Source organism: Phyllobates terribilis, unplaced genomic scaffold (genome assembly GCF_046119375.1).
Source record: "Phyllobates terribilis strain yellow unplaced genomic scaffold, ASM4611937v1 Scaffold_4__5_contigs__length_816908805, whole genome shotgun sequence".
NCBI classification, from domain to species: domain Eukaryota; kingdom Metazoa; phylum Chordata; class Amphibia; order Anura; family Dendrobatidae; genus Phyllobates; species Phyllobates terribilis.
The window spans coordinates 641,488,610-641,632,788 of NW_027362764.1; the positions used below are offsets into that span (position 1 = coordinate 641,488,610).

The 144,179-nt window shown below is 47.7% G+C and overlaps 1 protein-coding gene and 1 long non-coding RNA gene across 2 annotated transcripts; one reads left to right on the top strand and one right to left on the bottom strand.

Moving 5' to 3' along the window:
• Positions 1–5,749: 5,749 nt before the first annotated feature.
• Positions 5,750–84,662, top strand: MCMDC2 (minichromosome maintenance domain containing 2). The gene is made up of 13 exons (XM_073676739.1): positions 5,750–5,828; positions 29,997–30,127; positions 30,221–30,280; positions 53,120–53,315; positions 54,171–54,293; positions 54,362–54,469; positions 55,178–55,306; positions 55,779–56,016; positions 56,495–56,700; positions 56,979–57,139; positions 72,181–72,360; positions 81,331–81,470; positions 84,545–84,662. The coding sequence occupies exons 1-13, from the start codon at positions 5,750–5,752 to the stop codon at positions 84,660–84,662; spliced, it is 1,869 nt and encodes a 622-aa protein (XP_073532840.1).
• Positions 84,663–109,467: 24,805 nt separating this feature from the next.
• Positions 109,468–116,079, bottom strand: LOC141265821 (uncharacterized). Its single transcript, XR_012320162.1, has 4 exons — positions 115,927–116,079; positions 113,968–114,162; positions 111,812–111,912; positions 109,468–109,650 (listed from the first exon to the last, which is right to left on the bottom strand). It is a non-coding gene; the product is annotated as an uncharacterized lncRNA (long non-coding RNA).
• Positions 116,080–144,179: the final 28,100 nt, after the last annotated feature.

Here is a 144,179-nt window from a genome sequence, read left to right on the forward strand (position 1 = left end):
GTCCCAGCATATTGTGGAAAAATTACTTCTTATACGCCCTGCGGCATTTATAAATATGTGTCAAGCGCACAGATGGACAGGCCCAGACCTTCCTTGATGCCTCATTAAAGCCATAATATCCAGCCCCTCCTCTGCGCTGAACAGGGCAGTATGTGAAATGCCCATGCACCACCCTCTAGGTGAATGGCGACAGAGGTTTTTCGTTAGATGTGAATGATGGTTATTAGTGATGAGCGCAAGTGCTCGTTACTGGAGTTTGCCGAGGGTGCCCGGGTATGCACAGAGTATCGCGGGTGCTCGTGTGACATGTTAGAGTCCACACCCCGTATGTTTCGCAGTTGTTAGACAGCCATAAAAGCATGCAGGGATTGCCCGTACATGACAGGCAATCCCTGCATGGTTTGTGATACAGCCACAAAACATGTGGGTGTGGGGACTAGAACATGTCACTCGAGCACCTGCGATACTCTGTGCATACCCAGGCACCCTCGGCAAACTCTAGTAATGATGCTCATATGATTTACACAGTGTTGGGGACGTATACAGTCGTCTTTCTAAGTTATGCCGGACTGCCGTGGTGATATATGGGCATATTTAAAAAGCTGCTTAGCGGGATCACAAAAGGGGTAGCAGTAATTAGTATTCAGAAACATGATGGCAGATTTTCTCAAAGGGGAATTTTCCGTAAGTAAGTTTGACACTTCTAGTCACCAACTATGCAATCCATAAACAGCACTACATTGCCACAATATCCATTTGTGTGTTTAGTTTAACCAATGCATGAAAATTGCACCCAGATAGGAGTCTCATCGTGGAATTGGAAAGGGTATAACCTAGGTTTGGCATCCTTTACGATCAGGTGTAAAATTGAATTGGACTTTCATGACTACTGTATGTTGGAACAATTCAGTTGTGAGCCAATTAAGTTGTATTTGGCAATGAACAATGGTTGGCATATAAACTCCAAAATCTCAGTCTTTATCTTCGCAATAAGGAGTTTTATATCTGAAATGCAGCTTCATCTGTAAGAATATATATTCTTTAGACTACATAATTGTATGAAAAACTGGAAAGGGAGCTAAGGTAGATGATGACTACATGTAAGAATTGTGTGCCTCATTTTTACTATGCAAAATCTATTTTGTAACAGAGCTATAAATCATTATGTTTCTATTCGTGTATGTAATTATTATAATGTGAGCAGGGTTTAGTAAATAACAATGGTAAACTAGAAATGGCTGTGGTGGTTTGTGTAAAACTTAAAGTAAATTAATTTTACTTTCCCGTGACAGAGGACTTTTAAGACACTTATGCAAATTAGACTAGATTAATTTTGGATTAACTCAACGAGAACAATGGGTTCAGATGATCTTCTAATATGTATGGTGGACCCATGACAGATAATAGTCGGGGGAGAGAAGAATCCAGCAACTATAATTTCAGTCTACTGCTACTTTGTCCTCCCGGAGATAAGCCGCCGGAGATATCTGGTGCCGACTCTCTAATGGAGAATACTGGAACCTTGGCCAAAATGGCTGTCAGCTCAACGATGGGCCAAACCAATCTTCAGCTGACAACGATCTAATGTATATGGTGGGCTTTAGGCTATGTGCCCACAATGCAGAAATGCTCCGGATTTTTCCTAAACATTTCTGCATCTCCCTGGCAGAAAAAAACGCATGCGGATTGTACATGCGTTTTTTCTGCCAGGGACAAGCGGATGTGAAGCTTTTTTCACATGCATTTCCGCATGCGGGTTGTCAAGCGCTTTCCAAGCCATTTTAGCATCAGTTGGAAAGTGCTTGACAACTTGGTCACACTATATAAATCCATGCAAACGGCATATATATAGTGTGACCGTAAAAGAATGGTAAAAAATAAATATTATACATACCTTCTGATGGCCCCCGGTGTCCTTAGCGATCCATCCTGGCTTGCCGGCAGCTTGCGGTGGTCTAAAAGGACCTGCCATGACGTCATTTAGTCATGTGACGGGTCACGCGACCACCGACGTCAGCGGTCTTGTGACTAAATGACGTCATGGCAGGTCCTTTTTAGACCATAGCGAGCTGCCGGCAAGCCAGGATGGATCGCTAAGGACACCAGGGGCCATCAGAAGGTGAGTATAATGTATATTTTTTATTTTATTCTTTTTTTTTACAGGTACTATGGTACCCGGGTCCGGAGGAGAGTCTCCTCTTCTCCAAACCCGAGTACCATCCACACATTGAACCGCATGATATCAGCATGTGCAGATGCAGTGATGCGCATGTCACGCGGTCCAATGCAAGTCAATGGCGGCGAAAACGCCGCTATTCCGCAAAATAATTGGTAGTGTTGCGGATTTTTACGCAATGATAATCCGCAGGGGAGTTTTCCGCAGCATGTGCACAGCACATGCGGATTATCACTGGGGAACATGGCAGACCTTCTACCAAGCGTTTTTTAAGCGTTTTTGCAGCGGAATTGCCGCTGCGGAAATGCTTAAACGAATAGTGGGCACACAGCCTTAGACTTTTTTACAAGGACATTTCTCTCTTTATCTACTTGGAGAGAAAAAGAAGCTGTAATCCTTTCAATGTCTGCTGTGGAGCTGCTCTTTGGAGGCCACCTTGCATATTTATTAAGATTCTGAGGCTTTCAAAAATATACTCCCAACAGCTCACCAACAGTAAGAACAAATATTTTTCCATCAATTAAAAACTACATTGTTGTCAACAACATAAAGGACCCTTGCTGCACATACAGGACTATTGCCTGTTACACCTAAGTTTCCCCTATCCAATAGCTAAACAGGGTAATTCCCAGTTTAGTATACAGGTTGTGGCCACATTCCACTATTTTCATTGACCAGCTGGACATACAATATCCACTATCCACAGCGAATTCAGACCATATATTCTCCAAATCTTTATTTCATATGGTTTCGAAAACCCGTGAGGGTTGAAACGTTGGGCAGGAACCTCCTTTTGCATTTGGATTTCGCTGTATGTACATCAATAAAAGGACATAAAAAGAACATTTGACCTCTGTGCTATTGTTATTTTGAGTGCCAGAACCTTATCTTGATCTATGTTGTTTTTGGTTCCGGGCAGCTTTACTTAGTAGTGAGCCCAGTTTTTTTGATTGAACTGATTGCGCATGTCCGATTTTTGGATTGCCAATCACTTAAGCTTGACAAAGGCTGTTTGGAACTAAAACGTTTCTCAAACTCACCTGTGGCAAGTAACAGGTGTGGACAATATGAAAATCACACCTGAAACCATATAAAAAGGGGAGAAGTTGACTCAATCTTTGCATTGTGTCTGTGTGTGTAACACTAAGCATGGAGAACAGAAAGCGGAGACGAAAACTGTCTGTTGATATTCTTCAACGATTTTGGTTCTCAAGTCCTCAATCTCAAGATTACAAGGCCGTCTCCAGGTATCTTGATGTTCCTTTATCCATGATGCACAACATAATCAAGATGTTTACAACCCATGGCACTGTAGTTAATCATCTGGATGTGGACGGCAGAGAAAATTTGATGAAAGGTTGCAGTGCAGGATAGTCCGGATGGTGGATAAGCAGCTCCAATCAAGTTCCAAAGAAAATCAAGTTGTCCTGCAGGCTTAGGGAGCATCAGTGACAGTGTGAACTATCCGTTGACATTGAAATGAAATGAAACGCTATGGCAGGAGACATAAAATTTAGACTAAAGTTTGCCAAAATGTACGTGAAAATGCGTCTTGTGGACAGATGAGATCCAGTTAGAGCTTTTTGGTTACGCTTATCATTCGACTGTGTACAAAAAACGGAATGAGGCCTTCAAAGAAAAGAACACAGTACCGACAGTCAAATATGGTGGAGGTTCAAAGATGTTTTGGGATTGTTTTGCTGCCTCTGGCAATGTGAAGATTACCAAAGGATTTTGGGTCACAGCAATGTAGTGCCCAGTGTCAGAAAGCTGGGTTTGCATCCTAGGTCATCAGTCTTCCAGCAGGACAATAACCCCAAACATACTTCAAGATGCACCCAGAAATGGATGGAAACAAATCGCCATCCCATTGAACATCTGTAGAGAGATCTTTAAAATTGCTGTTGGGAGAAGGCACCCTTCAAATATGAGAGACCTGAAGAAGTTTGCAAAAGAAGAGTGGTCCAAAATTCCAGTTGAGAGGTGTAAGAAGCTTGTTGATGGTTATAAGAAGTGATTGCTTGATTGCAGTTATTTATTCCAAAGGGTGTGTAACCTAATATTAAGTTGAGGGTGTCAACAATTTTGTCTGGCCCATTTTTGGTGTTTTATGTGAAATTATGTCCAATTTGCCCTTTTTCTCTGGATTTTTTTTGTTTCAATACACACAAAGGAAACAAACTAATTTTCTGGGAGAAATATGTCATTTTCTGGAACAATTTCAAGGGTGCCATGACTATATGTTAAATAGTTTTTTTGTTTTTTTTCTTTTTTCCAGCACTCTGTCTATATGTCAACAGGCCTTTAGAATATAACCAGTAGATGTTCTTTCCATGAAAAAAATTATTGAACACGTGCGTGAAAATCGGACGTCTGAATGAGATCTATAGCCAGTTCCAGTCATCTGTGACACACACCGTACTCACATCGCAATGTTCAGCATACATGAAGCAGTTACTGTAGCTCAGGTCAGGAGTCAGTGTATTGCAATCAAAGCATGGTCGGTGTCTCACTGGTGTGTGAAACTGGTCTAAGAAGACTGGATAGTATTTGTGACAGGACTGGGCTCGGTATTTGTGACAGAACCAAGCTGTTGGAATGTGACCATATTGGACTTTGTGTTTCACAGGACTGAGCAATATGGGGATGAGGGGTCTAAATGTTCATTGGTGACAGGGCTGGTTTGTGTAAATCTGATGCAATTAGAGTGTGCATGTGTGACCGGACTGGGCACTGTGATTATAGGACTGGGCACTGGTGAGTGTGTGACCGGACTGGGCACTGTGATTATAGGACTGGGCACTGGTGAGTGTGTGACTGGACTGGGCACTGGTGAGTGTGTCACCGGACTGGGCACTGTGATTATAGAACTGGGCACTGTTGAGTGTGTCACCGGACTGGGCACTGTGATTATAGAACTGGGCACTGGTGAGTGTGTGACTGGGCTGGGCACTGTGAGTGTTTGCCAGCATGTGGTTCAGTGTGTATGATTGGACTGGGTTCTGTGCCTGTAAAGTGTATTTCTAACAGAGCTGTAATGTGTATTTGTGACTGGACTGAACTGTATGTGATTAATAGTACAAATCCTTGTGACTGACAGGACTGGATTCTCTGCATGTAATAGGAATGTAATGTATATTTCTGACAGTACTGTATTTTTGTATGTGACAGGACCGTGCTGTATATTTGTGACAGGACCGTGCTGTATATTTGTGACAGGACTGGGTTGCGTGTGACAGGACTGGGTTGCGTGTGACAGGACTGGGTTGCGTGTGACAGGACTGGGTTGTATATTTGTGACAGGACCGCGTTGTATGCGTGTGACAGGACCGGGTTGTATGCGTGTGACAGGACCGGGTTGTATGCGTGTGACAGGACTGGGTTGTATATTTGTGACAGGACTGGGTTGTATATTTGTGACAGGACTGGGTTGTATATTTGTGACAGGACCGGGTTGTATATTTGTGACAGGACTGGGTTGTATATTTGTGACAGGACTGGCTTGTATATTTGTGACAGGACTGGGTTGCGTGTGACAGGACAGACATGAGCTGGGCTCCAGTCTTTAACCACATGAGGGAAGCTGCCCTCATATACATGGACAGGAGCCGAGGTCTGGAGAAGTTTATAGAGGATTGCAAGAAATATAACGGTAAAAACACTAAAAATCCCTGATCTTTCAGTACACATTTATAGCATGGTTTGATAATTATGCGGTATTTTTCAAACAAATAAAACCAACACGGAAGATTAATAAAATGGTTCAGACAGTGCCATACAGGGCGTGCGCCATTTTGCCTCAGTGTAAATTACAATTTACATGTGCACCAAATTTATTAAGTCATTTTCCGTCCTTAGGCCTCATTCACACCTCCATGTGTCACATACTTGTTCTATCCGTGTTTTTCCCAGATATAAAACAGACTCATTACAGTTTATAGGGCTGTTGACATATCCATGTTTTTTCACGGACCGTCTGTCCATGCAAAATTCACAGACATGTCGGTTTTTTCTCCGGCATCAAGGATGGCAAGGGCCAATACAAGTCTATGGGTCCGTGAAACACGTACAGCACGCGGATGGCGTCAGTGTACAGTCTGTGTGCTGTATGTATTTAACATTGCAGTGGATAGGAGAAGCTTTGTCATTTATTTCTCAATCTGTGAAAAACACTGATGGTAAAAATGGACACACAGATGGTACACTGACACACGGATCCAAAACACTCAGGGCATCGGCACCATTTCTTCACATATGTGTTTAAACACACGTGTGAATGAGGCCTTAGGTACAAAATATTGTTGTAGAGTACGTCAGCCATGAGGAGGCACACAAAGATAAAAAAAGCCTGCCTTGCTTAGGTTGTTGTACTGAATATATCATAGCCCATGAGATCTTTGGATTATTTGACACCATTTTCACCACATAATCGTGTGCCTTTTAAGACCAGCTAAACCTCCCCCAATATGAAGAGCAACTGTCCCCAAAATAGTCCTGTAGAATATAATAAAAAGGGCAGCTCACGAATTTTCATTACATATTTTTGCCCCCTGTCCAGTCCTATCAGAAAACATAAAACCGCTTTTTCTTCCAGCTGGTAGATGATTGGCTGCAGCGGTCCCATGACACAACAATGTCATGTGACCCGCAGGGAATTGCGGCATTGACAAAACTGGAAGAGCGTTGCTGCGAGAGGTGAGTATCCATTATTAATTTTTTTTTTTATAAATGGGGCACAAAAGTGAACAAAAGAGTTTCCCAGTTTCAGAAACCCCCCTGCAGTTTATTTAACAAAAAAAATGGATTTAATTCACCCTTCCTTGGTCCTGTACAGAGTCGCTGCTTCTGCTGCTCCCAGAGTCTGTAACTGTCGGCAGCGCTGACGTCATATCAACATTGCTGCAGCCGGTGAGTGAGCTCACTGGTTGGCTGCCAATGTGACGTCAGTGCTGTAGACACTGGGACCAGAGGAGGAGACTCTTGGCTGGACCTGGGGAGGGTGACTAACACACAGTTTGTTGTTTTAAAAAACTGCAGCTGGGAGATGGAATTTTAATCCAAAAAAAAACTTTAAGAAGGGGTTGTCCATTAGTGGAAAACCCCTTTAAAATCATTACGAAATTACAGACTTTTTTTTATTTTAGTGACACATTCACTTACAATATTAAATTAAAAGGTTTTAAACTTTTTTTCTTTTTTTCAAATTTCCTGTTTATGGTGTTTGTGAAGTTCATGAAATATTTTTATTGCTAAAAAATAGCAGGCTTTAGCAGACTTACAGAAACAAGTAAGGAGCATATGCACCATTTCTGTTTAATTTGAAACTTTTGTCAGATTTTAGGTTTTTGTGAACATGTGCCAAATTTACTACAGGTAATGGAGTTGGAACATGTCCAGTGAATTTTGTACAGTCAGCACAAACTAATTGATTAAAAAAATATGCAATAGGTTATCTAAATTGATTATTGACCTTTTATATATACCAAATCACCATAGATATCCACAAAGCACAAATGGGATGAGTCAAAAAAGCTACATTTATAATATAAAACATTAAAAAATAATCCTGCCACAAGGGCAAATGTAGATTGGGATGGTTACCTTAACTAATTATCTGACAAAGGACCACTTGCCAAAATCCTGTTCAGTCTAACTTCAGAGTCCTCCTCCTTAGGCCACATTCATACTATTTGATGTTGCAGCACTTCTGCACCGATTAGGTACATTATTATTAATTGTTTTTTCATTGCATTTTTAGTGCGTTTTTTTTTTACATGTGTTTTTATCACGTTTTTGACACAGCAGTTTTTTTTTTTTTGTTACAATGCTGTTCCCTAACTAGCACCAGGCTCCTCCAGAACATACAAAGATCCCCATATGTCAGCTGGGACTTTATCCCTCTAGTCTGAGCACTGTGTATACAATGGAAACAGTGTTGCTCCCATTACTTCCATTAGTCCCAGCGATAACTGGATCCAGCTCAGCCCTGACAGTGACAGATATCACTCATCTGGACGGTTTTATCCTGTAAATGAGGCTTCTATAGAGAAAAAATACATATTTCTCAAACTATAAGTGTGTCTAGGGTGCAGGAGGGTTTATTATCACTAATGTTGGTCTCATTTGGAAGGATTCAAATTCAAGGTTTTCATGAGGTTCTTGGAAGTTGCTCTCTTTACTAAAAAAATATAATAAATGAGTGCTATCCATCCCCATGTTATTCAATGAGGAAGTGCACATGTGCATTTTTTTTCCCCCTCAGCGTCTGAGGAAAAAATTGCTGCATGCTTGAGTTTGATCCGAGAATCTAATCGCACTCGGTCATGCAAATCAATGAGTCTGTGGAAAACATTGGATTGCACCACAGAATGACAGACTGGAGAAGATTGAGAGTATAATGTCACTCACAAAGTATGATGACCCACCATACAATATGATGTCTCCGACATCCCCAATATGCAGTATGAGTGCCCCACAGACAATGATGTCCCATACAGGCAGTGTGAGGGTGCCACACATAATTTAATGTCACCCACATCTCTCCACAAAATACGAGGGCCCCCACACAAAATATGATGGCCTTTGCAGCCCCCAACTCAGTATCAGGGTCCCCACAACTTGCAACACAGTTTGATACCCTTGCAGACCACACATTATAATGACCCCACAAGGCATCTGTGACGACACAGCTTCTAATCTTAATCAGCTAGACATTTAGATTTGTTAATCCAAGAGAAATACACTATTATCTTTGTGTTGACTTGTAAATCTATGTGTATTTCTGTGGCTGGTCAAGAAAGACAGTGACTCAGCGTGGAACACTGAATGTTTGCTAAATATGTTGATTATCCATTGAGTGACCCTGTGGCTTGTTGACTCACAAAACAGGAGGACAAACTATGTAAATTGATTAGCTCAAACAATGAGACCTGAGCCCTGTGAGCAATGCCCTCTCTAACCCCTTACCTGTGAATGTGTACTTGACAGGACAACTATAACTATTTTAAGAGACATGTGCTTCTGTAGCAGTCAGACTTGAAACAGAGAATCAAAGACTTTTACAAGGAAAATCAAAGATCAGACTCTCTGAGACCATCAGCTTGGAAGCATGGCTTTAACCAAAGAGACACAAAATTGGATTCTACATGATTCCAGCCTATGGGTATACGGCCCTGACTGGAAAGATACGGATGTGCTCCATTGACCCTCAGAGAGCCCATGGATACATTTGGGGAGACCAGGTTGGGACGATGAAGTCACCTGGCCCAATGAATGTTACTTGGGGTTGCCAAGTGTGACCCACCGGCCGCCTGGAACCCATGGAGATGTTCGGAGAAGTCAGATTGGGAACAGCTGGTCATCTGGTCCCATGGAAAGTCTTGGAGAGGCCAGGATGGGACCCTCGGTTCTCCTGGCCTTGTACCTCGATGGACTGCTAGCTTCCTAAGCTTGCTGCTACCTTCTCTCTGTGGGGGCCCGCCAGAAGCGAGGGGCCACTGGTTGAGGTAGTTGGCCCTGGAAGTCCCAAAGTTGCAGTTCTATCCCTGGCGGGCCAGTGAAAGGGTGAGGACTGTAAAGTTGCACCATCTTGGGTATTTGCTGGGACTGTTTTGTGTGTTTATTGTCCACTTTGTGGTTCAATAAAGTATTGCAATGCAGTTTTACCCTTACCCTGTGTTGTCGGAGTGGTATTATGCCCACGGAAGACCCTGGGTCTTCACAGCATCATTTGCCCCACTAATACGGACTATAAAAAAATACAACTACTCAATGTCCCCTGTTCCCCCTATGTCTGCTCCAATCAGTGCACTGCGCAGACTGAGGCTCCGTCCACACAGGAAACGCGATCTAATGACGTAATTGCACCTGCTGTGCTGAGTTGCTCTCAGACACACAGGAAGAGTGGTGCCGCAGGGAGGAGTGGTGCTGCAGGGAGGAGAGTGGTGCCGCAGGGGGCGGAGTGGTGCCACTGGGAGCAGAGTGGTGCTGCAGGGAGCAGACTGGTGCCTGAGAAAGGAGAGTGGTGTGGCAGGGGGCAGAGTGGTGCGGCAGGGAGCAGACGGCTGCACCATTCTACTCATTGGTATGTGCATCCTAAGGATAGATACTGTTGATACTGGGACAACAAGCAGAGTGACTCGGCACCAAGGCCCTCGAGCTCAGTCACCATAGCGACTGCGTGGTCTGCCACTATAGACTGTACACCCCTGGTAAAACGTCCATAAATATAATGGTCTCCATTTTTGATAGAACTCAGAGATAGACCAGTAGGGTGCAGCACAGCCTGAGGCAACTTCAGTAGCTGGTTTCTTCTGCTGGAGTGTGAGAGCTGCAGCAGTCATATGACCCCCCATTGGCTGTTGATGCTAGGGGACTAGTGGGGGACACTGCACTGAGTATGGAGGAGCATAGTATAATTTTTTCTGTATGCCCCCCTGGGCTCATTAAGATTTACTTTTAGTTGTGGTTGTGGAGAATGCTTATAAGGCCAAGGACACTTGCAGATGAAGACTGCTAAAGAAATTCTTAAATGTACAGTCAGGCTATGTGCCCACGATGCATCTCCCTGGCAAAAAAAAATAAATGCAGATTGTGCATGCTTTTTTCCTGCAGAATACATGCGGATTCACATGCGTATTCACATGCGTATCCACATGCGTTAACGCATGTGTTTCCGCATGCGGACTGACAAGCACTTTCCAGGCGATAGCATCACTTGGAAAGTGCTTGACAACTTGGTCACACTATATATATCCATGCAACCGGCATGGATTTATACAGTGTGACCGTAAAAATAAAAAAATAAAGCTATACTTACCTCCGATGCCGCCACGTGTGCTGTCGCGCTCGTCCTGGCTTCTTCCAGGTTGCTGGCATCTCGCGAGACAGCCTGCGGTCACATGACCGCGACGTCATCTCAGGTCCTGGAAGGTAAGCACTGCACAGGCCGCTGGACAGGTGAATATAAATGATTTATTATTTTATTCTTTTTTTTACAGGTACAATGGTACCCAGGTCTGGAGGAGAGTCTACTCTCCTCCAGAACTGGGTACCATCCGCACATAGAGACGCATATAATCCGCTTGTACAAATGTACAGACGCGCATTCTATGCGTCTCAATGCAAGTCAATGGCGGCGCTTCTGCTGCGCTTCCGCAAAATTAATGAACATGCTGCGGATTTATTTGCGCTGCAGAAACGCTGTTGAAAAATCCGCAGCATGTGCATTGACATTGGGGACCATGGGGTGCGGATTACCATGCGTTTTTGATGCGTTTCCGCTGCGGAAATTCCGCAGCATAAACGCATGAAAAACGCATCGTGTGCACGCAGCCTTAGGCTGTGTGCCCACGGTGCGTTTTTTAAGCGTTTCTGCAGCGGCAAAAACGCTGCAGAAACGCTTAAAAAATGCATGGTAGAAGGCCTGCCATGTCCCCCAATGATAATTCGCATGTGCTGTGCACATGCTGCGGAAATTTCCGCTGCAGATTATCATTGTGGAAAAAAACGCAGCACTACCAATTATTTTGCGGAAGTGCTGCGTTTTCGCCACCATTGACTTGCATCAGAACGTGCCAATTCCGCAAGACTGCATCTGTACTTGCTTAATTGGCGCGTTCTAATGTGCGGATGGTTCCCCGTGTGTAGAGGAGAGGAGAGTCTCATCCACACCCAGGTACCATTAAAAAAGCTGTAAAAAAATAAATAAAATAAAAAATAAATATCTACTTACCTTCTGGCGGCCCGCGGTGCGCTCCTCCTTGCTTCCCGGCACTTCGTGATGGAATGAAGGACCTGCGCTGACGTCAGAGTCATGTGACGGGTCACGCGACGCTGACGTCGGCAGGTCCTTCAATCCACCGCTGCCGGCAGCCGGGACGGTGAAGGAAGACACCGGGGGCCATCGGAGGGTAAGTATACATTTATTTTTTTATTTTTTGACATTCTCTCGGTCACACTATATAAATCCATGCTGGTTGCATGGATTTATATAGTGTGACCAAGTTGACAAGCACTTTCCAAGTGATGCTAAAATCGCTTGGAAAGCGCTTGTCAATCCGCATGCGGAAATGCAAGTGAAGAACGCTTCACTTCCGCATGTCCCTGGCAGGAAAACGCATGTACAATCCGCATGCGTTTTTTTCTGCCAGGGAGATGCAGAAACGCTCAGGAAAAAATCCTGAGCATTTCTGCATCGTGGGCACATAGCCTTACAATGAATCTGAATGTAAGCAATTGCTGCCACCTAATGGACAATATTGGTAATGCAAGCAGTCCAATAATGTTGTTTTGCTTTCAATAATCACAAATCACATGAATTTTCAACCATATTCATTAAAATTAATTTAAAACTGCATCACCTCTTATCCAATAGAACAAGTCACGTTGGAGGCTTACACATGGGATACAAGTTGTTCATTCGTTCTCAATGGCCGATGGCTAATACGATCTGTCAGTTTGAATTTTTATGCTGTTGGCTGAAACAAAGTATATGTAATAATTGTCCAAGAGCAGCAGATCAATTATTTGCATAAATCTACTCTGTTTTTTTGCATTTTTTTTTCACCTACTTCCCTGATCTGCCAGTGTAATCTGCCATGCTGGTTGTAGTGATATTTCATCGAATGGCCGCGTTCCAGCCAATACTTATCTTATGTGTATGTAGCTGTAGGGATCACAGATGACTGAACCGTTATTTTCTTTTTGCGAGAGGTCTCTATTGCTTAACGTTGTACTGGTTTTACACTATACTTTTGCTGTGACATGTTGGTTCAGGTCTGTGTGTGCCCTCCTTTTTCACCCATTTGACCACATTTTCTTGAACACTTGTAGTAAGGTCTAAATAAGGAAAGGGTAAAGATCAGGTTCAATCTTTTCAGATTGGATTCTCAGTTAATATAAAGTGAAAGTGTAGGTTTGAAAGGTTAAAGGGGTAGTTTCACGCTTCAGGAGCTCGTCTCTCCTCTGCCTCCCGGGTTCCTGCTAGCTGGAGGGCGGTGCTAACCTGCTCAGGTCAGCAGCATGGCTCAGCCGCTGGCCTAAACTTTGTGCTCTCCCGTGCTGGTAGCAAAGGGGGCTTTGCCTCTGCAGCATGGTAGAAGCGCAGGGACATTGAGGCTAGCCTGATCCAGTCAAGGTCCTTGTGCACTCCTTCTCCAGGTGACCAATCAACTCTGAGGTGGCTGGTAACCTAGACAACGAGCAGTGTACTTAAGAATTAAAGGGAATCTGTCACCAGGTTGTTATTATGTAATTTGACAGCAGCATGATGTAAGGACAGAGACCCTGATTCCAGTGATGTCACGTACTGGATTACATGTTGTCATTTTGATAAAATCACAGTTTTCTCTGCTGCCTATCTAGCAGTGCTTAAATGCTGAGCTCTGTATAACCCTGCCCACACCGCTGATTAGCAGCTTCCTGTGTACACTGTGTATAGGCAGAAAGCTGCCAATCAGAGGTGGGGGCAAGATTACACAAATAAGTTGACTAGGAGTCACGAGACACCTAGTCCTGTAGTGATAATCTCCTGCTGATAATGTACCACGGGTACTTTAGATGTAGCGACACAGAAACACAGAGCAGCCAATACATGGTTAATAAACAGGGGAAGTTTATAATAACAGGGTCAATCTTCATGCAGGGAGTAACAGGGGAAAATATGGGGGAAAACAAGGGAAGTAGCAGGTAAAAGTCTTTAACTGACCGTTCACAGTTTAACTAGATATAGCAGAGTCGAACCGGTTGTAAACGACAGTTTTTTACACTTAGCTGACTCTTTTCCTCCACAAGGCAGTTGCCAGCTGATGCCGGTGTTGATTTCTTCAGGCTTCCCCGCCCAAACAATGTTCCGTCTTCTGGCGGCAGCAGGCGGTCTCCGGTTTTACCCGCTGAGCCCCTAGTCCATAACACGGCACCTCATGTGATCGGCTCCACAGACCCTGCGTCTCTTCTCCCTCTAGTCAGCTTGACTCCTCCAGTCCACTTCACTCGGCTCTTACTCCCAGTACTGGAGCCAGGAGCCTGGACCCTCTCACTCTGCTCTCCTGAGCGGGACTCTGCTCTCGCTCTCCCACGCAAAAGTCCTCGTCTCCCCCTCTCTCTAGCCATGCCACCAGTTTTCCGGTCACCTGACCTCCCAGCTCTCACTCTAGACACGCCCCCAGCTTCCCAGTCACCTGACTCCTGTGCTGGAAGTCTGTCTTCCCCCTGCAACCAGAGGTACGGCCCTGGCAGTTCCGGATCCCTTGTTCTGAAAGTACTTACACCCCGGTCTTCCCACTTACAATAAAACACTGATTTTATTGAAACAGCAACACACAGCCTAGTAAGTGGCACATCACTGGAATCAGGGTCTTAGCCCGTACATTACACTGCTCTCAGAACACACAGCAAAAACCTGCTGACTTATTCCCTTTAAAACTCCAATTGCTAACAAGAACAGAGACTTTTAATTAGGTAAATTGCAAAATTGCTGTTTTTTACAGGCACTTTGCACTTGCACCCATTTACTAAGATGAGACAACCCCTTTGATTATACAATATGTCTGTGCTGTTAAAAATTATATAGTTTTAATCTCTTTATAAGGATCAGGTGATAAGTAGGTGATAAGTGTCTGGTCGCTAGTGGTCCCACTGTGAGAATTATGGTCCTGTGTCCTCTGTATGAACGGGGCGACATTCTCACTGCCACTCCACTTATCGTTTATTGGATTTACAGAGACAGCTGAGTGGATTATGTCTTGCATTTTTGTATATATTGTGTCATGTGAATTGTGTTGTAATGTATTGTGATATAGTTATACATAGTGTATAGAGATGAGCGGTGTTCGACTCGAACTGTTAGCCAATCTCAAATTCGAGCTGTTTTGGGCGGTGTTCGAGCCGTTCGACGAACCCGACCGGTTAGCAAAAAATCCGGCTGTTCGATGTTATGTGCGATAACTGTTCGTGCACCAAAATCGTAACTGGATTTTTTCACAGTAATGCTGATAATCAATGTTAATAGACAGTTTCAGTGTAGAGTGGGCGGGGGGAGGGGCAGGGGATGGATCTCTGCAGAAATAATGCCGATCTCCATTTTTTTTTTCTTTCCCGCATTTACAGTGGGGAGGTGCAGTCTGTCAGCCTATCAGCAGCGCACACACGCAGCGAAGTGCTTTTTTTTCACACAAGCCAGGGCATGTGTCATTGGCTGTGTATGTCACATGTCCTTGCCCTATAAGACCCAGCCATTTTCCCCGTCGCCACCATTTTCTCACTGCTGCAGCTGAGTGTTAGACGGCACCGCTGCTGCTGCTGTGGGCGCTATACTTTGTAACTGTGTGAATTGCAAGCGAATTTGCTCTTAAATAGACAGGTTTAGGGAGTAGGGACTAGTTGCAATTGCAGCCCTTTTGAGGGCTAGGTTACAGCAGTTCCTAGCACTTTTTGCCAAGCAGGTCTGTGCCAGTGCTGTGCAAGTGTTTTTCACAGCATTTGGCTAAATCTAGCTAAGCCAATCCTTTTGGGCCTCTAGCAGTGTGTGTTAGTCAGTGGAGTAGCCTATCTGTGTTGCAAGCTACACCACCTGTGTATCTAATACCAATTTTTAACTGCACCTAGCCAAGTAAAACCTTTTGGGCATAGTAGCAGTGTCTGGTAGTCAGTGGAGTAGCCCATCTGTACCAAGCTACACCACCATTGTATTTAATACCAATTTTTTACTGCATCTAGCCCAGTAAATACTTTTGGGCCTGTAGCAGTGTCTGTTACTCATTGTAGTAGCCCATCTGTACCAAGCTACACCACCTTTGTATTTAATAGCAATTTTTTACTGCATCTAGCCCAGTAAATCCTTTTGGGCCTGTAGCAGTGTCTGTTACTCATTGTAGTAGCCCATCTGTACCAAGCTACACCACCTTTGTATTTAATAACAATTTTTTACTGCATCTAGCCAAGTAAAACCTTTTGGGCATAGTAGCCGTGTCTGTTACTCATTGGAGTAGCCCATCTGTACCAAGCTACACCACCTTTGTATTTAATAACAATTTTTTACTGCATCTAGCCCAGTAAATACTTTTGGGCCTGTAGCAGTGTCTGTTACTCATTGTAGTAGCCCATCTGTACCAAGCTACACCACCTTTGTATTTAATAACAATTTTTTACTGCATCTAGCCCAGTAAATACTTTTGGGCCTGTAGCAGTGTCTGTTACTCATTGTAGTAGCCCATCTGTACCAAGCTACACCACCTGTGTATCTAATAAAATTGTTTTACTGCATCTAACCCAGCCAATCCTTTTGGGCTAGTACCACAGTTTGGCCACTCAACTCTGCTCGGTTTCCATCCATTGTTTTTTGTGCAAACAACTACAGAGTTGTCAATTAGTTAACCACCAAAATGAGTGGCAAAAGGCCTGCTGCTGGTGGAAAGGGGAATAGGCGTGTTGGAAAGGGAAAAAAAGGTTGTGTCCGTGGGGTAGGTGTTAAAGCAACAGTAAGATCTGCAGAAGAAAGACCATCTTCCAGCCAAACTAAGATGTCTACTTCTTTTTGTGGTCAATGTGATACGATCCCTTTCTTACGGACACGCCCATCGCTACAAATTCCAGATGAGGCACAAAAACAGCAGGTGCTTCAACGGATATCAAGTGGGCTCTCCTCCACCTCAACTTCAACATCACAAATACTCCAGTCCTCAGAGGTGTCACCCCAGTCGCACTTGCTTCCTCACAGCTCCCAAGTCTCCAGCTGCCCGTCTGAGTATGGGGTAACACAGATGGTTGAGTCTGCAGAGCTGTTTACTCATACTATAGCCTGGGAAACTGGAGGTCTGCTCCAGAGCTACTGTTAATCCAGACGAGGAAATGATCTGCACTGATGCCCAGAATGTTTGAGTCGGATCCAGGACCAGATGAAGAAGGTTCTGAGCATAATGTAGACCCTCGTTCCCAAACTGTAACTCCTGTTGGTGGAGACAATGAGGAAGACGATGATGAGATTCAAATACCTGATTGGAGCGACAACTTGACTTTTCGGTCAGGGCAGGAAGAGGTTGGCTCTGGGGACGACGGGTGTGAGAACACACAGGGTGATGATGATGAGGTTGGAGATCCCACTTACTGTCAACCCACAGTCAGCCAGTCGAGGTCAGCAGAGGAGGTGGAGGAGGATGCTATTGATGACGAGGTTAGGTTGCGCCTTCCTGGACAGAGACTGAGTACTGGAAGCACGTCAACAACTGCATCCTCAACCACAACTCTGCCTCTGACCACAAGTCGTGGTGGCTCTTCAGGTCGCATGGGCTCTAAGCCTTGCATAGCCTGGGCATTTTTTCAGATCGATAAGGATGACCCAACTCGTGTTATCTGTAATATTTGTCACCAAAAGCTAAGTAGAGGCCAAAAAATCCATAATTTGAGTACTTCATGCATGAACCGTCACATGAATATGAAGCATAAGTTGCAGTGGGAAGCTCACTGTGCTACAATGCGGCCTAGCGGGCCGGGCCAACCACCGTCTGCCCCATCTTGTGCATCCGCGGCCTCTTCATCCTCTGTGACTGGGGGGACAGCAGTCACACATGTTTTTGGACGCAGACCTGCCACCTCTTTACCCGCAACAGCCAGTGTGATTGGCAGGTCATCATTTCATTTGGAAGTGGAAACACCAGCTGGTGTTGAGCGCTCTCCAACATTGAGAGCACCACCTTTGGATCAAGGCAACCTAACTTTTCCGCCTGCATCTTCCTCACAGACCAGCAGTTTGCCGGGGACACCCTTATCAACCCCGTCTAAGCACAACAGCCAGCCCTCGGTCCCTCAGATGTGGACAAGTAAAAGACCATTTCCTCCTAGCCATGACAAAGCTAAGAGGTTGAATTTCACCATCTGCAAGCTGTTGGCTACAGAAATGCTGCCTTTCCGCCTGGTGGACACAGAGGATTTTCGAGACCTTATGTCGTCGCAGTGCCCCAGTACCAGATGCCCAGTCGGCACTACTTCTCAAAGAAAGGTGTGCCTGCGCTACACCAGCATGTTGCACACAACATCACCGCTTCTTTGAGAAACTCTGTGTGTGACGGTGCATTTCACCACAGACACTTGGACAAGTAGGCATGGACAGGGGCGTTACATGTCGCTGACTGGGCACTGGGTAACTATGGTGACAGCAGGACAAGGGGCTGCTGTCCAAGTCTTGCTGTCCCCACGAGTTGTGCGTCAATCCTCTTTATCTAGAAGTTCCTCCACTACTTCTGCCTCCTCAACCTCCTCTCGGTCCTCCACCTGCACCCAAAGCCTGTCTGGTAATGCCACCCGCTTTCTAATTGCGCAGAAGGAATCCTGCACACCTCCTTACTATGCTGGCAGCAGGGCTCAAAGGCATCAGGCGGTGTTTACTTTGAAATGTCTGGGAAATGTGAGTCACACAGCTGAGGAGTTGTGGTCAGCTCTGGAGACCCAGTTTCATGAATGGTTGTCTCCACTGGACCTGCAACCAGGGAAGGCCGTGTGCGACAATGCTGCAAACCTGGGTGCGGCCCTTCGCCGGGGCAATGTCACACACGTGCCTTGTATGGCTCACGTGTTGAACCTGGTTGTCCAGCAATTTTTAGCCCACTATCCCGGACTAGATGGCCTTCTGCAGAGGGCACGGTCGCTGTGTGCTCACTTCCGCCGTTCGCATCCCGCAGCTCAACGACTTACATCTCTACAGAAGTCGTTGGGCCTGCCAGTTCACCGGCTGAAATGCGATGTGCCGACACGGTGGAATTCAACTCTGCACATGTTGCAGCGACTGTGGCAGCACCGACAAGCCCTAGTGCAATACGTTCTGACGTATAGCCTGGGCCAACGAGATCCAGAGGTGGGGCAAATCACGCTGCAGGAGTGGTCTCAGATCAGGGACCTATGCACCCTTCTGCACAGTTTTGAAATGGCGACGAAGATGTTAATGCTGACGATGCCATTATCAGCATGACTATTCCGGTGATTTACATGCTGGAGCACACGTTAAACAGAATTCGGAGTCAGGTGGTGGGACAAGAGGAGGTGGAGGAAGTAGAGGAGGAGTCGTATGCGGAAGGGATAACATCTCCAAGGTCCAGACGGTCGGCAGCACCTAGGCGGCAGGCATGGGAGGGTGGGGGAGAGGGATTAACCAGGGCGCATGGTAGCAGCCAAACTGTTGAGGAAGGTGCAGGAGCCGAGGAAGAAGTGGAGGACGAACTGGCGATGGGCATGGAAGACTCATCAGATGAGGGAGACCTTGATCACATTTCTGTTGTGCGAAGTTGGGGGGGAGAGGGCAGAGGAAGGAAGCATGATTCTTACCTCGCTACCAACACAACAAGGACTTGGTCCTCCTGGGTGCGCAAGACACATGAGTGCCTTCTTGCTGCACTACCTGCAACATGACCCTCGGATTGTCAGAATTCGAAGTAATCCCGACTACTGGGTTGCCACACTCTTAGATCCCCGGTACAAAAGTAAATTTGCCAAAATAATTCCTGCCATAGAAAGGGATTCACGCATGCAGGAGTATCAGCAGAGGCTGTTGCAGAATCTTACATGTGCTTTTCCACAAAACACCAGTGGTGCACGTAGTGAATCTCACAGTTCTAACTTGCCAACCGTGGGACTGTCGAGTCTTCATCACTCAAACCGTAACAGTAACACAGTATCTGCTGGTAACAGCAATTTTGTGGAATCGTTTCACCACTTTTTTAGACTATCCTTTGCAAGGCCACAGGAGACAAGAAGTCTGACACATAGTCAACGCCTAGAGAGGATGGTACAGGAGTATCTCCAAGTGAACATCGAAGCCGTGACGGTGTCACTGGACCCTTGCTCATCTTGGGCTTCCAATCTGGAAAAATGGCTGGAGCTCACCACTCACGCCTTGGAGATCTTGTCATGCCCTGCAGCCAGCGTTCTCTCTGAACGTGTGTTCAGCGCTGCTGCTGGTGTGCTGACAGATAAGCGCACGCGGCTATCCACTGAGAATGTAGACCGACTCACGTTCATAAAGATGAACAAATCATGGATCCGCAAGGACTTTTCTACCCCTGTGTCATCCTGGGGAGAGTAAAAGCTTGAGGATTTGGTAAAATCACCTCACCAACCGTTTTAAGCAACTCTGGGGAAATTGATACCACTTAAGTGGTGTCTGTGCCACAATTTTTGGAAAAAATGGAGACTCTTTTGGGAGTCCCCTTGCTGTGTTTTACGTGACGTTGGCATCGTCAATTCCAGGTGGGTTGGGTCGCCCCCCCCCCCCCCCCTTTTAACTGTAAGAAACTACATACACTATGGCTTGGGGTAACACAGATGGTTGAGTCTGAAGAGTTGTTTACTCAGAGGTTTGCTCCAAAGCTTCAGTGTCTGCTAGTCAGCGTAGTAGCCCAGCTCTGAAGCAAGCTACACCGCCTGTGTATCTAATAAGAATTTTTAACTGCATCTAGCCTAGGCAGACTGTGGGGTCCCCCAACCAAACCCAGACGCTCAGCCCCCCTACTGCCCCCCTTTCCTTGACAATACAATAATGTAACTCTTACAACTGGATGGGTGAGGATCGGTAACAGCTTTATTAACTCTTTATACTCATTCCATTAGAAAGGCATTTTATTTCTAAAATAATTCAGCTTGTTGCAGCATGCCCTGTGTCTCCACACCGGCACGTTGGCCAACAAGTGTAACTCTCCTACATGTCCTTTCTATTTCCAGGCCACGGAGGATCCTGTGTACTCGTATGCAGGACTCTGACCCCCATCCATCACTCATAATGCTTGTTCCACTCCGTCCTGGAGTCCTGACAGGAATATGTCCAGTCCAATACCCATTAAGTGAACACCGTCGGGCCGTATGAGGCCTGCTTTATCTGCTTCCAGTTGTCGGTGTCATATCACTACACCGCCTCTGTCTCTTCTAAATTTTGCCATCCGAATATTTATTACCCGCCTTGTCTGTTCGATGGCCGTGATGTCTCGCACACCTTGCCATACCGCTATTGGCACAATCTCTGACCATACTATAGTTAGTTTTGTGAAAAATTCTCTGAAGTGCTCAGTGTCTAGTTTCAATATTGCCATTAGTTATGCGCTCTTGTGATGACCTAGGTCGTTTCCCCCGGCCTGTATAACTAAGATGACCGGACCTCTTGCCTCTCTCCCTACCTTGATTACCTCCATTAGCACCTGTGGCCATTGCAGGCCTCTAATACCTCTCCAGTTGAAATATGTGTTATAAAACTCTAATTTCCTCCCGCCTGGGCGGACTTTCGCCCTTTTTTCTGCCCAATATATATACGAGTGGCCTATCACCCACACTGTTGGCTTAGCGTCACCTGTAAAAGAAACAAACCACGTTAGGATAACAAGTCCGGTCTTATGTATCTCGCCAAGCACGTGGATCGCCATCTCCCTATCCTCTGAACTTCCGTTTCTGACAGTCCTGCTCTTGCTGCTTCCATGGCCGCGCCTATGCGGAATGAGTGTGTCCCGTAATCTTTGGGGTGGTTCCCTGCCGATGTTAGGCATTTATTAAATATAGCTTGGAACTGGTATCTTGATAATGGCGTTCCATCAATGTGTGATAGGAAGAAATTACTTTGTGATCTGATGGTTATATATGTTTTTACTATTGTTACCCGACTCAGTGTACCGTTTGTGGGTTGTAGAAGTACCCAAGTGCCCCTGCCCGCTGGAACCGTTTTCGATTTGCGTATGCATAGACGTATTGCATTATTGGCTATGACTACGTCCTGGTGTAATAAGCCTCCACTGGTGGTAATTTTGGATTGAGGGACTAATTCGCTTATGCATAGCGCCCCGAAGAAGGCGATCGCAAATGCAGTAGACAGTAGTGTTGCTTCAAATTGTGAGTGTCATGTTAATGGTGTTAGGGATATGATGTGAGAAATCAGTTTTAGTGACACGGGACGGGACGTCTACACTCCTGACTTGGCTGACCCATTTTCCACCCTTTTATGGATTGTCTGATGATGAATCTTTGTCACATCTCCCCAATTCAGTAGTTGGAAGTGAAATGCTACTCCGGTCAGACACCGCTGCGCTGACGCCCCTGATATGCCCCTCATCATTAGCTGGTGGAGAAATTCTATGGTGACTTGTAATCTGGCTTGTTCACATTGGTCAACCCGTCTGCCTGCTACTAGTCGTGTCCACTCTTCCCATGCCTTACCGTATGCTTGCCACGTCGACGGGGCAACTGACGCTCTGATTAATGGCATCAACTATTCGCCACTAGATCCCATAGGGAGGGTGGGCAACTGTTGCCCGATGGGTGGGCGTTGGGGAGGAGCTCTGTGAAAATCTGCCAATTGAATTGTGATAAAGCATTAGCAGCAGCATTAGGCCCCTCAGCAACGTGGCTAGCGCGAACCCATACATTGTGTTTTAGGCACAGGAATGCTAGCCGGCGTAGTAGGCCTAGCACTGGGAGAGACGATGATGCCATCTTATTAATGCCGTGCGCTAGGCTGGTGTTTTTTGTTATGAAGCGTATATTTTTGTTAGCCAGGCGCGCGTCCCATATTTCTATTGCTACCACTATTGGAAACAGTTCCAGGACTGTCTGGGTTTTTTTGTCAGCACTTGTTCTGCCCAATACGGAGGCCATAAGCTTGTGCACCATTGGTTATTTAGTATCGCTGCATATCTGCCTGATTTTGCCGCCCCGGTGAATAATCTTAGTTCAATCTTGGACTGTTCTGCTAACATAAATAACGTGTGACCGTTGAAAGATTATAAGAAGGTTTTCCACACCTCTAAGTCCGCCCGTAGCTGCCTGCTGATTCTGATTCTATGACTCGGTTTTGATGCCCCTTTTGTTGCGGGCGATAAATGACGAGAAAAAACCCTTCCGACTGGCATCACCCGGCTCGCAAACACGAGGAGACCTAGTAATACTTGCATCTGCTGTAGTGTTACTTTCCATACTGCGCAAAAACCCTCGATCAGGTGTAATGTTTTGGTATTTTTTCCCATGGGAGGCGGAACAACCTTGCTGTGGTGTCGATTTCGATGCCTAAGAACGATAGCTTTGTTGTGGGGCCTATGGTTTTTGTTGGGCGTAATGGGACTCCAAACCAACGGGAGAGGTTTGTGAATTCGTTGAGTAAGGGGCAGCGAAAGGGGATGACCAATCGCGACGGTCCGCGGAGGGGGCCACCACAGTCAGTGACTCCTTCCTTATTTAGTATAGAATCTACCAATACTTTGGGCGTAGTAGCCCAGCTGTGATGCAAGCTACACCGCCTGTGTATCTAATAAGAATTTTTAACTGCATCTAGCCCAGGCAATCATTTGCTAGTATTGCTAGTAGCAGTGTCGCATGGGCTCTAAACCTTGCATAGCCTGGGCATTTTTTGAGATCGCTAAGGATGACCCAACTTATGTTATCTGTAACATTTGTCACCAAAAGCTAAGTAGAGGCCAATAAAACAATAGTTTGAGTACTTTATGCTTTAACCGTCACATGGACATGAAGCATAAGTTGCAGTGTGAAGCTCACTGTGCTACAATGCGGCCTAGCGGGCCGGGCCAACCACCATCTGCCCCACCTGTGTCATCCTGGGGAAACTAAAAGCTTGAGGATTTTGGAAAATCACCTCACCAACCATTTTAAGCAACTCTGGGATAATTGATGCCACTTAAGTGGTGTCTGTGCCACAATTTTTGGAAAAAATTGAGACTCTTTTTTGAGTCCCCTTGCTGTGTTTTACATGACGTTGGCATCGTCAATTCCAGGTGGGTCGGGTCTCTCCCCCCCTTTTAGCCGTAAGAAACTACATACACTATGGCTTGGGGTAACACAGATGGTTGAGTCTGAAGAGCTGTTTACTCATGCTATAGCCTGGGAATCAGAGGTCTGCTCCAAAGCTTCAGTGTCTGCTAGTCAGCGGAGTAGCCACCGCCTGTAGATCTAATTACAAATTTTTAACTGCATCTAGCCCAGGCAATACTTTGGGCCTAGCAGCAGTGTCTGCTAGTCAGCGGAGTATCCCAGCTGTTAAGCAGGTTACACCACCTGTGGTTTGGACACTTAATTTTTTCAAAGGAAATGCTTCGAGCCCCCGGGACACTCAGTGAAGAGCATCAGGGAGGCGCCCCAAGGCAGAGGTGCTGGGACTGGCGGTAGCACGCCTTGCGGTGGACCGCCAAGCTCGATCCTTATAAAAGCTTTTTAACTGCAGCAGCTTTAGTGGACTCTACTGGAGCTGGAATTACCACGGCTGCTGGCATCAGACTTGCCCTCCAATAGATCCTTGTAAAAGTTTTTAAAGTGTACATTCAAATTACAGAGCCAATTTAAATTACAGAGCTTAGACCTGCCTCCACCGCGGGGGGGCTCGACCCACCAGCGGACAGGCACCAGTATTGGGAGAGGGGGGCTGGCCGTCAGGGTCCACCGCGGCTCTGGCACAAACCCGGCGACATGGAGGTCGCACGGGCAGGAACGGACTGGCCGTGTCGGCTTCGCACTCCAGCGTAGTCCCTCTGCCTGCTCGCGCCCGTAACCTCAAAGGGATGCGCAAGCAGCTTTTCTTCCCAGGGCTGTTCCCCGCCCAGCAGGAACGTGGGGGAGCTCAGGTCAGCCTTCCACTGTACTCCCTTACCTCCCTCGCCCTCTTTCCTTCTTCCGTTCTCCATGTAACCCCTCGGCTCTGTGGTGTCCGCTCTCCCTCCAGCTCTCTCCTTCTCACAGGTGGACTACCATGTGTAATCACACTGTGGCGAATCTTTTGGGCCCAGGCATAAGAAGTTGTCGAGGTAATGGATAATATGTGCCCCCTTAGAAACGTCCATTACAACCCATTCGAGGAAGCAAATAAACGCCTCAAATAGTGAGCAGGATCTGGACCACCCCATGGGCAAACAGCGATCTATATAGTATGCTCCTTCCCAGAAGCAGCCCAATAGGTGGACACTATTCGGAGGCACAGGTAGTAAGTAACCGGAACACCGCATCAATGTCTGTTTTGGCCATTAGGGTGACCCTTCCCAACTTCTTGATCCGCCTGATTGCCTTGTCAAAGGATGTACAGTATATACTACTGTGCTTGGTTCCGCGTCGATGTTGTCGTTTACTGACCTGCCCCTTGGATATGACAAATGGTGGATTAGTCCGAATGTATTAGGTTCCGTTTTTGGCACAACTCACAACGGGGATACCACTACATCTTGTAAGGAAAGTGTTCTGAATGGAACCGCCATTCTACCTAAAGATATTTCTTTTTTTCATTTTCTTGTCACGACGTCTGGGTGTTGGTAGGCTGATTTTAGATTTTTACTCCAGCCTTTCTTGATTTTAGAAGGGCATGATATGCCTATATCTGTGTCTCCCCCTCCTTTTACTCCTCCACCTCTTTTCTTTTCGCATGACTATATGTACTTGTCACTTTTCCATGTGTTAGTTGGGTCTTCTGAGCAGTTTGTCAGCTTTTCGACACCTTTTGAAGGTGTTTTCTATGTGTTTCTATGTGTTTTTGTTTGCCTGCCATTGGTTTTAACGGTGTTCGACGAACCGAACCCGAACACTACGGGGGTGGCTCAACTCTAATAGTGTATAACATAGGTAATGTAGAGACGTATAGTTTAAGGCTTAGTACATAAGGTACGTAGTATAAGATAGTTTATTAGTTTAGCGACATTAAGGTAAGGATAGAGTTAATGTTTGAGACTAGCCCATAGTGGGAGGGGATAAGTGTTAGGAAAAGTGACTGCTTTCTGCAGATAGTTAGATAGGGTCGAGTGCAAGTAGAAGTGGGAAGTGTTATGTGAGCAGTGCTGCTGTATTGGGTGAACTATAGGAAAAGGAGACTAAGGGACAAGCGAATAGCAAGATCCTGAAGTGAGCAATGAGACAGAGTGGCCTTCCAGAAAAGGGGTCTTTGGATAGCACCACGTGTGATGAGAAACCCTGAGCTTGCAAAACGCGAAAGGTAATGGACCTAAACAGGACTGAGTTTGCGGGACTAGTGGGGGTCCCAAGTGGTCGATCCAGGGCACCAGTAGTGGAAGAAATGGGAGCGGAGCCACTGAGCGAGTAGAGACCTGCTGATCAGGACTGTGAAGACAAGCTAGGCTGAGACAAAGTAGGGCGAAACAGTGTGCTTCACCAGCCCGGGAGTAGACTACAGTGGACAATACTGTGTGCATGAAAATGCTTTATACTGCAAAGAAACTTCCATAAGACTTTGTACCCAGTATCCCTTGTACATAACCCTTACCAAGTTACCATTCAGTAAAGACTGTTTTAGAACGAGATTCTCCTTTATTGGACTGCAGAACCTATGGTCCTGGCCGGCCAACAACACCAGCTACAGGCGGCCTGCACAGGCGTAAGGCCATCACAGCAGTAACACCAACGCACACCCAGGACCCACACTTTTGTAGAACGCGCCGGGGCGTAAAAGGAGGAGACAAGTGCCTCGCTCGCTCCTGCCTGCCCGCGCCACGCTACACTAGAGATACAAATTTCTTCTTTCCATATGAAACCTTATTGGCATACTTTTTTTTTTTTTTTTTACCCGGTAGCATTATCTGTATGGGATCTCTATAATGAGAACCCATACCCCACAATACCTATATACCTATAGAATTACTGCAAGTAAGTTCATCTTTTTAATGACTTGTAAGCAAAGTCGATTTTGGCTTATGATCAAATATACCACAGATGAAGCTCATGTTCACGCTGTGTGGCCATTTGGGAGAGCTAGCCCATTTCAGCTTGGTCTTGCCTCCATTTCAATTGACAGCAAAGTGATATTGTCTCTATAAGTGCTGCTATGTTAGCAAAACAAGGACATGTTCTGCCATTCGAAGTGATTAGGTGTGTAGTGGTCTCAGGCAGAACCTGAAAGTAACCTTTTCCGTCTTTTCTATGGGGCCCCCATCCTCTAGCACACCGCTGGTGAGGCAAACTTGTTTCCTCTTCTGGATTAAGGCTATGTACGCACTTTCACGATTTGAATGCAGATATTTCTGTAGCGTTTCTGCATCTCTTGACAAGGAAAAACGCTGCGGAATAGCGCTCTTTTTGCAGTGGTTTTGAAGCGCTTTTTATGCATTTTTTAGTGTTTTTTTTGCGTTTTTCGACATCAATGAATGCTTTTTGGAGCTAAATAAAGATATTTGAAAAAATAAACGTGGGACATTGCTTCAACCCTTGGATTACTGTCAGACCTGGGGTGAGTATATTGGTTAATTTAAATGATTAAAGAATGTGTCTGTGTATTTCAAATAAGGTGTTTACTCTCTACGTGTGTGTTTATTTAACCCTAGAACGCATGACCATAAAAATCTACTTTTTCACATACCTGGGAAAAGGCCCGTGTGCAAATAACATGGAATAACTCAAACAAAAATGACAAACAACTATATACCTGAGGAATACCTAGAGTTTCAAAATTCTAACTAAAGTAATCTTGCAGAAAATAGAAAACCATTAACAGGGCGGGCCTGCAAGGCCCCAGGTATGCGTTCTAGGGTTAACTCTTTACTTTACTTTAATTAGCTTTTAGTAATGAAAAGGTCTGACACTGTCTCCTCACCAAACAAAAGCGCTAGGTGTCATCTAATACCATACCTCCAATCTCATTAGCATTTCCATTCAAGTCATTTCTGGGGTAGCTGAGAGCTGCTATTTTTAGCCTAGGAAGGTGCCATTAGGCAAACATGTTCCCTGGCTATTAATAACTGCTCACAGCTGTTTCATTAGCTGCTATGTCCTCACGAACAGCAGCAAGCAGCTATGTTCTAATGCTGCACTTTTGTTGTCAATACATGTGGATCCACCGCATATAATGACATTTCAATAGGTCAAAATCTGCAGTGGAGACTAGCGTGTCCACTACAGAAATTGACATGTACGGTACGTGGCCACGATCAGGAACCGCTGCACGTTTGAAGCTGCGTGTATTTATAGCATCAATCCTGCAGCATTCAGATGTTACAGCATAGTGGATGGGATCTCTAGAAATCCCATGTTCACTATGCGTGCATCTGAGGCTGCTGCTCACCCATGGACACTGACATGCCACAAGTCTTTCAGGACTGCAGCATGTAAATTCTCTTGTGGAGTCCCTAATCTCCACAACAGAAATTTGACCACTAGAATGTATTGAATGCGGTAAATACACATGGTTAAGTGAACACATGGGGATTTACCTGCGTTCAATAGAACGCAGCATTTTGGATGCAGAAAAAATATGCTGCATCTAAAGCGCTGCTACGTCCGGATCATGGCCACATAGCCTAAAAATGTAAAGAAAAAAAATAAAATTACGTGGACTCCCGCGTCATTTTTATAACCAGCAGAGGGAAAGCTGACCGCTGGGCGCTGATATTAGTAGCCAGGGAAGGGGCCATTAGCCAAAAATGTTCCCTGGCTATTAATAACAGCCCACAGCTATTTGCCTAGCCTTTACTGGCTAGATTACAGGGGAACCCCAGAAAAAAATTGACTTGGGGTTCCCCTATAAAATCAAACCAGAAAAGGCTAAACAAACAGTTGTGGGCTGATATTAATAGCCACAGAAGGGGCCATGGATCCTGGCCCCGTCCACGGCTAATAATATCACCCCTCAGGAGTCCCAGAAATGGAGCATCCATAAGATGCGCCAAATCTGGCGCTTAGCCTCCGCTCTTCCCACTGCCGTGTAGCGGTGGTGAGTGGGGTAATGGGGTTGGTGTTCATGTCAGCCTTGTATTGGTGGCTGACATGAAGCCCAGGTTAGTAATGGAGAGGCGTCTATAAGACGCCCCCATTACTAACCCCATAGTTACGTTTTCAACACTTTTTCAATAAAGACACGGCCAGAATAAAGTTTTTTATTGAAATAAAATTACACACGGTTTTAATAATTTTTTTATTGTTCTCTCAATCCCTGACGCCCTCGTCTCCTGAAAAAAAAAAAAAAAACATATCCCTCACCTGTCCATCATCATGACTTAATCCAGATTGTACCTCGTCGATCCGGGTCACTTCTACAGCAGTCACATCAATCACTGATGTGACTACTGTAGAAGACCTCACTGTACACTGACAGGAGCGTAATCACTCCTGTCAGTGTACAGGGCTATGCTGAAGGCTGAGGTCAGATGTCATCAGCTGAAGATCAGCTGATCAGCCCCGGTGACCTCATACTGCATCAGTACTACGTGGGAACATTCGTGAGAATATTCGCACACAGCACCGGTGCCGTAAACTGAGGTCCCAGTGCTGTCAGCTGATCTTCAGCTGATGAACTCGCGTGACCTCAGCCAGCTGCAGTGATGTACACTGCCAGGAGCGAGCGAGCGTGCTCCTGTCAGTGTACCGCCGGGATGATCGCATCGCCGGGGGGACGCCGGACAGGTGAGGATAAAAGGTGTTTTTTTATCTTAAATAGATTTTTACTTTTTTTTTTTCACTGCGCACAGCCCCGGCTCTGCTGAGGAGACAACTTCTCCCCTCAGCTGACCCACTCTCGCTGTTATCAGTGGGAGCGGCGGTCGGATGATGGGAGAAGTAGTCTTGTTCCCCAGCCCGTGCACCATTCTTTGAGCGTTTTTGCGCTGCAGAAACGCTACAAAGAATGGACATGCTGCGTATTTTAACGCTATGACAATCCTGAGCGGAAAATTCCGCATCAGGTGCACAGCACATCAGGATTGTGATTGCATTAGCTGACAGACGGATTACCTAGCGTTTTTGGTGCATTTCCACGTGGAAAAAACACAGTGTGCACCTAACCTAATACATTAGAAAAAAAATTGACAAACATTTTTCCTTGTTACTTGCTAAACTGAATGATCTCAGACTTGTTTTTCTGCAGAGTCAACTCAGAGTTACGCTGTTTACCGATTTGTAATCTCTGTGAACCCCATGGATATCACTGAGCTGAATGCTACTCTTGGAAACTACATATTACATGAGCCGGTGAAAGCTGCGAAGATCTTCCAGTCGGTATGTTTTACAAATCCACAAACCTTCAGATGCTTTCTATTATCACTTATGCGTGGCATGAGTTGGTCTGGTTATACTCTCTTTGCATTGTAGGTGTGCAATGCTGCTATAAGAACTCTGTCCCTGATTGAGGAATACCAGGCTGAGGTTCAGGTATTAACTTTTCCTTCATTATCACATTGGTTGTATAACAATAGTGCAAAATGTTCTTATACAAAATATAACCTATTATTTTGTTTCCCTTAAGTTGTAATTATTTCCTAAGAAATCAGAGGCAATAATTATTTGGACCTGGAATTTTTCTCAATACACCCACTAATGCTTAATCTCTTTACTAAAGAATACTGTTAATTTTTTCCTCCACAGACATTACAAATGGTACCAGAAACAGTGAAAATAATTTTCTAGAATAAAAGAGAATGTTCTCCATTTAAAATCATACGGTTTAAGGCCCAACAATATATCATTTCTTAATATACAGCGTGTGAAATAAGTATTAAACACGTCACCAATTTTCTAAGTAAATATATTTATAAAGGTTCTATTGACATGAAATTCTCACCAGATGTTGGTAACCACCCATTCAATCCATACTCAATTTACGGACATCTATGGTTTGATTTCTTTAAGTTATGTGTAAAAATGAGAAATGACACAAGGAAAAAGTATTGAACACGCTTACTGAAATGTAATTAATAATTCGTACAAAAGCCTTTGTTGGTGATGACAGCTTCAAGACACCTCCTATATGGAGAAACTAATCGCATGCATTGCTCGGGTGAGATTTTGGCCCATTCTTCCCCACAAAAACTCTTCAAATCCTGGAGCTTACGTGGACTCCTTCTATGAACTCTGAGCTTTAGTTCCTTCCTTAAATGTTCTATTGGATTCAGGTTAGGTGTTTGGCTGGCCTGTTCTTGCAGCTTTATTTTTTTTTTCTGAAATAAAATTGAGAGTTTACTTGGTTGTGTGTTTGGGATCATTGCCTTGCTATAATGTCCATCCTCATTTCATCTTCATCATCCTGGTAGATGCAGCAGATTTTTATCAAGAATGTCTTTGTACATTTGTCCATTCATCCTTCCTTCAATTATATGAAGTTTGCCAGTGCCATATGCTGAAAAAAAGCCCCACACCATGATGTTCCCACCTCCAAACTTCACTGTTGTTATGGTTTTTTTGAGGTGATATGCAGTGCCTTTTGGCCTCCAAACATTTTGTCTATTATGGCATCCAAAGAGTTCAATTTTGGAGGCCATGGAGGTTGAGTGTATTCCTTAGTTTTCTTTGAAACAATTGTACCTGCTGATTCCAGGTCTTTCTGTAGCTCTGCTCGGGTGGTCCTTGGCTCTCGGACAACTCTTCTGATAATTATTTTCACTCCTCTGTCTTAGATCTTGCGGGGAGCTCCTGATCGTGGCCGGTTTATGGTGAAATTATGCTCTTTCCACTTCCAGATTATGGCCCCAACAGTGCTCACCTTCAATAGTTTAGAAATTCTTCTGTAACCAATGCCATCAGAATGTTTTCCAACAAAAAGATTTGTGAAGGTCTTGAGACAGCTCACTGGTTTTAACCATCATGAGATGTTTCTTGTGTTGCACCTTGGTAATGAGACACCTTTATATTGGCCATCAGTTGAACCAGCGGATATTGTTCACTAAATTCCAGGATTTATTTCTAATTACTGATAGATTTCAGCTAGTGTCATGACTTTCCATGGCTTTTTGCACCTTTCTTCGTGTTCAATACTTTTCCGTGTCATTTCTCATAATTATATGTGTCACCCTACCTGGATGCCACAAGTGTAATAAAGCTGTGTCTGAGAGCAAGGGGGAGGTTCTCTGGTTAGGGGAACATTAGCATGCAATGCCTCCTGTCTCAGGGCAGTAGGGGGAGCAGGCTGCCCCTATAAAAGCTGGTACTGGGGACAGGGTTAGAGAGAACTGGAAAGCCTGTCTCAGCTTTGAGACGTGTCCCAGAGTGGAGCAGGGACAGAAAGTTGATTGCACCTAAGAGGAAGTGTGGCAGTAGGAGAGAGCCACAAGCCAGAGACAAGAGGCGAAGAGAGCCTGTCTTGGCAGATAAAGACTTATTTTACCAGACTTTGGTGTCTGAGGCTGGAAGGATTCTACATCCCCCAGCAGAGAACCAGTCCGCAAGGGACTGTACATTCCTTGGCCTAAGAAGCCTGGAGGCCCTGCCACAACCGAAGGGACCAGTAAAGCCGTACAAGGCTGGGAGCAGAAAGGAACCCACGTCGCAGGCCATACAGGCGAGAAAGCACGGAAGCTCGGAAACGTGGGCTATTATCCTATGAGGAGGAGATAGCCAGAAGGAGCGCAGAAAGCACGGTAGGCCTACACCCTCACCCTGACCAGGGCCAATTTCCCCGTTGCTCTCAGACATCCAGGTCCCCTCCTAGCTGGGACTGTTTATGGGTCAGTTTACCTGTTGTAGTAAAGACCCTGGACTGCAACTTGTTGTCTGTGTGCTCCTTGCTCCTCCAGCACTATCAGCACTGGGATTCTCACTACCATCACTCCCACCATCCATTATACTGCCCTGGGGCCGCACTCTTCCCGTGGGGAGTCACACTACCCTAGCTGCACACCTCATCAGCCCCAGCGGTCTGCATGCAGCGGCGGTTCCTAATGACCGCAATCCACGGGTGGCGTAGTCGGACATAATTAATAACACATAACGGACTACCACTGGCCTGACCAGCCTGAGCCACGGAACCGGGTTGCCACTACTACTCCCATCGTTCCCTATTGCCCGGATCCGAGTGCCCCACGGCCCAGGGGGCAAGTCAGCTTTGGCGTAGTCGGCAGGATTTTGTGCCCGCAACCACCGGGTACTGCGTGCCTGAAAAAGACTTTTGTAACTTACCTGTGGAGTCGTTTCCCGCCATCCGGAGCCGATTCCGGCCATCAGACGCCATCTTGGACCGTTTCCCGCCGTCTTCTGCCGCCTTCCCGCCATCCACAGCTGTTTCCCGCCATCGGACGCCATCTTCAGGACGCCGCGCGGGAAGAAGAGGGGCGTGGACGTCAAAACCGCGCGAGATCCGAAGCTCCGCCCCACGCACCGACGCTGCGCAAGGTCCTGGAAGGGAGAGAGAGCGACGCTGACGTCATCGGAGTGCGACGCCAGGTCCTCGTCCAGAGCAGCAGCGGAGCCGCGGCCTACAGAAGAGGATCGTCGGAAGGTAGGCCACACTTCACTAGGGGGGGAGGAAGATGTCGGACACAGAGGCGCCCACTACCACCAACGCAGCTGCAGCAGCGGTTATGCCCTTTTCCTTACCCTACATCCCGGGAGCGGCCTGGCTGCCCAAGTACTCAGGGGAGCCCCATGCCCTAACTGACTTCAAGGAAAGACTGTATAGTTTGTTCCAAGTTTACCCCCTGACAGAGGAACAGAAGGTCAGCATATTGACAGGGCAGTTAACAGGCGCAGCCCAAAGGGAGGTAAAATCATGGCCCATTGAGGAGAAAGGGACTGTGAAGGGTATTCTGGCCCGGCTGCGGGGTACCTTTGATACACGTACCTCCGCTGAGATTAAAATGAGGTTCTATGGATGTAAGCAGCGGGCACAGGACAGCATCAGAGACTATGCCTTAAATTTACAGGAAGCCTTGAGGGCTATTCAACAAACTGACCCTGGCAGTGTGCAGGAAACCGATAAGCTGCTAACAGAACAATTCATAGAGGGTCTGCTGTCCAGCGCCCACAGGGCCCAGCTGCGCCTCATGTTCTTCCAGAACCCCGACCTGACCTTTGCCCAATTTAAGGACAGGGCCATAAGGGTGCTCCGTGAATCTGCAACCAGTGGCGCTATAAACCCCCGGCGCCCTGCTATCACTTACCACCAGGAGGCGGCGCCCTCCTCTATGGACTCCGTGGAGGCTGATGCACAGGCCCTGAATCAAGTCCCGTCGAAAGGCCTGCACCACCAAGTCCAGGAGCTGACCAGGAGCGTCGCGGCGTTGACCAGGACCGTCCAGGCGTTGCAAGTGGACCCGTCAAGACCCATCGAGCTGGCTTCAAGTCCGGAGGATGTCCCGTGGCGTCGACAGAGGAGGATCCCGTCGTTCCGAGGGAGGCCCACAGACCGCTACGCAGAGGATGGACAGCCCATTTGCCGTCGTTGCAACCAGCCCGGACACATTTCCAGGTACTGTAATTTAAATGGGTCCAACCTGGGGCAGAGGGCCGACCCCCAGGCATAAGATCACCAGGCCCTTATAATTGGCGTGATAAGTACGTTGGGGGGCGCCCGGTTTTACCCGTGGTGCTGGACGGTATCCCCATGAGCGCCTTGCTGGATACTGGGTCACAAGTAACCACTATCCCTTATGTACTTTTTAAGCAGTATTGGACTGATGCTGATATCACACGGTATCCAGACAGTAACTTGAGCATCATCGCCAGTAATGGCTTACCCGTGCCGCAGATGGGGTTCAAGGAGATGACCATTAAAATTGGTAAAGTTGAACTGCCGGCACAGGGAGTGATTATTGTGGACATTGACCGTCATGAAAGTCACCCTAAAATAACTGTGGGTACTAACATAATTGAAAATTGTCTTTCAGAGGTAATTGTAATTCTACAACAGGTGGCGGTGAATGCTAGTTCCAGCCAAAAGAGAGTCCTCAACAAGGAGATAAAAGCCCTGATGAGACGGCAGCAGGTAGAACTGTCTGGTGGTGAGATCGGTAGCGTAAGAATCAGTGATCCATTCCCCATTTCCATGCCTCCCAAAAGTGAAATGATGATTTGGTGTCGGACTGCAATCGGGTTGAGAGGTAGAGACTACCAAGCCATGGTAGAACCCGTGTACTCAGACAGCAGGCCCACCATTTTGACAGCCCGGGGGGTGGTTGATGTCCGTCATGGGAGGGTGCCCGTCCGCATCCTCAACATTGGGGAGAGGGAAGTACACTTACCCAGGTACGCTACACTCGCCAAACTGTTTGTCGTCGAACACCAAGCTATCAGGGCCGTGGAACCCTTGCCTCCATCTCCTCAGGCGGAGGGTAATGGCTCCCAGAAACAAAAGGAGGACTGGTGCCAGAAACTCCACTTGGGTGCTGACTCCACTCCCCTGCACCAAAAACAAGGAGTCTACCGGGTGGTACAGGAGTACGAGAGAGTCTTTAGTAAGCACCCGCTAGACTTCGGCAGAGTAAAAGGGATAGAACACCACATCCCCACAGGGAGCCACCCACCAATAAAAGAGAGGCACAGACCTGTACCCCCTGCACATTATCAGAACGCAAAGGGCATGCTAAGAGAGATGAAAGAAGCTGGGGTTATTAGAGACAGCTGTAGCCCCTGGGCAGCCCCTTTGGTTCTAGTCAAAAAGAAAGACGGCACCATGAGAATGTGCGTGGACTATAGACAAATCAACCGTATCACTCACAAAGACGCATATCCGCTGCCTAGAATAGAAGAGTCTTTAGCCGCACTAAAATCTGCTAACTTCTTTTCTACTTTGGACCTTACTAGCGGGTACTGGCAGGTTCCTGTGGCAGAGGCTGACAAGGAGAAGACCGCCTTCACCACCCCGATGGGACTGAGTGAGTTCAACTGTATGCCTTTCGGGCTCTGCAACGCACCAGGGACCTTCCAGCGGCTGATGGAATGCTGTCTAGGGCACCGAAACTTCGAGACTGTCCTCCTTTACCTGGACGACGTGATCGTCTATTCGAAGACCTACGAGGACCATCTCAAGCACCTGGCCGAGGTGTTCGAAGCCCTGGCAGGCTATGGCCTGAAGGTGAAACCATCGAAGTGCCACCTGCTGAAACCAAAGGTCCAGTACCTAGGGCACGTGGTAAGCGCGGAAGGAGTGGTCCCCGACCCTGACAAGGTCACGGCAATCAAGAGCTGGCCAAGCCCCTCGAACATCAAAGAGGTGAGACAGTTTCTCGGGTTGGTAGGCTACTACCGAAGGTTCATCCCTGGGTTCACTAAGATGGCAGCTCCTATGCAGGACCTCCTGATCGGACAGTCCAAGTCCAGAAATCAAAAGCCACCCTTCAAGTGGGATAAACCGGAAGAGGAGTCCTTCCGCCAGCTAAAGTTGGCCCTCACTGGGGATGAGATCCTGGCCTACCCTGATTATGGCCAGCCTTTCATTCTCCACACAGATGCCAGTAATGTGGGACTGGGAGCCGTACTGTCCCAAAACCAACAGGGCAGAGAACGGGTGATCGCATACGTCAGCCGGAAGCTGAGGCCCACCGAGAGGAACCCGGAGAATTACAGCTCCTTCAAGCTAGAATTCTTGGCGGTGGTGTGGGCCGTGACGGAACGCTTCAAGCATTACCTGGCCTCCGCAAAGTTCACCGTGTACACGGACAACAACCCGTTGACACACCTGGACAATGCAAGACTGGGTGCCCTGGAACAGCGGTGGATGGCCCGTCTCTCCAACTATGACTTCGTGATCAAGTACCGGGCAGGCAAAACCAACGCCAACGCGGACGCCCTATCAAGAATGCCTCACTTCCCTGAAGGTGACGAAGACCCAGAAGAGCTGGAAGAGGTAGAACTCCCCGCGTTTCACCGGTATGGAGCCGCTCAACACTCTCACCGCGTGAAGGAGGAGGATCTAACAACTGTGATGATGAATCCCCTACCTCACCACAGCTGGGCCGAGACCCAAGATAGTGACCCTGCAGTCCGCCTGGTGAAAGATCTGCTGACCCAGGAAGACGCCCGCCTAGATCCAGATGCCCCAGAGGAAGCCAAGCAGCTATGGAAGGAGAAGAGCAAGCTGTTCCTCTACGAAGGCAAGTTGTGCAGAAGGATTGTCAACCACCGGACGCACGAGCTGACCTGGCAAGTCGTGGTCCCAAGGCGGGATGCAGCTATGGTCCTGGGGGCTTACCATGACAGAGCGGGGCACTTCGGTTGGAAGAAACTGGAGTTCCTACTAAGAGGAAGGTTCTTTTGGGTCGGCATGAGAGGAGCAGTAGAAAAGTGGTGCAGAGGCTGTGGCCCTTGTCACCTGAGGAGGAAGGACCGCACCAGCCAGAAGACACCCTTGAGGCCCATCGTCACCACGCAGCCTCTTGAGCTGGTAGCCCTGGACCACGTCAAATTGGCTCCAAGCCGGTCTGGATACATCTATGCCTTGACAATCGTGGACCACTATTCCCGTTTTCTAGTGGTGGTCCCGGTAAAGGACTTGACAGCCCAAACAGCGGCCAGAGCCTTCCAGCAATATTTCTGCCGTCCACACGGGTATCCGGAACAGGTCCTGACAGACCAGGGTCCAGCGTTCGAGGCTGAAATCTTCCAGGAGTTCTGCAACCTCTATGACTGTAAGAAAATACGGACAACGCCTTACCACCCCCAAACCAACGGGATGTGTGAGAAGATGAACAATATAGTCATTGATCTCCTGAAGACGTTGCCCCTGGAGGAACGCAGCCTGTGGCCAGAAAAATTGCCGGACCTGGTAGACATGTACAACAATATCCCGGTGAATGCTACAAACTGCACCCCGGCTTACCTGATGCGAGCCAGACCGGGTAAGCTGCCCGTAGACCTGGAGATGGGAGTCCTAATACCTGAGGACACCTCCCCGGATGCGGACTGGGATACGGAAAGGCAACTGCAGTACAAGAAGGTACAGGAGAGTGTGGAGAAGAGCCTGGCCCAGGTGAGAGAGAAGCAAGAAAGACTCTTCAATCAACACGCCCCTGCTGGTCCCCTAGAACCTGGTGAGCAAGTCCTAAAGCGAAAAAGAAGGCTACATAAGTTGGACGACCAGTGGGAAAGGGAACTCTACACCGTACTGCAGTCTGACCACGACAACCCAAAGGTATGCGTAATCACCAAGGACGGAGGAGAAACCACTAGTGTCGTCTCCAGGGACCACCTCAAAAGATGCCCCGAGCAACTCCGTAGTGCAGAAGAGGATCAGAGTGACTTTGAACCCGCAGAGGACAAGGAAGAAATGATCAGCACCGTCCTCGGAGAGTTCCCTCAGTCCTGGACTCGCATAAATGATGCCATAGTGGTACCTGTCCTGCATTTCCTGCAACCGGCACAGCAACAACCAACACCAGAGCCGGAAGGTGAAGAGGAGCAAGCGGTTCCAGAGGCAGAAGAGCCTGTTCCAGCAGCCCAGGAGAGTCAACCCTCTGCTGACAGTGAGCCTGCCATGCCTGCGGTAAGCCAAAGGACCCGCAGACAGCTGCCTGCCCTACCTGTACACCCAGCTGACAGCTGTACCCCTAACGCTAGTGGGGAAAGTCAGGTTGGTCCACCACCAGACAGTGGGCTACGTAGGTCAACCAGGAGCACAAAGGGACAGATACCCGCTCGCTGGAGAATATAGAGTGTACTAAAATTGTAAATAACCCTGTTGCCAAATGTTGAAATGTTTGCCAAGTTACCTGCATGTTTATTAATAGTGTGTTTCAGTTTCTTGCAGCTACCATGAGGACTCAAAGGTTATGGACTTTGTATAACCGGGACCTTGTATGGACTGCATTCTGAGCCTAACCCAGGAATGAACTAAGACTGTGAAGGACTTGGGGTAGGACAGACCCCCACCTGGTTAAGGCTCCCGTTGTATTGGTGATATGGACACCCGGTCACAGACCACACTGTGACCTTAAGAACTCAATCTGTGCGTCGTTTGTCTATTAATGTTTTATAGTTATGCATATTGTCTTTGTTTATTGTTTAGTCCCGGAGTACTAAATTTCACTAGGGGGGAATGTGTCACCCTACCTGGATGCCACAAGTGTAATAAAGTTGTGTCTGAGAGCAAGGGGGAGGTTCTCTGGTTAGGGGAACATTAGCATGCAATGCCTCCTGTCTCAGGCCAGTAGGGGGAGCAGGCTGCCCCTATAAAAGCTGGTACTGGGGACAGGGTTAGAGAGAACTGGAAAGCCTGTCTCAGCTTTGAGACGTGTCCCAGAGTGGAGCAGGGACAGAAAGTTGATTGCACCTAAGAGGAAGTGTGGCAGTAGGAGAGAGCCACAAGCCAGAGACAAGAGGCGAAGAGAGCCTGTCTTGGCAGATAAAGACTTATTTTACCAGACTTTGGTGTCTGAGGCTGGAAGGATTCTACATCCCCCAGCAGAGAACCAGTCCGCAAGGGACTGTACATTCCTTGGCCTAAGAAGCCTGGAGGCCCTGCCACAACCGAAGGGACCAGTAAAGCCGTACAAGGCTGGGAGCAGAAAGGAACCCACGTCGCAGGCCATACAGGCGAGAAAGCACGGAAGCTCGGAAACGTGGGCTGTTATCCTATGAGGAGGAGATAGCCAGAAGGAGCGCAGAAAGCACGGTAGGCCTACATCCTCACCCTGACCAGGGCCAATTTCCCCGTTGCTCTCAGACATCCAGGTCCCCTCCTAGCTGGGACTGTTTATGGGTCAGTTTACCTGTTGTAGTAAAGACCCTGGACTGCAACTTGTTGTCTGTGTGCTCCTTGCTCCTCCAGCACTATCAGCACTGGGATTCTCACTACCATCACTCCCACCATCCATTATACTGCCCTGGGGCCGCACTCTTCCCGTGGGGAGTCACACTACCCTGGCTGCACACCTCATCAGCCCCAGCGGTCTGCATGCAGCGGCGGTTCCTAATAACCGCAATCCACGGGTGGCGTAGTCGGACATAATGTAACGGGTCTGGGAGGCGGAACCTCTGAGCTACTATACAAGGGGGCAGCCCTTGTAAGGGAGCGGGTGGCAGTCTCTGGATGAACGGACAGGGAGATACGGCAAGTGATCAGGGCAGTCTCTGGGTAAAGGGTAGGTACGACCTGTGATGGCAGAGCCTCTGGGTAGGCTAGCAGGCAGATGGTAGATGTGTGCTCCCAGGTGAGCAAGCGAGAGTCTCTGGAATAACAGGTGGTCACGGCACGTGACGGCGGAACCTCCGGGCTGGCAAGCAGGTAGGTAACGGAGAAGCGCTCCCAGGTGAGCGGGCAAGAGTCTCTGGAATAGCTGGTGGTCACCGCACGTGACAACGGGACCTCCGGGCTGGCAAGCAGGCAGGAAACGGAGATGCGCTCCCAGGTGAGCGGGCAGGCTGGTCCTTTAGACAGACTGACAGGAGAAGTAAGGCAGACCGTCGGACCTCAGACTGGCAGACAGGTAACAAGTATTCAGGCAGGAATCAGGCAGGTAACTGGCAGGTAACTGGCAGGAAACTGGCAGGCAACTGGCAACGGGACCTGAGGGCTGAAGCACAGGTGAGACACAGGTGCAAACAACATTGCTCGGGCACCTCCATTTTGGAGGAGGTGCCTTATATATGATGAAGTCCTCCGGCCATTGGCCGGGGACTCTTTAGGGCGGCGCGCGCGGCCCCTTTAAGAGGAGGGGAGCGCGCGCGCGCGCGCCCTAAGCACAGGGGCCGGGAAGGAGCGCGCGCTGAGAGCAGAGCAGGAGGAGGACGCCGGGACGGAGCGCGCGCTGACAGCAGAGCGGGGGGAGGAAGCCGGGCACGGAGCAGAGCGGTGAGGGGAGCAGCGTCCCTGCCTAGCAGAGGGCAGGGACGCCGGCACTACAGTACCCCCCCCTTTAGGCCCCCCCTTTTTTAGGCCAGACAGAAATTTAGCTAGGATGAGAGGGGCATGGATGTTCTCCCGGGGCTCCCACGTTCTCTCCTCAGGACCAAACCCCTTCCAATCTACCAGAAAAAAGGTCTTTCCTCTTACCCTTTTGGTGGCAAGAATGTTCTCTACCTCAAACTCGTCCTCAGCAGAAACCGGAGCAGGAGGCGTACCTGTAGACTTGGAAAAAGAGTTAAGCACCACGGGTTTGAGGAGAGATACATGGAAGGAGTTAGGGATCCGTAAGTTGGCCGGGAGTTTCAATTTATAGGCCACCGGGTTGATCTGACTGATGACCTCCAGTGGGCCGATGAACCGAGGCCCTAACTTATAGGAAGGGATCTTGAGCCGGACATATTTGGACGAGAGCCAGACTTTATCCCCAGGGCGGAATTGAGGAGGGTCCAGACGTTTTTTGTCAGCGTGTCTTTTCATACGCTCGGATGACAGAAGGAGTGCGGACCGGGTACTCTCCCATATGGAGGAAAATTTGTTAACAAGAGATTCCGCAGCCGGATTGTCCGCCGAGGTGGAGACGGGAAACGGGATCCGAGGATGCTGACCGTAGACTACAAAAAACGGGGATTTGGAGGAAGACTCGCTCTCGTGATTGTTGTACGAGAATTCGGCCCATGGCAGGAGATCCACCCAGTCAGAATGGTGGGCATTAACGAAGTGCCGAAGGTAACTGGTCAGGTTCTGATTGATCCGCTCCACTTGACCATTAGACTGTGGGTGGTAAGCGGAGGAGAAGTCCAGGGTGACGTCCAGCAATTTACAAGTGGCTCTCCAGAAACGGGAAGTGAACTGTACCCCACGATCCGACACGATGTGACGGGGCAGGCCATGAAGACGGAAGATGTGGCGGATAAAGTCTTTAGCCAGCTCGGGTGCAGACGGAAGACCTGGCAGTGGAATGAAGTGAGCCATCTTGGAGAAGCGGTCAGCGACCACCCAAATGACCGTACAACCGGCAGAGACGGGCAGATCAGTAATGAAGTCCATCGCTATATGCTGCCAGGGGGCAGCAGGTACTGGCAGAGGTAGGAGGCGGCCGGCCGGCAGGTGTCTCGGAACTTTGTTGCGGGCGCAGGACACACAGGCAGAAACAAAGTCTATTACATCCTTGTGCAGGTTAGGCCACCAGTAGTGCCGGGTAATAAGCTGGAGGGTCTTTTTCTGACCGGCGTGGCCAGCTAGTTTAGACGAATGACCCCAGTGTAGGATCTTCTCCCGATCAGGTACTGGTACGAACGTCTTACCAGGAGGAAGACGATTTAGACTCACGGGAGCCACCTGCATTACTCTGGCGGGATCGATGATATGTTTCGGATCCTCCTCGAGATCAGACACCAGAAAGGATCGAGACAAGGCGTCCGCCTTGACGTTTTTGTCAGCCGGGCGAAAATGAAGGACAAAATCAAAACGAGCAAAAAACAAGGACCACCGGGCTTGGCGCGGGTTAAGTCTCTGGGCATGCTGGAGGTAAGCCAAGTTCTTGTGGTCAGTGTAAATTATTACCGGGTGAAGAGCCCCCTCGAGCAGGTAACGCCACTCCTCCAATGCCAGTTTGATGGCCAATAACTCTCGGTCTCCTATGGAATAGTTGCGCTCAGAGGAGGAGAAGAGTTTAGAGAAGAAGCCACAAGTTACCATCCTCCCGGAAGATGATTTTTGAGTAAGTACCGCTCCGGCTCCAGAGGAGGAGGCGTCAACTTCCAGGAAGAACTGCTTGTTGCCATCTGGGCGATGCAGCACCGGGGCGGAAGAGAAGGCCTGTTTAAGGGAAAGAAAGGCCTCCTCTGCTTCGGGTGGCCACTCTTTGGGATTAGTACCTTTACGGGTGAGCGCAGAAATTGGGGCCGTCCGGGAAGAGAAGTGTGGTATGAAGAGGCGGTAGTAGTTGGCGAAGCCCAGGAATCGCTGAATGGCCTTCAACCCCTCCGGTCGGGGCCATTTCTCGATGGCAGACAGTTTCTCAGGATCCATTTGTAGGCCGGTCTGAGAGATAATGTAGCCCAGAAACGGAAGCGAGGTCTGCTCAAAGAGGCACTTCTCAAATTTAGCGTAGAGATGGTTCTGCCTTAGCCTGAGCAGGACCTGACGAACGTCCCTCCGGTGAGTCTGGAGATCCGGAGAGAAGACCAAGATGTCGTCCAGGTACACCACTACGCAGGAGTAGAGAAGGTCCCGGAAGATGTCATTGACCAACTCTTGAAAGACGGCAGGAGCGTTACAGAGACCAAAGGGCATTACCAGGTATTCATAGTGGCCGTCCCGGGTGTTGAATGCCGTCTTCCATTCATCCCCCTGACGAATACGAACCAGGTTGTACGCCCCACGAAGGTCCAGTTTGGTGAAGATCCTAGCCCCCCTCAGACGATCAAATAATTCTGGAATGAGCGGAAGGGGGTACTTATTCTTCACCGTGATCAGGTTTAGGCCTCTATAGTCTATACAGGGACGGAGAGAGCCGTCCTTCTTTTTGACGAAAAAGAAGCCTGCTCCCGCCGGGGAGGTAGATTTCCGGATGAATCCTCTGGCCAGATTCTCCTCAATATATTCGGACATTGACCGGGTCTCAGCAGCGGATAAAGGATAGATACGCCCACGGGGAGGAGTAGTACCGGGTAGCAGATCGATGGGACAGTCGTATGGTCTATGTGGTGGTAATGTCTCTGCCTCCTTTTTATTAAAGACATCTGCATAAGACCAATAAGGAATCGGAAGTCCAGGTAGATTAGCTGGGGTAGGAGAGGGACGGACGGGATGGACGGGAACCAGGCAGGTTTTATGACAGTCTTGTCCCCAGCGAAGGACCTCTCCGGTTTGCCAGTCTAGCACGGGTGCATGTCTCTGGAGCCAGGGCAGACCTAGCAAGAGGGCGTGAGAGAGTCCAGGCAGAACATGAAAGGAGATACTTTCAGAATGCAGCATTCCCACCTGCAGGGTAATGGATTCGGTGATGAGTTGAATGGGGCGAGGTAAGAGGCCCCCATCCACGGCAGCGACAGACAAGGGTACAGCCAGAGGTTTGGTGGGGATGCGGTATTTCTCAACCAGGGACTGTGAAATAAGGTTCCCGGCTGCTCCAGAGTCAAGTTGGGCTAGTTCGAAATAACGGTTCTCCCCGTAGATGATCGAAACTGACAACAGCAGGGATGGAGAGGATTTATTCTTGTCTAGGTGGACCTCTCTGAGCGAACCTAGACACAGGCGTTTCCCGACCTCTCCGGGCAGGCACGGATCCGGTGCTCCTTACTGCCACAGTAGAAGCAGCTCCCCTCGGCACGGCGTGAGTCCTGACGGGTTTTGACCATCTTGGTCTGGTCGACCTGCATAGGCTCAGGAGAGTGTACCTGGGGAGAGATGGAGGGAATGACGGGTTTCTGGAAAATAGGAGCTAAACGTGGAATCCTTCTCTCACGGGTGACCTCTTTGGCACGCTCCTGGAACCGTAGGTCAATCCGGGTGGCAAGAGTTATTAAGTCATCGAGAGTGGTAGGAATGTCCCGACCGGCAAGTTCATCTTTAATACGGCCGGACAGACCCTCCCAGAAGACGGAAACCAGAGCGTCGTTATCCCAGGCCAGCTCCGAGGCAAGGGTACGGAACCGTATGGCATATTGGCCCACGGTGAGACTCCCCTGACGGAGGCGTAGCAACGATGATGCAGATGAGGTCTTCCGTCCGGGTTCGTCGAAGACTTTCCGGAAAGCCGTGAGAAAAGCAGGCAAGTTGGACACCAGGGGGTCTCCTCTCTCCCATAGAGGATTCAGCCAGGCCAGGGCCTCCCCGGTGAGATGGGACATGATGAAGGCAATTTTGGCCCGGTCGGAGTTAAACTGGTAGGACAAAAGTTCAAAATGCAGGGTGCACTGATTTAAGAAGCCCCGAGCCTGGACGGGGTCGCCTCCGAAGCGAGGAGGTGCAGAAAGCCGGGGTCCGGGGTAGGATACCATAGTATTAGTGGGCAGCGGAGCTGCCGGATTGCAAGATATGGCACTGGCGGAGGTTGTTGGTGGATCAGACAGAGTGTTCAGGTGAGTATTAACATTCCGCAGGTGACCCAGGATGGCCTCCTGTTGGGACCTCTGACGGGACAGTTCAAGACAGAGGTCCGAGAGCGAGGGAGCTTGGGTGCCACCGGGTTCCATGGCCCGAGCAAACTGTAACGGGTCTGGGAGGCGGAACCTCTGAGCTACTATACAAGGGGGCAGCCCTTGTAAGGGAGCGGGTGGCAGTCTCTGGATGAACGGACAGGGAGATACGGCAAGTGATCAGGGCAGTCTCTGGGTAAAGGGTAGGTACGACCTGTGATGGCAGAGCCTCTGGGTAGGCTAGCAGGCAGATGGTAGATGTGTGCTCCCAGGTGAGCAAGCGAGAGTCTCTGGAATAACAGGTGGTCACGGCACGTGACGGCGGAACCTCCGGGCTGGCAAGCAGGTAGGTAACGGAGAAGCGCTCCCAGGTGAGCGGGCAAGAGTCTCTGGAATAGCTGGTGGTCACCGCACGTGACAACGGGACCTCCGGGCTGGCAAGCAGGCAGGAAACGGAGATGCGCTCCCAGGTGAGCGGGCAGGCTGGTCCTTTAGACAGACTGACAGGAGTAGTAAGGCAGACCGTCGGACCTCAGACTGGCAGACAGGTAACAAGTATTCAGGCAGGAATCAGGCAGGTAACTGGCAGGTAACTGGCAGGAAACTGGCAGGCAACTGGCAACGGGACCTGAGGGCTGAAGCACAGGTGAGACACAGGTGCAAACAACATTGCTCGGGCACCTCCATTTTGGAGGAGGTGCCTTATATATGATGAAGTCCTCCGGCCATTGGCCGGGGACTCTTTAGGGCGGCGCGCGCGGCCCCTTTAAGAGGAGGGGAGCGCGCGCGCGCGCGCCCTAAGCACAGGGGCCGGGAAGGAGCGCGCGCTGAGAGCAGAGCAGGAGGAGGACGCCGGGACGGAGCGCGCGCTGACAGCAGAGCGGGGGGAGGAAGCCGGGCACGGAGCAGAGCGGTGAGGGGAGCAGCGTCCCTGCCTAGCAGAGGGCAGGGACGCCGGCACTACACATAATTAATAACACATAACGGACTACCAATGGCCTGACCACCCTGAGCCACGGAACCGGGTTGCCACTACTACTCCCATCGTTCCCTATTGCCCGGATCCGAGTGCCCCACGGCCCAGGGGGCGAGTCATATACATAAGTTAATTTATGAACATCTATGGCTTGATGTCTTTGCCTGTCCGGATTGGATGGGTTGTTACCGACATCTGGTGAGAATTTCATGACAGTAGCACATTTAGAAATATAAGTATTTACTTAGAAAATTGGTGACTTATTTCACCAGATGTATCTGTCTATAGCAGAGGATATGTTCTTTTTCTGATATAACACTCTGAATCCATTCCATAGATAAAGAGTTAAGTAATGCATGCAGCCATCATTAAAGGGAACTCACTGACGGACTCTCTTTTAAGTCATTCTGCATCCATCAATGGACAGCGCAACACAGAGGCTATAGAAGGAAAACCATGCCATTTTTTAACAAAACCCAATTCCAAAAATGATTTCAGTCAAAAATACTACCATTTATAGGGGTAATCCAGGACTATTTAATTTTTTTACAATGGGCCTAAGCACTAACAAGCAAGTAGTAGCTAACTACCTGTCTGACGTGCCAGCGACGATCTCTGCCAGAACAGAGTGGTCACCGATGTCACGTCGACAGAGCAACGGCTTCTCACCCGCTTTGCTCTGTTGACTGGGTGTTACTGCTGATGTTTTGCTGATTGACAGCCGGTTTCCTGGTGCCTAAGTGCAGGAAGCCAGTTGTCAATCAGCATGACATCAGCAGTCACGCAGAGTAGGCTGCAAGAAGAAGAGCTGCGCTGTTAGCGGAGCAGCTGAATCACCGCCAGGAACGGACAGTGACTGCGCTCAGCCGGCGCCGGCTAAGGCAGGCAGGTAGTTGCCTCTGTCAGCAACTACCTGCCTGTTTGCTTTTAGGCCCATAGTAAAAAATAAATAAAATAAAAAAAAATAGCCCTAAACAACCCCTTTAAGTAAAAGAAATTGCCCCCAAAGGTATCTATATTCTTTAACTATGCACTGAGCAAGAAGACTGAAAAGACGGCCAGCACTGATAACGCAACTTCCATGGGAAATGCCTTTACATTGCTAGCAAGTGCAAACAGTAACTATGGGAGAAAGGTGTCATTTTATGATCATCCATGTCAGGACTGGCTCCAGGTTTTTGTCGGCCCAGGGCGAAAGAGTCTCAGTGGGCCCCTTCAACACATACCACGATTCATGATGCACAGATACCGCAGAGAAATATATATACAGTACAGACCAAAAGTTTGGACACACCTTCTCATTTAAAGATTTTTCTGTATTTTCATGACTATGAAAATTGTACATTCACACTGAAGGCATCAAAACTATGAATTAACACATGTGGAATTATATACTTAACAAAAAAGTATGAAACAACTGAAAATATGTCTTATATTCTAAGTTATTCAAAGTAGCCACCTTTTGCTTTGATGACTGCTTTGCACACTCTTGGCATTCTCTTGATGAGCTTCAAGAGGTAGTCACCGGAAATGGTCTTCCAACAATCTTGAAGGAGTTCCCAGAGATGCTTAGCACTTGTTGGCCCTTTTGCCTTCACTCTGCGGTCCAGCTCACCCCAAACCATGGGCGTACCCACCGTGGGGCAGCTGCCCCCCTCCTAGAAGCAGGGACGCACGCCGCACATCAGGGCCGGCGTCAGCACCCGGCGCGCTATGGGACCCGTGAGCGAAGGAGAGCGGTGTCAGCGCCCGCCCCCCCCGCTTGCTCAGGGCCCCGGCACCCGGCATAATACTTAACCCTCCCCGTGCCTGTGCAGCAGCTCCTGCATCCTCCACGGCTGCTGCACTGTGACGTTTCAGGTCAGAGGGCGCGGTGACGTCTTTACACTGCGCTCTCTCCTGAGCAGTCACAGCGCAGAGCGGGATGAGGCCGGCGACGCTGGAGTCCGGAGCAGCGGCAGCAGGTGAGACATGAGGTGAGCATTTGATTATTTTTTTTTTTATTATATGGAGGCCTGTGGCAGTATAAGGCAGGGGGGTGAGGTGGGGGTGTGTGACATCCTACATGGGGCATTATAAGGGGGGGGTGACATCCTGCATGGGGCATTATAAGGGGGGCGGGGGGGGTGACATCCTGCATGGGGCATTATAAGGGAGGGGGGTGACATCCTACATTGGGCATTATATGGGGGGGAACAGCCTGCATGGGGCATTATGTGGGGGGAACAGCCGGCGTGGGGCATTATGTGGGGGGAACAGCCTGCGTGGGGCATTATGTGTGGGGGGGAACAGCCAGCATGAGGCATTATGTGTGGGGAACAGCCTGCATGGAGTGTTATATGGGGGCCAGTATCCTGCATGGAACGTTATATGGGGGCCAGTACTCCATATGGAGCGTTATATGGGGGCCAGTATTCTGTTTGGAGCATTTTATGGGGGCCAGTATTCTGTATGGAGCATTATATGGGGGCCAGTATCCTGTATGGAGCGTTATATGGGGGCCAGTATTCTGTATGGAGCGTTATATGGGGGCCAGTATTCTGTATGGAGCATTATATGGGGACCAGTATCCTGTATGGAGCGTTATATGGGAGCCAGTATTCTGTATGGAGCATTATATGGGGGCCAGTATTCTGTATGGAGCGTTATATGGGGGCCAGTATTCTGTATGGAGCATTTTATGGGGGCCAGTATTCTGTATGGAGCATTTTATGGGGGCCAGTATCCTGTATGGAGCGTTATATGGGGGCCAGTATTCTGTATGGAGCGTTATATGGGGGCCAGTATTCTGTATGGAGCGTTATATGGGAGCCAGTATTCTGTATGGAGCGTTATATGGGAGCCAGTATTCTGTATAGAGCGTTATATAGGGGCCAGTATTCCGTATGGAGCATTATATGGGGGCCAGTATTCTGTATGGAGCATTTTATAGGGGCCAGTATTCTGTATGGAGCGTTATATGGGGGCCAGTATCCTGTATGGAGCGTTATATGGGGGCCAGTATCCTGTATGGAGCGTTATATGGGGGCCAGTATTCTGTATGGAGCGTTATATGGGGGCCAGTATTCTGTATGGAGCGTTATATGGGGGCCAGTATCCTGTATGGAGCATTATATGGGGGCCAGTATCCTGTATGGAGCGTTATATGGGGGCCAGTATTCTGTATGGAGCGTTATATGGGGGCCAGTATCCTGTATGGAGCGTTATATGGGGACTAGTATCCTGTATGGAGCATTTTATGGGGGCCAGTATACTGTGTGGAGCGATTCGCCGGTTTCGGAGCGATTGTGGAATTTACAATAGATATATCTCATGTAATGTAAGAAGTGAAATCTTTGCATTGTACTATATATATATTTCTCTTCGGTATCTGTGACCATGGCTTGCCCCCCCCCTAGTTTTGATCCTGGGTACGCCCATGCCCCAAACCATCTCGATTGAATTCAGGTCTGGTGACTGTGGAGGCCAGGTCATCTGGCATAGCACCCATCACTCTCCTTCTTGGTCAAATAGCCCTTACACAGCCTGGAGGTGTGTTTGGGGTCATTGTCCTGTTGAAAAATAAATGATGGTCCAACTAAACGCAAACCGGATGGAATAGCATGCCGCTGTAAGATGCTGTGGTAGCCATGCTGGTTCAGTATGCCTTCAATTTTGAATAAATCCCCAACAGTGTCACCAGCAAAGCACCCCCACACCATCACACCTCCTCCTCCATGCTTCACGGTGGGAACCAGGCATGTAGAGTCCATCCGTTCACCTTTTCTGCGTTGCACAAAGACACGGTGGTTGGAACCAAAGATCTCAAATTTGGACTCATCAGCCCAAAGCACAGATTTCCACTGGTCTAATGTCCATTCCTTGTGTTCTTTAGCCCAAACAAGTCTCTTCTGCTTGTTGCCTGTCCTTAGCAGTGGTTTCCTAGCAGCTATTTTACCATGAAGGCCTGCTGCACAAAGTCTCCTCTTAACAGTTGTTGTAGAGATGTGTCTGCTGCTAGAACTCTGTGTGGCATTGACCTGGTCTCTAATCTGAGCTACTGTTAACCTGCGATTTCTGAGGCTGGTGACTCAGATAAACTTATCCTCAGAAGCAGAGGTGACTCTTGGTCTTCCTTTCCTGGGGCAGTCCTCATGTGAGCCAGTTTCTTTGCAGCGCTTGATGGTTTTTGCAACTGCACTTGGGGACACTTTCAAAGTTTGCCCAATTTTTCGGACTGACTGACCTTCATTTCTTAAAGTAATGATGGCCACTCGTTTTTCTTTACTTAGCTGCTTTTTTCTTGCCATAATACAAATTCTAACAGTCTATTCAGTAGGACTATCAGATGTGTATCCACCTGACTTCTGCACAACACAACTGATGGTCCCAACCCCATTTATAAGGCAAGAAATCCCACTTATTAAACCTGACAGGGCACACCTGTGAAGTGAAAACCATTTCCGGTGACTACCACTTGAAGCTCATCAAGAGAATGCCAAGAATGTGCAAAGCAGTCATCAAAGTAAAAGGTGACTACTTTGAAGAACCTAGAATATAAGACATATATTTTCAGTTGTTTCAATATATAATTCCACATGTGTTAATTCATAGTTTTGATGCCTTCAGTGTGAATGTACTATTTTCAAAGTCGTGAAAATACAGAAAAATCTTTAAATGAGAAGGTGTGTCCAAACTTTTGGTCTGTACTGTATATAGTACAATGCCAAAGATTTCACTTCTTACATTACATGAGTGATATCTATTGTAAATTCTACAATAGCTCAGAAACTGGCGAATCCTTGCAGCGCACAGTGCAGATCGGGCAGTATAGTCCTCCATACAGTATTGTGGGCCCCATAAAGGGCTCCATACAGAATACTGGCCCCCATATAATGCTCCATGCAGAATACTGGCCCCCATATAACGCTCCATACAGGATACTGGCCCCCATATAACGCTCCATACAGGATACTGGCCCCCACATAATGCCCCATGCAGGCTGTGCCCCCCACATAATGCCCCATGCAGGATGTCACTCCCCCCTTCCCCATATAATGCCCCATGCAGGATGTCACTTCCCCCCCCCCATATAATGCCCCATGCAGGATGTCACTTCCCCCTCCATATAATGCACCATGCAGGATGTCACTTCCCCCCATCCATATAATGCCCCATGCAGGATGTCACTTCCCCTCTCTTATAATGCCCCATGCAGGATGTCACTTCCCCCCCCCCCATATAATGCCCCATGCAAGATGTCTCTCCCCCCCACTCCATATAATGCCCCATGCAGGATGTCACTTCCCCCCCTCCATATAATGCCCTATGCAGGATGTCACATCCCCCCTCTTATAATGCCCCATGCAGGATGTCACTTCCCCCCCATATAATGCCACATGCAGGATGTCACTCCCCCCCTCCATATAATGCCCCATGCAGGATGTCACCTCCCCCCCTCCATATAATGCCCCATGCAGGATGTCACTTCCCCTCTCTTATAATGCCCCATGCAGGATGTCACTCCCCCCCCCATATAATGCCCCATGCAAGATGTCACTCCCCCCCACTCCATATAATGCCCCATGCAGGATGTCACTTCCCTGCTCTTATAATGCCCCATGCAGGATGTCACTCCCCCCCCCATATAATGCCCCATGCAGGATGTCACTTCCCCCCCATATAATGCCATAATGCCCCATGCAGGATGTCACTCCCCCCCATATAATGCCCCATGCAGGATGTCACTTTTTCCCCTCCATATAATGCCCCATGCAGGATGTCACTCCCCCCATATAATGCCCCATGCAGGATGTCACTCCCCCCATATAATGCCCCATGCAGGATGTCACTACCCCCCATATAATTCCACCATGCAGGATGTCACTCCCCCCCATATAATGCCCCATGCAGGATGTCACTCCGCCCCCATATAATGCCCCATGCAGGATGTCACTCCCCCCCAATATAATGCCCCATGCAGGATGTCACTTTTTCCCCGCCATATAATGCCCCATGCAGGATGTCATTTCCATCCCCATATAATGCCCCATGCAGGATGTCACTTTTTCCCCTCCATATAATGCCCCATGCAGGATGTCACTTTTTCCCCTCCATATAATGCCCCATGCAGGATGTCACTTCCCCCCCCCCCCATATAATGCCCCATGCAAGATGTCACTCCCCCCCACTCCATATAATGCCCCATGCAGGATGTCACTTCCCCCCTCCATATAATGCCCCATGCAGGATGTCACTTCCCCCCTCTTATAATGCCCCATGCAGGATGTCACTCCCCCCCCCATATAATGCCCCATGCAGGATGTCACTTCCCCCCCATATAATGCCATAATGCCCCATGCAGGATGTCACTCCCCCCCCCATATAATGCCCCATGCAGTATGTCACTTTTTCCCCTCCATATAATGCCCCATGCAGGATGTCATCCCCCCCCCCCATATAATGCCCCATGCAGGATGTAATCCCCCCCCATATAATGCCCCATGCAGGATGTCACTCCCCCCCCATATAATGCCCCATGCAGGATGTCACTCCCCCCCCCATATAATGCCCCATGCAGGATGTCACTACCCCCCATATAATGCCCCATGCAGGATGTCACTCCCCCCCCATATAATGCCCCATGCAGGATGTCACTCCGCCCCCATATAATGCCCCATGCAGGATGTCACTCCCCCCCAATATAATGCCCCATGCAGGATGTCACTCCCCCCCCCCACCCATATAATGCCCCATGCAGGATGTCACTCCTCCTACCCCATTTAATGCCCCATGCAGGATGTCACTTCCCCCTCATATAATGGCCCATCCAGGATGTCACTCCCCCCCCCACCCATATAATGCCCCATGCAGGATGTCATCATCCCCCCCGCCCATCATATAAATGTTCCATGAGTCCATACATAAAGAAAAAAAAAATCAAATGCCTCACTTCTCCTCACCTGCCTCTGCTCAGCTCCGGACTCCTCACCCACGCCGCCATCTTCCTGCTCTGCGCTGTGACTGCTCAGTAGAAGGTGCGGTGGAAAGACGTCAACGCGCCCTCTGACCTGAGACGTCACAGTGCAGCAGCCGCGGAAGACACAGGAGCTGCTGCGGAGGCACAGGGAGAGGTAAGTAATGTGCCGGCTGCCGGGGCCCTGAATAAGCGGGGGGGGGGCGGACGCTGACACCGGCACCGCACCTCTCACGGGTCCCATAGCGTGCAGGGGAGCTCGACGCCTGCTCAGGGCCCCGGCACTTGCCTGGGTGCGTTGGGAGCTGACGCTGGGCCTGGTCCATGTATAATGCCTTAAGACAATCTTCATTACTATATTCTTTAGATAAATGTCATTTTGAAGGTGACACATCTCCCGAACCTCCCTGGTTATCACTTACGCCTCTGCGAGTTCCCCTTGGACCATAGATCCCAAAGACTTTATATGATGGAAGGAACAGTCATAGCTATGTCTACAGTTAATAAATATACTCAGGGAGCTCGGTTTTTGTGCTCGGATACCCAGTGTCCCTTGTCTAAAGGTAAGAAAAACTCTTGATCATAATTTCTAAAAATTAGCTTATGTTTTCCTTTTTATGCTTCATATTCCATTAGAGTCCTGTCTCAGAGCATCTGACACTGTCACATTTATTATTCTGCTATCAGAGTTTGATGCTGTCAGGTTTTGACTGTTAGTCTACTAAGTTACCAAAATGAGTAAATATCCAGTAGTAAGTAAATGGTTATAGTACATGTAAATAACATAGGGTACTTAGTTGACACTATTTTAATCAGAAAAGTGTAAAAGGCCATCCCACCACGACAAGGTGTCCCCAATCGAGACTGTCCTATCTCTACTATTAAACCTCACTATGTATCAGCAGACCTCAATATGGATGGGGCAGAGCAGGACCCAGGCCCGACAGCTCAGACACCTGCCCATGGGAAGCTATATACATAAAATGCTCAGCTGAAAAAAATTGAGAGCCACGCTCCTGTTTGTACAGAGTACAAATAACAACAGCAAAACCAAAGAAATGATCCGGAACATATGTTGGTATAAGTGCAATGTGTAGGTACATGTTTGCACTGTGGCCATTTAGTAGACAATACTATTTCGATCAAAAAAGCGTAACAGACTTTTTTGATCAAAATAGTGTCATAGCATCAACTAAGTACCCTGTTATTTACATGTACTATTACTATTCATTATTTACTGACTACAAGGTATATGCTAATTTTGTTTTTATCCTTGGTTTTGTTTGTTAAATGGCCACAGTGTTAATGTACTCCTAGACATTGCACTTATACCAACATATGTTCCGTCTCATTTCTTCGGTTTTGGAGTAGACAAACAGTGGCACATTTATTAGCTATGTATGTTTTCTGTACTTTAGATTTCCGATACATACGTATCCACACACCTGGGGCTACAGAGTCTGCAACAGTGAGACAAGACTTTTTTTGTGACTTATGTGCATCACCTTTAAAAGAAGACGTAAAATACAGAGTTCTAGGTGGTACGTGATATAAGTGCTGTATTTGGTGACCTCAACAAAGTAAATGACCTTTATATATGTCTTGCTAGATAAACAGGTTATTGAATTCATGGATTCAAAGATCCTGCGCATTTTCCAAGGATATTGTGCGACACATCAGAATTACCGTTTCCAGTCATATGCAGTGTTTCTTAGAGGTAAATCTTTGGCTTTCATTTCATATCTGATATATATATATATACACACACATATAGCGTGATAGCAGAAAAATGCAAATTTCAGGCTTATATTCATGACATTTGCAGTGCATTCATTATCATTAAAGGGAAGCTGTCGTCTTCGCATGGCTTTTTTTTTCTGATGTGATATTGGTATAGCAGGACAGCTGTGTGACATACTCTTCTTTATTGCAAAGTCCACAGGCTAAAGGAAATCTGTCATCATAAATCTGGTTATTAAACCACTGTTGGCATTCTACAGGATTTCAACATTTCTATACGCCAGCTTACTCAAATTGTTGCTCTTATAAGGAGGGATAGGTTGAAATTATAAAAGCTTTGTGTGCCATTTTTACTAGTCATAGCAGAGGGTACTAGTCTCAGTCTTCTAGCTGATGGCAAGGCCTTTTTTCCACGTTTGCCGTCTTTCCCAGAGTGTGAAGCTAACACTAGCTTTGCCTGGCAGGACGTCAGTCAAGGCAAAGAGAGTTTGCTAACAGCGAGGAGACAGCGACCAGTCCCCAATGCAGTAGACAATAAGGATATGTTCACATTCAGTATGTCAGTCCTGCAATACAGCATGCCACATGTTAACACACCCTTGACACTTCTAGAGCGTTATATTTATTACATTTAGACATGTATTACAGCTTTATTTTAACAGATTCCTTTTATGTTCTTCTGTAGATGAATTAATAGACAGAATGAAAATTGGAGGAAGATATAGAGTAATTGGTATACCAGTATGTGGCCTGAATGGCTCTCAAGTAACAGTCTGTATAGAAGCTAATAATATTCATCAGTATATTGCAAGCAGTAAGTATTTTTCATCAGTTATATAAAAAATAGGGGAAACCTAGACAGGACAACTATGGGAAAAATCAGATATTACATGGTGCCAATTCAAAGGAATTCATTCCTCGGTTGTGTGAGTTCTCCAGAGCAGGAGCGGCTCTACACTTTCTAGGACGGCCATATGAATGGGGGATGTCTTAATGGGACATCAGTAGTGGGCAATCAGACAAACAAAGCATTTTATGAGATGTATTAAATACCGTATACACAACACATACCTTTTCACTAAGGCTCTGTGGACTACAATGTATCAAGTATCCTTGCAGGAGCTGGATATATAATTCCAATGACGATATGAAATCTCCTTCTTTGAGATCAGGAAAAGCATTTCCCAAAGCTTGGATAAAAATATACAGCTCATGAGCAAAGCCCTAATGATTTCCAAGGTCTCTAAGTGCAAAATGTCCTAATGTACGTTCCCCCCCTTTCTCAGGTCCCCATACAATATGCAAAGCATTACAAAAACTTCACTTGAAGACTCTGAGCTCACCGTGGATTTTCACCTGTATCCTTGCAAATATTTTTGCTGCACAAGTTGTTCCAGTGGGAATGCACAATACTCTAAAACTTTGTATGCTGCTCAGTCTTGTGCAGACATGTAATGAAGACAAAGAAATTGGAAATCCCCTCGATCTAATGGTTGTGACAAATGATACAATGATTGTAGAGCGGTAAGAAAAGTACAAGTAGTAATGCATTTTATTTCCTAATGATGTAATATATCAACCTTAAAGGGGTGTTCTCAAATTTAAAAGTTATCCACTGCCACTGAATAGGGGATAACTTTCCAATTGCTGGAGGTCCGACCGCTGTGGACCTACCGATCTCAAGAATAGAATGGAGCATGTACTACTGATCCACTGATTCTTTGCAGCATCGGAGATTGACGTTTGCAGCACTCACCTGATGCCTATTAGAATGAATAGAGAGGCAGTGCACTACTTTTATTGGTGCCATAGACAAAGAACAGAGCATTGATGACCATGTTGGACCATTACCCCATTTAAATTAGGATCAGTACTTCCAGCACTCAATAACCTATCCAGTGGGCCAAGGCTCTTCAGGTCACTTCTACTTGACTTATAAAAACAACTGTGTTCAAAATAGTTTTGGTTTCATATCTGTGACAAGATGTCCTTCTCTTTTCAGACTGATGAGGTACAGTATTTGTCTTATTCCACGTGGAGTTCATCATACACATTTCAATGATTTGTTTGCTACAGTAACTAAAGATGAACTGGGAACAGGTACTGCCATTATCCATGCTGGTAGTGCTTTAGTGGCCAAAGGTGGAGTGTGCTTTATTGGGGATATCAACACCTACAAAAAAGAGAAACTTGATCTATTATTATCAGGTACAGTATAATATTTGTGGAATAATGATGGTACAGAGTCACTATCCTCAAATTTTACTCCCTAGGAAATTACTGGGTGTTTGGAGATGTGCACCTACATTTCTACTTTTGGTGTTCACCTCCAACCTTCACTTGACTGCGGACCTTGAAAGTATATGTAAATTCTCCAGAATTAGCTTGTTTATTTTCTCATATACATACCTACCTTTTTTGTATTCTTTTTATTGTTGGTTATATTCAACTTTTATATGCCCATTTCATTGTATGTCTTTCCCAAGTTTTGGAGAGCAGGAACATGACTTTATTCATACCTGGGAAGAAATATGGCGATGGTGTTGACCAGCAGGTATTCATTTCTGTTCAGTGCAATTTCTGGTCCTATGCAGATTTATCTTCTAAGAAGTGTAATACCAAGGAGCCCGCCTTTATAGGTCAGATGGTAAGTAATCCTAACTGCGTTTTTAAAAAGATCACCATGTCAAAAGTAGCCAGTTTTTCCTCTTATTTTTTTGCTGTTGCCCCCCCATGAGTATTTTGTTTATTTTCTTTTTTTAAATCAATTATGTGCCTTTATATTTAGCATGCCCAATATGCAAATTTTTATGGTAATTATCAAGGGGGAGTTGCTAACTTAATAACTTTGCAAAGTATCATATAATGTCCCCTAGGTAAAGACCATAAAAGTTAGCATGTTGGGTGTATTAAATGGAAAGGCCCATATATCTGAAATTATATGGCAAATTTAAAAAAGAAGAGAAAAAGCAACGGGACTAAAATAAGAGGAAAATTTGGCCACATTTGACCAGGTAACAGACCCTCTTTAACCCCGAGGGAGGTTTGCACGTTAATGACCAGGCCAATTGTTACAATTCTGACCACTGTCACTTTGAGGTAATAACTCTGGAACGCTTCAACGGATCCCACTGATTCTGAGATTGTTTTTTTCGTGACATATTTTACTTTTTGATAGTGGTAAAATTTCTTCAGTATGACTTGCGTTTATTTGTGAAAAAATCAGAAATTTGGCAACAATTTTGGAAATTTCGCAATTTTCAAACTTTGAATTTTCATGTCCTTAAATCAGAGAGATATGGGACACAAAATAGTTAATAAATAACATTTACCACATGTCTACTTTACATCAGCACAATTTTGGAACCAAATTTTTTTTTTTGTTAGGAAGTTAGAAGGGTTAAAAGTTGACCAGCGATTTCTCATTTTTCCAACAAAATTTACAAAACCATTTTTTTAGGGACCACATCACATTTGAAGTGACTTTGAGGGGCCTTTATGACAGAAAATACCCAAAAGTGACACCATTCTAAAAACTGCATCCCTCAAGGTGCTCAAAACCACATTGAAGAAGTTTATTAACCCTTCAGGTGCTTCACAAGAATTTTTGGAATGTGGAAGAAAAAAATGAACATTTAACTTTTTTTCACAAAAATGTTACTTTAGACCCCAATTTTTTTATTTTCAAAAGGGTATGAGGAAAAAATGGACCCCAAAATTTTTTGTGCAATTCCTCCTGAGCACGCCGATACCCCATATGTGGGGGAAAATCACTGTTTGGGCACACAGCAGGGTTCAGAAGAGAAGGAGTACCATATGACTTTTTGAATGTAAAATTTGCTTGAATAATTAGCGGACGCCATGTCGTGTTTGAAGATCCCCTGATGTGCCTAAACAGTGTAAACCGCTCACAACTGACCCCGTTTTGGAAACTAGACCCCTCAAGGAATTTCTCTACATGTGTGGTGAGCACCCTGAACCCCTAGGTGCTTCACAGAAGTTTATAACGTAGAGCCGTGAAAATAAAATAAAAATCAAACTTTTTCCACAAAAATTATCTTTTAGCCCCAAATTTTTTATTTTCACAAGGGTAAGAGGAGAAAAGGGACCCCAAAAACTGTTGTGCAATTTCTCCTGAGTACGCCAATAACCCCATATTTGATGGAAAATACACTGTTTGGGCACCCAGCAGTGTTCAGAAGGGATGGAGTACTGTGTGACTTTTTGAACACAAACTTGGCTGGAATCGAGAGCGGACGCCATGTCACGTTTGGAGAGCCCCTAATGCGCCTAAGCAGTGAAAAAAACCACACCAGTGACCCAATTTTAGAAACTACACCCCTCAAGGATTTTATCAAGGGGTATATTGAACATTTTGAACCCAGAGGTACGACACAGAATTTGGTAACATTAGGTCATCATATTGAATAAGTTGTCATTAGTCTTGAGCGCAACTGCTCGCTACTTGAGTTTGCATCGGGTATTCGGGTATGTACCAAGTGTTGGGGGTGCTCAAGTGACATGCTCAAGTCCCTGCCCCACATGTTTCACGATTATTAGACACCCAAAAAAAACATGTGGGGATCGCTCGTGCATGGCAGGCAATCCCTGCAAGTTTTTTTTTGGGCTGTATAACAGCTGCAAAACATAAGGGACAGAGACTTGAGCATGTCACTCGAGCACCCGCGATACTCGGTGCATACCCGAGCACCCGATGCAAACTCAAGTAGCGAGCACTTGTGCTCAACACTAGTCGCCATACCGTCATAATTTTTTTTTCTTTACTTTTCAAAAAATCCCAGCCCCAGCACAACCCTAACCCTAGCACAACCCTAACTCTAACACAACCCTAACCCTAGAATTTATTTTTTATGCCTTTCCTCCTGCCGTATAAGGGCTTAGACGACTTTATTTTTTGGGTCGGTGCGATTGCAGTGATACCAGATTCATATCATGTTTTTATGATTGACAGCTGTCACACACTAAAAAAAACTTTTTTTTTTTTTTTGCATCACCATATTTTGAGAGCTATAATTTTTCCATATTTTGGCCGACAGAGTCATGTGACAGCTTGTTTTTTGCGGGACAAGCTGACATTTTTATTGGTACCATTTTCGGGCATGTGACATTTTTTGATCGCTTTCTATTTTGATTTTTTTTGGAGGCAGAATAAATAAAAACCAACAATTCAGGAATTGTTTTCTGGGTTTTTTCTTTATGCCGTTCTGCGTGTGATAAAATTGATAAGGCAGCTTTAGTCTTCGGGTCAGTACGTTTACAGTGATACCACATTTATATTTTTTTTTATGTTTTGGCGCGCTTACACAATAAAAACTATTTTATAGAAAAAATATTTTTTTGCATTGCTTTATTCTAAGAGCTGTAACTTTTTTATTTTTCGGCTGATGGAGCTGTATGGCAGCTTGTTTTTTGCAAGACAAGATGATGTTTTCAGTGGTACCATTTTTATTTGCATTTGTCTTTTTGATTGCGTTTTATTCCAGTTTTTGTTTGGCGGTATGATGATAAAACATAATTTTTTGCTTTGCTTTTTATTTATTTTTTTTAAAGTGTTCACTAAAGAGGTTAACTAGTGGGACAGTTTTATAGGTCAGGTCGTTACAGACGCAGCGATACCAAATATGTGTACTTTTATTGGTTTATTGTTTTTTTTCATAATGATAATTATTTATGGGTACAGTATATGTTTATTTTTTTGGATTATTATTATTTTTTTATAAATATTTTTACATTTATTTTATTTCACTTTCTGACACTTTTTTTTTTTACCTTTACACTTTGTCCCACTATGGGACTTTCACTTTTTGAAGGCAAATCGCTTGCATAGCGTGGAAATGCTGCAGCAGTATCTCTATGCTATACAGGCTGCAGCCATGCACACATAAGTTAGACCATGCACTGAGCACGATCTAGCTAACTGATGCCTGGTGACCCGGATGTCGTCATGATGACATTGGGTCACCATGGCAACTGCCGGGACCCGACACAGACGCCGGAGAAAAGGTAAGTAAGCAGCGCTTACCTCTCCTTGCTCCCGGAATGCTGCGATCGACTTCGATCGCAGCATTTCAGGGGTTAATGTGCTGGGAGCGGTGCGGGACAGCTCCATGCACATAGTACCGCGTGTCAGCTGTGACAATCAGCTGACACCCAGCGGCGATAGCCCCACACCGCTTGTGTGCGGGCGTGATCCCGTGATGCGTAATAGTACATACCTGGTCCAATAGGCCCGGACCAGTGCGATGTACTATTACTGATCGAGTCAGAAAGGGGTTAAAGAGTTTCAACAGTGATGATATGCTCTCTTAGGCCACGTTCAGTATTTGGTCAGTATTTTACATCCATATTTGTAAGCCAAAACCAGGAGTGGGTGATAAATACAGAAGTGGTGACTAGTGTTGAGCATTCCGATACTGAAATATCGGGTATCGGCCGATATTCGCGGTATCGGAATTCCGATACTTAATTCCGATACTATTGCAATATCGTATACCGGAATCGGAAGTTCCCATAATGCAATGAGACATTTTCATTTTATTCAGCCAATGAGGATCCTAAGAAGTGTGGGCACATCCTGTTAGGCATGTAGGCATCTTAACTAATGGCATGGCTGTGATTGGCTGCTGAAATGATGTCATGATGCACTATAAAAGCCACCGCCGCCATTTTGAGCTCACTCTGCTGTGAATTCAGTTAGGGATAGGACGCTGTTGTTCTGAGGGACAGTTTTAGCTACCTATTTGCTCTATACTGCTTTACCCAAGCTACTTTCTAAATCACTGTGCCTTGCAGTGCTAGTGCACAGTTCCCTGTGCTGTTCACCGCTATCTGCAAGGTCTGTGTGTGTGAGTGCAGCTCACCCTGTAGTGTGTGCTTCAGCCAAGTCTGGTTGTAGTGCACTCAGTGTGTGTCACTGCCTCATACATTGTCCTTTTTTGCCAATTCATAATTTTTCCTGATATCTCCTATTAGTGTGGTGGTTCCATCTGTATTCAGCTAAATTGGTTCCAAACACACTATATAGGAGTAGATAGAGAAATTTTTTTCCGTCTTGCAGCACTAGTGCACAGTGCTCTGCATCTGTACTGTTCACCGCTGTCTGCAAGGTCTGGTGTGTGAGTGCAGCTCACCCTGTAGTGTGTGCTTCAACCCCGTCTGGTTGTAGTGCACTCAGTGTGTGTCACTGCCTCATACATTGTCCTTTATTGCCAATTCATAATTTTTCCTGATATCTCCTATTAGTGTGGTGGTTCCATCTGTATTCAGCTAAATTGGTTCCAAACACACTATATAGGAGTAGATAGAGAAATTTTTTTCCGTCTTGCAGCACTAGTGCACAGTGCTCTGCATCTGTACTGTTCACCGCTGTCTGCAAGGTCTGGTGTGTGAGTGCAGCTCACCCTGTAGTGTGTGCTTCAACCCCGTCTGGTTGTAGTGCACTCAGTGTGTGTCACTGCCTCATACATTGTCCTTTATTGCCAATTCATAATTTTTCCTGATATCTCCTATTAGTGTGGTGGTTCCATCTGTATTCAGCTAAATTGGTTCCAAACACACTATATAGGAGTAGATAGAGAATTTTTTTTCCGTCTTGCAGCACTAGTGCACAGTGCTCTGCATCTGTACTGTTCACCGCTGTCTGCAAGGTCTGGTGTGTGAGTGCAGCTCACCCTGTAGTGTGTGCTTCAACCCCGTCTGGTTGTAGTGCACTCAGTGTGTGTCACTGCCTCATACATTGTCCTTTATTGCCAATTCATAATTTTTCCTGATATCTCCTATTAGTGTGGTGGTTCCATCCATATTCAGCTAAATTGATTCCAAACACACTATATAGGAGTAGATAGAGGAGCCTTTCTGCAGCATTGGGCCCTGCAGCCCCAGCCAGATTAGTATTAGCCTATTTTTTGCAGCCTCATCTATTGCATTGTAGGTTACCTTCCTACATTGTAATAGCTACAAAAAGTTTGTGATACTATCGTTATTACATCTTTAGGCACATCCAGTGTCTTTTTGTGACAAAAAAAACCTAAATAAAGTTCACCAAACACTCCACTTTACAGTTGTGTAGGCCACATTAGCTCATATTAAAGTCTAGTCCACACTTTATAAAATTAGTGTTTCTTATACCTGTTAGCAGCTGTTCAGGAATAAGCACACTAAGCCCTTAGTACTTTTCTGCCTATCTTTATCAGTCTACCAAGATGAAGAAGGCAGGGAGTAAGGCATGTGGTCGTGGTCGTGGGCGTGGAGTTTCTGCAGGGAGAGGACGTGAGGATTCTGTGCCTGCAGGGAGAGGACGTGGGGATTCTGTGCCTGCTGCGGGCACCAGTGACTCAGCATCCCCCAGTTTTACCAGGGAACAGTCCTTTATGCGCAGCTTTGTAGGAGCTAGCCGTACCCCACTGCTGCGCGAGGACCAAATTGAAGCCGTTGTCGGATGGATGGCAGCTAACGCATCGACTTCAATTAGTTCCAGATCCTCTCAGGTCCTGAGCACTGAAGAGCACCCATCTGTCTCTTCACCACCTGCCAAATTGCCCAGGCAGTCAGAGAGCCCTGGACAGGAGCCATCTCTACTTCTGTTCTCTGAATCTCTTGGCTTGGAAAGAGGGGGCCAGCCAAGCAGAATTCGAGAATTTGAAGAAGAGGTAGTATGCAGTGATGCGCAACCGTTTTGTCTCTCTGAATCTGAAGAGGCGGGTGGGCCAGTGCCTATGGTCAGCAGCACACCTCAGTACGCATCTGATGATGAGACTCAGGTGCCACTTTCTGGTGCGTACTGTGCTGTCGAGACTACCCAGGAGAAGCAGTTGTTTGAAGAGGGTGGTGTAGATGATGAGGTCCTTGACCCATCATGGCGTGAGGGACAGGAAGGTGGTGGGAGCAGCTCTGAGGAAGAGATTCCCCGAACGGCCCAAAAAGGAGGGAGAGGGAGGGGGCAGACTTGGTTGCCTGTAGCCTCCACTTCGGCACCCATTAGGAGCATGGCTCTTCCAAAATCCAAAGCGGGCGCTCCCAAGACTTGCAGTGCCTGGTCCTTTTTTGACACAGTTGCAGATGACATTTGCTTTGTCAAATGCAAGCTGTGTAATCAGAAGGTGAAAAGAGGGAAAAGTGTCAGCAACCTCAATACCACAAATATGTGGAAACATGTGCGGACCAAGCACGTGGTGGAGTTACACAAACACACTGAAGACCTAGGCCAACCTACAGCGCCACCTACCACCTCTTCAGCTCGTGTTGTAGCCTCTTCCTCCAGCTCACACACAGCTGGTTCGGCTTCCTCACAGGATCGCCATGGAAGAATCTCTGGCACTGTTGTACAGAGACACAGTGTAATTCCACCCACAGCACCACTTTCCCAGTCATCCTCACACTCCCAGGCCAGTCTACAGCCATCGTTAGCACAGGCATGGGAGAAAAGGCGCCCATACTCGGCAAACCACCCCCGAGCACAGGCTCTGAATGCTGGCATTGCTAAACTACTGGCCCTTGAAATGCTATCATTCAGGCTGGTGGAGACTGACACATTCCGTAACTTTATGGCATTGGCAGTCCCACAATACAACGTGCCCAGCCGCTTTTATTTCAGCAGGCAAGCCGTCCCTGCCCTGCAACATCATGTGGAGGGAAAAATTAAACATGCGCTACAAAACGCCGTCAGTAGCAAGGTCCACCTGACCACTGATGCGTGGACCAGTAAGCATGGACAGGGACGATACCTTTCCCTCACTGCCCATTGGGTAAATGTTGTGGAGCCGGGTACAGATCTTGAGAGTGGCGCTGTACGTGTTCTGCCAACTCCAAGGATTGCAGGAATCCAGTCTGTACACATTGACTCCTCCTCATACTCCAGTTCCTCTGAATCAGCGCTGCAGGAGCCGTCACGGTCTACCTCCACATCGACCCGTGAACGGTTACCTGTTATGATGACCGATATGAGCACAGCCGTGGCCAAACGTCAACAGGCCGTATTAAAATTAATTTCTTTGGGGAATCGAAGCCACACAGCGCAGGAGCTCTGGAATGCCATCAAGCAGCAGAGTGACGTGTGGTTTGTGCCAGCGAATCTCCAGCCAGGCATGGTAGTGTGTGACAATGGCTGAAATCTGGTGGCAGCTCTGGGCCTAGGCAACCTCACTCACATCCCATGTCTGGCACATGTGCTCAACTTGGTCGTGCAGAGTTTTTTGAGGGACTATCCGGATCTTGATGCACTGCTTCACAAGGTCCGCATAGAGTGCGCTCACTTGCGGCGTTCCAGCAATGCAAGATCACGCATTGCAGCTCTGCAGCGCCGATTATGTCTTCCGGAACATCGCATCATATGTGACCTACCCACCAGGTGGAATTCAACGTTACATATGTTGGAGAGGTTGTGTGAGCAGCAGGCAGCAGTAATGGAGTACCAGCTGCAGCAGGCGCAAACAAGTCGCAGTGCGCGCCGTTCACACTTCACCACCACTGAGTGGGCCTCTATGAAGGACATTTGCCACGTTTTGCGTGCCTTCGATTATTCCACGCGGATGGCGAGTGCAGATGATGCACTAGTCAGCATGACTATCCCCCTTATCTGCCTGCTTGAAAAAACACTGCAAGCACTAAGGGACGAGGTTTTGGAAGAGGTGGAGGATGAGGAGTCACAAATGCCATCTGCTTCTCTACAGTCTGCGCAACGTGGTTCCTCACAAAGGCCTAGGCAGGGGACACTTTGTGAGGAGGATGAGGAGGAGTCAATGGATGAGGAAGACATCTGTCCAGAGGAGGGAGGTACACAATGCTCTAGTAGTCAGTATCTAGAGCCAGGGTGGGGTGATGCAGAGCAGGCAGAGATCACGCCTCAAGCAGGGGACAGCGTTTCTTGGCCAGTTGGCAGTCTGCAGCACATGGTTGATTTCATGCTGCAGTGCCTCAGAAACGACCGCCGCATCGCCCACATTCTCAACACGGCTGATTATTGGGTGTCCACCCTCCTAGATCCTCGCTACCGGGACAACTTACAAAGCCTCATAACACCATTGAACCGGGAGCGTAAAATGCGGGAGTACCAAGACGCACTGGTGCATTCCATCATGTTCTCCATTCCAACCGAGAGCAGTGCTGCTAGTGCTTTACAAAGCAGCTCAGTGCGTCGAGGCAGTGGAGGAAGCTCTGCACAAAGAGGGAGCAGAAGCAGCGCCTCAGCACAAGGCAAGACCAGTATGGCCGAAATGTGGCAAAGTTTTGTGTCCCCGCCGCCACAAATGTCTACACCATCACAGACAGCTCCAGTCAGCAGGAGGCAACGTTTCCGTCAGATGGTGACAGACTACATGTCTTGCCCTCTTAGTGTACTCCCAGACGGCTCTTCTCCCTTCAAGTTTTGGGTCTGTAAGCTGGATACATGGCCAGAGCTTAGTCAGTATGCACTGGAGGTGCTAGCTTGCCCTGCTGCTAGTGTATTATCGGAACGCGTCTTTAGTGCCGCAGGTGGTGTACTAACAGACCGTCGCATGCGACTATCCTCCGATAACGTTGACCGGCTTACTTTTCTCAAAATGAACAAGGCCTGGATCTCTCATGAATTTGCCAGTCCTCTTCCAGAATAAATAATTGGTTGGCAACAGTATCCAGGTCTCCTGTTCTGTTCATGTTTCTACCACCTGAACTGTAATCCCTGAGCTCCAACACCGCCAGTTGGCGCTCGGAAGTGCCGTCTGCACAGTCAACACTTGCTGCCGTGTTATTGGGTTTCAGTAACGTCAGCTGTTCTCCTGCTGTGCGGACGGCAATTTCTCCTGATTTGTCCACATCCACTGTACTACACATTTTAAAGTTGCTCCAATTACTCCTCTGGCTCCTCTGTTTTCATTCTTATCCCTGGGCTCCAGCACCGCCAGTTGGCGCTCGGAAGTGCTGTCTGCACAGTCAACACTTGCTACCATGTTATTGGGGTTCAGTAACGTCAGCTGTTCCCCTGCTGTGCGGACGGCAATTTCTCCTGCTCTGTCCACATTCTCACTACTACAGATTTTAAAGTTGCTCCAATTACACCTCTGGCTCCTCTGTTTTCAGTATTATCCCTGAGCTCCAACACCGCCAGTTGGCGCACGGAAGTGCCGTCTGCACAGTCAACACTTGCTGCCGTGTTATTGGGGTTCAGTAACGTCAGCTGTTCTCCTGCTGTGCGGACGGCAATTTCTCCTGCTTTGTCCAAATCCACTGTACTACACATTTTAAAGTTGCTCGAATTACACCTCTGGCTCCTCTGTTTTCATTCTTATCCCTGGGCTCCAGCACCGCCAGTTGGCGCTCGGAAGTGCCGTCTGCACAGTCAACACTTGCTGCCGTGTTATTGGGGTTCAGTAACGTCAGCTGTTCTCCTGCTGTGCGGACGGCAATTTCTCCTGCTTTGTCCACATCCACTGTACTACACATTTTAAAGTTGCTCGAATTACACCTCTGGCTCCTCTGTTTTCATTCTTATCCCTGGGCTCCAGCACCGCCAGTTGGCACTCGGAAGTGCCGTCTGCACAGTCAACACTTGCTGCGGTGTTATTGGGGTTCGGTAACGTCAGCTGTTCCCCTGCTGTGTTCACGGCAATTTCTCCTGCTCTGTCCATATTCACTGTGCTACTTATTTAAAACTTGCTCCAATTACACCTCTGGCTCCTCCGTTTTTAGTATTTACCCTGGGCTCCAATACCGCTAGTTGCTGCTCAGAAGTGCCGTCTGCACAGTCAACGCTTGCTCCAGTGTTATTGGGATTCAGTAACGTCAGCTGATCCCCAGCTGTGTGTCCGGCAAATTCTCCTGCTTTGTCCACATCCACTGTAGTACGGATTTAAAACCTCCTCCAAATACACCTCTGGCTCTTCTGTTTTTAGTATTTACCCTGGGCTCCAGCACCGCCAGCTGGTTCTCGGCAGTTCCATTGGCTCTTGTACCTTCTGCTACCCATCCGGGTTCCAGTACCGTCAGCTGGTTCTCGGCAGTGTCTTTGGCACGGGTACTCCCTCCTGCCCAGCCTGGTTCCAGCACGCCAGCTGTTTCCGGGTAGTGTCAACGTCACTTTGCCTCCAATGCGTTGTCCTGTCGTGTTGCGGTCGGGTTAGCCGACTCTATGGTGCCTGCAGTTTAGGTGACTCCTATGTGGGCTGCGGGATCTGGCAATGAAGGCTGGTTCCATAGTGCCAATAGGACAAGCACCCTCTGTAGGACTGTGGGTTTTGGTAACTGCGGCCGGCTCGCGGCCTTGAACTTTTTTTTTACATGGGTACCTTCTGCTACCCATCCGGGTTCCAGTACCGTCAGCTGGTTCTCGGCAGTGCCTTTCGATTAGGTGCCTCCTTCTCGGTATCCAAGTTCCACCAACGTCTGCTGGTCCTTGGTAGTGCTTTCTGGCACAGGTACCTCCTGCTTAGTAACCGAGTTCCAGTAACATCAGCTGGTCCTCGGTAGTTCCATTGGCTCTTGTACCTTCTGCTACCCATCCGGGTTCCAGTACCGTCAGCTGGTCCTCGGTAGTTCCATTTGCTCTTGTATCTTCTGCTAGCCATCCGGGTTCCAGTACCGTCAGCTGGTTCTCGGCAGTGTCTTTGGCACGGGTACTCCCTCCTGCCCAGCCTGGTTCCAGCACGCCAGCTGTTTCCGGGTAGTGTCAACGTCACTTTGCCTCCAATGCGTTGTCCTGTCGTGTTGCGGTCGGGTTAGCCGACTCTATGGTGCCTGCAGTTTAGGTGACTCCTATGTGGGCTGCGGGATCTGGCAATGAAGGCTGGTTCCATAGTGCCAATAGGACAAGCACCCTCTGTAGGACTGTGGGTTTTGGTAACTGCGGCCGGCTCGCGGCCTTGAACTTTTTTTTTACATGGGTACCTTCTGCTACCCATCCGGGTTCCAGTACCGTCAGCTGGTTCTCGGCAGTGCCTTTGGATTAGGTGCCTCCTTCTCGGTATCCAAGTTCCACCAACGTCTGCTGGTCCTTGGTAGTGCTTTCTGGCACAGGTACCTCCTGCTTAGTAACCGAGTTCCAGTAACATCAGCTGGTCCTCGGTAGTTCCATTGGCTCTTGTACCTTCTGCTACCCATCCGGGTTCCAGTACCGTCAGCTGGTCCTCGGTAGTTCCATTTGCTCTTGTATCTTCTGCTACCCATCCGGGTTCCAGTACCGTCAGCTGGTCCTCGGTAGTTCTATTTGCTCTTGTATCTTCTGCTACCCATCCGGGTTCCAGTACCGTCAGCTGGTTCTCGGCAGTGCCTTTGGATTAGGTGCCTCCTTCTCGGTATCCAAGTTCCACCAACGTCTGCTGGTCCTTGGTAGTGCTTTCTGGCACAGGTACCTCCTGCTTAGTAACCGAGTTCCAGTAACATCAGCTGGTCCTCGGTAGTTCCATTGGCTCTTGTACCTTCTGCTACCCATCCGGGTTCCAGTACCGTCAGCTGGTCCTCGGTAGTTCCATTTGCTCTTGTATCTTCTGCTACCCATCCGGGTTCCAGTACCGTCAGCTGGTTCTCGGCAGTGCCTTTGGATTAGGTGCCTCCTTCTCGGTATCCAAGTTCCACCAACGTCTGCTGGTCCTTGGTAGTGCTTTCTGGCACAGGTACCTCCTGCTTAGTAACCGAGTTCCAGTAACATCAGCTGGTCCTCGGTAGTTCCATTGGCTCTTGTACCTTCTGCTACCCATCCGGGTTCCAGTACCGTCAGCTGGTCCTCGGTAGTTCCATTTGCTCTTGTATCTTCTGCTAGCCATCCGGGTTCCAGTACCGTCAGCTGGTTCTCGGCAGTGTCTTTGGCACGGGTACTCCCTCCTGCCCAGCCTGGTTCCAGCACGCCAGCTGTTTCCGGGTAGTGTCAACGTCACTTTGCCTCCAATGCGTTGTCCTGTCGTGTTGCGGTCGGGTTAGCCGACTCTATGGTGCCTGCAGTTTAGGTGACTCCTATGTGGGCTGCGGGATCTGGCAATGAAGGCTGGTTCCATAGTGCCAATAGGACAAGCACCCTCTGTAGGACTGTGGGTTTTGGTAACTGCGGCCGGCTCGCGGCCTTGAACTTTTTTTTTACATGGGTACCTTCTGCTACCCATCCGGGTTCCAGTACCGTCAGCTGGTTCTCGGCAGTGCCTTTGGATTAGGTGCCTCCTTCTCGGTATCCAAGTTCCACCAACGTCTGCTGGTCCTTGGTAGTGCTTTCTGGCACAGGTACCTCCTGCTTAGTAACCGAGTTCCAGTAACATCAGCTGGTCCTCGGTAGTTCCATTGGCTCTTGTACCTTCTGCTACCCATCCGGGTTCCAGTACCGTCAGCTGGTCCTCGGTAGTTCCATTTGCTCTTGTATCTTCTGCTACCCATCCGGGTTCCAGTACCGTCAGCTGGTTCTCGGCAGTGTCTTTGGCACGGGTACTCCCTCCTGCCCAGCCTGGTTCCAGCACGCCAGCTGTTTCCGGGTAGTGTCAACGTCACTTTGCCTCCAATGCGTTGTCCTGTCGTGTTGCGGTCGGGTTAGCCGACTCTATGGTGCCTGCAGTTTAGGTGACTCCTATGTGGGCTGCGGGATCTGGCAATGAAGGCTGGTTCCATAGTGCCAATAGGACAAGCACCCTCTGTAGGACTGTGGGTTTTGGTAACTGCGGCCGGCTCGCGGCCTTGAACTTTTTTTTTACATGGGTACCTTCTGCTACCCATCTGGGTTCCAGTACCGTCAGCTGGTTCTCGGCAGTGCCTTTGGATTAGGTGCCTCCTTCTCGGTATCCAAGTTCCACCAACGTCTGCTGGTCCTTGGTAGTGCTTTCTGGCACAGGTACCTCCTGCTTAGTAACCGAGTTCCAGTAACATCAGCTGGTCCTCGGTAGTTCCATTGGCTCTTGTACCTTCTGCTACCCATCCGGGTTCCAGTAACATCAGCTGGTCCTCGGTAGTTCCATTGGCTCTTGTACCTTCTGCTACCCATCCGGGTTCCAGTACCGTCAGCTGGTTCTCGGCAGTGCCTTTGGATTAGGTGCCTCCTTCTCGGTATCCAAGTTCCACCAACGTCTGCTGGTCCTTGGTAGTGCTTTCTGGCACAGGTACCTCCTGCTTAGTAACCGAGTTCCAGTAACATCAGCTGGTCCTCGGTAGTTCCATTGGCTCTTGTACCTTCTGCTATCCATCCGGGTTCCAGTACCGTCAGCTGGTCCTCGGTAGTTCCTCAGCTTTCTTGTACCTTCTGCTACATTTCCAAGTTCAAGCTTTTTGAAATGGTTCTTGGTAATCACTCTGGATCTCCCTGACGAGGACCCTGAAGACGAGGACCCTGAAGACCAACCCTAAGAAGACGAGGACCCCGAAGACAATGACCCTGAAGACGAGGACCCTGAAGACCACCCCGAAGAAGACGAGGACCCTGAAGACCACCCCGAAGAAGACGAGGACCCCGAAGACGAGGACCCAGAAGACCAACCCGAAGAAGACGAGGACCCCGAAGACGAGGACCCCCGAAGACGACGACCCTGAAGACCACCCCGAAGAAGACCAAGAAGATGACCCTGAAGAAGTTGACCAAGAAGACAAAGAAGAGAAGACAAGCACCAAGATACAGAAAAACAAGAGACAGAAAACCAAGAAGCAGAAATACAAGAAGCTGCAGAACAAAAAGCGGAAGAACATTAAGCATAAGACTAAAAATCAGAGCAAAAGATAATATCTAAATTATAAGCAGAAGATGACTAAGCAGTGTATGGGGGTGAGTCCGTTCCTCCTCGTGGTGCCCCTGGAAAAGACCTGCTGCTGCAGGCCAAACTGAACGCGGACAAATGCTGTTGTAAATCTTTTGTGACGGGCAGAACGAAAGGTGTAATGTCCAACCTTTTATAGATAACAACTACAGGAATGCCTGTCACAAATAAGAATATGATGAAGAAGAAGAATATGAAGAAGATGAAGAAGTAGAATATGAAGAATGTAAAAAAAAGAATAATACGAAGAAGGTGAAGAAGAAGAAGGTGAAGAAGAAGTGGATGAAAAAGATGCTGAGGATGATGAAGGAGAAAGTGTGGGAGAAGTAAAAAAGAAGGTGAAGAGCATGGAAGTAGTGAAACATAAATATCTGACAAAATATAAAAATACTTAACATAGTTAATATTTCCGTAACTCAGAACATAATAAAAAAATATTAATTCCTGCTATTCCATTTGACTGGGCTAAACCTCTATGCCTTTATTGTCTCCCCCACCTCCCCCAATACATTCTACATTATTCTTAGTTGTTTTCCTTCATGTAGAAATAACCTACAAGGAAAGAAAGGGTTTATTTTAATTCCGATATTTATGTCCCATTGACTTGCATTGGTTTCCGGTATCGGAATCGGCGATATCCGATACTTTTTCGCTATCGGTCCGATCCAATCCGATCCGATATTTCCCGATATCGGAAGGTATCGCTCAACACTAGTGGTGACGCTTTTCTAATATACTTTTCCTCTAATAGTTCCTTTCCTGAGTTTTGCTTAGAAATACTGAGGTAAAATACTGAACATGTGCATGTGGCCAAATAGTGGTGTCCAGTTTTGTAACAGGTCGATGGATTTGTAGTGCATTTCCTACTTAATACAATATAGGTCATGCAGGATTTTTTTTATCCTGAAATAAAAATATATTTTTATGGGTTTATTTATTGTTCCCTAAAGTTCACGTCATTTATATCTTTTAACAGGATTTAAGTGCGATCCCATCACATCTCGTTGATGCATTTGGAACATTAATACACTGCAGTCCGATATCTCACACATATACAGATGTTTCTCTTGTACAGCATAGTCTAAGAAGAGCCATAAGCCCTGGAGCATCTCTCTGCCTGGCAGCCCAGCAGTTTACCACCCAAGACTTTGAAGAGGTTACTACCATCACAAAGTTTTATTTTACTAATATAAGTAGTAATGCAGTGATTATTCAAGTCTCAACATTAAAGGTGTCTTTAAGCTGCATTCACGCATTGCGATTTTTTCCCCAAGTGTGGGAGAAAAATGCAATGTTTTACAGCAATTTTTGATAATCTTGGCAAAACTGTGCAGTTGTACCTTGATTGTGGGAAAAAAACAACAATGGAGCCACAATGTGTGAATGAAGCATTAGATGGGCTGATAATAGGTGAGCATTCATTGAAACACTCGCTCAAGATTATTAACATGTGGAAACATGTCGGCAATTACACGCTGAATGAGCAAAATGCTTGTTAGCTGTTATTTGACAGGAATGCGCTGACAACAACTTAATGCTGTATGGTACCCATCAGTATGAATAAACAAGCCAGTAAACAAGCTTTGATCGACTTGTATAGAATTGATCATCTCTGTTTAATAGGCCTAGATCTAAAGGCCAGTTTCACATGTTCGTGTATGGCAGTACGTACTCGGACTGTGATGCATGGAGTGACCATGAGCCTCCAGATTCTAACTCGGCAGCCTCATATTTGCTTATGAGGCTGATTAGTTCAGTTCAGGAGACCTGAGGCCAATTCATGCATCACGGTTCAAGTATGTTCTGTGTAACACGGATGTGTAAAACCAACCTAAAAGTGCATTCTGGTCAAAATATTCATCACCTCTTTGGATTCACTTCCAGACTGACCATTGTAGCTTGAAACTGGAACTTTATTTTTAGCAGAAAGGTAGGATTACACTTACCAATAATTAAATTTCAAGAGTCCATCATGACAGCAACATGTGATTGCCCCCTCATCCTAATAGGGGCAGGAAAAACAGAGAGGTAAAAAGGCCCTCTTCCCCTTCCTATTTCCAGCATTATTCTAAATAAATCAGAGACACTGGAGAATGCTTTAATCAAAATAAATTTTAATGGTTAACCCTTTTGCGCCAGAGCCTGTTTTCACTTTCCTGACCAGGCCAATTTTTTCAATTCTGACCAGCGTCACTTTGAGGTAATAACTCTGGAATGCTTCAACGTGTGCCACTGATTCTGAGACTGTTTTTTTCGTGAAATATAGTACTTCATGTTAGTGGTAAATTTAGGTCCATTTTTTTGTGTTTATTTGCAAAAATATTGGAGTTTTAGCAAAAAATTTAGCAATTTTCAAACTTTTACATTTCTATGCCTTTAAACCAGATAGTTATATCACACAAAATAGTTATTAAATAACATTTCCCACATGTCTATTTACATCAGCATCATTTTTGAAACATATTTATTTTGTTAGGAAGGTAGAAGGGGTAAAAGATTGTCAGCAATTTCTCATTTTTTCAACAAAATTTCTAAAACACATTTTTTTAGGGACTACAATTTGAAGTGACTTTGAGGGGCCTATGTGACACCATTTTAAAAACTGCACTCCTCAAAGTGCTCAAAACCACATTCGAGAAGTTAATTAACCCTTCAGGTGCTTCCAAGACTTAAAGCAATATGGAAGAATATGGACTTTTTCCCACAAAAATGTTGCTTTAGCCCCAAATTTTGCATTTTCACAAAGGAGAAAATGAACCATACAATTTGTTTTGAAATTACTCCTGAGTACACCGATACCGTATATGTGGTGAAAAACTACAGTTTGAGCGCACGGCAGGGCTCAGAAGGGAAGGAGCACCATTTGACTTTTAGAACACAAAATTGGCTGGAATAGATAGCAGAAGCCATGTCTTGTTGGCCTAAACAGTGGAAACCCCCCACAAGTGTCCCCATTTTGGAAACTAGACAGCTCAAGGAATTCATAGATGTGTGGTGAACACCTTGAACCTGCAGGTGCTTCACAGAATTTTACACTTTTGAGCCATGAAAATAAAAAAAAACAACACATTTTTGCTACAAAAATGTTGCTTTAGCTCCAACTTTTTTATTTTTTTTTTATTTTCACAAGGCTAACAGGAGAAAATGGATTGGCGAGAGGCGGCTGGGATAAAAGGACATAATTTTTCTCCTATAATGTAATGGCTGAGCACACTCAACCAGGGTCTGGACAGTCAATGGTGACCAAGCTCTATGGAAACCAGCTCTATGCTATGTTAAATAAAAGCTGTTGTTGCAGGAGGATGACAGCAGATAGGAAAAAAAACAGGGCAATTGAAAACTTGATTATTTTCTCGCTAACTAAAGCAATTAAATAACATGTGAATAGCTCTTTAAGAGAACTCTTTCAGGAGGATTTGAAGTAAATTCTAGTCAGTAACCCTTTTTGAGAGTATTTTAGATCCATTTGTTTTGAGTTACTTGTTGCTATTGATGTACAAAAGAGGCCAATCTTCCTCCCACCTTCCTGGCATCCTTGTCATTTTCCTGCATGGTTCAGATTAAGCATGAAATGTTTTTCCTTGCCCCCTTTAGGGAAGCTCCAACAATCCATCTTCTCCTTTCTATAAGAGTATGTGCAGACTATCCGGAGCCCGCTGCGGCCCCAAGGCTGTGGAGGAGCCGCCTCCGGCTTCAACTCATTATGCAAATGAGCGCCGGCCTCTTTTTTTTTTTTTTTTCTCACATACAGACTTTCCCCATAGAGATTTAGTTTATGGGGAAAGCCCGCATGCGGACCCGCAGGAGAGATTGACATGCTGCGGTCTGGAAAGACGTGCTGCATATCAGTTTCCGCCGGTGTACCGCAGTCGCATAGTGGGCATGGGATTGGTATAAATCCCACCCACTATGCTGTAACATCTGGCTGCAGCACACATGCACATACCTGACTTGGCATCCCAGAGCGATACCTGGAGGTTGCGCTTCAATGATGTAGCTGTAAGGTGCCCCAGCGAGGTAGTCGTGGGCGAGCTGTAGCCCCCTCTCGCTATGGCACCCTACAGACAATACGTGTCCTCCCTCTGAAGTGTGGCTGTGTATGTGGTGCTCTTCACTTACTTCAAGCCATCCGATCGCGGCTGTCTCCAGGCATTTTTCTTCTGGGACCAGGGCAGCAATAATTTCAGAGGACACGAGGTTCTTAACCAGAACTTGGACTTTACTTGGGGAAGAGGAATATGTACAATATTTACAGGCAGATATAATGGATAAGCCCGACAGGTTATCATCTCTCTCACAGGTGCTTGTAACTCCTTCAGCCCTGGTTCCCTCTTTAAGCGAAGCATCTCTGTGACCCTAATCTCTGGCCCCAAGAGACTCTTCTGTACTGACAGCGACCTGGATCTGATATCTCTCCCCCACATCTTAGCCTGGAATCCTATTTATCTTCCTCTGCTTCCTGCAGACTAGAAGTGCCCCGTGTCCTCACTACGTTTGATGAGTTTCTCCGTCAGGCCAACAGGACTCGTGCTCTTGTGTGGGGAGACTTGCACACTGGGATCCCACTGTCTGAGGGTACGGAGCTCCCGTCTACCCTAGCAGCCACTATAGTCAGGCTGTCTGAACAATTTGCTGTCCCAACTCGTACTGAAGAATCCCTTCCTGATTCTGGAAACTAAACAGAGACTTTCCTAATGTGCCCACCCTCAGTGAGCTGTCATCACACAGCATTAACTCGTCCCTGTCTGTAACACTGCTAGCAGACTCAACCTGACATCTGCACCCAGGACAGTGGCATCTTGTGGCTGTTTACAGGTACTGCAGCCCACAATAAATTATGCCAGAAACAGGCTCTATATCACTCAAGGCTTGATCCGGGCACTAAGTTCCCCCTCTACTCTACTAACTGGACCACTAAAGCTAACCCCCTTAGCTTGGTCTACCACAGTTGGGAAGGTCTGACTTCAGGAACACTTCCTTTAACTATCTCAGTACCAAGGGAAGGCTACGCCCTTCCCCACTATTACATTCCCCGACACCTTAATGTTGGTCGTCCCTGACCACACTAAGCAATAAACATCAATCAACAGCTATAAATTTATATTACATTACTAAATTTTACTAAAACATTTTTAGTAAACGACTGGTCCTGAGGTCATCTTCTTGGATGGAAGACCGGCCCTTCTCGGTTAAGCGCCCCGGAACAGCAATTCAGGACAGTCCATTATCAACTTTTCAGAGGTACCGGTCCTTCTTGGTAAGGACCCTGGAAACGCAGTGTCCATGTCCATATTTTTAAGGCAGGTCAACACCTCAATAGCCCCCAATCTCCTGCTGGGGCTGCATTCTGAGGCACACAGTCACAGGTAACACCCTGTGAGTCTTTCTTCTTGGCCCTAGCGGGGGTCACCGGTTCTTCCCGCTAGGCCGCAAGTCTCTTAGATTTAGAGGATATCCATCCTCCAGGTGTGCCTCAGCATTTTAAATTCCAGCAGAAAAAGGCGCAACAAGCGCAACAAAAGAAAAAAAAAAAAAAAAGTAAAAACAAAAAGAGCAGCTCTCCTGGGCACACAACTTTGGTGCTGCTTAAGGCCTTCCTGGCCTGGGAGGTAGGGGAACAGTCCTTCATTTTTTTTTTCTCTTCTTTCAACTTAAGTCAACATGGGGCACTCCGCCCCCACTGGGTAACAGTCCCAAACTGCAGACAGGACCACCACCGATGGGTCCTAAAGAGGAAAGTGGAAGGTCAACGGACCTTTTAGCCAGCTCACTTCTTTCGTGCCTCCTTCCTTTCCTTCATTAAGGCGGCCCATGCTGCAGAGGAAGGTGGCTTCTTCCACCACCAGGGCTGGTCAGGGTACCGGCTACGCCCGGGGTCCTCATCCGAGGAGGTGGCGCTGCCACAGCCAACTTGCGTGGGGCCGTAGCTAGTCACGGTGAAATTGTGAACCTCCTGACTGACAGCAGCCTGAGTCCTTTCAGCGACTCCACTACTAACCGCCTCGGCCCCTCCTGGGTGTTTGGTTGTTGAGCCTACAGCCTCACTGGGAGAGTCAGCCCTACTACAACCCGGGACATCCTCCTCTTTTTCGACACCATCTCCCCGCTGCTGGCTTCCAGACTCTTCCTCCTGCGGGGTGCCGGCCTTGGGAGGGGACAAGAATCCTCCAGGGGCTTCCCTAGCCCGACGTTGCCGAGCCTCCCTCTCAGCTCTTCGCCGGAAGACCTGCCGGTCCTTCTCCAGGACATCCTCCCATTTATATGGGCGGGTGACCGCAGCCGCGTACCACCCCCTTGCACACTCACATTTCACGAAGTGAACAATTTCCCCTTCATGCAGGTTGTGGAGGCGATCGGGCAGGTATTCGCGTTTGATGGCTTCCCGGCTGATAAATACCTCATGCCCGGTCCACTCTTCCTCGAGGAACCCGTATCCCTCGCGGACACGGAACTCTATGACCCGCCCCCGGGTCTGGGAGCTCTCCACTGACTCCCTCCGCGCTGCATTGGACCCCTCCAGCCAGCCTCATAGGAAGGTGTCGGTCCACCGCCGCTGCTCGCGCGAGGTCATCGGAGGGTCGCGGGTAGCCCACTGCGGACTTCTGGGCTTGGTGCACCGCCCTGCTGAGGGGGAATGCAGGGCCTTCAAGGCCAATGACCAAAAGTCCTCCTGCGGGGCCCTCTTCCTGGGAGGCCTCTCCTCCGCGCCACCCCCTGTCGCCGTGGAAGCTGCCGTGGCAGGCGAAACCGGCCGCTGGGGTATAGGCTGCTCACCTCCGTCAGTCTCCGTCACAGCTGTTGCTCCGGCCCCACTGGGATGTTCTCCACCCTCAGCCGAGGGGGACATGCTTCCCGGCATCCGGCTCCAACTCCACACACGGAGCTCATGGACGAGCAGTCTCAGCTCCGGTTCGGGCCTAGTAGACCACTGGACAGCCACTGGGGGTAGAAACTCACGGGCGACATCCGCGAGCGAGCGACTCTCGCCTGCAGCTCCTGGGGTACTCAGCTCCAACATTTCTTCTCCACTATGCACTCCGGACAGGTCGTCCGAGCCTCCGTCTGCCATTCTTCCGGACCGTTCACCGCAGGGCCTCCTTTTCCCCACGTGCCGGACAGAAAATGGCGCCGGTCGCTTACTGGTGACTCGCGTCCTGCGCGTCCAACTCCGCCTCTTCCTGGGCCGGCCTTCTGACGCGACTGCCGCGTCACTCGTCACTCTCGGCCGCTCCGCCCTCAGCCGCGCCCTCTTTCTGTGCGCGCTGGTACTCACGGGGCTGGACTTCACTTTGTCACGCCCTCTTCCTCGCTGGACGTCCCCTCCCGGGACGCATCCCCACTGCCGGGCCCATCCTTCTCCGGACCGGAACTGGTAGGGGCTGAACATCTTTTCGCGCTCTCTGGCGCCGTCCACTCCCACGATAGGCGGTTCTTCTCCCAGACCTTACCGCCATTGTTACCATCTTGGAATCCATGCTTCGGGCCGCCATCTTGGGCCGCATGCCTTCCAACACTTTCTCCTCAGTGTTCTGCGTCGGCTCTTCCCCGCTTTCTTCATGCGAGGAGCTCGCATCCTGCCGACTACGCCAAATGTAAGGTGCCCCAGTGAGGTAGTCGTGGCCGAGCTGTAGCCCCCTCTCGCTATGGCACCCTACAGACAATACGTGTCCTCCCTCTGAAGTGTGGCTGTGCATGTGGTGCTCTTCACTTACTTCAAGCCATCCGATCGCGGCTGTCTCCAGGCATTTTTCTTCTGGGACCAGGTCAGCAATAATTTCAGAGGACACGAGGTTCTTAACCAGAAATTGGACTTTACTTGGGGAAGAGGAATATGTACAATATTTACAGGCAGATATAATGGATAAGCCCGACAGGTTATCATCTCTCTCACAGGTGCTTGTAACTCCTTCAGCCCTGGTTCCCTCTTTAAGCGAAGCATCTCTGTGACCCTAATCTCTGGCCCCAAGAGACTCTTCTGTACTGACAGTGACCTGGATCTGATATCTCTCCCCCACATCTTAGCCTGGAATCCTATTGATCTTCCTCTGCTTCCTGCAGACTAGAAGTGCCCCGTGTCCTCACTACGTTTGATGAGTTTCTCCGTCAGGCCAACAGGACTCGTGCTCTTGTGTGGGGAGACTTGCACACTGGGATCCCACTGTCTGAGGGTACGGAGCTCCCGCCTACCCTAGCAGCCACTATAGTCAGGCTGTCTGAACAATTTGCTGTCCCAACTCGTACTGAAGAATCACTTCCTGATTCTGGAAACTAAACAGAGACTTTCCTAAAGTGCCCACCCTCAGTGAGCTGTCATCACACAGCATTAACTAGTCCCCTGTCTGTAACACTGCTAGCAGACTCAACCTGACATCTGCGCCCAGGACAGTGGCATCTTGTGGCTGTTTACAGGTACTGCAGCCCACAATAAATTATGCCAGAAACAGGCTCTATATCACTCAAGGCTTGATCTGGGCACTAAGTTCCCCCCTCTACTCTACTAACTGGACCACTAAAGCTAACCCCCTTAGCTTGGTCTACCACAGTTGGGAAGGTCTGACTTCAGGAACACTTCCTTTAACTATCTCAGTACCAAGGGAAGGCTACGCCCTTCCCCACTATTACATAGCCATGCCAGGTCACAAAAGAAAATGGGGAGGTGGGAGACCCTGATTTACAGGAACCAAACCAAATGGCTACTACTTGACAATGCTGACAAACGTAACCCCCCAGGAGCGCAGTTGGAGCAGCAGGCTAGAGAGCTCTGCGCTACAGAGAACTAACATGGAACCAGAGGGAGAGCGGAATTATACTGTCTAAGCCATGTTGTCTACATTAAATTTAACAAGATCCAGGTACTAAGAAAAAATTATTCCTCTCTGCTTCCTGCCCTGATAGGAACAGGAAAACAGTGGTGTAGAAGAGGATGGGCTTTTATCCTGTTTATACTTCCTGTTCCTACTAGAAAGAGGGGGCAATCTCACACGGTGGTTTCATAGTAGCGTAATATAAAAATGTCTGATACTTGAAGGAGTATTCTGAGGAGGTAAAAATGCATTTCAAAGCATATTCTTTCTAAATCTATAAAAGGCTCATATTCTTCTTCCTATGATATTGCTACTACTCACTCCTGCCGCTCTCCTTCCCTCAGGGGTTGGGGATTTCTTGTTGCTCCTTATGCAAGCTTGACCATGCCTTCTCTCTGTAGTGACAGATCAGGGGATGTAGCTTGCATCTTGCCCATTATTCAAGCCAGCCTCCTGACCAAGACTTATCATAGGCTTTGGGCAGGTTTGATGTGCCCCCCCCTCCACCCGCTGTGCTACACTGCAATGGCTCTCTCCTTACCTCTCCAGCTTTCACTCCACGCTCCTTGACAGGTCATATACAAGCTATGGAAATGCAGAACCAGCCATGTCACTGCACATTATACACATTCATGGCTTGTTCTTCCCTCCTTCACAGCTCGTATATATAACATATAAGCATGGCCATTGACGGACACAGACGGAAGAGGGCTCCTGTGCAAGAACTCTATATGGGCCTCCTTTGCAGTCCAATAGCTCGACATAATGCACAATTCTACCTGCCTTGGAGGTAGAAAAGGGCTCCTTTACCTCTTGGGCCCCTGTGCGGCTGCACACGTTGCACCGATGATGCGTCTGCCCCTGAGCAAGACTGTATAGAACAGCGGTAATAGTGAGGGGGGAAATCAAACATACACACAGCCTGTGATGAGCTTTGGTCAGGGATATGGCTTGCCCAAGGAGCAAGATGCAAGCTACGTTCTTTTATCTGTTACAGCAGATAGAAGTCTTAGGTATGGGAGATGGCTTGCATAAGTAGCGGACAGCTAGCCAGGCATCCTGATCTCTGCTATAGTATGCCAGAAGATAAGGGGGATCACTCAAGAGTTGCAACCTTGCTGTGATGTGAGATCACAGTGAGTACTAGTAAAATCAGATGAGCCTTTAGTTTTAAACAGAATGTGGTTTGAAGTACATTTTGATCTACTCAGAGTACCCCTTTAATAATCAACTTATTAGAAGTAATGGCATACCTAAGATTTAAAAAAACAAAACCTCCACAATGATTTCAAAATGTAACTCCCTTTTCTTTACCCGTATAGCTTATTGCATATGCAAAAAATTTAGATGTGACATTTAGCACCAAAGCTGAAAAATTGCTTCATAGCTATTATTTGGCAAGTCGGAGAGTCAGAACAGACTCAAGCGGATCCAAAATATCAACATCAGCTCTGAGACATCTGTAAGTCTTCATAAGGTATATATATATATATATATTACAGCCAACTACACATACATTGTGTTTTGATATGGTGAGCTTTCTCTGTTGAAATACTGCTGCTACTGTAAGATGCAGAGGATTTTCACACTCAAACCTACAAAGATCCCCTGTATATACAGTGGGTATGGAAAGTATTCAGACCCCTTTAGATTTTTCACTTTTTCATTGCAGCCATTTAGTAAATTCTAAAAAGTTCATTTTTATTCTCATTAAAATACACTCTGCACCCAATCTTGACTAAAAAAAAAACAGAAATGTAGAAATTTTTGCAAATTTACTAAAAAATAAGAACTGAAATATCACATGGTCATAAGTATTCAGACCCTTTGCTCAGACACTCATATTTAAGTTACATGCTGTCCATTTCTTTGTGATCCGCCTTCAGATGGTTCTACTCATTCATTGGAGTCCAGCTGTGCTTAATTAAACTGATAGCACTTGATTTGGAAAGGCACACACCTGTCTATATAAGACCTCACAGCTCACAGTGCATGTCAGACCAAATGAGAATCATGAGCTCAAAGGAACTGCCCAAGGAGCTCAGAGACAGAATTGTGGCAAGGCACAGATCTGGCCAAGGTTACAAAAGAATTTCTACAGTATTCAAGGTTCCTAATGGCACAGTGGCCTCCATAATCCTTAAATGGAAGAAGTTTGGGACCACCAGAAGTCTTCTTAGACCTGGCCGTCCAGCCAAACTGAGCAATCGTGGAAGAAGAGCCTTGGTGAGAGAGGTAAAGAAGAACCCCAAGATCACTGTGGCTGAGCTCTAGAGACGCAGTAGGGAGATGGGAGAAAGTTCCACAAAGTTAACTATCACTGCAGCCCTCCACCAGTCGGGCCTTTATGGCAGACTGGCCCGACGGAAGACTCTCCTCAGTGCAAGACTTATGAAAGCCTGCATATAGAGTTTGCTTAAAAACACATGAAGAACTCCCAGTCTATGAGAAATAAGAATCTCTGGTCTGATGAGACGAATATAGAACTTTTTGGTGATAATTCTAAGCGGTATGTGTGGAGAAAACCAGGCACTGCTCATCACCTGCCCAATACAATCCCAACAGTGAGACATGGTGGTGGCAGCATCATGCTATGGGGGTGTTTTTCAGCTGCAGGGACAGGACGACTGGTTGCAATTGAAGGAAACTTGAATGTGGCCAAGTACAGAGATATCCTGGATGAAAACCTCTTCCAGAGTGCTCTGGACCTCAGACTTGGCCGAAGGTTCACCTTCCAACAAGACAATGACCCTAAGCACACAGCTAAAATAACAAAGGAGTGGCTTCAGAACAAATCTGTGACCATTTTTGACTGGCCCAGCCAGAGCCCTGACCTAAACCCAATTGGGTATCTCTGGAGAGACCTGAAAATGGCTGTCCACCAACATTCACCATCCACCTAACGGAACTGGAAAGGATCTGCAAGGAAGAATGGCAGAGGATCCCCAAATCCAGGTGTGAAAAACTTGTTGCATCATTCCCAAGAAGACTCATGGCTGTACTAGCTCAAAAGGGGGCTTCTACTCAATACTGAGCAAAGGGTCTGAATACTTATGACCATGTGATATTTCAGTTTTTATTTTTTAATAAATTTGCAAAAGTTTCTACATTTCTGTTTTTTTTTTTCAGTCAAGATGGGGTGCAGAGTGTACTTTAATAAAAAAAAATGAACTTTTTAGAATTTACCAACTGGCTGCAATGAAACAAAGAGTGAAATCTTTAAAGGGGTCTGAATATTTTCCGTACCCACTGTATACCCTATGGGAGCCAACCCAAATGTCCAGAAAACTCCTTAGTTGCAAAAAGAAGAAAAATATAAAACAATAAAAAAAAACTGGGATATCTATCTGATATATTGGGCATATGAGTATGATAAAGTCAAGGTACTATGAAAAAATGAAGTCACTATGCATTACATGATCATTTGAAGTATAATCGTGGTTTTAATATTATTTTATAAATCAATAGTCCATGTGAAGGTAAGAAACTTTGTAATATATCTTATCAGAGAAATCTGTTCCTTTCTCTGCCAAGACTGATCGGTCATTTTCATTTTCAAAGGTCTGAATTCAGGAGTAAAATCTGTATTCAGTGAAGACAGGTTGTTACATTACTGAAACAGGAGACAAGTTGTTTTTTTTCATAATATTTATTGCCTGTAACTCCTCCCTTCTCCTCTCTACATAGATGGCAGTTACTAATGATAAGATTCTATCTCCGTAATGTAACAGTCTCTCTTCACCAAATACAGATTTTACAAGAGAATTGATAATTTGGAGAAAGAAGCGCATTTCTCTGGTTAACATATATATTACAAAACTTCTTATTTTTACATGTACTATTAACATGACTGTTTCTAAATGGTGGGTATGTAATGTTACTTTTCCCTTGCAGTAGGCTACGCAGGGTGATAGTAGCTGATGTAGGCATCCCCATTAGACCATATCTTACTTTATATTCACACAGCAGATTTTTCTGTAAAAATTAGACTATTCCTACATCAGAATAGGACATGTTAACGGGTCTGTCTAATACTCGGAGAATCCCTTCCTAAATACTACATTCGCTAATGTAGTATTTACCAGCGCAGTTCCAGTGATGTTGACGCCGGGTCTCTTATGGCTCATAGGACATTGTTGTGCCACATGAGCCCCGCAGCCAATAAGAGGCCACTATTCGGCTGCTGTGCTCTCACATTTTTTCGGACGAATCTAGGACGTCCACAGGAGATGTGACTGCTGATCCTGAGACCGCCCACTCACCGCTCAGGAGACAGAAGCGCACACAAATGGGAGTGATCAGATGGAGTAGAAGTCCTGTGACATTCTGCTGCATCCGCATTCCGCTGTGCGCGAGCACAGGTAGAAGCTGTGCCCTCCTGTCTCCTGAGCAGAGCACTTCCATTAACCAATTGGCAGGAGTCACTGGACTCCGAACCCCACCACTCTGCTCAGAATTAAAACATATAAGAAAAAGATCTCCAAAAAGTATAGTTGCTCTTTAAGCTGTTTATTTATTACAGTTTATTCATCCCAGGTCTTCAATATCAGAAGCACATGCAAAGTTAAGTTTGCGAAGAAAGGTGACAGAGGAAGATGCTTTGATAGCCATCTTATTATTTGAAGCCTCTCTTACTATGAAACATGGTAATTAAACTTGTGTGTATTCATTGTCATTAAAGGAAAGAAAGGAGACGAGTGCATATAAGGTGACCCTGAGTAATACAGGAAAACATATCTTTATAGCGTGTTAGCCAGTAGATGGGAAAATATTAAATTTGAGAGTCCTCAGTGGTTGTTACCTTATAAACCCTTCACTCCCCCGCCTGTTTTCACCTTCTTAACAAGGCCAATTTTTTCAATTCTGACTGCATAACTTTGAGGTTATAGGGCTGGAACGCTTCAATATATCCCAGGGATTCTGAGATTGTTTTTTTTGTAACATGTTGTACTTCTAGGAAGTGGTACATTTTGGTTGATATGATTTGTGTTTATTTATGTAAATATAAAAAATGTGAACATTTTACAATTTTCAAATTTTCACATCAGCATAATTTTTTAACCACTTCGCACACGAGCCTGTTTTTGCCTTCGTGACTGGGCCAATTTTTTCAATTCTGACCACTGTCACTTTGAGGTAATTACTCTGGAACGCTTCAACGGATTCCCCTGATTCTGAGACTGTTTTTTCGTGACATATTGTGCTTCATGATAGTGGTAAAATTTCTTCGATATCACTTGCGTTAATTTGTGAAAAAATCGGAAATTTGGTGAAAATTTTGCAAGTTTCAAACTTTGAATTTTCATGCCCTTTAATCAGAGAGATATGTCACACAAAATAGTTAATAAATAACATTTCCCACATGTCTACTTCACATCAGCACAATTTTGGAACCAAATTTTTTTGTTAGGAAGCTATAAGGGTTAAAAATTGACCAGCGATTTCTCATTTTTACAACAAAATTTACAAAAACATTTTTTTAGGGACCACATCTCATTTGAAGTGACTTTGAGGGGCCTTTATGACAGAAAATACCCAAAAGTGATACCATTCTAAAAACTGCACCCCTCAAGGTGCTCAAAACCACATTCAAGAAGTTTATTAACCCTTCAGGTGCTTCACAGGAATTTTTGGAATGTGGAAGAAAACAATGAACATTTAACTTTTTTTCACAAAACTGCTACTTTAGCCTAAAATTTTTAATTTTCACAAGGGCAGTCAGAAAAAATGGACCCCAAAATGTGTTGAGCAATTTCTCCTGAGCACGCTGATACCCCATATGTGGTGCAAAACCACTGTTTGGGCGCACGGCATGGCTCGGAAGGTAAGGAGCGCCATTTGACTTTTGGAATGGAAATTTGACTGGAATGGATAGCGGACGCCATGTTGCATTTGGAGAGCCCCTGAGGTGCCTAAACAGAGGAAACCCACAACAAGTGACCGAATTTTACAATCTACTCCTCTGTATAAATTAATCTAGTGGTGGGAAAATAAGTAGATAGGTAAATGGTCACTAAACCCATAGATGAATTCCCACAGAGGTGTCATTTCCATAATGGGGTCACTTCAGGGGGGATTATGCTGTTCTGGCACTTTTCAGAGGCGCTAAGTACCAGAACTAAAGAATCCCCCCTGAAGTGACCCCATTTTGGAAATGACACCCCTCTGGGAATTCATCTATGGGTTTAGTGACCATTTTAACTCAATGGAAGGTTTAGATTCTGGAGAACCCCCCCCTGGAAATTAAGTGAGCTCTACTCGAATGTGTCATTCACTAAATGAACCAAATGTTTGAATGACAAATTGGGATACATTTTTACAGTTTAAAAACATGGTTCTGTGTGGAAGATTTTAAAGCAGTCAGTGACGCATAAGGCTGGCAATGATGGGCATTGAGGGCAATAGTAGCGGGTATCACGCCTCATTCCTCTCTTAGTACATACACGACATCTTTTCTGGGGGTTCCTTCTTGTTTCCGTTGCTGGAATAAGTGCAATAAAATGTCGCTCAGTGAGTCTTTTCACATCCTCAGATTCTAATGGATGAGCGGGGATAACACTTTGAAAGGCAAGATTTTCAATTACCTTTTCTTGATAATCAAGAAAAGGATCTGAATTTCCTGCTTTTTTGTACAACACAAAAGAATTGTATGTGGCCACCTGAAACAAATAAATAACCAACTTTTTATACCAGGTATAGGATTTTCTTGATACCTGGTATGGCTGTAGAACCTGGTCTGCAAGGTCCACACCCCCCATGTGTTTGTTGTAGTCAATGACTGACACAGGTTTTTGCTTCGGAGTGGTGGATCCTAGTTCTACAGTGGCCCTTGTGGCATCTGTGTGGATCGAGCTGAGGACAAAAATATCCCTCTTATCCCTATATTTCAGGGCAAGCAGCTCTCCGTTGCGTACAGCCCCTGACTGCCCCTTTTGAAACTTTTGGTTGACCAATGGTTGTGGAAACCCCTGACTGTTTTTACGGATGGTCCCACAAGCCCCGATGTTGTGTTCAACCAGACTTTTAAATAGGGGTATGCTGGTGTAATAATTGTCCACATATAGATTGTAGCCTTTTTGAAAAAATGGACTTATCAGCTCCCAAACAATTTTTCCAGATGTCCCCAGATAAGTAGGGCATCCTGGTGGGTTTAGTTGGCTATCTTTCCCCTCATATATGCGAAAAGCGGATGTATATCCGGTTGAACTTTCGCACATTTTATAGAGCTTTATTCCAAACCTTGCCCTTTTAGATGGGATAAATTGCTTGAGGTGCAGTCTTCCTTTGAATTTTACAAGGGACTCATCTATAGAAATATTTTGTGTTGGGGTGTAGAGGCTTAAGAATTTTTCTGACAAATTTTCAATGATGGGTCTAATTTTATATAACCTGTCATGTTCTGGGGCATTTCTGGGCAGGCATTGACTATTGTCGTTAAAATGCCAAAACCGCATGAGCATTTCATAACAGGTCCTAGGCAGAACGACTGAAAACATAGGGGTGGCTTGAACAGGGTGGTTGGACCAGTAGGATCAAATGCTCGGTTTTTTAACAAGCCCCATGGCAAATGTAAGTCCTAAATTTTTTTTTATTTCCGGGACATTAGTTGGTGTCCATAAATTTGCCCTAGCATAGTAACATCGGGGATTCTGGCTTATGAATTGGGATGCATATAAATTTGTTTGCACGACAATATGCTCTAGCAAGCTGTCTGTAAAAAACAAATTAAAAAAATGAATTGGTCCAAAATCTTCCACCTCCACATTTATACCAGGAATGGCGTTGAATTCAGGGCTGAATGGAGCTGCCGAATCCGAAGCCTCCCATCTGGGAAATGCTAGATCATGTGGCAAAGCCCCTTGTACACTGGCGTGCCCCAATTCTCTAGTAGCAGGGACAGCGCTTGTACTGGGCAGTGTTCCCTGATTTGGAGACGTTTCTCCAGTAGCGCTATTTGCCCCTATTGCTGTACTGGTCCTTGGGCTTGAGGATGGAACTGAATCACTGCTCATTTCTGAGCTCTGTGTCGCCGCTACTAAAGCCCTCAAAATCCATATCTACATCTGAGATTGCACTGTCATCAGTGTCACAACATAGCAGGGCATACACCTCTTCTGCGGTATAAGTCTGACGGGCCATTTTATTTTTATATTTTTTGACTGGACTGAACGGACCGGACTGAAAGGACGGGACCGGACTGGACTGACCGGACTGGACTGACCGGACTGGACTGGACTGACCGGACTGACCGGACTGGACTGACCAGACTGGACTGACCAGACTGGACTGACCAGACTGGACTGACAGGACTGACTGATCTGACAGGACTGACTAATCCTAACCTTACTTTCTTTTTTGATTTTTATTTTTCACTTTCACAGTGGCAAGGCTGACAGCTCTTTTCACAGTGTTTCCCCTCTGCTCTCTCACTGAGATCGGAGGAGAAACAATGTATTTATCAGGCAGATCGCCCGGGAAAGTTTGTTGCTAAAACAAACTTCCCTGGTGATCTCTCTGATTGGCTGGTGTGACGCTGACATCATCGAGACCTGAGCCAATCAGGTCTCGATGATGTCAGAGGTCACAGCACTGGGATCCCCGCCGCTGGTAAGGTATGTGGGGGGTCCCGATCGACGACCACCGGCTGTCACTATCTTTTAAATGCTGCGATCGCTATGGATCGCGGCATCTAGAAGATAGGAACAGGTTAACATCATGGGGACCTGATCCAATCAGGTCCCCATGATGCCACATGTCGGCGCTATCGCTCTGAACCGGTACCGCAGCGCTAGCAGGACCCTGGGGGTCCTGAGCGCAGCAGGACCACCCACCGTTTTTAAACGTCGGCGCTGCACAGAGCCCAGGCAGCGCCGACGTTTATGTACAGTGGGCGGTCGGGAGCCGGTTAAACATTTTTTTTTGTTAGGAGGGTTAAAAGTTTATCAGCAATTTCAAATTTTTCCAACAAAATTCACAAATCCAATTTTTTTTAAAGACCGCATCCCATTTGAAGTGACTGAGGGACCTATATGAAAGAAAATACCCAAAAGAGACCATTTTAAAACTACACCCCTCAAAGTGCTCAAAACGACATTTAAGAAGTTTATTAACCCTTTAAGGGTGGTACAGGAATTTTACCCTTTCGCACTAGAGCCTGTTTTCGCCTTTATTACCAGGCAAATTTTTACAATTCTGACCAGTGTCACTTTATGAGGTAATAACTCTGGAACGCTTCAACGTAACCCAGTAGTTCTGAGATTATTTTTTCCTGACATATTCTACTTCATGATAGTAAAATTTGATCAATATGACTTTTAATCTTTACGTCCTTAAACTAGAAAGTTATGTCACACAAAATAGTTAATAAATAACATTTCCCACATGTCTACTTTACATCAGCACAATTTTTGAAACCTATTTTTTTTTCTTAGGAACTTATAAGGGTTAAAAGTTGATCAGCAATTTCTCATTTATACAACAACTATTTTTTCAGGGACCACATCACAGTTGAAGTGACTTTGAGGGGCTTATATGAAAAAAAAATACCAAAAAGTGACACCATTCTAAAACCTGCACCCCCCAAAACTGCTCAAAACCACATCCAAGAAGTTTATTAACCCTTCAGGTGCTTCACAGAAACTAAAGCAATGTGGAAAGGGAAAAAAATTAAAGCTTTACCTTTTCCCACAAAAATGTTACTTTAGCCCCAAATTTTGCATTTTCACAAGGGTAACAGAAGAAAATACGCAATAAAATTTGTTGTGCAATTTCTCTTGAGTACGCAGATACCCCATATGTGGTGGAAAACTACTGTTACAATTTGTAATGCAATTTTTTCTGAATACACCAATACTCCATAAATGGTGGAAAACTACTGTTTGGGCACATGGCAGGGCTCAGAAGGAAAGGAGTGCTATTTTGGCTGGAATAGGTTGCGGACACGATGTCACATTTGAAGAGCCCCTGAAGTGCCAAAACAGCAGAAACCCCCACATGTGACCCCATTTTGGAAACTACACCTTTCAAGGAATTAATCTAGGTGGGTAGTAAGTACAATTTATTACGCAATTTCTCTTGAGTCAATACCCCATAAGTGGTCGAAAATTGCTTTTAAGGCACAGTGTAAAACTCAGAAGGGAAGGAGCGCCATATTATAGTTCAGATTTTGCTGTTATAGTTTTCGGGTGCCATCACCCACTGGTAGAGCCCCTGGAGTGCCAGAACAGCAGAACCCTCCATAAATTACCCCATTTTACAAACCACACCTCTTAATGAATTCATCTAAGGGTGCAGTGACCATATTGACACCACGGGTGTGTCACAGAATTTTATACCATTGGGGGGGTGAAAAAAAAATAATTACATTTTTACCACACAAAAAAAGTGTTTTAGCCCAAGATTTGACATTTCCCAAGGGGAAATGGGTAAAAATGCCACCAAAATGTGTCACACAATTTCTACTGAATGTGGCAATACCCCATATGTGTATGTCTAGTACTGCTTAGCCACACAGAGACTTGAGAAGGACGGAGCGCTATTTGACTCTTGGAGAACAAATTATTGTAGAATAGTTTGCAGATTGAATATACAGAGCCCTTAAGTGCCAGAAGAGCAGAATCCTCCCTAAAGTGACTCCATTTTGGAAATTACACCCCTTTGGGAATTTATCTACTCGTGTAGTGAAGATTTTGACTCCCATGTGTGTTCTCCAGAAAAAAGCAGTGGATGTTGTGGAGTGAAAATTGCAAATCTTCCAGTGTAGTGCCCAATACATTGTAGTGCCCATACATTGTACTCAGCTCGTGCTTCTGAAGACACGCACCTGTAAATTAAGCGGACTCTCATTGCTACAGAAATGCCAAACATGTGGACACTAAATGTGGTTTAGGCACACTGGAGCTCAGAAAGGAGGGGGGCATTTGGATTTGGGGGTGCAGAGTTCGTTGGATTTCTTTTTGGGGACGAGGAGTCATAGCGCTTTTCCAGAGCCTTTGTGCTACCAGTAACGTGAAAGCCCCCTATATTTCCATTGACAGATGAAGGACCTGAGTCGGGACTTGCTTTTTTTGTGGATTGAGTTGAAGCATTTATTTTACATAACATTTTGGATCACATTTATCCTGCGCTCTATGCTGAGCACTTACATCAGGGTTTCTATCTAAATATCCTAATGACGTGATTCAGATGAAACCCCAGAATGATCCATTCACTATATTGAGGCAGCAGAGTTACTCTGGACTCCATCTGGCCTCTGTTCAGCGTTGTCCTCTTCGGAAGTGCACAAAACAGTGTGGTTGACTGCTTTTTTTATGCATGCCTAAAAAGACGGACACCTCTGGATCATAGGCCAGACAGTGTCCACAGTGCCTCCATCTGCCTCATTATAGGGAATCTTCTACTGGGGCTTTCGTCTGAATCTCGTACTACAGAGATTTACACGGAAATGTGCGCCAAGCCTTATTGCGATCTTTGGGAGGCAGAATGAACAAATCAACAGGTAAAGCATTGGTTTCATTTATTTTTTATGCCGTTCCTCGTGCGGTATAAGTGATTTGACTGCTTTATTCTTCGGGTCGATTACCGATTTTATATTGGGTTTTTATGTTGTTGGCTGCAGTCACACACTAAAAAGACACTTTTTAAAAAAAAAAAAAAAAGTTTTTGCATCGCCATATTTAAAGAGCTATAATTTTTCCATATTGCTACAGACAGTCATGTGACGGCTTGTGTTTTTGCGGGACAAGTTGATGTTTGTATTGGTGCCATTTTTGGGCACATTATGCTTTTTGATCACTTTCTATTCCGATTTTTAAGAGGCAAAATGAATAAGAACCAGCAATTCAGGATTTGTTTTTTGAGGATTTTTTTTATGCTGTTCCACGTGTGGTAAAATTGATAAGGCAGCTTTATTATTTGGGTCAGTACGATTAGAGCAAGACCACATTTATATCGTTTTTTAAGTTTTGCTGCCTTTACACAATAAAAACTAATTTTTAGAAAAAAGATTTGTTTTTTGCATTGCTTTATTCTGAGAGCTATAACTTAATTTGACGGAGCTGAATGGTGGCTTGTTTTTTGTGGGACAAGATTTTTTGTGGGACACAAGTAATGCAATGTATGAGAACTGTCGGTTTTACTGTTAGCCAGAAGCTGAGTCTAAGTCTGACAGGCTACCATACCTGGCAGACCCGGAGGTCACCATGTGACCTCCGTCTGCCATGACAAAGCTCGGCTCCCCCATGATCACGTCACAGGGGGCGCCGGAATGGTAAGAATAGTGCTTTCCCTTTCACGTTCTTCTAAATGCTGTGGCATCTAGAAGATAAAGGGCTAACATCATGGGGACCTGATCCAATGAGGTCCTCCTAATGATGTCACCTGTCAGAACTATTGCTCTGCATCACAATTGCAGCTCTTGCAGGACCCTGGGGCTCCTGAGTGCTGCGAGACCGCCGACCGTTGATAAATGTCAGTGCTGCCCAAAGCCCAGCAAGCGCCGACGTTTATCTACAGTGTTCGGGCAGGAAGCGGTTAAAGCAATGTGGAACGAAAAATTAACTTTTTCCTACACAAACATTGCTTTAGCCCAAAATTTAGCACTTTTAAAACAGTAACAAAAGAAAATGGACTGTACAATTTGTTGTGCAGTTTCTCCTGCGTACACAGGTACCCCATAGATGTGATGGAAAAGCGCACAATTGGCTGGAATAGATTGTTAAGACCCGGACCTTCAGGAGGGGAATACATGGCATTATTATTAGTGTTGAGTGAGCATGCTCGACACTGCTCGGTACTCGCCCGAGCATCTCACTACTCGGGATGTTCGGCGAGCACCGAGCATTTCCGGGTTACTCAGGCGGGAGCTCGGGTCTCCGCCCTGCATGTTTGGCGCTCTTTACAGAGCCAATGAACATGCAGGGATTGCCAGCCAGTCACTGTAATGCCGCAGCCATGTTGGTTGTGGGCATTACAGTGATTGGCTGGCCGCACAGCATCACCTCGAGTATTTAAAACCGGGCGCCGGCATCTTGGAAACAGTCGCTCCGGATCAGACGGTGTAGGGAGAGTGCTGCTGAGTTAGGGAGAGGTTTATACTGCGAAATAGGTAGTGTAGGGTCTCTAAAGCCTGCAAAATCTAACAAACAGTCCTTCTCAGGACTAATATCCATCCCAGATATCAGGCAGGCAGGCTGTATAGGAGACACAGTGGTTATACCAACAAACACTGCATTACAGTCCTGTGTGCTTCTTTTCAAATTGCTAGACTTAGCCCCAGGTCTCAGGGGCCAGGAAAAATCCTTTCTTTTTCATCTAAATCCTCTTTTTTTTTTTTTTTTTCCTCAGTCAGACTGTACAAATACCTGTCTTATTAACCTTTTGGTATCCGCCCCCCTAAAAAAAATTCTGTGTCTGTGAGTGTTCAGACACAAATATATCTGTTTAAAAGAGTCTGGTGTAGGCCAGATAACTAGAACTGTGTTTTTTCTCTTCCACGGTTCAAATCTCCTTTATATTACCCTTTTGCCATTGATAGTGCGAGTGTGAGCTATTTTACTTCATTTACAATGGGCAAGGTGCGTGGCAAGGGACGTGGAACTGGACGTTCTGGTGATGGTGCGTGCAGAGGACGGGGCCATGGCTAAGGTGAAAATGTGCCACAACCAACAGCCACATCTTATCGCTCCCAGTTCTTGACCGAATTAATAGGGAAGCACACAACAGCACCACTGATCAGTGTGAACAGGTTATTAATTGTATAGCAGATAATACTTCCAGTCACTTGGGCACCACCACCTCCGGTCTGTCTTCCACACGGTCAAGTGTTAGTAGCCGTGAGTCTCGACTGCATACTCCTCCTCACCCTGATGCTCCTCCCTCCCACCATGCCGAGTGTCGTCAGACAGCAACTGATCCCACAGTTGGACACTCTGAAGAGCTGTTCACTGGTCCATTTCCATATTTGGGCCTCTCGCCTGTTCCGCTTGAAGTGGTGGAAGAGGAGATCTCATGTAGCGATGGCCAAATATTTGAACAGCCACGGCCACAGGAAGGCGACGCTGGCAATTTGTCACAAGAGGTGGACGATGATGAGACACAATTGCCACGAAGTGAGGAGGAGGACCGTGGTGCAGAAGTAGAAGAGGAGGAGGTGGTGAATGATCTAGTAACTGACCCAACGTGGCAGGAGGACACGCAGCGCGAGGCCAGCAGCACACAGGTGGAGGGAGGCAGAGTACCCCAACAGGCAGGAAGAAGCAGTGTGGTGGCCGCAGACAGAAGGCGTGCAACCATTCCCCGTAACACCAACACAACGGACGTTGCCAGTACAACCGGTAGGTCTTCCAGAGTCTGGAATTTTTTTAAAGACTCTGCTGATAACCCCAAAAAGGCCATTTGTACCACCTGCCAGGTCAACATCAGCAGGGGTGAAAAAACTACAAGCCTGACCACCACCAGCATGATCAGGCACATGTCAGCAAAGCACCCGACTTTGTGGGGTGAACCCCAGGGTACACAACCAGTGTCAGCGGATTTCACCACTGCTTCTTCCGCTGTTGTGCATGTAAGAGAACCCCCTGTTGTGCGTGCAAGGCAATCCCCTGTCCATACTGCATGCAAAGATGCCCCCTCCTCTCAGTCTTCACTTGTTATGGCAGTTTCTCAAGAAACAGCATGAAAGTCCACATCCCACCGCAGTGTTCAATTGTCCATATCCCAGACCTTTTGAACGAAAGCGCAAATTCGCAGCTAACGCCCCACAGGCCACAGTCCTAAATTCGCACATTTCACGACTGCTTGCGTTGGAAATGCTGCCTTTTAGGCTGGTAGAGACGGAATCCTTCCGCAACCTTATGGCGGTGGCCGTCCCTCGGTACTCATTCCCCAGCCGACACTATTTTGCCCGGTGTGCCATCCCCGCACTAAACAAGCACGTGTCCCAAAACATCTGCCGTGCCCTCAACAACGCAGTTACTGGGAGAGTCCACCTGACAACGGACACGTGGACAAGTGCTTGTGGCCAGGGACAGTACATCTCCCTAACTGCACACTGGGTAAACCTAGTGGAAGCCGGGACACAGTCGGACCTTTGGACGGAACGCATCCTTCCCACACCGAGGATTGCGGGCCCTATGTCAGTCAGTTGCCCCCACAGTGTACAGCTCCTGCGCATCATCATCATCCTCCTCCTCATGTTCAGCCTCCATCTCAGATATCACCACATCAGTTACAAGCTGGAAGCACTGCAGTACTGCCTCAGCCAAGCGGCAACAGGCTGTGCTGAAACTCATAAGCTTAGGTGATACACCTCACACTGCTTGTGAGTTGTGAACAGCTGTGAAAGAGCAGGCAGATCTGCGGCTGAGACCGCTTAACCTACATCCAGGCATGGTCTTGTGTGACAATGGCCGTAACCTGGTGGCGGCTCTGAGGCGAGGCGAGATCACGTACGTACCATGCCTGGCTCATGTGCTTAACCTCGTGGTTCAGTGGTTTCTTAAATCGGACCCCGAGTTGCCATATCTGTTCGTCAAAGTACGCCGCCTGTCAGCTCATTTTCGGAAGTTGACTACAGCTTCTGCCACCCTTGCTGTGTTGCAGCAGCGTTTGCAGCTTCCGGCACACCGACTGGTGTGTGATGTTCCCACACGTTGGAACTCTACCCTCCACATGTTGCAAAGGATTTGTGAGCAGAAGAGAGCAGTTGTGGAGTACCAGCTGCAACAAGGCCGTCGATATTCAGGTCAGACTCCACACATAAGACCTCAGGAGTGGACCTGGATGTTTGACATATGTACCATCCTGACAAACTTTGAGGAGTCCACCAAGATGGTGAGTGGCGATGACGCCATCATTGGCGTCAGCATCCCACATGTCTGTCTTTTGCAACGCTCTCTGCAGAGAATTAAAGAGGAGGCATTGCAGCCAGAGTATGATGAGATGGATCATGCATTGGGGGACAATGAGGGAGAGGAGGAGGAGGAGGAAGAACAGGAGCTGGCATCATGCGCTGTAGACGGTAGTAGCTGTACAACTGTCATACCGTCGGTTCAGCGTGGGTGGCCTGAGGATAGGGGGAGGAGGAGGAGGAGGAGGCGAGCATGGTCAGTCGTCATCTTGGTGAGGACACGGAAGTCTTGCCCGTTACCAGTTTGGCACGCATGGTTGACTTTGTTACGCTGCCTTAACCGTGACCCTCGCGTTGTCAAAATGTTGGGTGACAGTCATTACTGGTTGGTGACACTTTTAGACCCCCGCTATAAGGAGAACTTTCACTCTCTTATTCCTGAGGTGGAGAGGTCTACAAAAATGGGGCAGTACCAGAAGGCCCTTGCTGCAGAACTGTTAAAAAAAATTCCCATCTGAACACGCTAGCGGCAGAGGTCACAGTTCGTTGCCCAACCAAGGCGTACAGGCGAGAGAGACACAACTCCAATCCAGCAGATGCAGGGGAACACTGTCAACATTCTGGGACAGTTTTCTGAGACTCGCCCAGCTTACAGGCACTGAGGCGCGGGGTACTCTCGCAAGGAGTGGAAAGTTTCAAAAGATGGTGAGGGAGTACCTTGCCGACCGTACCAGCGTCCTCCGTGATTCCTCTGTGCCTTTTAATTATTGGGTATCCAAGCTGGACACTTGGAATGAACTCGCTCTGTACGCCTTGGAGGTCCTGCCCTGCCCTGCCGCTAACGTGTTATTGGATCGTGTTTTTAGTGCCGCTGGGGGAATTATAACTGATAAGCGCACTCGCCTGTCAACTGACAATGCTGACAAGCTGACCCTTATTAAAATGAACAAGGGCTGGATTGGGCCAGACTTCTCATCACCACCAAATGACAGCAGAGTAACGTAAAGTCAAATCCACTGTGTTATTTCGGGAGGTGTATTCCCATGCACCGCTAAACACCCACACATGGGTATACGCATCCTCATTTCGGCTGTTTTTTGCTCTTCTCCTTATCCTCAGCCTCCACCACCACTATACCACCAGGGTGACCATGGTCCGTGTTGCCAGCATTGCAAGTTCCTACATCCTAATTTTTGGCAGCTTTTGCTTGGAAAGCATAAGCAAAGACTATGGGAGACCCACTCCCCAATAATGGGAATAATGTTTTTAATATGCTGTACTGCATGGCTCTTGTAAGGGGCATTAAAACCGTCTTGTTAAGCTACTGTGACCTCCACGTTTCTTCCAAGGGGCATTAAAACAGTCTTGTTAAACCGCTCTGAACTCCACGTCACTTGCAAGGGGCATTAAAACCATCTTGCTAAACCACTCTGACCTCCACGTTTCTTCCAAGGGGCATTAAAACCGTCTTGTTAAGCTACTGTGACCTCCACGTCTCTTCCAAGGGGCATTAAAACCATCTTGTTAAACCACACTGACCTCCACGTTTCTTCCAAGGGGCATTAAAACCGTCTTGTTAAGCTACTGTGACCTCCACGTCTCTTCCAAGGGGCATTAAAACCATCTTGTTAAACCACACTGACCTCCACGTTTCTTCCAAGGGGCATTAAAACCATCTTGTTAAGCTACTGTGACCTCCACGTCTCTTCCAAGGGGCATTAAAACCATCTTGTTAAACCACACTGACCTCCACGTTTCTTCCAAGGGGCATTAAAACCGTCTTGTTAAGCTACTGTGACCTCCACGTCTCTTCCAAGGGGCATTAAAACCATCTTGTTAAACCACACTGACCTCCACGTTTCTTCCAAGGGGCATTAAAACCGTCTTGTTAAGCTACTGTGACCTCCACGTCTCTTCCAAGGGGCATTAAAACCATCTTGTTAAACCACACTGACCTCCACGTTTCTTCCAAGGGGCATTAAAACCATCTTGTTAAGCTACTGTGACCTCCACGTCTCTTCCAAGGGGCATTAAAACCATCTTGTTAAACCACTCTGACCTCCACGACTCTTCCAAGGGGCATTAAAACCATCTTGTTAAACCACTCTGAGCTCCACGTCTCTTCCAAGGGGCATTAAAACCATCTTGTTAAACCACTCTGACCTCCACGCCTCTTCCAAGGGGCATTAAAACAGTCTTGTTAAGCTATTGTGAACTCCACGTCTCTTCCAAGGGGCATTAAAACCATCTTGTTAAACCACTCTGAACTCCACGTCTCTTCCAAGGGGCATTAAAACAGTCTTGTTAAACCACTCTGAACTTCACAGCTCTTCCAAGGGGCATTGAAATGTTGTTTTTAATTAACTCTAACTTCCACGACTCTTCCAACGGCATTGCATTTCCTCCTAATTTTAGTCAGCTTTTGCTTTTTAATGCATAGGCGAACACTAAGGGAGACCCACTCCCCAATAATGGGTAGAAGGTTTTTAGTACGCTGTAATCCACGTCTGTTTCAAGGGGCATTGCAGTTCCTCATAATTTTTGGAAAGCCTTCCATTCACTGCTTAGGCCAACAGTGTACAGGAGACCCAGTTGCTATAAATGGAAAAAACGGTTTAGTTAAGGCCCTCTGACCTCCATGTCACTTCCAAGGGGCATTGGAGTGCCTCGAAATTTTTGGTAGGCATTGCACTCACTGTATGCCCTATAACTGTGTATCCGAACCGCTCCTTTTGGTACAGAAACATATCCTACAAGACATGTGTGGTTGACTGGCCTGATATTGATGTGAATGGTCCCTGTTCCTCCTGCTCTTTCTCCTTTGCCACCACCTCATCCATCATTCATCACCTGAAGCTTTGTTTTAACGGGAGTCATAGAACTGGGATAGTAGCAGGAAAACATCCAGCAATCCTCGGAGGATGTAGGATATGCGCCAAAACGCTAACCACCTCAGGCCTAGCCGCTACTACATACATGCGCTTGCATTCCAAGGAACAGAAAGCTAAGGAGATGGATGGCCTCATGATCATGAATAATTTACTCGTTGTGAAGGAGGGCGACCACTGCTGCTGTCTACCTTCTGAACTTTGTGTTGAAGCCTGATTGACCCAGGACCCGCAATCCTCTGTCTGGAGGACGTGTTGCATCCCAGTGTCCAACTGTGTCCCGGCTTCCACAATATTAACCCAGTGTGAAGGCGTCAGTGAGATGGATCATCCCTGGCCACATTCAATTGTCCACGTGTTTGTGGTTAGGCTGTCCTTCCCACCAAATGCACTGGGGAGGGCACAGGTAATGTTTTGGTATGCGCGCTTGTGTATAAGGTGCACCGGTACAAATGGGGGCGGCTGGGGACCGTGTGTGGGCACCCGGCCGCGGGGTGGCTCGGGACCGAGTATGGATACCAGGCCGCCGACGCAGCCATGACGTTGTGGCCAGATTCCGCCTCCACATGCCTAAAAGGCCCAATTTCAAGTGCAAGCAAGCAGTATGGTATTGCAGCCTGGGGGTGGGTGGGTGGGTGGCCGGTTGCATACTTGCGCTTGCATTGCAAGGAATCGGGGAGGTACAATTGAACACTGCCCTGGGACAAGGACTTGCACGGGGATAGTTGCAAGTCTGCATCTTCTGATGCGCCAAGGATCACTTCTGATGGGCACACTTTTAGGCAGTGACCTGGGTGTTAGAGATGCTTCCAGGGGTCTTCCCCATGCTGTTCCCATGTCTTTTCAGCACTGTATGCATGTGTCACACAGCACATGGCCAGATAAGGTTGTAAAATGTTAAAATGACATTTCCCGGTGAATGCATTTGTCATTGTTGAAAGCAATACAAAAGTGCAAAAACGCATAAAAAAATGATACTTGTGAACATAGCCCAAGGTGTGGAGGAGTATTTTTGTTTTTGGTTAATTATTTTACCTTATACACAAGTCTTTACCCTGGAAAGGATGTTCCTTTACATATTTCACAGGAAAGCAGTTTCAGTTTTGTTTTTGAACGTTTTATTGTGAGCCCGTAAAAGTGGCTTAATACCTCTGACCACGTTGTTGACAGCAGTGACCTGGGAGTCAAAAATGCTTCCTGGGGCGATCCCCATGCTGTCCTTATGTCATTTGAGCACTGTCACTATTGTTTTGGGCACTTTTTAGGCTTTCTACAGACTGCCGGGGGTGCCGCCGCCGCCAAAATGCTCAGGTCTCCCATAGACTAACATTGGGCTTGTTGCTCGGGTCAAGCACCCGAGTATCACGGTGAGCTCGGCCCGAGCTTCGAGCACCCAAGCATTTTAGTGCTCGCTCAAGACTAATTATTATGCATTGTTTTCCTCTCCTGAAAGGGTTAAGTGGCTGGAATGGTTTCCCGCCGTGTTTTTCCCGCCATGCTGGGGATTGGTTCAGGTAGCCAACCTGTCAGTGAGGTGTCGCAGGGGGAAGACTACTTTTTCCCTATGCGACAGCTGCTGATAGGGTCCTAATATTTATTATACATTGGTGGTTCAGGGTATTAAAGATGGCAGCGCCTGAGGAGAGTGTCAGTCCTCAGACGCTGCTCATCTACTGCTGCTGCCCTGCCCACCCTCCCTACATATATATTTATATTCGTCACAGCCTTGGGGTTAGTCGTTCAGGAGACTGAATGGACAGCAGGTTGGTAAGGTAAACGGGCTTGAGCTTATGGCTAAGCTGTGGTGTTATTAGAGTTTTATTAAAGTTATGGTTTTTAAGTATAAGAATTTTTAATAAAGGCCGTGGCCATTAATTTTTCCAACCAAATCTGCGTATGTCATGTTTATTGAGTGTGATAAATAATAGATTTTTTGAACGGAAGGTTAATATGCAGTATAATGCCAAGATGCCACTTTACCTTTGCAGAGCCCCTGATGTGCCCAAACAGTGGAACCCCCCCCCCAAGTGAACCCATTTTGAAAACTACACTCCTCAATATGTTACTTCAGGCATAGTATAACAAAATCTGAAGAGATGAGTAGTCTCGAAAACTTGCTATTTTTTACCATCTTTTCACCTAGCCATAAAAAGGTATTAACCACTGCGGACTCTCAAACTTGAAAAATGAGTAGTATGTGAGGAGGTGAGGTGCTGCTCACCTGATGGGAGTTGTGATTGTCGCAACTCCAATAAGAGCCTTTGTTGTAATGAGCCGCTGCAGTCACACCAGCAGGTAGATCGCCTGTAGATCTGTAGCTATTTTGAAAAAGGGTTCTGATCCAACCAGAAATGTGTAAATACAGATACTTGACTCCACCTTAGAGTGTAGAACTCTAATTATCTACAGCAGCACGGTCATCTCCAAAAGGAGCTGTACCCTGGACCTGTCGATACCATCACATCTTTTTTCCTTCTTCTGTAGGAAGTTCGGTGTTTGGCGTGTCCCAGCATTCTCTCTTTCCGGTTGAGCTCACAGATGAGAATAGTTTACAGCAGAGAGATCATTACCTGAGAGAATACCATCAACAACTGAGGCAGTTTATATCCACTTATGGGCCAGCAACATCAGCCACTTTGGCTGAAGATGATGAATGAAGGACTGGCCACAGTTTTACTGTATAAAATGTTTGGTTATCTTATTATAGTACATAACTGTTGATTCTAATTTATTCTTACAGTGCAGACTATACTAATCTGTAATAATAAGTGTTTAATACAAACTGGTTCCAGGTGCTTATTGAGCAGTTCCAATAACTTATCCAACTGGTATTATAGAGAAAGGGTTTAAAATCCTCATCGAATTGTACAAGATGTGTCTCTAGTGCTTTACATTACAATTCTAAGGGAAAAATTTGACTTGTAAGATGCTTAGTCTCCGCTCGCCTGGACACACTTTTTTTTAATTTCAGCAACCTTTATTAGAATGGTATGACCAGTCATCACAACTTGTACTGGCTTATTGAGGTCTAACCACAAGTCTCATACTGATGCACAATTAGACTTTCTCCCTTCACCCATGACAGCACACCTGAGAGAGGATCCACCCTTCAAGGACAGGAAACCATCTGAAATAAAGGGGCGGCACCTCTCCCCCACTTCAGTTGGTTTCCTGTCCTTGATGGGAATCCTCATGAAGTATCAGGCGGCTGTCATGCTGAAGAATCTTACCCAGACCTGTCCTGGCGCTGTAAAGCTGGCTCTTGTCCGTGGCACCGTCCGCAGGTTCCCCGGGGACCTGTTGCACGTGGGAGCGCAGGCAGTGGGGAGGTCCTGGGCTTCTGTACACCACCGCGCCGCCCTCCCCCTGCCACCCTTGTGACCAGAAGTGACCGCGGTCATGTGCCTCGATGACGTCAGGGGCGGCGCCGGAAGAAAGATGGCGGCGCCCTGTATAATGCCGGCCAGCATGGCAAAACACTGGCAGCGGCTGCGGAAACTGTTGCCAGGGGGAGGGGGCTAATCACCGGAAGGATACCTCAGGGACCTGGAGGTGGCTGACCCTGCCCATCTCCCTATATAGAGGAGCACCTGGGGTCAGAACGCTGCTCAAGGTCCCGACATAATGTCTGACATAGAGCAGCAGCAGCTGTCGCCACGGCCACAGTCGCTGTCACCTTCATCACCACCTCCGTCTGCTCGCCGATCTAGAGGGTCCAGCAGAAGGAGCAGCAGTCGTCCCAGTCAGAAGGGTAAAGCTTCTCAGGACTCTACGGTCTCCAGGAGGGATGCATCGCGTATCCTAAAACAGTCTTCACTTCCAGTATCCGCAGTGGCAGGGTGAGTGATCTTCGTGAATGTGCGATATGCACATGCCCACTAGCGATAGCCTGGCAGAAGGAGCTCTGCTCGGACTGCATTCAGAAAACTATTTGTGAGGGTACCCTGGATTTTGCAGCTAGCCTCAGGTCTGTCATCAGATCGGAGGTAGAGGGTTCCCTTAAAACAATTTTGAGGAAAAGAAGAAAAATTATATCTGATCCTTCTTCTGACTGACTCCTCTGTGTTAGCGGATGGACAGTGTCGTAGTAGGTCCTCATCCTCTTCAGACAGTGATAGAGGGGGGAGACCATGCTTCCCTATAGAAGACACAGATAAGTTGGTAAAGGCTGTAAGAACCACTATGGGGGTTAAAGGAAGATAAATCTGTTAAGTCCCTAGAAGACATCATGTTTGCAGGGTTAGAAGAAAAGAAAAAAAGCACCTTCCTGGTGAATGCTAAGGTCCAGGCACTTATCAATAGAGAATGGAGGAAGCCTGAGAAAGTAGGAGCCTTGCTTTCATCCTCAAAGAGGAAGTATCCCTTTGACCTAAAGGACTCTGAAAACTGGGATAAGGTGCCAAAAATTGACTCTGCGGTGTCTAGATCATCAAAAAGATCGGCACTCCCTCTTGAAGACTCAGGGGTACTTAGAGACCCCTTAGACAAGAAGGCAGATACCTTTTTAAAGCATACTTGGGAATCTGCAGCAGGAGGTCTAAAGCCAGCCATTGCAGGAACATGTACCGCTCTTTCCCTTATGATATGGTTACAGCAGTTGGAAGATCAGCTGAAAGATAATTAAAAAAAAAAAAAAAAAAACACCTCAAGGGAAAAAATTCTAGCCAACCTCCCCCTATTACATGGTGCAGCTGCCTTCCTTGCAGATACCTCTGCTGACTCAGACCAGCTGACCTAGCTGCCAGTTTTACTATCAAACGTGGCTAGACGAGCTCTGTGACTCATGGAATGCCCTGGGGACTTACAATCAAAGTCTAGATTGTGTTCTATCCCCTGTGACGGACAATTTCTCTTTGGCAAAAAATTGGACGATGTCCTTGAGAAAGCAAGCGACAAAAAAAGGAAGGTTCCCTGGGTTTTCGGAGGATGCCAGGAAGACCTATTTTCGGAAGAGGAAATTTAGTAGAGGTCGCCCCCCCGGGAGAGAAAAGAACGTGGGATTTCAAGAACAAGAAAGAGTCTGGATATATGTTCGGAGGTCCCTCCGCCGCCTCCAAAAAACCTCCACAATGACGCCAGGCTACAAGTTGGAGGGAGACTTTCTCAATTTGTTCAGGCCTGGGAAAACATTTCCTCCAGTCCCTGGGTCCTCGACATAGTGAGAGATGGACTAAGGATTCAATTCCTTCAGCAGCCACGCCGCTCGTTTGTGATAACTCCTGTAAGAAAATCCCCAGATGAACAACTCACCCTAGAATCAGAGATCTTGAGCCTGTTGCACAAACGAGTGCTATGCAAAGTTCCGGTCAGTCAAAAAGGAAGGGGATTTTATTCCCCTCTCTTTGTAATAAACAAAAACGGATGGTTCATTCAGAACTGTTTTAAATCTAAAAGGCCTCAACCCATTTGTAGACAACCATACATTCAAAATGGAATCTATAAATTCAACAATAAAGCTTCTTTTCACAATTGCTTTATGGCAGTGATAGATCTCAAAGACGCATATTATCATGTCCCAATTCACCCAGATCATCAAAAGTATCTAAGGGTTGCTCTTTACATCCAAGGGAGTTGCAGACACTTCCAGTTCCAAGCTCTTCCCTTCGGGTTGTCGATTGCTCCAAGGTTATTCACCAAGCTGATAGCCGAGGTGACAGCCTTTGTTCGCATTCAAAATACAGTCATAATACCATAGCTCGACGACTTCCTTATAGTGGGGAATTCAGAGAGCCACTGTATTTCACAACTGAATCAAGTCATGGCTGTCTTGCAGAACTTAGGCTGAAAGGTCAATACCCAAAAATCAAGGCTAGAACCCACAAGGGTCCAGGCCTTTCTGGGGTTTACTCTAAACTCCGAGTGCCTACATAAACCACCGGGGGGGGGGGGGGGAGACCTCATTCTCTTCTGGAAGCAGTAGGCAGGCTTTTCAAATAGCAGAGCAAAATCTTCTCTCTCTTACGGCGCTACATATACGAGGCATAGAAAACACGAGAGCAGACTTCCTAAGCCGCAACAAATTGAGACAAGGGGAATGGGCCCTGAATCCCAGAATATTCCATCAGATAGTACAGCTGTGGGGTCTACCAGAGATAGATTTGTTCGCCAACAAAAATAACAGAAAAGTGGAGAAGTTCTGCTCACTAGACCCAAGGGGAAACCCATTGGCAATAGATGCTCTCCAGATTCCTTGGAGCTTCAAGTTGGCCTATGCCTTCCCTCCAGTAGCGATGATACCTCTGGTAGTGAGGAAGATCAGGAAGGGTCAAGCGAGAGTGATTCTCATAGCCCCTTCTGGCCAAAGAGACCATGGTTCTCCCTTTTGAGGATGATATCACGATCAGACCCATGGATCCTACCAGAGAACCCAGACCTTGTAGCTCAGGGACCAATATTCCACTCTCAAGTGAAGGGTTTCCACCTAGCAGCGTGGAATTTGAGAGGGCAATATTGAGGGGCAAAGGTTTTTCATCAGGTTTAGTGTCTACTCTATTAAGAAGTAGAAAACCCATAACCACCAAAATCTATGGTAGAACATGGAGAAAATTTTTAGATTTCCTAGGAAAGCCTTTAAGCCAAAAATCTCCCAAGTAATTCCATCCTGGAGTTCTTACTGAAAGGGTTTGAGTTAGGTCTGGCTACCAGTACACTTAAGGTCCAGGTTTCTGCCTGGGGTGCAGTATATAATCATAACCTCACAGCCAATAAATGGATTACAAGGTTCATTAAATCTTGGGGTAGATCTAGGCCAGTCTCAATACCCAAAGTTCCTCCATGGAACCTGAATTTAGTACTAGACGCCTTAACTATGGAACCCTTTAAACCAGTTTAGGAGTTGTCTGCAAAATACATAACTCTCAAAACAATTATTTTGGTAGCTTTCACATCGGCCCGTAGAGTAAGTGATTTGCAGGCCCTATCCATAAATTCTCCATATACACAAATATTTAAGGATATTATAGTATTGAGGCCTGATCCAGCCTACCTTCCTAAGGTTGCACTCAAGTTTCATAGATCTCAGAAAATTGTTCTGCCCTCCTTTTGTAACAGCCCAAAGACCCCAAGGGAACAAAAGTTTCATAACCTTGACGTTAGAAGGGCTCTACTAAAATACATAAAAGTAACTAGCCCGTGGAGACAGACTTCCAGGGGAGTAGGAAGGGTTATGGGGTGACAAAAGCAACTATAGCCAGATGGATTAGGGAGGCCATTTGCTTAGCCTACTCGACTAGTAACACCCGATCCCTGATGGCATCAAGACTCACTCCACCAGAGCTGTGGCTACCTCCTGGGCAGAGAAGGCAGAGGTATCGATAGATCAGATCTGTAAGGTCACTACATGATCATCACCATCTACCTTTTTCAAACACTACCGTTTGGATCTATCCTGCCTGACTTAACCTTTGGTAAAAGGGTGCTGCAAGTAGTGGTCCCTCCCTAAGGTGTTTCTTTCTCCAAAATTCTCTCAGGTGTGCTGTCATGGGTGAAGGGAAACCACCAAGGTTACTTAGTGGTAGCCGGTTTTTCCAGAACCCATGACAGCACCCATATATACCCCCCCCCCCCCTTCTTTCTCACCATATGGGTGTGCACATTTGTTGGGTATTATTTGATGTGGTGTTGGATTTTGTATATAACTTTTTTTTATGGAGGTCCTCTCAATGCTCTGTAACAAACTGAAGTGGGGGAGAGGTGCCGCCCTTTTATTTCAGATGGTTTTCTGTCCTCAAAGGGCGGATCCTCTCAGGTGTGCTGTCATGGGTTCTGGAAATCCGGCTCTCAGTAAGTAACCTTGGTGTATTCTGTAACAAGATTTAGCCCATCTAAAACTGAATGTGTTAGCTGAATTGAGGCAGGAGGGAGGACCAGGGTTTCTCCAATTGAGGCCACGTTCAAACACTGAGCAATTGATCAGTATTTGTAAGCCAAAATCAGGAGCGGACCAATGAGAGGAAGAGTATAATAGAAACACGTCACCACTTCTGTATTTATCACCCACTCCTGGTTTTGGCTTACAAATACTGAATGTTTCATTAATAATCCAAAATTAGAAAAATACGACTTTAAGGGATTGGGAATTTATGATTTTAGTACAACCCCTTTAAACTAACACCTTCCCAAGATGCTTACCTTTGCAAACAGTTTGATCTCATCATATGAAACTGATTGGGCCAGACAAGTTTCTTGCCTATACAGCTTAAATATTTAGCATTTAAAGCCCCACCAAACTTAGTTATGCAAGATCATCAGGAGACATGATATTTACCTGGATAAGAAGATATTTTTATATTTTAGTCAGTCTTAAATATCCATATGTATATTCACTTACTTTACACACAGTATGAGAGATTCTTTTAAAAGGGGTATTCCAATCACCAAGATCTTTTACCAATATGTAGGTGTAATATTGGCAATACCTCCAATTAGAAATGTATAGTTCTTCTGATTCACCATGTTGCTTATTCCATGTACTGGATAGGACAGTATCCATGGTTACAGCCACTGACAATTTGTAGAGGTCATGGCCATAGATACCCAAGCTACTATGCCCTGCAAATAGTTCTTCTAATTTGCTGTGTAAATTCCCATTACCTTCAATGAGAAATTATTGGCTAGTATATTACCTACTACATATTGGGATAGGATCTTGGAGATGGGAATTCCTCTTTAATGTCAGTATACCATATACAGCTACCTTGGACAGAAGAAAGTCCACTTTTCCAATTGAAGCTCATTACATTTTATCTCTGCAGAAAAGTGTGGGATGTGGTGGGTATTAAAGGAAATGTCATTTGCCATTTGGAAACTTATGAGAGTTTGTCTAGGAAAGTGATCACTACAGACTCAAAATGGCCACAACCTTGTTACATGACAGAAACTGGTCCTAGAATGTGAATAGGATCAGGAAGAGCGAGCAGTAGGACGCTCCACTACAGTGTGGGAGAAAGCTGGACGGTACAGAGTATAGATTTCTCACAGTAGTCACTCAGAAGCAGGACGGACAGCAGTGTGAACAGCTTCTTACCTTCAGCATCTTCCTATGTATGAAGTGAGCATCCTAATGACAAGCTCACAGGCACCAGTCTACTTGCCATTCTAGAACTGGTTTCTATCAGGGTAACAAGAGAGCGGTCAGTTTAATTGTATAGTGATTACATCCCTAGACAGTTTAATTTGCCATTTAAAAAAAACAAAAAAACACGCATTTTAGAAAGTTAATTTTTTTTTTTTTTACTTAAGTGATTGTATCTGGTGCACAAGATGTTTGCAAATCTCTTAATCAAACCAAGTTGCAGTTTGCCTGTTACAGTGGAACAACAGGCTATATTGCTGACTGTAGAATGAGTAAACTGAGAATCCATCAGCAAGCTTGTTTTGATGGTCTGACAGGGTAACATTTTTCCCTGTCTTTCAAGACTCCTTACAGCTGATTTATGATTACAAAGTTTAATATTCTTGACAATAGAGCCTGTTAGAGCCACTAAGCAAAAATTCATGAAGTGATTTATATCCCACAAAGGTTTTTTTAATCCTTAACCTTTGCCTTAAAGGTTCTTATGCCATAGGCTAATAATGCATGTTCAAATGGGGGTGTATCTAATTAGTGCCACCTACAGGAAGTAGCAATCCTAAAAGTCAATAGTGACCCTTTAATGAGCCTTATCACATGACTTAGGATAAAAGCCAATACAATAATATTGTGTGATAAGGCTCATTAAAGGGTCACTATTGACTTTGAGGCTGTGCCCACAATGCAGAATTGAAGCAGAAAATTTCCGCAGCGTTTCTGCATGTTAGCAGTAAAAACGCTTGCGGATTTTACACGTGTTTTTACATGCGGATTTGACTTGTGTGGAAAAACACAAATAGACATGCTGTGGATTTTTCTGCAAGGAAAATTCCACAGCATGTACACAACATGTGGATTTTCATTGGTGACCATGGGGCACAGATTACCAAGCGTTTTTAAAGCGTTTAGGCTGCAGCAAAAATGCTTGAAAAACGCATAGTGGGCATGTAGCCTTAGGATTGCTACTTCCTGTAGGTGGTGCTAGAGTTCTAGTCCTCTTTCTCTCTGAAGAGAATTTGCATATTTCCCAGAGAAGCATTGCAGTTTTAGAAGTCTTCTCACCTGCCGTGCTTAACATGTCACTCTCCACAAGAAAAAAAATATATTACCCCTAGATTCTAATTATAGTAAAATCCAAGGTGAAAAGTTATAGAAGGTAAAATTTCAACTCTTTACTGTGGATACACCAGGACTCTAAACCTATGCATGAAAAACTGCAGGCAATTCATGCAGGTTTCGCAGTGCAGATTACATTCCTGTGAACCATTATCCATCTGACCAAGCAAAAGCCAACTACTGAAAATAGGATGGGAGGTGAGGGAGCACTGAGCAGGAGAGCTTGTTGTTAGAAAAAATAAATTCAATGTATAATACATCATACCCAGCCATCTTACCATGCATAACATACTGTACCCCATGTACACATCAGAACATGCAAAAAGGGAAGCAGTTAAGAAAAAAAAAAGTTGACAAAGTAATAAAACTAAAGACCCGTTATCACCCAGCATATTCCCTCGCAGCTCCCATGCCATACACCACTATTGCAGCTGCAGCAGTCTCATGCCATACACCACTATTGCAGCTGCAGCAGTCCCATGTAATCACATCATTGCAACAGCCAAGTAAATATATACCAAAAACGTGGCACTAGAAATCATTGGAATTAGGCTTTATTACATTGCTTTTCTTCTGCAATGTCTTCAACACAGCATTTGGAATAATTCAGTATATAATCTGTTTTAATAGAGTGTTAATAAAGTTGCAGTTTAATTTTTCTGTATTCAGTGTTCAACACAAATCAGTCTTCATTTCTGTCCAGTTTTTCCAAATTCGATGCCTAAGAAGTTAAAGAAAAACAAGCATTATGTCTATAAAAAGAGCTAAACATTTAAACAAGTGCAATCGGTGGTGTCAGTGCTCACTCCTCAGACACTTAAAGCCTCAGCATTTACCAATCAGATGGGTAAACGGCAAAGATGAATCATCACTGAGTGAGCAGGATGTGACAGTCACAAACAGAACAAAAGTCACTGTACAAACATGTTAAGATAGTTTAACCTTTAATCACACAGGACTGGTCAGTGGGTTTCCCTTAATCCCTCTCACATGTGATCTTAATAGGTTACAAAGTGTAACCATAGAAGACAAACAAGGGGGTCACGGGGCATTTATATTCATCTGTATAAAATGAGAAGAGTTACAAAGTTCTTCAACTATATTCCCCTAGAGTCCATGCTTCCTGGGGAGAATCTCCACTCATGCAGCACACAAGGAAGCCTATGCAACATTATGGAGCAAATTAAGACCGGCACTGACCACTACTTTTACATTGATGCCCTATCCGTAGGATAGGGCATCAATATAGGATCGGCTGGGTGTGGGACCCTGGCCGATCATGGATAGGGCATCATGGTAAAAGTAGCGGACCACCCCTTTAATGAAGGGCTTGCTGGAGTAGAATGTGCTGAATTTACTAAGCGGTGCATGCCACTTAATGAATTTGGTGCATCTTCTTGGTGATGACTTGCCAGGAATGCTGCGTCAGACTGGAGTAGCATTTCAGGAATGAAGGGAGAGGGGGTAAAAGGGACAAAAAAAAAAAAAAGCCCTGTCCCAGCTCCTATGTTAGCAGAGCAGCTTCAAGCTGGTGTGAAATGCAAAATGTTGTGCAAATTTTTTGCAATTCCATGTAGCAGACATTTTGCAAAGCGTTCTTTAGTACTGTAGAGTAAAAGCTTTGATGAATTCCCCTATAAGCAAGTATACTAAGGATAGTAAGCCCATGCATAGGGAGGGTTTTTTAGTTGCATGGTTTCCTGCTAAAATTATACTTACCACAGAAGACATCTGCACAAATAGATCTGATTTAAAGGGAATCGATCTGGAGGATATTTGACTCCTAACCAAAAGGAATAAGTGTAAAGCCTCTTTATTGCTTACCACATTGATACCTTCCTAGCAGAATTTTGTTGGGGCATTTGAGAGATCCATTCTGTAGAGAGGTTGTACATGATTTGGACAGCTCCTTCTGAATCCCTACAACTCCTAGTAGAACACCTATACTCCCCCCTCCAGGGATTGTGTGACATAATCAGAGGAAGCTTCACTCTCCCCCAAGTTCAGACATCCAGGGAAAGCTGATGCCTTAGGGACTGTATGACAATGTTACATGATCCCTGGAAGAGCCAGCACCCTTAATGCTGGAATGGTCTTGGCACCAGAGGAGAGTATAGGTGTTATTTTACTGGGGGCGAGAGGAAACATTGGGATTGAGGAAATATTGTGTACGTGCAGCAGGATGGATACGCACTTCACTCCTAAGCTCTGGCCTCTGTTAGTTGATATCTCACTCTTCCTCAGTGACCTCTCCTGCATAGGCATTGCCCAGGTTATTCTCATCAGAAGGGGCAGCATCAGCACAGTGAGCTGCTAATGACATGGTGAAATTATACTGGTCAGATGCTCATTACAAAAGGTGCAGTCATTGCCTGGCTTTGTTGCAACAACACCATCTGCACAGGGGAGACTGGTCACTGAGGGAAGAGTGACCCGTCAAACAGCCAAGTACAGCAGAATTGAGATTTTAATAAGCATTAAAGGGGTTTTACACTTACAGGATGCCTTTAGTTAGGGGTCCAAAGGCTGCGGTCACTCTGCACCCACCCTGAAAAACAAAGCATCAGTGATCTATGTTTCATGGGCTGGGCTAATCCCTGCGCAATGTACACAGACAGCACGCTCTATCCATGCTCCATCACTGGCTCAGATCAGCAGTAGTCAGCAACAGGCTGCGTAGTCAGAATACCCAGTGTGCAGAGACCACTGACATGACTTGCAAGGGAAGGTGGGGGTGTGAGTAGTTTAGATTAAGGAAATTTAGACTTTGGACTACCCCTTTATTCATAATTTGTGTCATTGGTCTATACTACCATAAGAGGACCTGTTCTTACATTACACTGGCCTTATTAGCCAAAGCAGCAAGACAAATGAAATCATACCTCTGACTCATTCAATGGTTGATGTGACGTGTGTGTCCAAGTTGTTTGTGTAGAGCCTTCACTAGTTACACCCAAGCTTCAGGCAAAGGCCATTTTTCAAGCTGCAAGACATTTATACCATACAGACTTACTAGACTATAAAGGAAACACATCAAGAGAAAGAAGTGCAAGGCAAATATCTGAAATAAAAGTACATCTTCATTAATAAATTATATACACCGTATTAGACTGCAAAAGGGATGGTGGCGGGAAGTTATAAGGACATAAGTGTGCACCCTGCAATTTCACGGTCTGAAAGACAGTGTATAACTACAAAAAAAATTTAAGTCAAGGAAAAAAGTGTATCCATTTAAAGTAAATCCATGGGATAAAGTGTACTAATCAACTACCCCCTGTATGTGGGGAGCATAAAATAAGCCTTCCAGAAAGGCGGACTACTGCCTTGTCGCTAGTGTTAAGGCTATGATCACGTGTTTTTTTTTTTTGTTTTTTTTTTAACCGCAGAACCTGCTCTTGGCATTAAATAAAAAAAAAAAAAAAAGCCTAATTCAACTTCAGCAGGTTGGCACCAAACACACAGCAAAACCTGATATCTGCATTCTCACTACCCATTGGTGTAACATGATTAAGGCCCTTAGCTGAAATGTCGGTTTTGTGTGATTTTTTTCTGTTTATCTCATGGTGACTAGTGCTTTTATTTTTAACACTGATAAAATATTTTTTCAAATTTATATAATCTGTCATCGCTGGAGGACCCTGCCTCTGTTTGAATTTTGTAACTATTAGGCTATGTGCCCACGATGCAGAAATGCTACAGACTTTTCCTGAGCGTTTCTGCATCTCCCCGGCAGAAAAAACGCATGCGGATTGTACATGCGTTTTTCCTGCCAGGGACAAGCGGAAGTGAAGTGTTTTTCACATGCGGGTTGTCAAGCACATTTAGCATCACTTGGAGAGTGCTTGACAACTTTGTAATACTATATAAATCCATGCAAACTGCATGGATTTATTTAGTGTGACCGTACAAGAATGGTAAAAAATAAATACTTACCTTCTGATGGCCCCCATTGTCACGCGGTGGTCTGAAAGGACCAACCATGATGTCTAGTCATGTGACCGATCATATGACTAAATGACGTCATGGCAGGTTCTTTTAGACCACCGCGAGCAGCTGGGAAGCCAGGACGGATCGGATAAGGACACCGGGGGCCATCAGAAGGTGAGTAAAATGTATAATTTTTTTTTTTTTTTTTTACAGACACTATGGTACCCAGGTCTGGAGGAGAGTCTCCTCTCCTCCAAACCTGGGTACAGTCCGCACATTGAAACGCATGATATCCCCATGTGCACAAGTAGTGATGCGGATATTATGCGAGTCAATGGCGGCGAAAATGTAGCGATTCCGCAAAATAATTGGTAGTGCTGCAAATTTTTCTGGAGCATATGCACAGCACATATGGATCATTGGGGAACATGGCAGACCTTCTACCAAGCGTTTCTGCAGCGGAGACCCTTTAAAAAAAAAAAAAAAGCATAGTGGGTACACAGCCTTAGAAGGGGCCCATGAAAGGAGACATCAGCATTAGTATTGTACGAGGACCACAGAGGGGGAACTTACTGGAATGCATTTTATTTTAGGGGAGAAAAGGGAATTACTAGCAAGGTATATGGCATCACAGGGGCACTATGGAGTTGGTGTTAAAGTATGTGGGGGGAATGAGGAGGGTAATAGCCATAGTGGGCTGTGGGTTACATTCTGTACAGAAGACTTGTGGCTAGAAGAAACTGTCTTAGTCTGTGTGAAATGAAGGTCTTCAGCTGTACACACATTAGATTGGACCAGTCACTATACACTTGTACAACCATTACGTTTTGAGGTGGAGGATAAACAGTCAGAAGGACTGATAAGAGATATGAAAGTTACCTTGACAAAATTAGAAGAAAAAAAAAAAGTCATACATTAACCTTGTTGTCACGTGGTCATGAAACAGACTAAAGTGTTCTAAATGTTTCATGACAAGTTGTGTAGGCCGGGGCCACATTACATCCCATCACTGTTACCAGTGGAGTAGTTTATGCATCCATTGAAGATTATAAATGGGAGCATATGACCCCCTTAATCTTCACATATCTTTCAAAGACAAGTCCAGCAATACCTTTTCATGGCTGGTCCATTCCTCCATTACTGAGAAATCAGTGTTAGCTATTCAGCCTCATTTGCATACCAGTTCCATTTGTAGATCTGAAGCCTGTGTCACTCCAGCTCTACTCCCTGCTCAGCACCACCACCTCCTTGACTGACAGCATCTATGGTGTGCAACTTCAGGTAAAGTGGTGTCTGTTCTTAAACACTGCCAAAAGATATTGAAAACAAATTGACTTATTACAAATTACGACTAAAGAACACAGTGCTCACAATACAGCCATAATCATACGGCAAGTTATCAGCTTACAGCAGAAATGATGGTGTAGGTTTTCATTTGACACACCTGTATGTTCTTACTGACCAAGTGTCAGCCATGATGGATGGACTAAGGTTACAAAGTGACCCTGACATGGTGTCCAGGTGCAGAGACTACAGGGGGATGAGAAGCTCCATATTGATTAAGGGTCAACTCACCACACTACCAATGAAGTCTGTAAAGGTGTAAAATAGAGCAAAGATGTCCCCAGAGATGGTTACGTTAAAAAGTAGTGTCAGTCACCCACAGCATTGAGAAAATCTGCCCACTTGACCTTTAAGATGACCAATTTATCATCTGGCAGACTCCGAGTGTCAAACATGATTTATGAAGACATGGAGAGTATTGTGGTTGTCAAGGAGAAACTATTGATCTAAGAAAAAAAAGTTGCATTAGGAAAAATAACAGTCCAGCAGATGTCTGGTGATTAGGAAATCTGTACCAAAAACAGGACACTTCATGTTCAGTCCAGCAGGGGGTAAAGCTTACTGCTGCCCATTCTAGATAGTCCCCGGGCAGTGCTCCAAATGGCCTATGGAGGGAAATCAGGTGCCGACACTTTCACTGTCATCATCTGTACTCCAGATGACTATTCTGATATCAATGCAGTTGAAGGCAGGCAAGTAGAGGGAAAAGCAGGGGTTTGGAAGCCAGACAAGCAATTTCTACACCCCCACCCCCCCTTTTTTAAACAGGGAGAAAAAAAAACAAACTACAGAGGTTACAGGTAGCAAGACTTTAGCTACTCCCACAATGCAGGCATTTGTACGCAGACGTGCTGGCATCAGTTTACAAAATGCTTCACCACAGATAATCTGATGGGTAAACGGCATGTGGAATCATCATCACCAGCAGTAAGGTACAGGGGCCTAGTCAGCCACATACGGAGGCTGCACGGCCGGCCCAGATCACCTGCACAACAGCATTTCAGCATAAAAATGCAGGTGGAGAGTGTCAGTGAAAAGCTGGTGCCAGGCAGGAGAGTCACCTGTCCCATAAACAGCAGCAGGTCCCACACCCCGGGGCTGCTACTACAAGACACAGGTGTGCAGAGTCATGCTCAGGCAAGTCATAGCTTTAATCATCGCCTACAGCCAGATCATGCTATAACATGGGTGTTGTCACGAAACCATGAGCCAGGCAATGTTGTGGGCTTCCACCCATCACCCCCTGTTCAGGGCAGGGCTGGCCATACCATTGGTGCAGCTGCACAGGGGCCCAGTGTCACCTCCAAACCCGGTGCTGAGCTCTTGGCTGCAGAGGTCCGGACACTGCTCCTGCCCCGGGGCCTCCTCTATCTGTGGCCTCCACTGACTCCAGGGCAGCGCTAGCAGGTCCTGCAGAGCAGCCGGGCCTCCCCTCTCCACCATGTGTTCTGCTGGCGACCCCCGATGTGGTGGGAAGACTTATTAACCCTTGCCTAGCAAACACCCATGTTATAGCTGACGGGCCGCCATGCGGTGAGGCTGTTTTACCAGTCAGGGCCCGTCTTCCAGTAATATTACCGAGCACAGCCCTATAGCCGCCACTATATAATGATCAGCCATTACTGCACATACAACAGTAGCGCCAAGCACAGGTGACCCCAGAGAAGCGACACCCGCCCGGCCTGCAGGGCACATTGCCTGGAAATCAGAGCAGCACAATCCTCACCATATCGGGGCTCAGTCGACACCTCGGCCTCTGGAGCCGAACACGAGTCAGGCCAGAGACTCCGCCCACCGCTTCCTACCTGCAACGTAGCACAAAGCTCAGTGCCGGCTCCGCCTCTTATCTACTGCGACCATAGAGCCGCTGACAAACCAGAGCGGCCAGGTCATCGGCGGACATCTTGAAAATGGGCAAATCACCTGTGACCCGCTGCAGCCTGCCCATGACATACATCAGTGATGTTCCTGGTAGGAGTGCGCTCCCCACAGCGCCACTGCAGAGCTGTATCGTATTGTGCCACGTGGCGGTAGAACGCTCACTGCTGCCAGGAACAAATATGGCGGAGGTCAAGTATGTGTTCTATGGAAACATAATATTTGGGTTGTATCAGGCGGACACTTATGGAAGGAGGACGGTGCTCTGGGGAGTATGGAATGCCAACTATATTTCTTATTGGGGGAAAGAAGAAGATTTACTTCCTTCAGATGCACAGTAATAGAAGTATTACTTATATAATAAAAACACACAATCTCTCGGTGTAAGGAGGTCATACAGGCACGTGGAGGCCACACACAATACTGAGCCTCATTTTTCACTTGTTTTAAGGACATTACATCAAAGTTAGATCAGCCTGTAGTGTGTTTTTCCACATTAATTTTGGGGGTGACTCCAAATCCAGGCCTCCATTGGTTAATAAATTTGATTTCCATTGATGATTTTTGTGTGATTTTGTTGTCAGCACATTCAACTTTGTACAGAACAAAGTATTCAATAAGAATATTTCATTCATTCAGATCTAGGATGTGTTATTTGAGTGTTCCCTTTATTTTTTGAGCAGTGTATATATATTATATATATATATCTCTCTCTCTATCTCAGAGATAAGTTGTGAGATGCAAAGAAACGTCACACGTATGACGTGCCATGAGGACTCTTCCACCATGTTGTTGAAACGCTGCCTCATGCTATTACGGACTGTATCAGATGGTGGTGCCAGCTGTTGTGGTGTGCTGAGGAAGGTTTTCCACATTTCGGCCAGGCTAACCCTGCATTCCAAGGTGATGGCGGTGTCCCAGCTGCGTTGGTGACTTCCGCCTCTGCGTTGTTCTTCCACAGACCCCGCTGTCACGTGGAAAAGCCGTCAGTAGTGCCTCTACCAGCGAGCACTTGTATTCTCCAATGCCGCTCCAGTGATGGAAGTAATGATGGTACATTGTCCTTGTAGCGGGGATCCAGCAGGGTGACTACCCAGTGATCAGCACTGGTAACAATCCGCGCAACTCGGCCGCCATGCATGGGTCCATGTGTGCCAGGCTGCTCAGAGGCAACGACAAGCTGTCCCTGGTGGCAGGTGTATGGTCTGGGTCCTCTGTATCCCCCAGCCACGCTCCGGTAATGCCCGTGAGCTGCTTGAGTGCCACCCTGCTGTGAATACAATTCCTTCTCATCTTCCAAAACTGTCCCCTGACTGGACAGTTGTGTACCTGGCCGCCGTTGGGACAGTAACCCACCCTCTGAGCAATGTGTGGACGACAGGCCTGATAACGGTGTGAATGGTCCATCTTCCTCCTTCTCTTCCTCCTGTGCCACCACCTCATCCAGCATCGCCTGAAGCGTTTTTTCAGGCAGGCATAGAAGTGGGATGGTAATTCTGATGATGGCGTCATCTGCACTGGCCATGTTAATGGAGTACTCGAAGCAGCACAACACTGCACACAGGTCCCGCATCAAGGCCCACACGTTGGTCGTGAAGTGATGTTGCTCCACAGAGTGACTAACATGTGCGTGCTGTAGCTGAAACGCCACTGTTGCCTGCTACTACTCACACAGTCTCTCCAGCATATGAAAGGTGGAGTTACACCTTGTGGGTACGTTACCTATGAGGAGGTGAGTGGGAAGGCAGAAGTGACACCATACCTTCCAACTTTTGAAGAACAGAAAGATGGACAAATCAAGCGGCGCGCTAACTGCCACAGCAAATTTTGGCCTCGCTCCTGGCCACACCCCAATCCACACCCACTTACCATTATCTTTCTCCCCCAGCAGGAGTTGTCAGAGGGGCACTGTCAGTGAGGGAAATTCAGCAGATGCCCAAGACTGCAGGGCGCAGACCCAAATCCGGGACAGTTGGGACTAGAGTTGAGCAGATCGATTCCCGGGTCTCTCGTCCAGGTCAGTGGTGCCGGACGACTGGGCAGGAGGCCGCGAATCTCTTATTTTCCGGGGCAGTGCAAAGTCATCTGTGCGTTCTGCTTATCGCTCGTTGGGACCTGAGGATTATTTTTTTTGTTCTCTCATTCACAGTCGGAGCCACCAGAACTTTCTCATCTTTATGCAGCTTCATTATATGACATCTGCCTTTTTTGTGGGGGCTCATATTGTATCGAGGTAGCTATGTGGTGGCTCATACTGTATGTAGGGGTGGTGTGTGCTAATACTGTTTGTACGAGGTTATGCTGGGGCTCATACTGTGTATAGGTGGGCTGTATGGGTTTTTTTATGTAGAGGGCTATGTGGTGGCTCATACTGTATATAGGGGGATGTCAGCATACTTAATTCTGCTCAATATTAAGTGATAATATTAATATTAACATATTTATATTAAGCAGAATTAATTTGAACCTATTGGTTTGGTCTCCACAACAGTCACGGTCTCTCATGTGGCCCCTTGGGAAAATTAATCTCCCACCCCTGCTCTATTTTATATAGCGCTATGTTATACATAGTGCCAACATAAGAGATTTTTCCATGTACAGATAAGCACCAGAGCATCTGTGTGTTAGTCACATGATCTATGAAAAGGGGATCATGTAACATATCACGTGATACAATGGGTACTCGGGGGGGGGGGGGGGCACCACACCTACTAAACTGCCCAGGGCCCTGGATGCTCACGCCATCACACGGACATCATACACACAGCGGGCACGCCATCATACACACCGGGTACACAGACATGGGATCTGCACATATATAGATTATACATGTACTTACACATGACATATGTATGCTCGCTTTTTCCTCATCATGTAGCCAGTGGTAGTAATGGAGGCCTGAAGTTGGCAATCAGCAGCAGAGGATGGGCTGTACACAGAAGAGCTGTCAGCCCTGCACTGTCCCTGCTAAATCACCCCCCCCCCCCCCCTAGTCCCGATTGCTGAGCTGCTGGTGATATTACACAGGAGCTCCCTCCTTCCTCCTGTAATAACAGCATCCACAGATGGAGAGGCTGCATGTCTCCCCACTCCTCAGGGCTGCAGCTTGTTGTCCTCTACAGACTTGGCCCCGTCCCCTGTCCCCTCACCTCCTCATGCTGTAACTGATGCCGAGGAGGAGCTACATAGGGTCACACCTGTGTCTGCAAAAAAAAAAAAAAAAAAAAGCGCCTAGTGACGCCCCTGCCGGAAGAACAGCTGAGCCGCGACGGGACATGGGACTGAGCCCTCAAATTGGGACAGTCCCGCCGAATACGGGACGGTTGGGAGCTATGGTGACACTGCAGCGCAGACAGGCCAAGAATGCCAAAAAGCGCATAGACGGACTGCACTTTCAGCAGCAGCTCTGACATTTCATGGTCATTTTTCAGGAAGCTCTGAACCACTAAATTCAGCAAATGCACCAGGCAATGGATGTGTCAAACCGGCTAGGCCCAGAGCTGCTGCGAGATTTCTATTATCACACACCACCAGGCCCGGCTTGATGTTCAGCTGCACCAACCACTCACCTGTCTGCTGATTGATTCCCGTTCACTGCTCCTGCGCAGTATGGAATCTTTCCTCCAAACAGATGCGTTTCAGAACAGCCTGCTGTCATTTCCCCCTGCCTGTGTTGAAGTTGGTGATGCAGGTGTTATGCTGACCGAGAAACAGAGAAACATCCAGAAATCCTTGTCGGTGGTAGGACATGGGCTAGAACACCTCAGGCCCAGCCACCACTACATTTACCCAGTGGGCAGTTAGGGAGATACAACGTCCCTGGCTGTGCTTACTGGTCCACGTATCGGTGGTTATGTGGACCTTGCCACTGATGGCGTTGCGCAGTGCACAGCTGATTTTTTCCGCAACATGTTCATGCAGGGCAGGGATGGCCCGCCTGGAAAAGTAGTGGTGGCTGGGAACCACGTACTGTTTTGCCGAGTACACCCACCCAAGCTAAAACTGTCCCTCACTCGAGCTGCGTCCTGTCCCTACGCTAGTCAGAATGGCGGTGCTACCCGTGATCCGGTGGTAATACAGAACGGGTCACGTGGTGTGCTGGCCATTCACAACCTTGCCCATACTAGCACAGTTGTGATGGCTGTAGAAATGGCCACAGCCAAAAAGCTTGTTGATTGGCTGTGCTGCAGCCTTTCAACAAGCTTTATTGAAATCTGAACTCAAAACACTAAAACGGACTTTCGTGAGAAGTCCGTGTTCGGAGTTAAGCACTTTTACAGTTTGGGTTCGCTCATCTCTACTACGGTCACATCAATTCTTATATATGTTAGTATTCCTGTTAGCTTTACTTTTACATAATGATACTCTTATAAGTAATTGCACTTCCCTGATAACCTTCCTATACTGCAGGTACCAGCCCTGGATATAGTTTTCCCGGTTGAAATGTGCAGCTTATCCCACCATTGTAACACAAGTATCCAGAGCCGTGGACTATATGGGGCTTTCTGGACTTTTGCATGAATATGTTTTAAAGAGAATCTATCACCAGATTTTGCTACCCCATCTGGCAGCAGCATAATATAGGGAAGAGACCCTGATTCCAATGATGTCACTTTCTGGGCGGCTTGCTGTCATCTTGATAAAGTCAGTTTTCTGTGCTGCAGACCTACAAACTCTCTGAATGCTGAGCTCTATATTATCCCGCCCACACCACTGATTGGCTGCACTGTGTATACTGTGCATAGGCTGAATGCTGCCAATCAGTCTTGGGGGCGGGGTTATACAGAGCTCATGAATCCTTACTCCTCCTGTACCAGTCGACATAACGTTTTGTTCAAGATTATTGTAATTGTTTTTGCTATGTATACCCCTTTTTCACATGTAAAGCGCCATGGAATAAATGGCGCAATAATAATAATAATATGCCTGACTACATGGCAGCAAGCTTACTAGTCCTCTAGTGGTAAAATCAGTTTTATTAGCAGGAGATTATCAAAGCTACAGTAATTAGCCCAGTAAGTAACACTGCTGGAATCAGGGTCTCTGTCAAACATATACTCCTTGAGGCTATGGAGACAGATGGCATGGGTCAGAGTGAAAACAAACACAGTATATCACGTCTCAATAAGTATATTGTAGCAATCAGGATTTAGTAATAAATGATAAGCAAATCCAGTCTCTAGAAACAGATCTGATGTCTTGTACAAACCGATAAGTATTCAAGGTCCAGAAATGCAAAGTCCAAGGATCCGGAGCCCGGACTGGGCTCCTTGTGGAGAGCAAGCCGCAATGGAGATAGATGCAGGGCAGATCTGAACGAGTCGAATCTTCAGACGAACGGTAGATAAGTAGCAGACGGGGAACCCCGATGATGAGAAGAGGCAAGTACAATACAAGTCCTCCAAGCTTGGCAACAGGTGACGCACGAGATACACAAGCAAAGGTATAGTGGACGGAGTCCCTTTATATATCCAGCAAACAGGAAGCAGGAAATGTCAGACAGGAACAAGATGGCCCCCGTGAAGCTGTCAACTCCATCTTGGATAAGGGCAAAACCAGGCAGAACAGGTATATGGTTCAGATCCTTACAGTCTCTGCCTCTACATCATGCTGCTCTCAAATTAGTTAGCAAAAGCTTTGTGATAGATTCCCTTTAATACTTTTTTTCACAACAAATGCACAAAATTTATTTTTGGGTTGCTTCAATTTTCATTGGTACCATTGACTCGCCCCCTGGGCCGTGGGGCACTCGGATCCGGGCAGTGAGGGAACGATGGGAGTAGTAGTGGCAACCCGGTTCCGTGGCTCAGGGTGGTCAGACCAATGGTAGTCTGCTATGCGCTATTGATAATGTCCGACTACGCCACCCGTGGATTGCGGTTATTAGAAACCGCCGCTGCATGCAGACCGCTGGGGCTGATGAGGTGTGCAGCTAGGGTAGTGTGACTCCCCACGGGAAGAGTGCGGCCCCAGGGCAGTATAATGGATGGTGGGAGTGATGGTGGTGAGAGTCCCAGTACCGGTAGTGCTGGAGGCGCGAAGGAGCACACAGACAATAGGTTGCAGTCCAGGGTCTTTACTGAAACAGGTAAACTGACCCATAAACAGTCCCAGCTAGGAGGGGACCTGGATGTCTGAGAGCAACGGGGAAATTGGCCCTGGTCAGGGTGAGGGTGTAGGCCTACCGTGCTTTCTGTGCTCCTTCTGGCTATCTCCTCGTTATAGGGTAACAGCCCACGTTTCCGAGCTTTCCGTGTATTCTCGCCTGTATGGCCTGCGACGTGGGTTCCTTTCTGCTCCCAGCCTTGTACGGCTTTGCTGGTCCCTTCTGTTGTGGCAGGGCCTCCAGGCTTCTTAGGCCAAGGAATATACAGTCCCTTGCGGACTGGTTCTCTGCTGGGGGATATAGAATCCTCCCAGCCTCAGACACCAAAGTCTGGTAAAGTAAGTCTTTTATCTGCCAAGACAGGCTCTCTTCGCCTCTTGTCTCTGGCTTGTGGCTCTCCTCCTGCCACACTTCCTCTTAGGTGCAATACAAAACTGTCTGTCCCTGCTCTGCTCTGGGACACGTCTCAGTGCTGAGACAGGCCATCCAGTTCTCTCTAACCCTGCCCCCAGTACCAGCTTTTATAGGGGCAGCCTGCTCCCCCTACTGGCCTGAGACAGGAGGCATTGCATGCTAATGTTCCCCTGACTAGAGAACCTCCCCCTTGCTCTCAGACACAGCTTTAATATATTTTGTGGCATCCAGGCCAGGGTGACACACCATTTTGGGGCATATTGATCGTATTTATTCCAATTTTTGGGAGGCTGAATGAACCAAAACTGCAATTCTGGAATAGTTTTTTTAATATTTATTATTTTAAAATAAACATTTAAAGTGCGATGTAGTTGTCATGGTAAGTTTATCCTTCTGGCCTATACAGTACGATTACATCAATACCAAATTTTTGTGTGCTTTTGTTTTACCATATTCCGGGAACCTCAAGTTTCTTAATATTTTACTGATAGGATTGTGTGAAGGATTGATTTATGTGGGCCTACATGATCCTTTCATTGGTACTATTTTTGGCAATACAAAACATTTTGAGCACATTTTATTAAGGTTTTTTTTTTTTTTGGGGGGGGGAGGTGGGATGAACAACCCGTAAATTATAGCAGTTTTTTTTAAGGTATTCATTGTGCAGGTTAATTTACTTGAGAGTTCTAGGTTACGTGTCCACAATCAGAAATAGCAGCGTTTTGGACACAGTTCTGTAGCGCCCCGAGCGCTCGGTTGCTACAGGGGTATTGCACCTCAACCAGAGGTGTGATATTCCACTCCCGGGTAAAGATGGAGTGTGGACCAGGGCTCAGTTAGCTGCATACACACACATACACACTCCCTATTTCCAGGGGACACCTCGACGGTGCTCCCATATAATTGCAGGCACAACTGACCATGTCCCTGGCTGGAGTGGGAAGGGGGGAGAGAACCCAGTGATGTAGGAGCAGTAGGGGACGGTTTCTGGAGCATAGGAAGGAGCTCATTGGGTGCAGGTCACCGGAGCTCAGACACAGAGAAGCAGATAAAAGGTGGGAGCCATCTTAGGAGGGAGTTCTGTGAGAGGAGAAGGCAGGGAGCAGAGCTGCTGCATGGGCTCTGCTCCCTGGGCAGGCCTAGCACAGAGGCCGGAGCCTGAGGGAAGAGAGGAGAAGGAAGGAAAGAGGTTAGACAGAGGAGTAGAAAGGCTCCAGAAACAAGAAGGCAGAAGGGACCCTAAGAGAGCAGAACGGACAGTAACCGTTGCAAGCCCGCGTTATATCGGGTGAAGGATCAGGCCGTGGAAGGGTACCGGATTCCCAAGTTGGTGGAGGTAAATCATCCCTCAGCCAAGAACCGGAGGTCGTGATCATTTATTGGTGCGACCCCTTGCTACACCTGCTAGGAAGGCACCACATAGGGTCAGGGAAACTGGCGCCAAGTTTTACCAGAGAAGGCCCGAGGCAGCTGGACAGAAGCGTGGTCACTGGTGGGGCACGAGAGGCCAGAGAAAGGATAGAAGAGGGTCCTGTGCCATACTCCTGAATTGCCTGGGGGTTGACCGAGCCCCTCACCTGGTGGACGCATCACGGCTCAGGCAGTCTTTGCCGACGGAAGTGACTTGGATAACAACTGTGAGTAAAAGGCCTGAACTGCACTATTGGACTCTGTGTGATTTATGCTGCGCCTGCACCATCACCCCCAGCATCCACCTAGATTGCCCTGGGGCTACACTCTTCCCGTGGGGAGTTATCCTATCCCTGTGCTGCACACCAACATCAGCCTCAGCGGTCTGCCTTGCAGCGGCGGTCATCCCTGACCGCAATCCACGGGTGGCGTAGTCGGACATTCATAACTCTACAAATAGACTGCCACAGCATTTGGTCTGACCACCCTGAGCCACGGAATGGGGTTGCCACTAATACCCCCCCATCATCGCACTGAAGCCCGGTTCCGGGTGCCCCACGGCCCAGGGGGCAAGTCAGTTCACATGGGCATATTTTACAGCCCGTATATGGACAGCAGTACCCGAACTGGCCGTGGATTTACCAGCCCTGAACTTACAGCCTCATGGATACAAATGAGGCTGTAAGTTCGGGTCAAAAGACCCACTTCCAGACTGAGCATTGCAGTCTGTATACGGACTGTGAAAAATACTCGTATGAACCTGGCCTAAGGATGAATTCACACGCTGCAATTTTTGTTGCAGAAAGTTCTGCATCTGTCCAATTCTAAAGTGATCATATTCAGATGACTGCAGCTGATTTTCAATTGCAGATATCTCTACAACAAAATCTGCAATGTATGAATTCATACTAATAACATATACACAGAACTGTAATCAATATTTGTTTGACAACTCTGTGTCACTTAAAGCTGTGCAGTACAAACAACAGAAACCATAAAATAATGACATAGCGGTGTCCAAATTGTAGTTACATAGTTACATAGTTTATAAGGCTGAAAAAAGACAAGCGTCCATCCAGTTCAGCCTATTTCTTGTGCACTGCAGCTATTCCGCTATTCCTATACCATGTGGTATAGGCCAATTTACATCATTGAGGAAAAATTCACTTCCCGACACCAATCTGGCAGTAAGATTAAATCCCTGGATTAATTAACTAAGCATAAGATGTAATTTTATTGTTCTCAAGAAAGGCATCCAGGCCTCTCTTGAACTCATTAAGTGAGTTGAACATCACCACTTCCTCTCCCAGAGTCTCACGGCTCTGACCGTAAAGAATCCCCTTCTATGCTGGTGCAGGAACCTCCTTTCCTCCAGACGCATAGTGTGCCCCCTCGTCTTTGTCACCATCCTTGGTATAAACAGGTCATGGGAGAGATCTCTGTACTGCCCCCTGATGTATTTATACATGTTTATGAGGTCTCCCCTAAGCCTTCTCTTTTCCAATGTAAATAGGCCTAATTTTGACAACCTCTCTGGGTATTCTAGTCCCTCCATTCCCTTTATTACCTTAGTCGCCCTCCTTTGTACCCTCTCTAGCTCCAATATGTCTTTCCTGAGCACCGGAGCCCAGAACTGTGCACAATATTCTAAGTGCGGCCTTACCAGCGCTTTATACAGAGGAAGAACAATGTTCTCATCATATGCCCCTATTCCTCTTCTGATGCATGCCATGGCTCTATTTGCCTTCGCAGCTGCTGCCTGACACTGGGCACTCCAATTTAATTTGCTATTAACCAAGACGCCCAGGTCCTTCTCCATGTCAGATTTCCCCAACGGTTTCCCATTTAATATGTATGGGTGACTGCTGTTTTTCTTTCCCATGTGCATGACCTTACATTTATCAGCATTGAACCCCATTTGCCATTTTTTGGCCCAACTCCCCAATTTATCTAAATCCTCCTGTAGCTGTGCCCTATCCTCATCTGTATTAACTACTTTACAAAGTTTAGTATCATCTGCAAATATTGCTATTTTACTATGCAACCCTTCCACTAGATCATTAATAAATATATTAAATAATATAGGGCCCAAGACAGACCCTTGAGGCACCCCGCTAGTAACCCTGACACACCCTGAGCTTACTCCATTGATAACCACCCTCTGCTTTCTATCACTCAGCCAGCTATTTACCCACTTGCACACATTATCCCCCAGACCAAGCATTCTCATTTTATATACCAACCTTTTGTGTGGCACGGTATCAAACGCTTTGGAGAAGTCAAGGTATACAACATCCACTGACTCTCCCCGGTCCAGCTGTGAGCTCACCTCCTCGTAGAAGGTGATCAGGTTTGTTTGGCAGGAGCGATCCCTCATGAATCCATGTTGATATGGAGTTAGACAGTTATTATCATTAAGATATTCTACAATAGCATCTCTAAGAAATCCTTCAAACAATTTACCCACAACAGACGTTAAGCTTACTGGTCTATAGTTCCCAGGGTCACTTTTAGACCCCTTTTTGAATATTGGTACCACATTTGCTTGGCGCCAGTCTAGTGGGACAGTCCCTGTCCATAAAGAGTGCTTGAATATAAGATACAGTGGCCTGTCTATCACATTACTTAATTCTTTTAGTACCCGGGGGTGTATGTCATCTGGGCCTGGTGACTTGTCTATTTTGATATTATTTAGGCGTTTCTGAACTTCCTCCTGGGTTAGGTGGGTGATATTTAGCGGAGGGTTTACTTTATCACTCTGCATTTCCTCCGATAATTTGTTTTCTTTTGTGAAAACAGTGGAGAAGAAGCTATTGAGTAGGTTTGCTTTACCCTCATCGCCCTCTATGATTTTACCCAGGTTATTTTTCAATGGGCCAACGCCATCAGTTTTAATCCTTTTACTGTTTATATAGTTAAAGAACAGTTTGGGATTCGTTTTACTTTCCTTGGCAATTAGTCTCTCTGTCTCCTCTTTTGCTATTCTTATTTGTTTCTTACAGATTTTGTTTTTTTCCCTATAAGATATTAGCGCTTCCTCGCTGCCTTCTTGTTTAAGTTTACCGAAAGCCCTTTTTTTGTTTTTCATTGCCCTCTTGACTTCTTTATTTAGCCACATTGGCTTCCTCCTATTCCTAGCCCTTTTATTCCCATAAGGTATGTACCTTCTACAGTGACTATGTAGGACTGTTTTGAAAATTTCCCATTTTCTATCCGTGTTCCTATTACTGAAGATACTATCCCAGTCTATAAGGTGAAGGGCATCTCTTAGCTGATCAAACTTTGCCCTCCTGAAGTTCAGTGTTTTTGTGAGTCCCTTGCTGGGCACCCTACTGAAGCACATGTGGAATTGTATAATGTTGTGGTCACTATTTCCCAGGTGCCCCCCGACCTGCACCTCAGTTATTCTGTCTGGCCTGTTAGTTAATATTAAGTCTAAAAGGGCCGTCCCTCTAGTTGGTTCCTGCACAAGTTGTGACAAATAATTGTCTTTGATAATTGACAGAAACCTGTTTCCTTTTTGAGATCTACAGCTTTCGGTTTCCCAGTCTATATCGGGGTAGTTGAAGTCCCCCATAATAATCACCTCGTTATTTTTTGCTACTTCATCTATTTGTCTCATTAATAGACTTTCCGTGGCTTCTGCTATATTTGGTGGTTTATAACAGACTCCAATGATAATTTTGTTATTGTTTTTTGCCCCATGTATCTCCACCCATAAGGACTCGACCTCCTCATTTCCCTCCCATACATCCTCCCGTATTGTAGGCTTTAGACACGTCTTTACATATAGACAGACTCCACCCCCTTTCCGATTTCTTCGATCCCTTCTAAACAGACTGTAACCCTGTAAGTTAACTGCCCAGTCATAGCTTTCATCTAACCATGTCTCGGTTATTCCCACTATGTCATAGTTACCTGTAGATATTTCTGCTTCCAGTTCATCCATCTTGTTTGTCAGGCTTCTGGCATTTGCTAGCACGCAGTTTACACCATTTTGTTTTGTTCCAATCTTCTCCCTGTGGATTGTATTAGAAATTTTCTTACCTCCCTTCCAAGCATCTTGTCTTGGACCTTCTTTGTCGCACTTCATATCTTTCATTAGTATGTTCTCTGGTTTCATGTTCGTGTCCGGCGTTTTTCTTCCCATTCCCTCTTCTTCTAGTTTAACGCCCTCCTGATGAGTGTTGCGAGTCTCCTGGCGAATGTGTGTTTCCCGGGTTTGTTGAGGTGTAGTCCGTCTCTGGCAAAGAGTCCGTCATAGAGGTAATTCACACCGTGGAATTACTCTGTGTTGTGTAGATTTGAGCAGCTATCAGCAGATGTCCCTTGTCTCTCTGCGATCAGAGATCAGCAGTTTCAGCAGTGGTGTACCGCCAATGGAGGCAGGCCACGCGACTGCTATAGGGCCCGTGAACCGGGGGGGGCCCATAGCAGTCCAGGGGCGGACATACCGCCTGTGCAGCTGCACCGGGGCCTGGAGGATCAGGGGGGCCCTTGCTAGGCGGCTAATGTTAAGGGCAATATGCCCTGCTTCTCGGGGCCCGATGCTCCGGGGGGCCCATGGCCAGATTGCCCTCATCACACGCGGCGGGCTCCGCTGCTGACAGGAGGAAAATAGCAGCGGAGCTGAGAGATCCGTCCTCTGCTTACTGCCCGGTGCTTCCTCCCTGACACAGATGCGCACAGCTTGATGACATCATCATGCAGTGCGCGCCTCGGTCAGGGAGAAAGTTGCTGGGAACGAGGAGGATGCTGTAGGGGAGCGGGCTGAGAGGTAAGTTGTATTTTTTTTTTACTGAAATGCTTGGGAGAGGAACAGGGGAAGGGGGAGAGCAATGATGGGGATGGTGGTGATGGGGACATCAATGATGGGAATGGTGGCGATGGAGAGAGCAGTGATGGGGCTGAGGAGAGCGATGGTGGCGATGGGGACATCAATGATGGGGATGGTGGCGATGGGAAGAGCAATGATGGGGCTGGGGAGAGCAATGATGTGGATGGTGGGGCTGGGGAGAGCAATGATGGGGATGGGGACAGCAATGATGGACATGGTGGCGATGGGGAGAGCAATGATGGAGCTGGGGAGAGCAATGATGGGGCTGGGGAGAGCAATGATGGGGATGGTGGAGATGGGGACAGCAATGATGGGCATAGTGGCGATGGGGAGAGCAATGATGGGGATGGTGGGGCTGGGGAGAGCAATGATAGGGATGGTCGGGCTGGGGAGAGCAATGATTGGGCTGGGGAGAGCAATGATGGGGATGGTGGGAGAGAGCAATGATGGGTTGCTGGGAGAGAGCAATGGTGGGGATGGGGGGAGCAATGATGGGAGTGCTGGGAGAGAGCAATGATGGGGTGCTTGGAGAGAGCTATGATGGGGGTGCTTGGAGAGAGCAATAATGGAGGTGCTGGGAGAGAGCAATGACGGGGGTGCTGGAAAAGCAATGATGGGGTGGTGGGAGACAGCAATGACGGGGTGGTGGGAGAGAGCAATAACGGGGGTGGCGGGAGAGAGCAATAATGGGGGTGCTGGGAGAGAGCGATAATGGGGATGCTGGGAGAGAGCAATGATGGGGGTGCTGGGAGAGAGCAGTGATGGAGGTGCTGGGACAGAGCAATGATGGAGGTGAAGAATGATGGGGGTGCTGGGAGAGAGCAATTATGGGGATGGTGGTGATGGGGACAGCAATGATGGGGATGGTGGCGATGGAGAGAGCAATGATGGGGCTGGGGAGAGCAATGATGGGGATGGTGGGACTGGGGAGAGCAATGATGGGGATGGTGGCGATGTGTACAGCAATGATAGGGATGGTGGCGATCGGGAGAACAATGATGGGGATGATGGAGCTGAGGAGAGCAATGATAAGGATTGTGGGGCTGGGGACAGCAATGATGGGGATGGTAGGGCTGGGGAGAGCAATGGTGGGGCTGGGAAGAGCAATGATGGGGCTGGGGAGAGCAATGATGGGCTGGGGAGATCAATGATGGGGATGGTGGGGCTGGGGAGAGCAATGATGGGGATGGTGGGGCTGGGGAGAGCAATGATGGGGCTGGGAAAAGCAATGATGGGAATTGTGGGGCTGGGGTGAGCAATGGTGGGTCTGGGGAGAGCATTGATGAGACTGGGGAGAGCATTGATGAGGCTGGCGAGAGCAATGATGGAAATGTTGGAGCTAGGGAGAGCAATGGTGGGGCTGGGGAGAGCAATGGTGGGGCTGGGAGATCAATGATGGGGATGGTGGCGATGGGGAGAGCAATGATGGGGCTGAGGAGAGCAATGATGGGGATGGTGGGGCTGGGGAGAGCAATGATGTGGCTGGGGAAAGCAATGATGGGGCTGATGGGGCTGGGGAGAGCAATTATGGGGATGTGGCGATGGGTAGAGCAATAGTGGGGCTGGGGAGAGCAATTATGGGGATGGTGGGGCTGGGGAGAGCAAATATGGGGCTGGGGAGAGCAATGATGGGGATGGTGGGATGGGGAGAGCAATGATGGGGCTGGGGAGAGCAATAATGGGGCTGGGGAGGGCAATGATGGGGTTGGGGAGAGTAATGATGGGGATAGGGAGAACAATGATGAGGATGGGGAGAGCAATGATGAGGATGGGGAGAGCAATGATGGGGATGGTGGGAGAGAGCAATGACGGGTTGCTGGGAGAGCAATGACAGTTTGCTGGGAGGGAACAATGGTGGGGATGGGGACAGCAATGACGGGAGTGCTAGGAGAGAGCAATGATGTGGGTGCTGGGAGAGAGCAATGACGGGGGTGCTGGGAGAGAGCAATGACGAGGTGGTTGGAGAGAGCAATGACGGGGGTGGTGGGAGAGAGCAATAATGAGGGTGGTGGGAGAGAGCAATGATGGGGTGCTGGGAGAGAGCAATGGTGGGGTGCTGGGAGAGAGCAATGACGGGGGTGCTGGAACAGAGCAATGACATAGTGGTGGGAGAGAGCAATGACGGGGGTGGTGGAAGAGAGTAATAATGGGGGTGCTGGGAGAGAGCAATGATGGGGGTGCTGGGAGAGAGCAATGATGGACGTGCTGGGACAGAGCAATGATGGGGGTGAACAATGATGGGGTTGCTGGGAGAGAGCAATTATGGGGGTGCTGGGAGAGAGCAATGATGGGGGTGCTGGGAGACAGCAATGATGGGGGTGCTGGGAGAGAGCAATTATCGGGATGGTGGCGATGGGGACAGCAATGATGGGGATGGTGGCGATGGGGACAGCAATAATGGGGCTGAGGAGAGCAATGATAGGGATGGTGTTGCTGGGGAGAACAATGATGGGGATGGTGGTGATGGGGACAGCAATGATAGGGATGGTGGCGATGGAGAGAGCAATGATGGGGATGGCGGGGCTGGGAGAGCAATGATAGGGATGGTGGGGCTGGGGAGAGCAATGAATGGGATGGTGGCGATGGGGACAGCAATCATGGGGATGGTGGGGCTGGGGAGAGCAATGATGGGGATGGTGGGGCTGAGGAGAGCAGTGATGGGGCTGGGGAGAGGAATGATGGGGAGAGCAATGATGGGGTTGGGGAGAGCAATGATGGGGCTGGGGAGAATAATGATGGGGTTGGGGAGAGCAATGCTGGGGTTTTAGAGGGCAATGATGGGGTTGGGAAGGGCAATGATGGGGTTGGGTAGAGCAATGATGGGGATGGGGAGAGCAATGATGAGGATGGGGAGAGCAATGATGAGGATGGGGAGAGCAATGATGGGGATGGTGGGAGAGGGCAATTACGGGTTGCTGGGAGAGAGCAATGACAGGTTGCTGGGAGAGAGCAATGGTGGGGATGGGGAGATCAATGATTGGAGTGCTGGGAGAGAGCAATGATGGGGGTGCTGGGAGAGAGCATTGATGGGGGTGCTGGGAGAGAGCAATGATGGGGGTGTTGGGAATGAACAATAATGGAGGTGCTGGGAGAGAGCAATGACAGAGGTGCTGGAACAGAGCAATGACGTGGTGGGAGAGAGCAATGACGGAGGTGGTGGGAGAGAGCAATGATGGGGGTGGTGGGAGCGAGCAATAATGGAGGTGATGGGAGAGAGCAATGATGGGGTGCTGGGAGAGAGCAATGATGGAGGTGCTGGGACAGAGGAATGATGGGGGTGAACAATGATTGGGTTGCTGGGAGAGAGCAATTATGGGGGTGCTGGGAGAGAGCAATGATGGGGGTGCTGGGAGAGAGCAATTATGGGGTTGCTGGGAGAGAGCAATGATGGGGGTGCTGGGAGACAGCAATTATGGGGGTGCTGGGAGAGAGCAATTATGGGGATGGTGACGATGGGGACAGCAATGATGGGGATGGTGGCGATGGGGACAGCAATGATGGGGCTGAGGATGGATACAAATGAGGCTGTAAGTTCGGGTCAAAAGACCCACTTCCAGACTGAGCATTGCAGTCTGTATACGAACTGTGAAAAATACTCGTATGAACCTGGCCTAAGGATGAATTCACATGCTGCAATTTTTGTTGCAGAAAGTTCTGCATCTGTCCAATTCTAAAGTGATCATATTCAGATGACTGCAGCTGATTTTCAATTGCACATATCTCTACAACAAAATCTGCAATGTATGAATTCATACTAATAACATATACACAGAACTGTAATCAATATTTGTTTGACAACTCTGTGTCACTTAAAGCTGTGCAGTACAAATAACAGAAACCATAAAATAATGACATAGCGGTGTCCAAATTGTAGTTACTCTGTGTTGTGTAGATTTGAGCAGCTATCAGCAGATGTCCCTTGTCTCTCTGCGATCAGAGATCAGCAGTTTCAGCAGTGGTGTACCGCCAATGGAGGCAGGCCACGCGACTGCTATAGGGCCCGTGAACCGGGGGGGGGGCCATAGCAGTCCAGGGGCGGACATACCGCCTGTGCAGCTGCACCGGGGCCTGGTGGATCAGGGGGGGCCCTTGCTGGGCGGCTAATGTTAAGGGCAATATGCCCTGCTTCTCGGGGCCCGATGCTCCGGGGGGCCCATGGCCAGATTGCCCTCATCACACGCGGCGGGCTCCGCTGCTGACAGGAGGAAAATGGCAGCGGAGCTGAGAGATCCGTCCTCTGCTTACTGCCCGGCGCTTCCTCCCTGACACAGATGCGCACAGCTTGATGACATCATCATGCAGTTCGCGCCTGGGTCAGGGAGAAAGTTGCTGGGAACGAGGAGGATGCTGTAGGGGAGCGGGCTGAGAGGTAAGTTGTATTTTTTTTTTACTGAAATGCTTGGGAGAGGAACAGGGGAAGGGGGAGAGCAATGATGGGGATGGTGGTGATGGGGACATCAATGATGGGAATGGTGGCGATGGAGAGAGCAGTGATGGGGCTGAGGAGAGCGATGGTGGCGATGGGGACATCAATGATGGGGATGGTGGCGATGGGGAGAGCATTGATGGGGCTGGGGAGAGCAATGATGCGGATGGTGGGGCTGGGGAGAGCAATGATGGGGATGGGGACAGCAATGATGGACATGGTGGCGATGGGGAGAGCAATGATGGAGCTGGGGAGAGCAATGATGGGGCTGGGGAGAGCAATGATGGGGATGGTGGAGATGGGGCAGCAATGATGGGCATAGTGGCGATGGGGAGAGCAATGATGGGGATGGTGGGGCTGGGGAGAGCAATGATAGGGATGGTGGGGCTGGGGAGAGCAATGATTGGTCTGGGGAGAGCAATGATGGGGATGGTGGGAGAGAGCAATGACTGGTTGCTGGGAGAGAGCAATGATGGGTTGCTGGGAGAGAGCAATGGTGGGGATGGGGGGAGCAATGATGGGAGTGCTGGGAGAGAGCAATGATGGGGGTGCTTGGAGAGAGCTATGATGGGGGTGCTGGGAGAGAGCAATAATGGAGGTGCTGGGAGAGAGCAATGACGGGGGTGCTGGAAAAGCAATGATGGGGTGGTGGGAGACAGCAATGACGGGGTGGTGGGAGAGAGCAATAACGGGGGTGGCGGGAGAGAGCAATAATGGGGGTGCTGGGAGAGAGCGATAATGGGGATGCTGGGAGAGAGCAATGATGGGGGTGCTGGGAGAGAGCAGTGATGGAGTTGCTGGGACAGAGCAATGATGGAGGTGAAGAATGATGGGGGTGCTGGGAGAGAGCAATTATGGGGATGGTGGTGATGGGGACAGCAATGATGGGGATGGTGGCGATGGAGAGAGCAATGATGGGGCTGGGGAGAGCAATGATGGGGATGGTGGGACTGGGGAGAGCAATGATGGGGATGGTGGCGATGGGTACAGCAATGATAGGGATGGTGGCGATCGGGAGAACAGTGATGGGGATGGTGGAGCTGAGGAGAGCAATGATAAGGATGGTGGGGCTGGGGACAGCAATGATGGGGATGGTAGGGCTGGGGAGAGCAATGGTGGAGCTGGGGAGAGCAATGATGGGGCTGGGGAGAGCAATGATGGGCTGGGGACATCAATGATGGGGATGGTGGGGCTGGGGAGAGCAATGATGGGGATGGTGGTGATGGGGATGCTGGCGATGGCAAGAGCAATGATGGGGATGGTGAGGCTGTGTAGAGCAATGATAGGGATGGTGGAGATGGGGACAGCAATGATGGGCATAGTGGCGATGGGGAGAGCAATGATGGGGATGGTGGGGCTGAGGAGAGCAATGATAGGGTTGGTGGGGCTGGGGAGAGCAATGATTGGGCTGGGGAGAGCAATGATGGGGATGGTGGGAGAGAGCAATGACTGGTTGCTGGGAGAGAGCAATGATGGGTTGCTCGGAGAGAGCAATGGTGGGGGTGGGGGGAGCAATGATGGGAGTGCTGGGAGAGAGCAATGATGGGGGTGCTTGGAGAGAGCTATGATGGGGGTGCTGGGAGAGAGCAATAATGGAGGTGCTGGGAGAGAGCAATGACGGGGGTGCTGGAAAAGCAATGATGGGGTGGTGGGAGACAGCAATGACGGGGGTGGCGGGATAGAGCAATAATGGGGGTGCTGGGAGAGAGCGATAATGGGGATGCTGGGAGAGAGCAATGATGGGAGTGCTGGGAGAGAGCAGTGATGGAGGTGCTGGGACAGAGCAATGATGGAGGTGAAGAATGATGGGGGTGCTGGGAGAGAGCAATTATGGGGATGGTGGTGATGGGGACAGCAATGATGGGGATGGTGGCGATGGAGAGAGCAATGATGGGGCTGGGGAGAGCAATGATGGGGATGGTGGGACTGGGGAGAGCAATGATGGGGATGGTGGCGATGGGTACAGCAATGATAGGGATGGTGGCGATCGGGAGAACAGTGATGGGATGGTGGAGCTGAGGAGAGCAATGATAAGGATGGTGGGGCTGGGGACAGCAATGATGGGGATGGTAGGGCTGGGGAGAGCAATGGTGGGGCTGGGGAGAACAATGATGGGGCTGGGGAGAGCAATGATGGGCTGGGGAGATCAATGATGGGGATGGTGGGGCTGGGGAGAGCAATGATGGGGATGGTGGTGATGGGGATGCTGGCGATGGCAAGAGCAATGATGGGGATGGTGACGCTGTGTAGAGCAATGATAGGGATGGTGGGGCTGGGGAGAGCAATGATGGGGCTTGGAAAAGCAATGATGGGAATTGTGGGGCTGGGGTGAGCAATGGTGGGTCTGGGGAGAGCATTGATGAGACTGGGGAGAGCATTGATGAGGCTGGCGAGAGCAATGATGGAAATGTTGGAGCTGGGGAGAGCAATGGTGGGGCTGGGGCGAGCAATGGTGGGGCTGGGAGATCAATGATGGGGATGGTGGCGATGGGAAGAGCAATGATGGGGCTGGGGAGAGCAATGATGGGGATGGTGGGGCTGGGGAGAGCAATGATGTGGCTGGGGAAAGCAATGATGGGGCTGGGGAGAGCAATTGTGGGGATGGTGGCGATGGGTAGAGCAATAGTGGGGCTGGGAGAGGAATTATGGGGATGGTGGGGCTGGGGAGAGCAAATATGGGGCTGAGGAGAGCAATGATGGGGATAGTGGGATGGGGAGAGCAATGATGGGGCTGGGGAGAGCAATAATGGGGCTGGGGAGGGCAATGATGGGGTTGGGGAGAGTAATGATGGGGATGGGGAGAAAAATGATGAGGATGGGGAGAGGAATGATGAGGATGGGGAGAGCAATGATGGGGATGGTGGGAGAGAGCAATGACGGGTTGCTGGGAGAGCAATGACAAGTTGCTGGGAGAGAACAATGGTGGGGATGGGGAGGGCAATGACGGGAGTGCTAGGAGAGAGCAATGATGTGGGTGCTGGGAGAGAACAATGATGGGGGTGCTGGGAGAGAGCAATGACGGGGGTGCTGGGAGAGAGCAATGACGTGGTGGTTGGAGAGAGCAATGACGGGGGTGGTGGGAGAGAGCAATAATGAGGGTGGTGGGAGAGAGCAATGATGGGGTGCTGGGAGAGAGCAATGGTGGGGTGCTGGGAGAGAGCAATGACGGGGGTGCTGGAACAGAGCAATGACATAGTGGTGGGAGAGAGCAATGACGGGGGTGGTGGAAGAGAGTAATAATGGGGGTGCTGGGAGAGAGCAATGATGGGGGTGCTGGGAGAGAGCAATGATGGAGGTGCTGGGACAGAGCAATGATGAGGGTGAACAATGATGGGGTTGCTGGGAGAGAGCAATTATGGGGTTGCTGGGAGAGAGCAATGATGGGGGTGCTGGGAGAGAGCAATTATCGGGATGGTGGCGATGGGGACAGCAATGATGGGGATGGTGGCGATGGGGACAGCAATGATGGGGCTGAGGAGAGCAATGATAGGGATGGTGTTGCTGGGGATAACAATGATGGGGATGGTGGTGATGGGGACAGCAATGATAGGGATGGTGGCGATGGAGAGAGCAATGATGGGGATGGTGTGGCTCGGAGAGCACTGAAAGGGATGGTGGGGCTGGGGAGAGCAATGAATGGGATGGTGGCGATGGGGACAGCAATCATGGGGATGGTGGGGCTGGGGAGAGCAATGATGGGGATGGTGGGGCTGAGGAGAGCAGTGATGGGGCTGGGGAGAGCAATGATGGTGCTGGGGAGAGGAATGATGGGGAGAGCAATGATGGGGTTGGGGAGAGCAATGATGGGGCTGGGGAGAATAATGACGGGGTTGAGGAGAGCAATGCTGGGGTTTTAGAGGGCAATAATGGGGTTGGGAAGGGCAATGATGGGGTTGGGTAGAGCAATGATGGGGATGGGGAGAGCAATGATGAGGATGGGGAGAGCAATAATGAGGATGGGGAGAGCAATGATGGGGATGGTGGGAGAGGGCAATTACGGTTTGCTGGGAGAGAGCAATGACAGGTTGCTGGGAGAGAGCAATGGTGGGGATGGGGAGATCAATGATTGGAGTGCTGGGAGAGAGCAATGATGGGGGTGCTGGGAGAGAGCAATGATGGGGGTGCTGGGAGAGAGCAATGATGGGGGTGTTGGGAAAGAACAATAATGGAGGTGCTGGGAGAGAGCAATGACAGAGGTGCTGGAACAGAGCAATGACGTGGTGGGAGAGAGCAATGACGGAGGTGGTGGGAGAGAGCAATGATGGGGGTGGTGAGAGCGAGCAATAATGGAGGTGCTGGGAGAGAGCAATGATGGGGTGCTGGGAGAGAGCAATGATGGAGGGGCTGGGACAGAGGAATGATGGGGGTGAACAATGATTGGGTTGCTGGGAGAGAGCAATTATGGGGGTGCTGGGAGAGAGCAATGATGGGGGTGCTGGGAGAGAGCAATTATGGGGGTGCTGGGAGAGAGCAATGATGGGGGTGCTGGGAGACATCAATTATGGGAGTGCTGGGAGAGAGCAATTATGGGGATGGTGGTGATGGGGACAGCAATGATGGGGATGGTGGCGATGGAGAGAGCAATGATGGGGCTGGGGAGAGCAATGATGGGGATGGTGGAACTGGGGAGAGCAATGATGGGGATGATGGCGATGGGTACAGCAATGATAGGGATGGTGGCGATCGGGAGAACAGTGATGGGGATGGTGGAGCTGAGGAGAGCAATGATAAGGATGGTGGGGCTGGGGACAGCAATGATGGGGATGGTAGGGCTGGGGAGAGCAATGGTGGGGCTGGGGAGAGCAATGATGGGGCTGGGGAGAGCAATGATGGGCTGGGGAGATCAATGATGGGGATGGGGCTGGGGAGAGCAATGATGGGGATGGTGGTGATGGGGATGCTGGCGATGGCAAGAGCAATGATTGGGATGGTGAGGCTGTGTAGAGCAATGATAGGGATGGTGGGGCTGGGGTGAGCAATGGTGGGTCTGGGGAGAGCATTGATGAGACTGGGGAGAGCATTGATGAGGCTGGCGAGAGCAATGATGGAAATGTTGGAGCTGGGGAGAGCAATGGTGGGGCTGGGAGATCAATGATGGGGATGGTGGCGATGGGAAGAGCAATGATGTGGCTGGGGAAAGCAATGATGGGGCTGGGGAGAGCAATTATGGGGATGGTGGCGATGGGTAGAGCAATAGTGGGGCTGGGGAGAGCAATGATGGGGATGTTGGGGCTGGGGAGAGCAATGATGGGGCTGGGGAGAGCAATGATGGGGATGGTGGGATGGGGAGAGCAATGATGGGGCTGGGGAGAGCAATAATGGGGCTGGGGAGGGCAATGATGGGGTTGGGGAGAGTAATGATGGGGATGGGGAGAACAATGATGATGATGGGGAGAACAATGATGAGGATGGGGAGAGCAATGATGGGGATGGTGGGAGAGAGCAATGACGGGTTGCTGGGAGAGCATTGACAGGTTGCTGGGAGAGAACAATGGTGGGGATGGGGAGAGCAATGATGGGAGTGCTAGGAGAGAGCAATGATGTGGGTGCTGGGAGAGAACAATGATGGGGGTGCTGGGAGAGAGCAATGACGGGGGTGCTGGGAGAAAGCAATGACGTGGTGGTTGGAGAGAGCAATGACGGGGGTGGTGGGAGAGAGCAAAAATGAGGGTGGTGGGAGAGAGCAATGATGGGGTGCTGGGAGAGAGCAATGGTGGGGTGCTGGGAGAGAGCAATGATGGGGTGCTGGGAGAGAGCAATGATGGAGGTGCTGGGACAGAGCAATGATGGGCGTGAACAATGATGGGGTTGCTGGGAGAGAGCAATTATGGGGGTGCTGGGAGAGAGCAATGATGGGGGTGCTGGGAGACAGCAATTATGGGGGGCTGGGAGAGAGCAATTATCGGGATGGTGGCGATGGGGACAGCAATGATGGGGAAGGTGGCGGTGGGGACAGCAATTATGAGGCTGAGGAGAGAAATGATAGGGATGGTGTTGCTGGGGAGAACAATGATGGGGATGGTGGTGATGGGGACAGCAATGATAGGGATGGTGGCGATGGAGAGAGCAATGATGGGGATGGTGGGGCTGGGAGAGCAATGATAGGGATGGTGGGGCTGGGGAGAGCAATGAATGGGATGGTGGCGATGGGGACAGCAATCATGGGGATGGTGGGGCTGGGGAGAGCAATGATGGGGATGGTGGAGCTGAGGAGAGCAGTGATGGGGCTGGGGAGAGCAATGATGGGGCTGGGGAGAATAATGACGGGGTTGGGGAGAGCAATGCTGGGGTTTTAGAGGGCAATGATGGGGTTGGAAAGGGCAATGATGGGGTTGGGTAGAGCAATGATGGGGATGGGGAGAGCAATGATGAGGATGGGGAGAGCAATGATGAGGATGGGGAGAGCAATGATGGGGATGGTGGGAGAGGGCAATTACGGGTTGCTGGGAGAGAGCAATGACAGGTTGCTGGGAGAGAGCAATGGTGGGGATGGGGAGATCAATGATTGGAGTGCTGGGAGAGAGCAATGATGGGGGTGCTGGGAGAGAGCAATGATGGGGGTGCTGGGAGAGAGCAATGATGGGGGTGTTGGGAAAGAACAATAATGGAGGTGCTGGGAGAGAGCAAAGACAGAGGTGCTGGAACAGAGCAATGACGTGGTGGGAGAGAGCAATGACGGAGGTGGTGGGAGAGAGCAATGATGGGAGTGGTGGGAGCGAGCAATAATGGAGGTGCTGTGAGAGAGCAATGATGGGGTGCTGGAAGAGAGCAATGATGGAGGTGCTGGGACAGAGGAATGATGGGGGTGAACAATGATTGGGTTGCTGGGAGAGAGCAATTATGGGGGTGCTGGGAGAGAGCAATGATGGGGGTGCTGAGAGAGAGCAATGATGGGGGTGCTGGGAGACAGCAATTATGGGGGTGCTGGGAGAGAGCAATTATGGGGATGGTGGCGATGGGGTCAGCAATGATGGGGATGGTGGCGATGGGGACAGCAATGATGGGGTTGAGGAGAGCAATGATAGGGATGGTGGGGCTGAGGAGAACAATGATGGGGATGGTGGCGATGGGGACAGCAATGATAGGGATGGTGGCGATGGAGAGAGCAATGATGGGGATGGTGGGGCTGGGGAGAGCAATGATAGGGATGGTGGGGCTTGGGAGAGCAATGAATGGGATGATGGCGACGGGGACAGCAATCATGGGGATGGTGGGGCTGGGGAGAGCAATGATGGTATGGTGGGGCTGGGGAGAGCAGTGATGGGGCTGGGGAGAGCAATGATGGTGCTGGGGAGAGGAATGATGGGGAGAGCAATGATGGGGTTGGGGAGAGCAATGATCGGGCTGGGGAGAATAATGATGGGGTTGGGGAGAGCCATGCTGGGGTTGGGGAGGGCAATGATGGGGTTGAGAAGGGCAATGATGGGGTTGGGTAGAGCAATGATGGGGATGGGGAGAGCAATGATGAGGATGGGGAGAGCAATGATGAGGATGGGGAGAGCAATGATGGGGATGGTGGGAGAGGGCAATTACGGGTTGCTGGGAGAGAGCAATGACACGTTTCTGGGAGAGAGCAATGGTGGTGATGGGGAGAGCAATGATTGGAGTGCTGGGAGAGAGCAATGATGGGGGTGCTGGGAGAGAGCAATGATGGGGGTGCTGGGAGAGAGCAATGATGGGGGTGCTGGGAGAGAGCAATGATGGGGGTGCTGGGAAAGAACAATAATGGATGTGCTGGGAGAGAGCAATGACAGGTGCTGGAACAGAGCAATGACGTGGTGGGAGAGAGCAATGACGGAGGTGATGGGAGAGAGCAATGATGGGGGTGGTTGGAGCGAGCAATAATGGAGGTGCTGGGAGAGAGCAATGATGGTGGGTGCTGGGAGAGAGCAATGATAGAGGTGCTGGGACAGAGGAATAATGGGGGTGAACAATGATTCGGTTGCTGGGAGAGAGCAATTGTGGGGGTGCTGGGAGAGAGCAATGATGGGGGTGCTGGGAGAGCAATTATGCGGGTGCTGGGAGAGAGCAATTATGGGGATGGTGGCGATGGGGAGCTCACTGATGGGGCTGAGGAGAGCAATGATAGGGATGGTGGTGCTGGGGAGAGCAATGATGGGGATGGTGGCGATGGGGACAGCAATGATAGGGATGGTGGCGATGGAGAGAGCAATGATGGGGATGGTGGGGCTGGGGAGAGCAATGATAGGGATGGTGAGGCTGGGGAGAGCAATGGTGGGGATGGTGGGGCTGGGGAGAGCAATGATGGGGATGGTGGCGATGGGGACAGCAATGAAGGGGATGGTGGGGCTGGGGAGAGCAATGATGGGGATGGTGGGGCTGGGGAGAGCAATGATGGGAATGATGGGGCTGGGGAGAGCAATGATGGGGCTGGGGAGAGCAATGATGGGGATGGTGGGGCTGAGGAGAGCAGTGATGGGAATGGTGCCGATGGGGACAGCAATGATAGGGATGGTGGCGATGGAGAGAGCATTGATGGGGATGGTGGGGCTGGGGAGAGCAATGATAGGGATGGTGAGGCTGGGGAGAGCAATGGTGGGGATGGTGGGGCTGGGGAGAGCAATGATGGGGATGGTGGCGATGGGGACAGCAATGAAGGGGATGGTGGGGCTGGGGAGAGCAATGATGGGGATGGTGGGGCTGGGGAGAGCAATGATGGGAATGATGGGGCTGGGGAGAGCAATGATGGGGCTGGGGAGAGCAATGATGGGGATGGTGGGGCTGAGGAGAGCAGTGATGGGAATGGTGCCGATGGGGAGAGCAATGATGGGGCTGGGGAGAGCAATGATGGGGATGGTGGGGCTGTGGAGAGCAATGATGGGGCTGGGGAGAGCCATGATGGGGCTGGTGAGAGCAATGATGGGGATGTGGGGCTGGGGAGAGCAATGATGGGGATGGTGGTGATGGGGACAGCAATGATGGAGATGGTGGCGATGGGGAGAACAATGATGGGGATGGTGGGGCAAGGGAGAGCAATGATAGGGCTGGTGGGGCTGGGGAGAGCAATGATGGGGATGGTGGCAATGGAGAGAGCAATGATGGGGATGGTGGCGATGGGGAGAGCAATGATGGGGCTGGGGAGAGCAATAGTGGCGCTGGGGAGAGCAATTATTGGCCTGAGGAGAGCAATGATGGGGCTGGGGAGAGCAATGATGGAGATGGTGCCGATGGGGAGAGCAATGGTGGTGCTGGGGAGAGCAATGATGGGGATGGTGGGGCTGGGGAGAGCAGTGATGGGGCTGGGGAGAGCAATGATGGGGCTGGGGAGAGCAATGATGGGTTTGGGGAGGGCAATGATGGGGTTGAGAAGGGCAATGATGGGTTTGGGGAGGGCAATGATGGGTTTGGGGAGAGCAATGATGGGGATGGGGAGAGCAATGATGGGAATGGGGAGAGCAATGATGATGATGTGGAGAGCAATTATGGGGATGGTGGGAGAGAGCAATGACAGGTTGCTGGGAGAGAGCAATGACGGATTGCTGAGAGAGCAATAATGGGAGTGCTGGGAGAGAGCAATGATGGAGGTGCTGGGAGAGAGCAATAATGGAGGTGCTGGGAGACAGCAATGACGGGGGTGCTGGGACAGAGCAATGACGGGGGTGCTGGGACAGAGCAATGACGGGGGTGGTGGGAGAGAGCAATGACGAGGGTGGTGGGAGAGAGCAATGATGGGGGTGCTGGGAGAGAGCAATAATGGGGGTGCTGGGAGAGAGCAATGATGGAGGTGCTGGGACAGAGCAATGATGGGGGTGAACAATGATGGGGTTGCTGGGAGAGAGCAATGATGGGGGTGCTGGGAGAGAGCAATGATGGGGGTGCTGGGAGAGAGCAATTATGGGTGTTTCACTTTACTTGCACTGTAAAGCCTTGTATATTTTCCGTGTGCACATAGCCTTACAGTTAATTTGGGAGAGTCACAGAGACTGAACAATTAATATTATTGGGCGGCGGAGATTATAGTTAATGGGGGGCACAGTGCTGCTTATCACTTTATGTATAGATTGGTGCGTGGCTAATAATATATTAATGGTGGGGTACATATCTGTAGTCAGGAGCGCAGTGTGGGGGAGACACATGTATATATACAATATATGTGACCTTGTTATTTTCAGGGTTGCACTGATCATCGTGACAAGACGAGTCGTGGCTGGGAGATGTCTACATGAAGGTCTGACCAGACGGAGAAGAAACAGCAGAAACCGGCTCTGATCAGATGAGACGTCAGCGGTAAGTGCCTGGATGTAAATATTATTCTGTATCTGCACTGTGTGACTTGGTGTGATAATGTTATCTGTAAAATCCCTTAGGCCACATTCTCACATTTGTGTGAAATGTCCGTGTGCTGCCAGATCTTTTTATTGGATGGTCCACGGACTCGTAGAGTTTTATAGATCCATTCACACATCCATGAAAATCACGGATCTGAGAATGAGATCTGTGAGGGTCAGAGAATGTCCTGTTCTGATCCGATTTTGATGATTAGAATAGGACATGCTCAATGAGTCTGTAAAATAGGGCAGCACACTGAACAGATGCAGAAATGTAGCCGTATTATGTATAGCACAGTCCCTTAGTATATAGTGTACTCACTTATTATGTATAGAGCCGTCCTTAGTTATATAGTTTCATCTTTTATTATGTATAACACCCTCCTTTACTTACCATCCTCTCTAGCTCTAGGGGCTCACATTTGGGGGATCATATTGTGTTGGGGTCAGCATACTTTGCCTTGGGAGTTGAGGTGAGGTACAGTAGGGTCATTATACTGTGCATTTGGAGGAATTTACCATGGGGGTATCATACTGTGTTTGGGGGACACTTTTGTTGGCATCATACTTTATGGGGGCAATGAAAGAGGAATCTAGGACTTCAGCAGGAGGAAAATTA

What these genes read in the sequence shown, in the direction of transcription:
- MCMDC2 (XM_073676739.1), top strand. Translation starts at nt 5,750, where the DNA reads ATGAGGGAAGCTGCCCTCATATACATGGACAGGAGCCGAGGTCTGGAG. An exon ending in GATACAATGATTGTAGAGCG is followed by an intron (nt 56,017 to 56,494) that starts GTAAGAAAAGTA and finishes TTCTCTTTTCAG; the next exon opens with ACTGATGAGGTACAGTATTT. An exon ending in CCACCCAAGACTTTGAAGAG is followed by an intron (nt 72,361 to 81,330) that starts GTTACTACCATC and finishes TTACCCGTATAG; the next exon opens with CTTATTGCATATGCAAAAAA.